Genomic DNA, 137,142 nt, shown 5'->3' on the forward strand with positions numbered 1-137,142 from the left:
TGTGTGTGTGTGTGTGTGTGTGTGTGTGTGTGTGTGTGTGTGTGTGTGTGTGTGTGTGTGTGTGTGTGTGTGTGTGTGTGTGTGTGTGTGTGTGTGTGTGTGTGTGTGTGTGTCTGTAGTCAGTCAGAAAGACAGACAGACAGATTGATAGTGGGTATTTGACCAGCAGGGGGCGCACAAGGCCCTTCACTGAAATCAGTCTGGAGAAGTTGGACAACATTCATTCATTCATTCATTCATTCATTCATTCATTCACTCATTCAGGGGCTCTGGATCCTCACTGCTTCCTCTCAGCTTGATGCTTCATGGGCTTCAGGGGTTTCAAGTGCGACAGGTACTAGAAGGTTAACTCCACTTTAACTGCATTTTAAAATTGATATTTTCATCTGTTCACTATGACAAATGAAGCCCTTATGTCCGCTGTGCCACCTTATTCTATCATCTTGAACACTGTGCAGACATCATGACATCAAACTTCCTCCAGTGTCCATTTATCTCAAAGGACGACATTAACGTAGCTTCCCCAAAACCCGGTCTCATGCTTTAGATGGACTAATTGCTTTGCTCTTATGAAGCAGAAGTAAAAGAGTGTGACAGCAGAAGTATCAGTAGCGTGAACGTCAAATAAAAGGAAATGATAGTTTGTTTTTGATTTTTTTGTAAACGATTCAGATGTATTTTCTATAAAATCACATGAACCTGCTCTTTTTTGTTGTTGCTAAATCATCACGTGGAGAGATATGAGCAGTAGTCAGAGTTTGCAAAAACCTCCAAAATTCACACATTATGTAGGGAACAAAGATGAAATTAATTTGCAATAAAACTGTCGATCAGAGATAAACAAAGATTTTAAATTGTTTATTTATTGTGTCTGTGATGAACTGGTGTCTATTCCAGGGTGGGTTCAGTTACTCTAGCAGCTAGGATAGGCTTTTTGCTATCGATCAGGGATGTCAAAGTGAAATACACAGGGGGCCAAAACAAAAACCCAAATTTGCTTCAAGCCGAGGGCCAGACCGGTTCAGTGTTTATTAAAACATATTGAAATGATTGCACATAGCCTATTGAACCAATAGTGTATATTATTGAATTATTAAAAGAGCAAGCAATATTTTCTTATGGCTCTGTCAGTAATTTCAAGTGAAAACATTTTTCAACAGACAAAAATACATCACGTCCTCATCTGTGTGTTTCTGAAACATTTGATGGGGCCTTCTTAGCCTATATTCTTTCATTACAGCCAAACTTTCTCCACATAGAAGGCACACAGATTTGTCTTTTACCTCTGTGAACATGTACCTTGACTCCCACCTGGCTTGAAACCCCTGCTCTCAGCATTCACCTTCCGTTTAGCCATTTTTGAGGAAGGGGGTAGCTGGAAGTTAACCTCTGCTCTGACTGCTGATGAATAATGAAGCCAAGGCCCGCTTGTTGCAGTGACTTCGCAGGCTACCATTGCATTTTGGGGAATGTATTGTTGGTGTATGTAAAACACCAGCAGGCGGCTGTAGCCTGTGGGCATGTTGTAATAGTTAGTAAATATCATCCAGTGGGCCATTGATCATTCACTCACGGGCCGGATCCAGCCCCCGGGACTTGACTTTGACATATGTGCCCCTAGATGATAGTCAGGTATTTAAAATGGCCTGTAGATTATTGCTATTCTTTACTAACTGGACAAAGAAGCTGTTGCACGTTACATCAGAGTTTATGCAGACGAAAGAGTAATTATTTTATATTTTACCTCAGAAGTTTAACACTAGTACAGGTAATCAAAACAAGTATTTGTTATCCTTGTACTGCAGGGATGAATTTGATTATTTTTATTCATCTCATTTTCTGTGACAGATCTGGTTAAGATGACCAGAATTAAGAAATATTGGAATTTGTGTTTTCAAAGCTGCTTCCCCAAACTAGTTTCAGGATTAAATGGTGACAAATTTTCTTTTAATAGGCAGAAGTGAGATGTTGTGACATAATCTTGTATTTGTGGTGGGAAAGTACCACAAAAGGATAAAAGTCATTTCATTTTCTGTCATTTTTATTCTGCTTTGTCTAAATTCAAGCAGTGCTTCATTTTAATTTTATCAATGCATCACCAACATTTGCATTTTGTGAAATCCTGTAAATTGCAACATAAATTTACTGACGTTAGCACAAATATACAGTATGCATTATTCCCTAAATTTGCCATTAGCCTCACAATCACACATTCATAGGTGAACATTTTAAAACCAGATACAATATCATGAGTGAAAACACACCAGTATTTCAAACAAGAACACACCTGTGCTGACAACAGTGTATTGTATCTGTCATATGACTCTCTGTTTCCTGTGCACCGCATCCTGTCATGACAATAGACTCACTAAGTAAACAGAGAATCTGTCCAATGCCAGTGAAAAAAATCATTTGTGAAACCAGGTCGATTCCCTGCACAAAATAGATTTTCTGCCCAAGTGTACTCTTACTTTTCCAATAAAGCACCAAGAAGCACTAAAAAGCATGAAAAGTCTTGTATCCGAGATTTCTTTCCTTCAGTATGCAAAATTAAAATATGCATTTAGGACATATTGTGGTGAGAGTGTTTTATCCAGCAAAATACCAAAATAAAACCAAAGTACAAAGAGGATGGTTTACAGCCAAAACGGGAATTCTTTTATTGATTCTCAGATCATCAGTACAGATCAATCGGGAACAGCCACTGGATGCATGTCTCCTGACCCTTTTAAAGTCACAGTCCTTCATTCTTGTGTATGTGAGAGGTTCGCATGTCTTATTCATGGGAAAACAGGAAAACATTGACTCCAGGCAAACATCCAAATTCAAGTAACCATTCTGTGTCAAGATGACCCACTTACTGTCTTCCTGTTTTTGGACAATTTGGTTGTTCGCTGCCCAACTTGAAAATGTGTTTCCTCTGATTTGAAGTGTGACCTAAGCATGCATTATTTTGCTTCCACAATATGCAAATAGTTCAAGTTGTAACAAACTAAACACTCAACTTGCAGACTTTGCTAAATATTTCAGACATCCGCGACTCCAGTTTATTGACTTAAACTTGAACTTTAACAACATCATGCCATCCTAACCGCAAGGAAAGACAAGCTTTCCCCATCTGATGTTTGCTCTTTACGATTAGAGATGGTGAATTTGCGTCACATGGCTTTTGTTGATTTGTCTCTTTTCTAATTGGTGGACTTTGAAGCTCAACAATGTGGAGCAATAAAGAAAAGTTGCTTTGAATGTAGGACTTCTTCTCTCATGATATCATGTCTGGTATCCTCAGATTAATTTGAGATTACCCTTGGCATAGATGGGCAAATTGGACGTGTTGTAATTGAGGAGACTGATGCCACAGGTACACCAGTGTTTAGGATTATTGCAGGGTGACCGATTAATGCCCGACTGATCCTAATCTTCCCAAATCATGTCAAGTAGAGCTCTTCGACAGGGGTGAAACTTCATTGTCATGGCTAGTGGACTCAAATCAGATTACCACCAAGGATTAGATTACCACTCCTAATCCAATTACTAACGTTTCTTTATAATCAGATGTCAAAGTGGTCTCACTCTCCTTCACTCTCAGGGAGGGGATGAGTAAACGTAGATCTCTGGTGGTACATTTAGATGTTTGGCCATACAAAAAAAACAACATGTCACTGCGGATTTTTAAAAAAAAATTGAAATCAAACTTGAGTCATCCCCACCTATATATCTGAATAAAATGACGCGAAAACCTCACGCTGTCACGCTTCCGGCGTCTACCCGTCAGTTCGGGCATCTAGCCAAGTTAGTCTGCACAATTGTCCATGTCCCTCGTTTACGGAGCCGTTTTGGCTTCGTCAAACTTAGCGGTTTATATTCTTTGAATGTGACGGACCTCACGTTGTCGTGTGGGGAACCCCGATGCTTTATTCACCGGGACCGAACTCACGAAGCCGGCGTCTACCCGGATGGCCGGACCGTAACGCCGAAGCAGCCACGGAGCCGTTACGGCTTTATGGGACATAGTGTTTTGCTTTCTTGTAACAGCGAAGACAAAAAAAAATTATTTTTTTTTAAAAAAACGAAGTCTGATATTTTTTTTTTTTATCATGGAATTTCCACGGGTTGCCGCTAGTTTATATATAGATAAGTACACGCACTGTAATTAAACACACACACGGTCCGGTGGGGCTCATGATGTGACATGTGACCAAACAATGTGGTCCACAAACCGGATATAGAAAAAAAAACACACACACCACCGATGACGACTTGGCTCCACCTCATGATACCATTTAGCAACAGATGAGCAGCGGTACATATTCCCTCCGGACGGCCGAACACAGCGGTTGCGGTTCGCCGAGGTTCCGCGGAGGAACTCACCTGTGTGATGTTTGTCGGGGACGCAGCGGGGCCTCCCTTCTCTCTCTGGCCGTAGCTGGGCAGCCTTTTCGGCGGATACCGTGTCCGAACCTCGTGCGTTGTGTAGCGGGGTCGCTATGGATGTGCTCTGGGTGATACCGCTGCTGCTGCTGCTGCTGCTGCTGCTGCTGGTCCCGCTGCTGATGTGGACCAGTAGCACGTTTGTTTTTTATTTCAAAAAGTGCTTTTACGTGGCCTGGATGATGTGTTTGGCCCTGATGACGATCCCCCTGTGCCTGCTGAAGAGCGGAGGCAGAGACATCGAGAACATGAGGCGAGTTTGTTTTGCATAACAAAATGTAGCTCCTTCTGACAGCTAGCCGACGTTAGCACGCTAGCTCGCTAGCTAGCAGCAGTAGGTAGATTATATACCGAAAACATTAAAAATTACTCTTTCCTAAACACATTAACGGCTTCATTGCAGCTCTGGAACATGTTAACACGGCAACACTTTTGATTCAGGAAGCTTTTAATATAAGTTTTTGACATTTTCCAAAGAAAGCTAAACCAGTAATGAATAAATAATAAATGTTTAATGACAAATGCTAACATTAGCTCTTTAATGTATTGGTAATGGACCGTTTTGACGTCTGAAAATATGGAAGCTAGCGTTAACTTGTTGTTAAACTCTTATTTAATGCTCGGTAAGGACGTGTCTGCTGCTTCCGTCGAGGTTCATACATCACTAGCCATAGATAACGGTAATATTCTTTATCCTATTTGCCATAAAAATGTCTGTTTTTACCTGTGAAATTAAGGTAACGCATCCACTGTGTTCGCCACTGTTGAATGAAACGGTAGATGAAGCCGCTGATACAAGTTGAGCTATAAGTTTATTTTAGGTGCGAATCATTTCTATAAACGGAGAATAAAGCAATAAATAAAAATGTAACATGATCAGACACACATTTTGTTTCTCAGTGAAAGTGTATCGATTCTGTCGGACCAAAATCTTTGGATTAGATTATAGTTTAGATTAGATCTGTTCACTTTCAACTCTGACACGTGCTGTTAAATGGATATGTAACCATAGCAACAAATCAGCTCAAGCAATCGCTTTTTTTTTTTTATTCGTTTTGATGATGAACTGTCGCCCAAAGGAATGTTTATATGTCGTTTAGTAGCCTTCTAGACATGGTGTTAATGTTTTCCTTGATATCACATAGAAACCAATGTAGTCAGGGCAAAAAAATACGAAATTTGACAAAATATCTGATGTGTGCCACTTCCAGGCAAAGCAGAAACACCGTCCTACTGAAAGCCCGAGCATTGGCAGTGTCATCTATTGAAGATCATTTTTGAAAAACACTTCTTTACATAGGAATGATTTCTTGATGTTATCTCACACTCTGTACAGTGGACCCTATCAGCTGATACCTACTAGGATAGAGATGCAGTATCACATTAGTGTCAGTCCGTGTTGTTGCAAGGGGATTTTTGTTGTTGTCTTTACACCAGGATGGTGAGGATGGATTGCTGAACACAAACGAGTGCATTCCTGTAATTACCTTGAATGCCAGATGGCCGGTTGCCCCTGATTAGAGTTGTTTTGCTGAATAGTTATGAGGCCCATCCTCAATGCATCCTCCTTTGGCCTCGATCTGATGGCAGAAGCAGATCGGGCATGGAGTCGTGTTTCAACCGTGTACCGTTCTGTCGGCTCAAAGGTTATCTTGACATGTTTTGTGTGACAAAGCAACCGGATCAGACTTGACACAAACACAGGTGATGAAGGGAGTTTTGAATGCAGATTTACACGCTAACAAGCCCTGACGGATACAGCTCTCTGATTCATCAAGGGCAGCGCAGTTTGTCGGAGACGTTCTCCGTCAGACGGGTACACAACGACCTGATTCCTGGGGTTGACTGCTGTACAGCTGACTTAGAGGACTTCACATTAACAGTGAAAAACATTCTTTAGATTCCAGTTCACAGCCACATTGTGCTGTTATTTCCTGACTTGTCTCTTATTTGAAAGCTATTTTTGTCCACGACTTGAAATTTACATTATAAGGTATGCTCCTTGGACAATAGATAATTGAATCTCCTTAATCACAGTAGCTTCAGCTCGGGTTCCAAACTGTTTTTGACATTAGTGGGTGACGTCCGGCGCTGCTTCAAGAGCTGGTTCTGAGCCTACATGGTAAAAGTACTGAATGAATGAATGAATGCAGGCATGCATGCTCGCTCAGCAATGCCATTCTGATCCTGTGAACGTCTCCCCGTCTTGAGCAAGCATCTGACCTTTAACACCTGAGTCAGCTCATTCTCTTGTATGTTTGTTGGTACAATACGATAACGGTCTTGTTTTTTTTCCACCAGGTTGTGTTCAATCTAAACTGACCGTACATCCACCTCTTAGTCATTATAACATGTAGACACGACTTTTTTTATGGTCATGTGTTTCCCTTCATTTGAATCCAAATGATAACATTTCATTCCACTCCAACAATCTTACTCTCGCTGAAACTCCCACAAAGTCGTTGCGTAACCTCTTGCTTTTGCACTAGACTGAGCATGTTATCACTCCACTGCTGCGCTGAATGATAAAACAAAGGACCGATAATTATATGCTCTTTATGCTGGTTTAAAGGGTAAAGTTAGGTGATTCTGTTAGGTGTGACCACGACGTAATGAACTCATGAATGAAACCACGTCTGATTATTTTATCATTATGAGCTTCACACTTTTATGAAGTGATTTTGAAACCACTTTTGGATTTTTCTAGATTGTTCGCTGATGTCTAGTCTGTCTTAGAAATAGTGAAAGTGATAGTAAGTCTCAAAAATCCTTCACCATTAACCCCCCCCCTCCAAAAAAAAATAAAAAATGTTTGTACTGACATCGAACATCGTGTACCAGACACTGCATTACTCCTACATTAACTGGCTTTACACAATCCGTCTCCAGCATTTCATTGAGGGATTCTGGGTAATTCTCTACTTTGTGCGTTCAGGTGATTGTGAACCATAATGTCTTTTTTTTATTCTTCTCAGAATTATCCGCTGCATGGTTCGTCATGTGAAGTATTTCCTGGGTCTCCGCTTTGATGTGAGTGGCTGGGAGCATCTGCAGACGGAGGGGCCCTACGTCATCATCTCCAACCATCAGAGCTCCCTGGATGTGTTGGGTGGGTGCTGTGCTACGTGTAGTGTTATAATAAAGCATCAGTTTTCTCTGAAATGACAGGATGAGGAATTTTTCCCTCTCTTTAGCTTGCAGAGGAAGTCTTGGTGCTTTAGGATGTGAGGAATTTTTAATGTCTTAATCAGCTGCCGTGTGATCATCACACCTCAGGGTGCAAAGAGTGCTGACTTGGATGACATCACAACTCAGGAAACCGTCCTCTAACTCTTACTTCTGGCTGATGAGCGGAGTGTGTTTCACTGCAGGAGTATAGAGGATTTCCGCTTAGCAGACGTGTGTTTTCTCTCCATCGGTGCTGGAGGAGGGGCTTTCCTGAGCCGCTGAGCGATGAAGGCGGGCTCCAGGCCAAGCCGTTGACAGCATGGTGATTGCTAGGCATCTAATTAGTGCTGAGAAAGCTCAGCACGAGTCCGATTCTGTGTCCGCGTTGCCAGGCCAACCGCAATGCCCAGCCTCTAATAGCTGTTCATCCTGTGTAGATAAGATAAGAAGTGAAGAAGTCTCAGTGCCACGCCGACTGGTCTCAAGTTCCGTCTTTGTTGTGCAATCGCTGTTAATCCTATTGTATAGAAGCTTCTTGCATTTGATGTTTGTGTATGTGTGCGTGCGTGTGTGTGTGTGTGTGTGTGTGTGTGACTTTTTGCACTGCTCTGTTACTTCTGCACCAGCTGCCTTTGCACTAAGTATATTTAGACGTGTCTGATTTCATGATGTAAGCACCTTTCATAGAGATAATGCCCAGAAATAAAGAAAGATTTCCTTTCGAGTATCTTGTGTGTTGCATGAGGAGACTTGACCTGATGAAATCTGTTTTGACAAGGGCGATCTGATAAGATGAATGGACAGAGTCCAAGCTGGGCAGAGGCCATGGGAGTGGGAGTTTCAGATTTGTGTTTTTGTATTGTGTGTTAACTTCAAATGTCAATGAAAACTGACTATGGGATTTAACGTACTGATGACAAATTGGCAAATGTCATCTGTCGAAATGTCTTGGTTAGTTTTTATGAATGAAACTAGATATTTGCTGTAATCTACTTTTAGAAATCACCCCTCGGAGTTTTAAATTCTGAAAATCCTTTTATGATGCAGAAGAATAAAATACTTGATGCTGATGAGTTCTTTTTTGTGCCTCTCAGGTCTGATGGAGATCCTACCAGACCGCTGTACCATGATCGCTAAAAAGGAGCTGGTCTACGCCGGTACAGTCGGCCTCGTCTGCTGGCTGGGCGGCATCGTCTTCATCAACCGCAAGAAGACGAGCGACGCCAAGAGCGTCATGGCCGACGCCGCCAAAACCATGTTGGATGACCAGGTAATATGGCGGCGATGGACAGAGCTTTTGTCTAAAGCTGTAATTTTACTCTCAGTTGTTTGTGCTTTTAGTGGTTTATATGATCAATCTGCTTTTAGACATGTGGGGATGATCAAATGTCCATTTTTCTTTACGACTCTCACCCTTTGACCGCCACAGATCCGTTTGTGGGTGTTCCCGGAGGGAACGCGAAACCAGAGAGGCGACCTGCTGCCCTTCAAAAAGGGAGCTTTCCACCTGGCAGTGCAGGCGCAAGTAAGTACTCGTCCTCTCACCGACTTGAAATCCACTTTCCAGAAATGATCTTTATGACCAGACAGGAATAAATGTAACTTTCATGCGCGCCAACATTCTGTTCATCCATTTAACTGTGCTGGAAAAAAATCCTGGCTGTGAGGATATGGGATGGGATCCAGGAGATTCTGCCAACTGTTGTGTCCTAAAAGAGGACGGGCCTGCACTGCCAGCATCGTTCCTGTTTTAGACACATGGGGGAGCAAGAAAGCTAATATAGCACAAGTTGTGATTTAGGCTGTGACAGACTCGCACAACACTGAATGAGCCGTAGTTGTTTCAAAGGAATTCTTTGAAACAAATATTTTGGTCTGTTCAGACACCAATGATCCCAGCGTTGATATTCCAGTTGTGTGCTCTGAAGACCTCCTCGGTTGTGTGTGTTTGTGTGTGTAATTTCCCCACATTCCTCACACCAAGTGATGGCAGGGAGTGTGTTTTTCAGATTTATCTGCTCGTTGATGCAGGTGTGAGGTCTCCGTTCCTGAGTTGATGTTTCGTAGCTCACAGGTGGAATGAATTTTTTTTTTAATTAATCATCAAACAATAAAAATCTGTCAAGAAACCACAACTCTGTTCCCCGCAGGCTGCCACAGACGTATATCATTTGGATTCAAGAGAGGCTGTAAAATGCAGCATGCATATTATTTTGGAGGGGAAGTTCAGAGGTTGCTTATATAGATATGCAATTAGTGTTTTCATGGTAGCAGACGCAGTGGAGTGTGAGTTGTGCGTGTGTTGGCGCGGGCTGTTGGAATGACTTCATCCGAGGTCTGGAGAATACAGTCCACTTTGGTTTTCTCTGCTGGCTTCGCCTCACGCCTGAGGCGGCTCCAGGACCTTTTGTTTTCTATTTTTGTCTCTCCATGTTCGCTCCTGCTGAGGCCGATCGGTTTGAGGGGAAGCGGGACAACCGCCAGGGGGGGACCGAATTCTGCCAGAAACCCGTTCGGCTTCTGTTAGTTGTGTCAACAAAAAAAATAGGGAAAAAATAAACTGAGGATTTTTTTTTCCTGTTTTTGATCTTGTTTCATCCTTTTTTCTTTTTTTTTTTCAGGTGCCCATCATACCCGTTGTTTTCTCCTCTTACGGCAACTTTTACCTGCGGAAAGAAAAGCAGTTCAAATCAGGTAAACCACCTGGATTATCCTCCGCATTCCCGACGTTTCATGTCATTCGGGAGTCGTCCTGTTTCTGCAGACGTGATTCTGACAGCGACACGTTTTTACCTCTTCAGGCACCATCAGATTGAAGATCCTCCCAAAGATCGAGACAAAGGGGATGACGTCAGAGGACGTCTCAACCCTCTGTGACAAATCCTTCAACCTGATGCACGCCGCCTTCTTGAGCATCTCTGACTCCGTAACCCAGAGCAACGGGCCACTGAGGCACTGAGAGGCACGGCGCCTCTTTCTCCTCCCACGTCCCTGAGACCCACATCCTCTCCCAGACCTCCCCGCTACTCCCAGGTTGTTTCGTTACCTGGCCAGCAAACCACATGACGCAGGTTTCTTGTCATGAACAGTCTTTTTGTCTCATTGACGCCCGGTCTGGTCCGCCTCTGGCCCGACCGAACAGGAAGTCGGTCCCGACCCTCACTGTGTTTGCAGCAGCAACGCTCTGCACGCCATGAGCGGAGTGACGGACGGCAAGCCGGACAGTTTTGGATGTGTGCGTTGTTCTTCATGCATGCCTTTTTTGTACGACTCTGTTGCTTTATATTTTCCGGCTTCGGAAGAATTATTATGGTCTTATTTTATCACCATTTTGTACTTTTCTTTTTGCCTTTTTTCTCCGCCGTCGCCTTCTGTTTCGCAGAAACCCTCGACGTGTTCTCTTTTCTACTAAAATGTCTAGACGTTATTCCTCTTCGCCTGTCATTTAATTCCCTCTCACACACATTCGCATCACCCCATCTCCTTCCTTTCCCTCTTAGTGTTCTCTTCCATTTTGCATTCCAGTCTCTTGCCTCAGGAAGAAGGGAGCGAGGTCTCCACCAGCAGCGGAGCGCGTGGAGGTGAAAGGTCGACGCCGTTCGACCACAGACTCCTTCGGGTTCTGTCGCTATGAATTTAATTCTGCATCCGTACTGAGTCTTCAGCTCGGTAACGAATAACTCCGTGACATACTTCATGAGGTCAGAAGGAAAGGAATTCCTCATTATGAGATGCAGCGAATAACAAAAGCACCCATCTGTACACTATTTAAGGGACCCGAGCCGACAGATGAGTTTCAAATGTTCTGAATTCTTCTTCCAAAAGATTAGAAGCAATCTGAGCAACAAGTGTCTTCTGGCTTTATTCTGTCCTGTTTGTTATTATTCTATTTTTTATTTTTATTTTTTAAAGGAAATTACATGGATTTTGCTCCTTGGACAGAACTCTCTAGCAAAGCTCATTTAACCGTGTCAAAAGGGTGATTTCTTGTTGTGCAATATCAAACTGCTTAATCACTACTCCAAAGTGCAAGCCACCTGTTGTGCCATGACGAATCGTTACAGGACGCCCGCTATCTCGTTGCCATGACCTCATCACATTTCATCCGATCAATAACGCTTCCTTTTAGCAGGTTGTTAGGTGCTTTTCGTGAGGAGGGAAGGGAAACTTTTCCATTTACTAACAAACTTTTTAAGTCAAAATCTTTTTTTAAATCACTTTGAAAGTGAATAAGTTGTAGTAGCTGTGTCATTATGATTCTGTCGACGGTCGCTGAAAAATATTACATAATTTCAAAGGTCGTAGAAACGTTGGCCTTGAGTTTGATTGGCCGTCATCACCCTCTGATTGGTGGTCGTGCTCACATTTTGTCACGCGTACAGGAAATGACTGCTCACCAGATAGGACTGAACGAGCCATATTTAGTTTCACATAAAAATCTTCAATTTCACGTTGCCGGCCGTCTTCAGGCCGAACATAAAATCACTTATTTTTCCACTTAGACGTCGCAGAGAATGTATTTCAGCATTCAGGATGTCGAGTCGGAGTTCTTTTTAGGAAACGGGATTTACGTCGCATCCGGTTTGCCTCATTTGCAAAAGATGTGTTTATTTGACCGTTAAATGTTCGCTGCAGAGCAGATTAGTACACTTGTTCCCAGCTCTTTATATATACAGTCATAGTGGTAGCTGCTGGTATCTTGGCTTTAAATACATGTTGTGGTTTCTATTAAGGCCAGTATGGAATATATGTCCCTGCTAATTTTAATGAATCGGATCATTTTTGTCGTTTTTCTTTGTTTGAACATATTTATTGGTTTTGTTTTCCTCATCTGTGAAGATTATTACACCTTAAAGCCGTGTTTTGAATGTTATTACCAAATTGATTTCTTCCTAAACATGAACTCTATACATATTGCTAAAGGACTGTTGAATTTGTTACCTGCTCACTTATCAGTTATTTTGTGATGCAGTTGTGATTTGTGAGCTTTGTACTGGTGGCTCAGACTTTGCAGCATCTTTGCTAGTTTTTTTTTTTTGTTTTGTTTTTTCTGAGCAGTTTATGAGCTCATGTATAAAATATTGGTACAGATTCAAAGTATTATAAACCTTAATAAAGCACTTTTCATGCTGAGTTTGGGTGGAAAAAGTCCAAAAGGACTTGACGTTTCCTCTGATCTTCACCAAAGCTATTAAAGTGTAATTGGTCCCTTTAGATGGAAAGGAGGAGCAGAGCCGACATCCTGCAGAGCCGTGTGTGTGTGTGTGTGTGAGAGAGAGTGTTTATGCGTTCATACATATACCTGGAATAGATACTCGTTCTATTATCTGGTCAATATCAATGATGTAGTGTTCTTGATTTCTCCTATTCTGGGTAAAAATCGATGCCAAAACAATAAAGATTCATTCTTTTTTTTCTTTAATGTTGTGCAGTAAAACATCTCCTCTGTGTATTTACCTGGCATGATACACCCTTCTTCTTTTCCTTTCGACTTTTCCCTTCAGGGGTCGCCACAGCGAATCAATAGCCTCTATTTAACCCTGTCTTCTGCATCCTCTTCTCTCACACCAACTACCTTCATGTCCTCTTTCACTACATCCATAAACCTCCTCTTTGGTCTTCCTCTAGGCCTCCTGCCTGGCAGTTCAAAACTCAGCATCCTTCTACCAATATATTCACTATCTCTCCTCTGGACATGTCCAAACCATCTCAGTCTGGCCTCTCTGACTTTGTCTCCAAAACCTCTAACATGTGCTGTCCCTCTGATGTACTCATTCCTGATCCTATCCTTCCTGGTCACTCCCAGAGAGAACCTCAGCATCTTCATCTCTGCTACCTCCAGCTCTGTCTCCTGTCTTTTCTTCAGTGACACTGTCTCTAGACCAAACAACATCGCTGGTCTCACCACAGTTTTGTACACCTTTCCCTTCATTTTAGCTGAAACTCTTCTATCACACATCACACCTGACACTTTCCTCCACCCGTTCCATCCTGCCTGGACACGCTTCTTCCCCTCTTTTCCACACTCTCCATTGCTCTGGACTGTTGACCCTAAGTACTTAAAATCCTCCACCTTCTTGATCTCTTCTCCCTGTAACCTCACTCTTCCACTTGGGTCCCTCTCATTCACACACATGTACTCTGTCTTACTGCGGCTAACCTTCATTCCTCTCCTTTCCAGGACAAACCTCCACCTCTCTAGCTTCTCCTCCACCTGTTCCCTGCTCTCACTACAGATCACAATGTCATCTGCAAACATCATAGTCCATGGAGATTCCTGTCTAATAACCTCGTCTGTCAGCCTGTCCATCACCATAGCAACAAGAAGGGGCTCAGAGCTGATCCCTGATGCAGATATACTAACTACATAATTAACACACTTAAAAATTTTAATTTTACTGAATCATTTATTTTCCTGAAGCAACAAAAAAAACCCAATGGTTAATCTTGATTCTAAATCTATTATCAGTTAATCTGTTTTATGGTCTTATTTCCTATAAAGTGTGTGTTAGAAGTTCTTGTAATGAGATAATTGGGTTAAAAATATGGTAGACGAGCATTTATTGTAAGAAGGAAACACTGACTCACAAAAAATATATATTGATACACAGTATTTAATTTTTAGTAACAAAAGGGCTTGTGCCTCTGATTAGATTAATTCGGATTAGTTCACGGTAAGATTTTTCTTTTCATAATTTCAATTATAATTAATTTAATTCTAAAACTCTGTTGTTGGATGTGTTTTTAAGCACATCCAACAACAGGTTAAATTAGTCTTATATATAAAACCCTTAATCACACCAGTTATGCAGTGAAATTGGGTCGTGACTAATAGCAGGGATAAATATCCAGGGTACTTTTAATTACTCATCATCACTAATGTTTTTCTGTGATACAGATACGTGGATCCCGACCGTATACCTCTTTAGATTACAGCCACTCTACGGTACCTTAGCACGTAGCTTACCCTTAAGAGTGAAAGAAGAGGAGGAGGAGGGAGGAGTTCTTGTCGGTCAGAGTCAGAGTTGTCATCAGAGAGATGGTCACTACTACCACTATCTTCACTAGTCTTTGCTTTATCATCCATGATGAACAGTAAAGTATCCGGGGTTCAAAGCTGGAAGCTCTGAGATGCTCAAAGAGACAAGAGAGGGAGATTTTTGTTGGAGCTGCTTGAACGCAGCAGTGCTGCCCAACGGAGGTTGAGGCAGAAAGAGGAACTGCAAGACTAGTCGAATATATCAAATACGTTTTATCGTATATCCGAATGTTCGTAAGTTGAGGACTACCTGTATTGTTCCTCGATGGGAGTATTTTTCTTTATCTAGACAATGGAAGACACCTTGGTTGATTAATGGGACGCTTCCTATGCTAGGAATAAATACAGAACAACACGTTTTCTCCAAGAGGACTTTTTATTACAAAATGGTACAAAACTATATGAAAGTCTATTGGAGCACAGAGAAATAACTGAAAGTAATCATAAGTTAAAATTATAAATACAGATGTCCATGTCGGGCGCGGGATGCTACGGCCTGAGGCAGAGGACACAGCTGCACCGATGCAAAACAAAGACAGACACAAAGGTAGTCAAGTTGAACCTTGACCCCCAGGGGGGTTGGATTCAGATGTTACGGGGATGATGTAATGCTGAAACTGATCCTGCAACAGGTACGGTTACAAACAAATCTGACAGTAATCCAAGTAGAAAAGTAAATTAATCTGTAGGGAATAGTAAAAAAAATCCCAGATGATCACAGCCTAGGAGTTCAGGTCTAACCAGAACGGCCATCTTTGCTTTGTGTGACCTTTGTTGCGGGTCTGTTGTTAATTCTCCTGGCACGAACCTGTGGAGAAGGGAGAGACAAGGTGGTATGTAAAGTTTTTGGTCCCAACATGAAGTCAAACTTTTTAAAACTTTAATTAATAGCTAAATACCTTTAACAATAAAAGCACCTGAGTTCAGAACAGACCCCAAAATGGAGTCACTGAACATCACCTAAAAAACTCACATTAGCTTCAGTTAGCATGTAGCTCAAAAGCCGCGTAGAGTCGCTAGATTAAAAAAAAAAGCAATAGCAATGCATTAACATTTTGTGTTGCAGCCAAAAAGCCGATTACAACATAGACTGTATTATATTCTCATTTATCATAATGTGAAATATTTATTAAATGTGACACATTCCTGACATTCCCTCTACCCCTTGGGGGGGGAGGGGGGGCTCCAGCAGTGTTCAAGTGCAAATTTTAGTTTGCTTCGTCATTTTTTATTTTCGGCTGCTAACGGCCAAAAGGTCGGCCCGTGGGCGCTCACATGTGCCGAGGCGCTCCTCCAGAAAGCCGATCTGCTCGCTGAGGGAGTCGATGCGGTCCAGCTGCTGGAAGGAGTGGGACAGCAAGGTGGTTTTATCTGACAAGCCGTCGTCCAACGACAGCGGGAAGAAGCTGCTGAAGGGGGCCAACACCAACTGTAACTTCTGCACGGTGGGAGATGGAAGAAAAATACAATTTACTCACATTAGAATCAAAATCATTTCTTAACGTCGAACATCTGAGAGGTTTCGCATTTTGGCCGTGTAGAAGCCGGGGTTCTCGTACCTTTTCTAGAAGTTCTACTCTGTTTCTCAGGCTCTGCACCTCTTCTGTCACATTCTCCACCAGGCTGAGCTTTTCACCTACAGATAAATCACAAAAAAAACACAGAAATACACATCAGAGGACGGCGGCGACCACAGCTATGTCTGAGCTGCAAAACAAGAAGAGGACGAGGGAATTAAGGGCACGAGGGTGGAAATCCTGTGGGAACGGCCCAAAACCGACACAAGCCGAAAGAGAGGTCACCAGAAATAGATGAGCACTCACTCATCCCTTGGTATACATGTGCATCGGTTACGGGAGAAGATGCTGCGGGGGTCTACCTGAAGTGAACGTCCCTTGAGGAGGCGGGATGCAAAAAAAAAAAAAAGAGAGAGACCCCCTGCCTCCTGGCTCCCTAGCAAACGGACCCCGAGCGGCTCAATCTCTCCCAGATGTGGTCCATTATTGAGACAAGCAAGGGTTGAGAAACAGAGTGAGGAGGAGGAGGAGGAGGGGAGGAAAAGGAGGCAGGGAGGTGGGGGGAGGACTGACGATGACCCCCAGCAGACAGGGTTGATGGAGCCGGAATGAGAACACGAGCGCCGGCCAAGAACTCGGTGAAAGAGGGATGCAGGGAGGGGGAAAAAAAGATGGAGATGTAGGAAAATAGTCCAACACTCCTCCACAGTAGAGACGGGGGGGAGGGAGCGAGTGGGGGGGTGGGGGGTAAACCTGAGTTTACATTTGTAATCTTCATCAACATGCCTTTGACGTGTGCGTACGAACAGATAACTCGGTCTCAAAGCAACACATCTTTGTCGGCCTTGAATTGGTGAAGCCAAACTGAGCCTCAAACACTCACCCCCCCCCCCCATTTTCCTTCCCCCGATGCTTTTTGGCAAGCGGAAAGATCTGTCATATTTTGGCTATTCGTCCTCCCGTTTCTTTGTTTTTGTCTGTATTTTTCGCTGTCTCAGCAACGCCAGCGTTACCCTGAAACGGATTCGTCCGCTCAACCGTTTCGTTTTGTGCGAAACGGATCCTCCTATCCGTCGATGAAAAAGACGGGAAACTGGAGCGGAGGCCTGAGAAATTCAGCCTCGCATTCACATAGAGATGTATTTCATTTTCTGACAGTGAGACACCAGGCGGTATCCTGTTTAGACTTACAGTTTGGTTATTCGCAAAAAAATCCCCAAGAGGCTGGAAGATTTGGGAGAAATCCCGAAAAAGGGACGTCGTCTTGAGAGTTTCGTGTTGCAATGATTCCCAAAAAAAGCAGCAACGCTGAGACGGAACGGGTCGACTCAGACATTTTTAAACTTTGGAGGGGATTTCTATTATTTTGTTGCTAAGATACAAGGAGCACACACATCCAAATCCACTTTTTTTTTTTTAACGGTAAGAGATGACATAGCAACATTTGTAAGGGAGACTAATGGAGTGTGTTGGATATCGATGTCTGTATTAGCTGCTCTATTAGAGTCACATGTTGGCTGGACTCAGAAGACTCGTGGGGGGAAAAAAATCCAGTCATTCCAAGTCTCGCCGCACGCGGCCAGACCGCTAGACATCCGTCTGGAGTCGGCACCAGTCGCAGTGCATTATTACTCACGGTACGAGTTGAGAGTGGCATAGCGCGTACCAAAAGTAATAATGGACCGCGAAGCTGGCTAAGTTCTTTTCTTCTGCGCTCCACCACACGTCAAAGCTGCAAGACACGAAATTATATCATACACATACACACACTGATGTGGTGTTCATTTACCCGCATCTGTGTGACCACCCACTGTTGCCTGGCTGGTCTGGGTGAAAGAGGGAGGTGTAGGAGGAGGGAGAGGAGGAGGAGGAAGGCTTTGACAGGAACGGCCATCTCCAGCCAGACTGAATCCGTCTCCGCACGCGCACCGAAAGCTGCCGGCTGTGTTCACGCACTCCTGGGCACAGCGCCACCCCTCGACACACTCGTCCACGTCTGACAGGCGGAGGAAGACAAATGGGTTTAAATGTGAGCGACTGGGCTACCAGAGGCCCGCGTGGTCATGCAGGTGAAATGTGTGTCTACCTGATTGGCATTGGCGGCCCGTCCAGCCTGGGGGACACACACACTGGTCGGGTCTCGAGCAGGTACCTCCGTTAGCGCAGGGTCGTCCACATACAGCTGTAGGAGACGGAAGAAGCTTAACTTAGTTAAGCTTAGCTTATCTTAGCTAAGCTTTATTTAGCTTAGCAGAAAAAAGAGGGAAATCAGCTAGCATGCTATCCAAAAGTTGCCCACTAGCATCTCCAAAATCACTTATATTAACCTGTTAAATTCAGTCTGGCTTCACGAGTTGCCATGGTGATGGCATTGTTTTCGTCATGTGATGCAGTCGGGATCTCTGATTGGATGGCAAATGCAGGAATTTCGGTGCATCAAAGCAACGTTTTTCATTGCAAGGTGAATTTTTTTTTTAAAAAGAGAAAGAATTATTAGCTTTAGCGCTAATATCTAACATGATAATAACATGAAAATGCAGCTGGGACAGGATTAGCTTAGCCTAGCATGAGGAATTCAAAATGGGACGTTATCTAAAATGGTTGTGTAAGTTTTATTTTTACCACACAGGACTGACAGAGTGGTGCAAATTTCCTTCCCAGGAATGTAAATGAAAACTTTTCCCCCCAAAAATGAACTATTCCCTTAAAACAACACACGCACACGCTACAGGCAGCGACAGGCACGAATGCATCAGGTTACCTTGGTTGCAGTTGTGAGAGTGAAATCTCCGCCAACCCGGGCAGCAATCCGGGAAGAAATGGGAAGGAGGAGCCGCCCTGCTCACCTGCCGATACGCTACGGAGTACAACGTCCTGCGGAGACAGAATGCAGACACCCACTGTGAGGGGTTCCCTCATTATTCATATTACTGTCATCACCCCCGTGTGTGTGTGGTTGAGTCTGTCCAGCCTTTTTCATGTTGTCTGACCGCGAGAACCCCGATGAGAAAATGGGAATTTTTGGTGGGATATTAAAACCACGGATCACTGACGTCCAAGAGTGTGTCAGAGATGAGGCAGGGATGGAGGGAGGGACGGATGAAGGGAGGGAGGGAGCGACTGGCAGGCGAAGAGATGCGAACTCAGATCGAAACACGGATTTAATTGCTGTCTGATGAAATGATTCCATGTTTAGTTTATAAGGAGAGATAAGGAGAAAGAAACTGAGGTAAAAAAACGTTCGGAAATTTGGCCATGATTAAAGGACTGGAATCGTTTGAGGCCTGCAAGAATGCTAAGTACGAGAATGGAAAAAAAAAAAAAAGGCAAAGTTGAATTATGACAGGGAGGGAAGAGTTAAAGATTACAGCGGGGGAATGTACGGGGAGACTTGAAAGCATCAGCACTGGAGAGAGATTGAGAGTGTGTAAGTATGGAAGGAGAAACAGTCCAAAATAAACAAGACGGCGGTCTCTGCGGGCGAGCAGTTCATTTCCCGTAGTTACAAAAAAGCGCTCAATATTTAGATTTCAACCCGAATTTGTGCCACCGTGACCCAGATCTGTGGAAAACAAGTATTTGTGTTTATCTGAATCTGTTTGCCGGAGGAAAAGGTGGATGTAATCTATTCCTGGCTGCACCTTTTCCCTTTCTAAACACACGGTGCGTTGCTTACCCGTGTGTAAAACAAACATCTTTTTGAACGTTCGTACACTGACGTGACCCCTCCCCAGTCCTCCGGTGAACCGGATCGTCTCGACGTGTGTGTTATTTCTGCCACAGGAGTGTGTCGCTGCTGTGTGTGCTCACTTGTACGTGCTGCAGAGGCGATGCCCCTGACACAGGGTGATGTAGGGCTTGTGCACCGGCTGGACGTATGACTCTGTTGCCATGACGACGCTGTGACGGAGGTTGTGGCCGCACGTCCTCCTCCTGGGAGAAAAAAAAAAAAAAAAGATGGAAAAGTTCAAATGAAATCGGGATAAGGAGTTTCTACAACGCAAGCTGGGCTGTTTTTAGATGTTTTAGATCCTGATACTTCCTCGCTCCAGAATGTGTCCGATTACGACTTGACCTTTGACCTTTTTGGCTCCACTTGACCTCTCTCTTTGGTTTCCTGGTTTATTTTGTTCTTTGTGCCAATCAACTGGAAACCACAAGGTGAGCCCGACGAGTTCTAGTTCAGGTCGGGTCCTGGGAGAGAGCACTTCTGAACGTTCTAAAGTCGTCAGAGGTCGCCAAAACAAACAGGCCTGACTGACGGCTGAGACAGAAGGAGACAACGGGACAGACCATAATAAACACAGGAAGAGTATCAGGTGAGCCGTTACCCATGGTGAGAGTAGAACTGTGGAGCGCCCATCACATGCAGGAGGAAGAGAAGGGAGGAGAGGAGCAGCGATTGGTACATTGTCTTCCAGTTTCCCACGTTCCCTCGCTCGGTCTCACACTCTTCTCTGTGCCAGTCGGAGGGAAGAGGAGAGGAGGATGAAGAGGGGGGGGGAGGGAGCGTGGATCGTAGCCAAAGTCCTCCTCACACCGGGCGTGAGGGTGTTGTGTCCAGGAGGATGACTCCGGCTACCTGTAGCAGAGACAAACGTGAGGCGATTATTCATTAGAACGCAGATTCAGCTTGTTTTTTTAAATACACACCAAGTTTCCGAAATGTCAGCCAAAAAAGAAATTATACAACGGCTCTAGTTTAATTTTTATAATTAGAATGAATGTTGAGTTCCAACATGCCTGATTATTTTTTTCCTCTTTCCCTGGTGAGTCACTGTTAAGTCTTTCATCCTCAAAACTGACATGTTTCTGTAACCGGAGGTAAAGATTTGAACGATGCATTGTTTGTGAAAAGTCAAGGCTTGGTTTGTTCTCACTGGGGATTTGGATTTGCATGATTATCTCAAGTGTAGGCTCGAGTGTCTGTGTAAATTTAATGCTTCCTACACAGAGAGGCTTTTTTTGGGAGGGAAACTTGCTAGGAAGATGACTCCATGCATTCTTGGCCTGGATAAGTGGCGTACGAGCTGAGCCGCCTTTCTCAGGCTGAATTGGAGTTCCTCTGGTTGCATCTATGTTCATGTACCGAACACGCAGTTCCTACAGGTTGAACTCTCCCTGAACTGCACCTGAGCGGACTCTGAGACCGTTAGACAAAAGACAGGGCAAAGGGATAAAGAGCTCTCCCTTCACAGCAATGTTCACTTACCCCTTCACACAATTTTGGATTATTACATTCTGTACGGGATTAAAAGCCATCTAACCTGCAGCTATGCCATCCTGCAAGAATGCATTTTAAACAGACCACATATTAAACTAAGTTACGGTCGGCCGGGTGTGAGCACAGGAGACGACAGACATCTAAAAACCTACCTTCATTCAAAAAAAAAAAAAAAAATCAAATCCAAGCAGTGAGAGTAATTTCCGGCACAAGACATGTGGGTATTTGTTGTAATGTTGCATCATGACACAAGCGGTGGGAAAGCTGCTGCAGGGCAAAACCTGACTACCAAACAGGCGTGGTTTAGCAGCCGCCCATTATAAACCCCTGAATCATGTGGTTATTAGATTTGAATTGTGATATTATGGAATAGTTTTAAACATATTTGAAAAAAAAAAATCTCTTGGGAATTCATAAAGTACAATAAGACACACAAGGTATATAAAAGAAAAGCATCTCTCCAAAGAGGAAATTGTGCAGCTTAATTACGGAAGCAAAAACTTACATTTACATACATGTTTAATGAATAACTACCGTAGTTTTGTTTGTTTGTTTGTTTGTTTGTTTGTTTCTTTGTTTGTTTTGGTCGAATGTGCACGTGCGTGATTTTCAGAATGCGTTCTGACCTACTGACACATTTGAGGTAATTTGAGGAGACGCGTTTCTTCCTCTCGCCATCGGAGGGCGCTGTTTTACAGCAACTGCGGAGCGACATCCCTCAAATCGGAGCGCGATCTCCGCAATGCCTTCACACTCACGCTGATAAAACACGCACTACGTGGATGAATCCGCAAATACAGAACGTCATCCTCACACCGGACCACACGGACGCATAAGACGTCACAAGGCGCACATCGAGGGGCGCATGCATGGATAGAGAAATAATCACAAACCGTGCAAAGAACATCAGCTTTCCTAAAATGATCACGCCAAAAACGCACAATCCCCCCACGTGCAGGAAGGAGAGAAATGAGACGCGAGTTAAAGTTAGTCCTGGTTTTACTCCGCTGGTGCGTTCAGGGTCCAAGTGATAAAAGTCCGCGACTAGTCAGGTTTCTCCTTCAGACTGTCAGGGAGCATGGGGGTGATGGTGGGACCTCCTCCCTCTCCTCCAGCTGGGTGTCCCGCAGCTTTAGATTGCCTTCACTGGGTTACCGTGTGCGTGACGTCATATGCTTTTTTTTTTTCATTCATAACATAAAATTACGCTTCACAAGATGACTGGTGGGTAAGGAGACCCTGCGTAACTGCTGGTGGCTGCAGGCGTGATAAATTAAAAAAAAGTGAGGTTAACCTTTTCAAGTTCGCCTAAAAAAAACCAGATGCATATACCCGTAAGAATACCGGGACAGATTTAAAGGATGTGATCGATCACTAGACACTGATCAATATGAGGCTTCTGCAGCCTTAGACAGTCAAATCACGGACATCTTCCACAGTTATTGATTTTTATCCGGGAGGTTTAGGAGTTTTCCTGCACGAAAACCGTGGATTCCCCTCTGACTTCATTAGGAGAGGAGCGGCCGTGAGCTAAAACAATATCGACACGCATTAGAAAAAATTTAAATTTAAAACTGTCCTGCGTGCACATCAATAAAATACTTTCATTTTAAATGATTGCAAATTAAAAAAAAAAAAAAAAACTTGTTTTATGTCACCTCTTTGGTGATGACCGCTTTCCTCTGCAGCCATATCCTAGACAAACTAAAAACCATGTCAACACCAGGAATGAATATTAATCTAAAGAATAATAATGATAAGTGGCCATGGACCATTTTATTGTTTTATTCTTTTATTTTTTTGTACCAGATTTATAGTCAAGTCATAAATTTCTAAAGGTTTGTTATCATTTTTATTATTTTTAAAAACAGTTACCCTTGACAACCAGCTTTACATCATCCATAAATATTGATGCTTTTGTTTGCAGTAGTGAACAGCTGAGGCTTCCATTGGCTGAGATCAGATTAGCCTGTTAGCTTAGCATCCTGAAATCAATCTGTTCTCTAGGTAATTTCACACCTTTTGCAGATGAAATCAAGTCTAATTTTATTCCTTAGAATAAAACCAAGACATTTTGAGCGCGAGCCTTCCCAACACGTGTAACGTCCTACCTGAGCAGTCTGGGGTCATCAGGTGCGTGCGCGCGCGCTGGGGTGGCCAGGCGCACGAGCCTCCGACCATCTGGATGAGAGAACTCTTCCATGATGTGTTTCTTTTAACACTCGCGTCGGTGGCTAGAGATGTTTTTATTTTATTTATTTTTTTTAAAATTTTTGTTAAAGAAAACCAACAACCTCGCAGTTAATTCGCGGTGCTCCCCACAAGTCGTCTGGCGACAAATGAAATGTGCCGGGGCGTTTTTCAGTTGCTTTTTATGCAGGGCTTCCTGTGGAACGCAGGAATTGGATGGACAATCCCAAACCGGAATTCCTGTGAGTGTTTGCCGCTGATAAAACCCCTCTCCTGCACAAACACGCTCCATCCTGCTCAAACCGCTTAGCACAAAATCTGATTTTGAAGCATTTTTCTGCCCCATTGTGGTGCAGACATCTTGAAGAGGGCCATGCAGGAGCAATGGGCCCCTTTCACCTCTAAGGGCCTTTCTGCTGCCTTTACAGTCCAGAGATAAACACAGGAATAATAAGCACTGGCCTGATTGACCTCACACATAGGCTATTCTAAAGTATTTCAGACTCATGGTTATAGTGAGGAGATCAAATCTGTCAAATTGCAGCGCGTTTAGGCCACAATACCTTGATAAGAAAAAAAGTTTCTTGTTTTATTTTCCTTCCAGCTTGTGTGTTTCTATTGTAGCTCAATATCCAACTCACATCAAGTTTTATTAATTGTTCATTTGTTGTTTTGTGCAGCCCGTCTATAATAGTCTATAACAGTGTGAAAAAGACAAATCAACGAGATCACAAAGTTCCTGTGCGAGCGCTGAGTCAACTGTGCGAATTGTAAAAGCGACTTTGCGGCTTAAAAATTCTGAGTTGGGGAGAACAACTTTCCTAGGTGGTCCGTCCGGTGCTGTTCCTGATCTTTCAAACATAGCAGCCGCTAAGTGAACCTTGCGGCGCATTCTCAACTGTTGTTTCAGCAAATTACCTTCAAGCATCACATTTTAAATGAATTTCACCGCGCTGAAATTATTCTTATTTCTCAGAATTTTAACACTGACCTCAACCCTGTGCCGTACTTGTCGGGTTCTTTCAAAGTTCATGATCTGAAATGACCTGTTATGAGACCCCTTCTTGCACGTTTTGCTGGTTTATGAACCTTTTAGGGGACATTGTGCGCACGTTTGGATGCAGCTATAGCTAGAAAAAGACAAACAAGCTGCTCCTCCTCTGCCTCCAAGACCAGCTTGACTGAGATCAGTCTGACGAGTCGACTTCATTTGTCATTAGAAGTGTGTTTCAGGACTAGACCACATACCCACACGGGTTAATGTGCATGCATGCGGACGCAAACGAGCTTTCTGTGTGTGTTTATGGTTTGGTGGCTGGGCTCCGGGCCACGAATCAGAACTCACATGGTGCAAAAGAGCGCTGCTACTCAGCACTGGATCATAATTTCTCTGCTGATTAAACAAATGATCCGACACTCCCAGAATACAAAGAACTATTTTTTTCTGCGATAACAAAGAGGCTACGTGCCGAGGCACCATGGGGGCGCTTCACTTTGGGGTCGCAGGTGACCGTACACCAACACGCACCATCAAGGCTGATCGCTCAGAGGGGGCACATTATAATTTAGGATGCAAAAGTCAATGTGGGCTTGTTTATGAATGTGTTTGTGTGTGTGTGTGTGTGTGTGTGTGTGTGTGTGTGTGTGTGTGTGAGCGCCAGGGAGGCCGAAGTGGGAGTGTTCGTCTTTTTAAGGAACTCTTTTCATTCTTTGAAATCAAGACTTGGCCGACACGAGCAAAGCTGTGCGGTTGGTGTTCCAGATTTGTCTCGGGGAAGATGCGGGAGGGGAAAAAGCTGAAGCGAAGCAGCGCTTCCTCTTTGAGAGGAAACAGGAAAAGGCTGGGGGAGTGAGATTCTGGAGCCTGCTCCCTTGGAACAATAAAAATCTCACTTTGACAGGAAACGGATCTGCGTCAAAGAGCGCCTGACCGATTTTGCTAAAGGGCAGTAGCGGTGACCCTAGATGAACAAGAGGACATCTGTGCCCGACAACAGCTCTGAGTACATGTGAAACGTTTTCAACATGTTTTAAGTTTGGGTTAATATGAATATGAACACCATCCAAACCTTTACAGCAAAACACCTTCACTACTGGAACAAGGGGACATCATATGGAATATCCATCCATCTATATGTTTCCGCAAATGCTCTTTCCTCCAGGGACGGCTAGAGCGGGGTTCACCCTGCACAGGTTGCCAGTTCAAGTTGGGGCAGACCCATAAAGACACAAACAACCATTCAAAGCTCACTTTCACACCTAAGGGCAATTTAGAGGCACCGCTCTGAATATATTGAAGGTTTGTGGGATTTAAAGATGGAGACTGTTGAAATGTCTGTGATAATTGTCTGAACAATAAGAGGATTTATTTACTGATGACTAGATAAATGTTTCGACCGCTGACCTTCGTAACTCTGTTTAGAAGATAAGTCAGAAAACGAGGGGGAGGGTTGAAAAGAGGAACAGGATTGGGCTTTAGTCAGCGCGACTAACGGGAAGACTGTAAGTTTAGAGTGACGTTTCACATATTTAATGCGGTTAAAGCTGTATTCATTAATGTTGCTGTGTGACAAAATGGAGGCTCATTGCAGTTATTTGTTTCCTACATTGTTGGAATTCCTATTAGATTTGGTCTTAGATGTCACGGCTGAAGAATGTCACATCTGACGGTTTGGTGAGTTGAGGATGAAGAATCAGCCTCCGCTGTGCAGGATTTCCATGCCAAGCAGCCAAACAGGACATCCTGATGTTCAAGGTCTGCCATCAATACCATCACCCCCCCAACATCAGACAAAGAGGCTTTAAGCATGTCCCAGCATTTCCTCAGCTCCCCTTCAGCAGCCAGGGGTAGTTTCAAAAATCCGTAATTCAAAACTGATGTTGCAGAATTCTCAAAGACTGGACCAAACCAAAAATATCTTAGGCTAATTTTGTCCCTGTGCATATTTAGCGTACGAGCACATGGAGTAATAACCCTGTCTGTGGCCTCCTCCTCCTCCTCCTCCTGGAGGATTCCCAGCCTCCTGCTGCCAGCTCTTCTTCTCAATCTGTCCTGAAACGTCAGGAGAGATGAGGGAGTTTGAGCTCATCCCGCCAAACCCTATGTCTCATAGAAGCGTGAGTCTAAATGGCATACTGTATTCCACATGTGTCAAACTCAAGGCCCTGGGGCCAAATGTGGCCCGGCACATCATTTTATGCGGCTCATGAGAGTATAAAAGGTCAGAGTGTCTGAAAGTGTGTTTTGATCACACCACATTTCCCACATGTAGTAAATAAACCCATTTGAACTGAACAAAGTTAATGTCCTAACTTGTGTTTGATGCTATTTTTCTTTATTTGCTTGGATAGTTTGATCCTTGATTGATGGAGTTCTGTGGGTTTCATAACCTGACAAATTAAAAGGATTTATGTAATAACAGAGCAACAAGCAAACATATTTTTTTTGTGTAACTGTAATGTTTGTAACTTGAATAAATAATAAAGTCAAAGTTATTTAACATTAACAGTAGCTACATTTATTTTACATTACATTGAGTTACATTTATAAGTTACATCTGGCCCTTTGAGAACAGCCATTGTGCTGATGTGGCCCTTGGTGAAAATGAGTTTGACACCCCTGGGGTACACCATCGAACCGCCGCAGCCCCAGATTTTAGGGGTGTTAAGCGTGGACGGTCACTGCCCTGCCGCGCTAATCATTAAAGTATTTCCTCCAGACATGATTTAATGCCGTGTTCCTACAGGAACATACATCGCCTGGATGCTGAGGTGTCGCAGAAAGGAACTCTGTTACATGTGAAGGAATATCAAATTTCTTGGCTGCAAAAATTCACCTTGGCGTTGCCAACTTGTTTCACAACTTGTCAGCGGGAACATTTTGCGTTCTACTGTTTTCCGTGTTGTTGGGTTGCTGCGTATCCCCGGATCTCCTTTGTGTATTATTACAAACTTTAACAGGCGAAAGAGGAAAGTGAGACTGGCATGAGAACGTTAATCATTTCAAGAGTGTTTAGAAAGACACAAAACAAATGCAGATTTGAGAAATGATTGTTCTCTAACAATATTATCAATTAGAATTGATGTGCGGCTCGATGCAGCCAAGACATGGGGTCACTAGGGTTCCTCCTGTTGGAACCGTGATATCTGAGATTGTCTGTTGTAGAGATAGTCCACTGGGTAAACACATATTTTGTCATGTTTGTGTATATTTAATAACAATGGACCATCAATTTACCTGAAATATATCTTCAGGGGACCATGAATGGCACCACATGGTATTTTCTTTACCAATTTATGGCTATTTTGCTAATTTTCCACGCAAGACTTTACTCAAAGTCCACTGCACATTTAAAATATTTTACTCAAGTAATATAAGTTCGGGTTCAGTGAGTTAGCATAAACAACATAAAATAAATAACTTCAGAACACACAAGACAACATGCCCCCATCCCAGGAGGGAAGATAAAAACTACAACATCATTTTTAATTCGTGGTCTGTTGGGTTAGAAGAACGCCGTATGTCATGCTAACGTTCCGGGAACCGGCCAAAATTTACTGTTTCATTAGGAAGAGATTCAAGAAATATACATTAAGCCTGTCGACGCTCCATTTGAAATATTACAAAGACAAAGTCAAGTCATAAATACATGCTAGCTTAAGAATCGTTCATTTCCGACTGCTCATTTCATGAAATGGAAGAAATATATCACCCCGTTTTGACTATATTAGTTCTCCCAGCCAGATCCAATCTGTTTGGTCTACTCTTCTCTGTCAGAGCATGAACCATAGCAGGAGACAATGAAGCTCAAAGGCCTCCAAACAAACCTTTTAACCACTGATTCATTCGCTTCTCCTTGACCCCTGCTTCAAAAGTGACCCGTAAACCTTTTTGTCCCACGAGCTCTTTGTTTCTGAAAATCTGCTTTGACTAAAAGGCTCAACTGAAGCTAGCCTCTTTCCGAAGAAGCATAACCAGTCAATTTTATGGATCACTGCTGCTTCTCAGACTGGATCAGCTCCAATGATGGTAACAAGAGTGTTGCCCAACAGACGGATGCTGCATCCAAAGGGACAGAGTGACACCAGGGTGGAGCAGAGAGCGCCGAGGTGTCTGTTGAACCAGGCAGCCATCTGTTCCAGAGCCGTCCTCTGGGAGGAAGGGTACCGGTCCATTAAGACCAAGACCACCCAACGCAAGGACAGTTTCTTTTTCCAATGTCTTAACCTCTTTCCAACTACCTTTAAAACTGATGTACATGTCCATCAGTCGCCGAATTCATCAATCAATCAATCGATCAATTAATCAATCAATCAAGCCATGTGTTGTCTCGTCTATTTTGAATGCATGGATGGACGGATGGAAAGATGGATGCATGGATGGATAGATTACCCAGAATACCTGCAAAAAAAAGAAAGGCCTACATAAACCACAGATGTGCTTTAAGTTTGCTCTTAATTACCAGATGCTTGCATGCTAACGTGCTAAATGAAGATCCTGAACACTCTCAGTATCACTTATCATCAGCATATTCAACAGTATTGTCATCTTTGGCACATTAACATGCTGGTTTTAACATTAAGCTCGCTACTTACAGCCCTGCTGCGCTAGCTTCACCCCGAGAGAATGGATTGAAGCATAGCATCCATTTCTATTAGCAGTTTCCTAATTGGTTAATTCATTTTTTATTTCCCTGTAAATTACTATTTGCATACTATTTAGCATATCTCAAGTACATAATCAAACAAAGAATTTCTAGATATATGCAGACAACTTTTATTTATTTACCTGTGTTAAAAAAAACAACAAGTGCCAGATTTGTTCATTATTCATCATTTTCACCTTCTAGAACCAAATTTCCCAGTACTCAGCTCTTAAACTTTCCCTACAGCGAGAGCCAAATCTTTTCAGCTTCCTCTCAGATGTCTGTCGTTGAAGACAAAATGCAGAGCATTTGACGGAACTCGCTTCAGTGTCAGTAAACAGTGACCTTCGGTCGGACGGGCGCCGTGACTCCTTATGCCGATGATAGCTTTATGAGAATGCAGCTGACGAGCCTGTGTGAGGCCCCACCCTGCTTTAAGTCAGGTTGTAACTCCATTCTCATTGATGTGATGAATGGACCTTTCTTTCCTCAGCGGATTCTTGCGCCGTGAGGAGCGTTCAGCCTCGCGTCGAATCTCCGTAATGAAGTCCAGCACCGCTTTTGACTTGCCGTATTTTGGGGGGATCTGTCAACGGACCACAGGGAGGGAATACCAGCCCGATGCTGTTACGTTCCCCTCCAGTCTTAATGATGGGTTCATTAAAAAGGTATCTAGCTAGCTAACTAATCGCAGATGTCCGACAAGCAGTTGCGTTATTAAAGACAAGAGACCCTGGAGGAGATTTATGTCAAACTGTACCCCGGGAACCTTGAGCTGGAGTCTCAACATTACAGCCATTTGATCTCCTGTCTGTCTTTGGTTTTACATCAAATCCGAAGCTGTCCTTGACATCCATTTAGTGGAAACATGATTATTCGCTGTAGCTTTGGAAGGCAAATCAATGCAAATCAAACCTGACAGGTTTTGTAGTGTTTCTATAAATGTACCTGTTGAACTGGGCATGAAGGAGGGGGACAAGGGGCACCAGATCCTGTATGTCCACCGACTGAAAGCACACAAGCATGAAATAAAAAAAATATGACCTACTGGCCTCCAACAAGCCCAACTTCCACAACAGCAAAATGCTGCGATAGACAAGCCTGACAAATGGGCCTCCCTTTAATTGGGCTTACAGCGACTGCACGCAGGTTTTATGAGGCGAGGCACTCTCATAACTATATCAAAGGCATTAGCAGAAGGGCTATAATGCGCCCACAAAGTGCGACTGGCATTCCTGATCCAAAAACTGTCTGCAGATCAGCAGTGTGACGGCGATGAGGAGCAGACAAGTAACAATGGACAGGCATTAAGAAGGGTGATAAAAAGAAAAGTGCGGCTAACTTCGGTTGTTTTGTCATCAAAAAGATGTTGGCGCAAACCCCCCCCCCCATGGAGCGAACGTTGCTAAGTCATTTTTTCGTGCAGGGATATGTTTATGTGTAGGGTTTAACTAGCACTTAGGTTTGGTTTTCAAACTGTCTTTTAGTTTTAATGCCCCAAAAAAAGGTCTGTTAACTCAACCGGAAGAGGTTTTCCAAAACTCTTATGACTCAAACTTTACAACGTCTAGGTTTATGATTTCAGTCTGTTCAGTTTAGTGTCATTATAAGCTTTGAGACTCATACCACAGGGGGTTAATTTCCATAACATTAGCATTTGATACATGACAGTTGCTTTAAAATTGCACAATGTTAATATGTGAAGATATTTTAGTTAAACAAAAGGTGTAAATGTGGAAATGATTTACCCAAAATCAAGTTGTACAATCCGATCGCCTTGGTGACCAGGGGACTAGTGTGAGGCTAACGTATGGATATGCATACTTAATGTTTTATTGCTTCTCCGCTGCAAGTTTCCCGACTTACAGCCTTGTCTGTATGCTAAATATTAAACTTTAAGGAGCAGTCTGTTATCTTAGTTTGGCATACAGACTGAAAGTAGAGGCAACAAGCTAGCCTTCCCCCCCAAAAGTGGTCAAAAAGGAACACATCTGCAGCTAAAACTCGCTGATTAGCAATAATTCAGCCCATCCATATTAATCACCTCCTCGCTGTAACATCATAAACAGTGCATTAATCATCTAACATTCAGTCATTCATGTTAAACTTTTTTTTTAACTTTCTTTTATTTGAAATATTGTGAAATGTACAGTTTTACACCTTCAGGGCTGAGAAAAGGAAATCTAAATCCGCTCATTTGCAAGTGGAAATTTACTGTTCAAAACTAATACGCTCATACAACCTGTGACGTTCACGAGTTTTTATTAACAGGGTAGCGAGCCTGAAGGTTGGGGAATTCATGCTGGCGTTTTTGAGCGGTCGTCAGACTGGATTTGGAAAAAGTTTGCTGTTTTTGCCTCCAAATCCCTCTGCTGCTGACTGTCGTTTCCTAGATGGTCATTAGAGGCACCGAGGTCTCTGCTTGAGAAAAGTGGTGGATTTCCGGATGTGTGTGTGTGTGTGTGTGTGTGTGTGTGTGTGTGCAGAAAACTGGGCATCGTCGAGATCTCCCCAGAGATATATACCCACTTACTATTAAAAGCCCGTAGGCAAGTCTGGTGAGCGATGCATGACTGATATCCTGTATTCTCTGATGCAATGAGGTTTCATTTGATGGGAAGCGACTTGTACATGTCATACATGAAGTTCATCGTATTGACTGTGCTGCACAGACGTAAACACACATTTGCACAAACTTCCTTCTCGGTGTTTGTGCTTGTGAGCCGTGATTGGAAGACTTTGGCGTTCCTCTGGACGTTCCAGCCTGAGACACACAAGGACAGGCCTGCACAGGATGTGAGGAGGGTGTGGTGCTTGAGATTTCTCATTCTCCCACAGACTCCGGGACGCAGGACTTGCAGCTCAAACAGATCTTAAGGAGCCGTTTGCATACATTTTACCGCGGTGGAAAATGCAAGCCGTTCGACGGTCGATGGCGTCTTTATCAGCGTCCTCATTCACAAATGCAAGAACTGTCCCCAGCGTCCACACCCAGGTTCATTTCCCACCTCGACGCTCCCCAACACAGGGGTTAATGAACTTGTTTTGAATTCCTTCACCTCTTGACAGGAACTACATTCCAAGCCTTGAAAATAGTGGCTAAAACAAAGAGAGGAAGTGATGTGAGAGCCCTTCCTATCGACTCCCCTCTGAATTTATCTAAATCCTGCAGACTCGCTCGCCCGCTCCTCCCGCCTGTGGCCCCACCCTGGAGGACGCTAAAAAAAGCGGGTCCATTTTCCGCCACAACCTTTCATCCACGCACATCGGTTTAGTAAACTCGCCGGGTAATATCGAGCAAAATTTTCCAACTATCCCCCAGCTTTGGTGCTCACTGCTCACTACGCTTGTTAGTTCTGCCTGGTTGTGATTACGTCCGACCCGTTGGGCCTAAACAAAATTTCTCCTCCATCCCTTGACGTAAATTCAGATATATTGGTGCTGAGAAGTGGAGGATACATCTGTAATGTGTCAGGGTGTTTTTCTGCACCTGATTCAATGCAAACCTGCTGTGACCCACGACCTCTGACTCATGTGACTCCACGCCACGAAGACGGCGGCGGGCGACGCCGCCGAGCAAAATGTCTTTGGCAGAATCGGGGAAGGTGCATGTCAAGTTTGCCGTTCGTGAAGTCTGTAATTCCCCAAGACTGTTTGTTTTGTCACGATTCATTTGAACGTGATTAATGTTCATCATATATGCCTGTTTTATTTAGTAGCATACTCAAACTTTGCTGGGTAATGGAAAAAAAAACTGCATTTCTTCCATTCTAGCTGCGCTACAGGTAATAAAGCACCAACGGCGTGATTGTCGGTTATATAAGCAGGCAGCTCTAATCTGCGGTTTCAATGGATAGAAGTCATTTAGCAAGGCTTCGGCATCAAGCTCTTAATGTTGATGTAATTGTTCTGTAAGCAACATCAGGAGGGTAATAAGGGGTGGGAGACAGGAAGCGTCATTTAGTTACTGGCTCAATCTCCAGAAGCAGATCTTCCGGTTGACGGGTGCTTCCCCGCGTTAAGGCTACAATAATATATGAGTCACAGCCTGGGCTGATAGATGAGGAGATGAACAGGAGGGAAGGGTGGACTGAGACGGGGATAAGAGCTCGAGGAAACTGGACCGGGGTGCAGAACTTGATTTCCTCGAGCGAAAAATCTGAAAGGGTGGTCTGTTTTGGCGATCTACAGCGCCTACTAACAGTAAAAAGCTGTTATAGAGATAACTAATATTATCATTTCTGCAGGGGGAGACATTTGCACATTGGATAGTGCATGTAGCATGTAGCACCAAGGCCTGACCGCGACCGGAGAGAAGATATGTGTGACATTTTGACTATAATTCGCAGTAGGAGGTACACGGACATGCTGGCCACCTCTGCAGGCGGTTTATTTTTAAGAGTAACTCAAGAAAAATAAATCCAGCTCTTTCTCAACCATGTGGGTCTGGATTAGGTTGCATTCAAGGACAAAAAACAAATCCGATGACTTGATTCTCCACTCTATGGATGCAGATATTCATGTTCCTGTCTCTGCACCTCTTAATCATCCTCCTGAGTTTCTGTCTTTGGCACCGTTTCTGCACTGTTTCCCAGGATGTAATGTATACACACACACACACACACACACATACTCAAAAAAACAAAACATGTCCCAAGCAAAAAGCATAATGAACTGCTGACATGCCATACAGGGAAAACCCCTTCAGTTCAATCATGTATGCACACTTGAACACACATTAATATGAGTTCATGTTTCCCTCTCAGAAACGACATGAATGCGTGTTGCACTTTGTGACTGGTGGTGAGATTTAAAAGCTGCTAATGTGTGGGATGATGACCTCCAGAGCGAGACGCCCCCCAAACCCCACCACCACCACCACCACCTTTCCATTCCTGGCCAAAGGACCGCGGTAAGGTTCCCTCTTTTAACAGGTCTCCACAGGCCCATCCGTCTTCCTGGAGAGCCTGTCAGTCTGCGCTCAGGGATTTTTTCATGGTGACAAATGAACTGGATCTCAAATAAAAAGGGGCTACAAGAGGCTGCTGGGGACAAAAGGGTCCAACATGTTCGGAGATGTCACCATCGCAGAGCTGCTGCTTGGTTGCTGGTTTGACTGTGTTTCCATTCAACTACATTATAAGATCACTTAGGCTTTGAAAAGACGCCAAGCTCTCCATACTTGCCAGTGATTGCCTCATTTATCCATATTTTGATGTGGTTGCGCTCAAAGTCCCATAAAGTGACATTTATATATTTGCAGTTATGTAATTATGGTCAATTTCATTTGGAGAGGAAACATTTAAGTTGCTTATGTTGTGCAACCAGCAGTTATGGACCAACTTTATTCTGTTAGTTCTGCACAAAAGTGCAAAAATCTTTTCTTTTTTTTTTTAGATCTGATTTAATGTGCGTCACATTTTCTCCATTTGTTTGTCAGCTCACACCTAAATTATTAACCAGCTATATTTCAGCTTTTTCTTTTTACATATGAGCCGACACAGTCTTTGCAGAGTCATGGGCCACCGCCACCACAAAGTCTTTCGATTGCAATCTTCCCGATGCACTGAAGACTCATCTGTTGCGAAATCTAAGTACTATTTCATTCACCTGATCGATCTTTAATTTACTTTAAGGACCCTGGATGCCTGAAGAAATACAGGTTTAGTTCCAAGAGCAGATATATTTGGGACAACAAATGAAATACTGTTTTTCATCTGGGAACGTTTCACTCGTCTGTTGAGTCAGCATTTTGGCAGAAATTTTCATGAACTACAAGTCACCTCCAAAAAAAAAAATTCCTGTCCGAGCTGAACTGATCAGTGATCCTTTAACTGTGAGGATAAAGTCGGTGCAGCTTGTAAACGCGGGTTGTATTCTTGTGGATGTGGTGTGTTTGGGCAGCTAACGGCTCTTATCGGCTCCATCAGTCGTCTGCGTCGGGACGCTTTCACGCTCCTCTGATCCGCTGGTTCTTATCTTCTCAACCTCTTTGTGTGTGTGTTTGTGTTTGTGTGTCGAGAGGAGGGGGTTCAAGGGAGGTTAAAAGGAGAGTGGGCTGCAGGTAGAAAGGTCGCAGGTGGCTTCAGCGACCTCTTGTTCTCCATCTTAATCGAGAAATCTTCCGCGATTAGCTTTCGTCTCACAGCTGATCCTTTAATGTCAGATTGATGATCAGAAACCGTCGTGATATCGTGGGGTTGGGGTTAATGTGCACCACGCTGTGGTCCGTTACGTTGGCGCGATGAAGGACAGCCGGTGGAGCAGGTGGGTGTCAAACAAGCCCTGTGTTTGTTTGTTTCTCACCCACCTCATGCTGTTGCTTCATCCTTCCATTTATTTTGGGTTTCCTCATTTCATCCGTCACTTCTCCATCTGTGCCAGGTTTTTCCCAAGGCCTTCTCCCAGCAGGGACTCCCAGATGGCGGATAGATTGATAACTCCTGATCCAGTTGTAGTCCCGCGTCTCCACACTCAAAGGCTGAATCCAACATTCTTTTCTCCTGATGGGGTTGAATTAGAATTTAAAATTTGTTCCACTTCATTTTTGGGAAGTTTCTTTCTTTCTTTTTTTTTTTTTACTTCCAGCGCCCTCGTTTCACCTGTTTAAAGAATCCCTTGACCCCCGATTCAGTTTGTATTTATCTAGCTTTTAACTCGCTCATATATTCACACCCGAGCAAACAGGGAGTGAATGGGATCGTCGCCTCCGAAGGTCACCACAGGTGTGTTTGGCTGCCGTATTTTCTCATCGGTCACCTTGAAAAAAAACAAGTCTTTGTTTGGTTTCGGTCTTACGACTCCTGGCAGGCGAGAGGCATTCACAAGAAATCAAACACATTTATAACACCGATTATGTTTTCTTGCCACACAGCCGTAAAAGCAGCTATTAATCATGATTTATGCACGAGTAATAGCTTTCCCCTTCTTTTTTTTTTTTGTCCCATTGTGGTTACAGGCTCAAAGGCATTAAATCAAATTCATCATGTTTTAAAAATAGTAAATAATCCTTGCTGCTAAGCTTCGGTGCTTTTACAAACTTGTTGGATTGATTGGCTAATGTCGAATCAAGGTTTGTTTTGGAGCTTTACATAGTATGTATGTCATTTAAGAGTAAAGCCGGTCTGTCGTGTGAGCAGGAATTCATCAAAAAACTTTGGAACAAACTACTTCTCCTGCACGAGAGATAACATTTAAGAGAAAAGATCTCTGTATGGCCACTGCAGGCCACCGTAGAGCTGTGACATTGAGCGATATAGTCAAACAATCAATCAGTGGGAGCCCGTTCCATAAAATTCTTCTTATATATCATACACTGAAATTGAGGGCGACACACCCAGTCGCTCGCGTATGTCTTCAGGATGTCACGGCTTCATCCCAAGGAAAGAACTGTTTTCACTGAGACAATGCCCCTTTAGCACCGTCTCTTGCCCCAACGTCCACCACCTGAGAGAGGAAGACTGAGGCGGATGCTGGAGATGAGATCACTTCCTGCTCGGGGTCTGGATATAGCCGTGATGGGGTACGGGGGGATGTTTACGCAGCGGACTACAGGGGCTCCTGACACAATGGGTCCAGCTCACAGCGTGTTTGTTGGATGACGGCAGGCATTGTGCTTCAGAGACGTATGCGTGCTCTCAATCCTAAAGAACTCCACTTGGCCCTTTGTTGCTCTGTGCTGTCCTGTTGCATGCTGGGATATGTGCACTCCCATTTTGCAGGGGGGCATCCAATCGCTCTGAGGTGAACAACGCTGCTTTGACGTTTGTTTGGCAGCCAGGAGAAACCACAGCTCAATCCTGCACGTAGCCGGCGGTAATCTGCTCTCGGATACCAAGGGGAGCGTTCCCGAATCCCAGGCTGGTGCGGCGAGCCGGGAGCAGATGGTCCGGGTTATCTGTGTGTTTGATGGTTCTCCTGGACCGCCGACCGTCAAGGCCTCCCTTCGATCGGGTCGGTCTGTGTGTGATATAAACACCAGCGTGGGCAAAACACAAGCGCTGGCAGGTCCGTGGAAAACCCACCCATGATTATGGAATCTGCAACAAATCACCAAACGTTACTCATAACAGAAATAGATCTCTAGTTGGTTTCTATGACAACGACTGACAGTCACCAATTTCAGACTTCGAACTGAACTGAAATCAGTTGTCCAGGATTTAAAGTTAATCATCCTCCACACCACCAATTTATTCAGGTTGATTTCAATACACCATCAATATAAAATCAATACCGGGATGATGACTCAGATCCTTTTAGATTCAGCAAGGTTCAACTAAAACTTGCCGTTTCACATCAGAGTTCAACTTTCTGACTCCGCAAAGAATAAAAAAGTGTTAAGATTTAAAAAAAACATGAAGTATTTACTCCTATTATTTTATAAATAAAAGTCGAAACAGATGAGATGCTCCAGCTTTATGAATATTTTTCTCATTCTCCTGCTTTACTAAAGCATCTTTATCCTCCCTCCACCTCCTTATAACTCTGTCACCACACAACCTAGAGCTTCTTTGAATGGAAACTAGAAACTGAAGTAATTTGACCGCATAATTCTGTCTCCTTGGTAGCCGAAAAGTTAATGTAACTTCTGTCACTCAGTTATTTTTCTTCTTCAGTTCCAAAAAAAAAAACAACAGTAATTTTGCCCTTTGAGGAAAACCAATTGCCATACAAACGCTTTAACCCCTCCTGGTGGTGGTAAACGGTATTACACTTAAAATACTTTTTCAATCACATCACATCCATCTTTCTATATGTGAAACTTCTATCTATACCTCCTGATCTCTTCTCTGATCTTCTTTACAAGAATGTGGTTTGATTCTTCAGGGTGGGGGTGAAGGCGAGGGTGAGAGGAGGTGAGGAGAGGAGGAGCTGGGGGTCACCGAGGAGGAGTTGGGGGTCAGTGTGTGGTGCACTGCCCTCCGTTTATAGTGAGATTAGAGGTTGACCTATCCCCTTTGTTTCTATAGTGACACCTCTACAAACGTCCTCTTTACCCACTGAATGAACCGGCGCTGGAGGGAAACGCCCCCCAGCAAGAAGCTGACATCAGAGTTAAAGATATTAGAGCTAAAAACAAAATGTTGCTCTGTCAGAGTCATCAAATCATTTTCCAAAATCCAAAGTGAAAGGATGTTTTTTTCTTAACTTTTTATAGATGATCGGGAAGAGTCCCAGACTCCTCTGGTTCTTGAGTTCCTGGACCTGATGAGTTAATGTGAAAACAAACTGCAAATTTGCAGTTCATTTTCACATTAAGCTCACAGATGGCTAACTTTATAAAACTCCCTAAAGGTGCTCTCTGTTCCATTACATGTCAGAATCACTTAACCAATGTGGAAAAGGAACTTTAGAAATTCAAAAACTTACTTCAGTGTCAAGATTTTGGATTGGAGACTACAAATATTCAAATAAAACTTGCGACGCAGACTAGCCGGGGTTTGAAAGGTGTGTGTCGATAAGTCCAGGTCTAATGATCAGTGTGTTATGTGAACGATAGGTTCCTCCACTCTGTCTCGACATCTGTTTGATGGATCGTAGCAAAGTTTTGCACAAACATTGACGTCCCTCAGAGGATGACGCCGACTGACCTTTGGTGACCCCGTGACTTCTGCACCAGCATCAACTTCAGGGGAACATTTTTACATTTATAGCCACATAACTCAGCAGCCATTGGATGGAACGACACAAACCTGACGATACTTCTAGTTTAAGACCAGGAAACTTATGTTCCTACATGTGTCATCTGCGCAGATATTAGCACGCTACGCTAAACTATGACCACGACAAACATCTTCTTGCTGGACATTATCATGCTACCCTATTTGGGAGCATGTTAGGGTGCTAATGTTAGCATCTTATTTAATATGCGCCTTTAACTGAGCAGCTGGTTGACATTTGCTGCAAAGCATATCCAACTTTCTTTACATGCAAACATAATTTAATTAGCTTCCTCATATAATATATTATTGGGAATTGGAACTCTGAAATTCTCTTAATAGTTTTAAAGTTTAATAAATGCTCATTCTGAATACACAGCAGTGATCCCATGTTGTGCGAGATGCAGAGGGCATAAAATCACATTTAAGCTGTTGCACACAGAATCACCCTGGAAACAATAATCATTCTTTGCACGTTTTGCTGTGTACTAGATGCTAACAGATAACACAGGAAACTGCTTGGAGCTGGGACAGGAGAGCTGGCGCTGGGCTTCATCCGAGCTTTCTGTGTGTGTGAAAGCATCCCAGACTCAGTAAGTCGGAGTTATCTGCATCCGTGAGGAGGTCTGGGCTTTATCGGGTGTCACGGTCCCCTCGTCGGCCCTTATCTTTGCCCCCGAGGAACCCGAGGAATAGTCTCCATCAGGGAGCTTGAGGAACGCAATCTGACCCTGTCCACATCGGGAAGGACGTGCCATCACAATGACTGGCTGGAGGAGAGGAAGGAAAAACATAAGCAGCAGCAGAAAATGAAGGCCTTTTGTCTGACTTGTGCCTCGTGAGGGGTTTGCGTCGGCAGATTTACGACTGCATCCTGAGGACTGAGGGCTACAGAGGGAAATACGAAGTATCTAGAACCTGATGTGAATTTTTACAGCTCCTTACCTCACATTTTACTTCAAAAAATGGATGTGTTCGACTGTAGCTACACACCTGTTGCTGGTTACTCTCTGTCACCATCCGCATCCTGTTGTGAAAGTGTGCCAAAACCGAGCACAGCCAGAGGTTACCGAGGCTGTAAAAAGGATTCAGTCCTGGAGAAAACATTTGGTATCTATAAACTACATTCTGTTTTCATAGACGTGCCTGATCCAGAGAGGAAAACCTTAAACATGAAGTTCCCAGAGAGGTTAACCCCATGACACGGAGAAGAAAGACAACTACCTCATCCTCCATATATCCTGGACGTAAAAGAATCATAGAAATAATTAAAGGAATAAAGGAGGCAGTAATCAAATGAATAAACATCTTATTATAGAAAATAAAGACATCAACATGCAATTAAAAGCATTGCAGGTGTACTTTTTTACCTTGAACAGTCACATGATATGTGAGGTACAGTATGTATAAAAGAGCAAAGGATTGTAGGACAATATATTTCTTCTCAGAGGATCACTAGGAAAATGTGCAGCCAAGTATTTAAATATTGAATGAGGACACTGGTAGCCTATTGAAGAACTGAAACTGACACTTGGAATTCATTTCAAAGGCATTTTACAAAAAAAAATAAAAAATTAATTGATAAACAACAGAAAAGAGTTGTGACATTGAGAGGGAAATGTAGAGGGAACAGTTAATCATCTAATTGCAGGAAAGGAAAGTTTCATTGCTGAAAAATGAAAAGTGTCTGTAGATTTGAAAAAATCAAAAGTGAGAAAATTGGATTTAAAAATGCTAAAAAAAAAAAGAAAAAAAATAAGAGGATGACCTCAGTATCTATCTGTCTATCATCCATCTGTAGGCGATGCCATGTCAATGCTCAGAATTGAGTCTGATTATATTCAATGACTTAAAATGTAAGACCCATTAAAACTAACAATCAGGCCACAGAGACATCAAATTGACACAAGTGACTGTCAGATAATGGTCAAAGACAAAGACCTTCAGGAATGTTCAACTCTGCTCGGTTCATACCTGGACTCAAGGTGTTACTGGGAAGTCACGTGATTTCGGCGCGCTTTCACTTTCAATTCGTCTTTATCCGCCGGTTCTGTCCCGGTAGATGTGACACAAGTGTCGCTGCAGGTTTCCAGGATGAAAGCAGAGAAAGTCTTCTTGTTCTTTAACGTTCTTTTGGCAGCCGCTGCCCTGGCAACCGCGTTCGATCCGGTCATTACGGCCGCAGTTGTCGGTGCTGTTTTTGCAACAACATTTGTTGGGAATCATTTTTTCGGCCAACGGGAAACGTGTGACGCGAAGTGGGTTTCCTTCAACGCGAAAGGTGAGTGCGAAGGAGACGCAGATCCAGATTCCAGTTGATTTGTAGGGGAACAAATGTGTTTTTACGCATAATCCGGTGCGCAAAACCGATTTATGTGCGTCTTTTTTTGTTCAGATTTAGGAAAAGTCAATAAAAAAAGGTCAGTTTGACTCACTACGGTCAGGTGACAGCTACCAGAAAATTTAAAAGTAATGTGGTGATAAGGTTTAATCTAATTAACAATTAACAAAATAAAATGTCAAGTAAAGAAAGTAATAATAAAAAGTGTCAAACACAATAAATATTAGATCATAAATAATAATAATAATCAGTCAATAAATATCAATTTAAATATTTGTTGTGCATGGCGCTGTTGGCAGTTTGCAAATGTACCTCGAGTTAAATTATTATAATCTATAATGCAAGCCACGTTGGATGATTCTGCTTCGTGCTCTCTAGGTCTGGAGGCCAACCTGGAAAACAAACTGTTCGGACAGCACCTGGCATCACGCGTCATCCTGAACTCCGTGCGGGGATTCATGAACGATGAAAACCCCCAGAAGCCCCTGGTGCTCTCTCTGCAGGGACGAACCGGCACGGGGAAGAACTTTGTGAGCAGGATAATAGCAGAAAACATCTACAGGGAGGGAATGAACAGCAGTTTTGTTCATGTGTTCACATCTGAATTTCACTTCCCTCACAAAGAGAAAGTTGAACTCTACAAGGTGTGATAGAATCAGACACAGTCACACGGTTCGGTTCGCTCGTCTGTCTGATGTTAATGTGCTGCTGGTTCTCTTCAGCATCAGCTGCAGAAGGAGATCAGAAGCAGCGTTGAGACTTGTGGACGATCCATGTTCATCTTTGATGAGATGGATGAGATGCATCCAGGCTTGATCAACACCATCAAGCCTTTCCTGGACCACCACAACAAGCTGGGTGGAATTTCCTATCGGAAAGCCATCTTCATCTTCCTCAGGTGGTCATGGGTTCCTGTCCCACTAAAACTCAAACCTGTTGTGTTTTGTACAGTATGTGAAAGTGTTGACAGTAAGAGGCTAATTGCGTCGATGTTCCTGCTAGCAATGCCGGAGGGGAGGAAATCAAACAAAAGGCTTTAGATTTCTGGAAAGAAGGACGTCCTCGAGAAGAGATGACGCTAAAAGACCTGGAGGAGTTTCTCTCCGCCTCAGCATTTAACAAAGGTGATGATGGACAAGTTATTTTATCTTGTGTTTATTTATTTTATGTTGTGGACATCATATAAAAATTGTATAATAGAGTTGTTTTATACTGGCTGTGTCTTTTCGCTGTGTTCCCAAAGGTGGATTTTGGCATTCCGGACTGATTCACAAGAACCTGGTGGACTTCTTTGTCCCATTTCTGCCTCTGGAGTACGGACACGTCGTCCAGTGTGTTTTAGCTGAGATGAAATCGAGAGGTTTTAGGCCGGATAAGGAAGTGGCCGACCGAATGATCAGAGATTTGGTCTTTATTCCTAAACCTAATGGTGTGTTCTCTGCTTCAGGCTGCAAGACAATAAGACAAAGGCTGAACTTCTACATATAATAGAATAATTCTGCCGTGAATCAGTTAATAAACAGATTCATGTGATGATGTGAATCGTGTTAGGAGTGAACACAGCGTTAGGACCTCATCTACCTCTGCTTTGTTACCGAAACACTTGTTCCGTTGAACTTGATTAACTTCAATAACTGACAACAAATGTGAACTATCATTTCAATATTTTTTTAAATTTCAAATTTAACAGCAGATTGCACCACATTATGTCAACCCTAATCTAGATTAAGGGACAAAACACACCATATCCAGTTGTTAAATTTGATTGATGTGAATTAAATTCTGCCAATTTTAATAAGTAATTTAATAAACCCGAGGATTAAATATTACATTGTTCAATAAATCTGGATAAAAATGTAAAGAATGCTCACTAAATTAGTAGCACCTTACCTTGATAAGACGCTGTTGATTTTCATTCATTTCATTTATTGTATAAAAAGGTTCAATGGTTCTCCATTGAACACGTCTGTGTTGTATAGTTTTAAAGTCAGCGGTCAAAAATGAATGAGGAGAAATCAAGACAACTGAACGTCTAGGATAAAGGCTTTATAATAAAGGTTAACACATGTTTTATTAACGGGTTTGGACCCATTCCACTCATTATGCAGCTGCAGAAATGGCCTAAAACTCGGTTCCATCAGCTTCATAAAAACTTTAACTTTATAGCAAAATCACCTGTTCCTGTGGGGATAAAAATGATTGTAGTGACCAGGTTCAGATTATAGAACTAGAGGAGACCCCCAAACTTTGGACTCTGACGTCACCGCAGCGCCGGATGTGCTTGGCAGCCAGAGGCCCCTCCCACCTCCCAGCCAGAGGGCCCCTCCCACCTCCCAGCCAGAGGCCCCTCCCACCTCCCAGCCAGAGGGCCCCTCCCACCTCCACCTCCACCACCGTCACCTCCTCCACCAGCGCTGACAGCTCTGTTGACTCAACAGTCTGTCTGGGAGGCTGAGGTTTGCGATATTTGGAGCGACATGAAGCCCAGGAAGCGACTCGTCCTCCTGCTGTGGATGCTCGTCTGCTCCGCCACGACGGAGGCGATCGAACCCATCAGCACCAGCATCGCAGTCGGCATGGCTGCGGCTCTGACGGGCTTTCTAGCGAGCTACCAGAACATCTTGTACTATTTCAACGAGTGCTGTCGACCCGAATGGATTTCCTTCAACAGGACAGGTAAAAGTTTCGCTAACGCCTTCCGCCGCTCTGACGCTACTGGGTTCCGTTAGCACACTGACGGTGAGCTAACTGTGACGTCAGCATGCTAGCGTCAACCGGATCCTCATTAACTTAGCCCAATAAGTGATGACAGACATGTAATTAAATATAAAACCTTTATTTTTGTAGTTTACTTCAATTTCAAACTTGGCAGTTTTGTCGCGTTCAACAGAGCCAAGTGTGTTTTGTCGCGTGTTGATGACGTAGCAGGAAGCGCCCATTCGCATTCGTAAGGGAGCTAGCATGAGCGCTAGTCCGGTGAGGTTTTTATCGAAGTTTTATGGTTGTTTTGATGAATAAATACCATTGATGTTCGGATTTGGGAGTTTCGACGATGAGAGCTGCACACAAATATTTATTGTTGTACATTTTAACGACCAGTTGTGTTGTTGTAAACACGTTTGATCCCGTCACAACAACAGTAGTTGTGGGTTTCGGTGCAACGCTGGGGCGAACAATCTGGAATTATTTACATGAAAGTTGTGAACCCAGATGGATAGCTTTCAACGCAACAGGTGAGGAAGCGCATCCTGTAAAACTAAAATTTAACTCTAATTTCTTTGCATGACTGTTTCGCCTTGGCGGCCGTAGAATGGATAGGACTTGGGTGTGAACGTATGGATTCGCTTTTCAGCAACGATGTAGGAGGATTTCCACCATAATCAATGAGATTTCTACCAGGGAGCTGATTCCTAAATAATAATATTGTTTCATAATCGCGTTTTGACAAACATCGTGAAAAGTAATAACGCAGATTATTCAGATCTGTGAGCTATAAAAACTCGATGCAGCTTGATTTGAGTTCACGAAGAAATCTAGAGACCTGAATCTGCCATCAGTTTTTATTTCTGTTTTCAAAAGCAGAAGGAAATAACCAGACTGCTTCTGATTATCAGCTCTTACAGGATTACTTTTTGGCAAAGCCCCAGAAACTATTTCTCACGTCTGAGTGGCAGCAGCAGAGGAATGTGTTCTGGTGTTTGGTTCAGGATTTGTGCTTTAAGAGTCTTTAACCGTTCCCACACTGATCCTTTACCAGACGAGTCAGTTCATCTCTGAAATAAATACCTTTGTGCCATAAAAGCTGAACCTTCTAAAAATAGGAACGCATCTATTTTCACAGAGTAAATGTTTTTTTTTTACCAAGCTGTACATGGTTCACTGTTGCAAGAATCTGTTTGGTAGCTGTTGCAATGTTTATCCCTCGATGCTGCAAGATTGGAGATAAGAAAAGGTCTGTTTGATCCCTGCAAAGATTTAGATCAAAGATCACCGAGAGTTGTTGATGTCATTAGATTAGAATTTAGAATTGTATATTTCTGCGTAGCTGTCTTTTGTCAGTCTACATTTCAGTCCACTGTTTCTTCCTTTCAGTTTCATTATCTTTACATGTTAGGGTCATCTTATTACCAGATAATGTTGTTGACCTGATGTATTTGATGCGCAGCTCCTCTTTAAGCTATCACCTAACAACTAATTGACCAGGACACCAGAGGATACCAGTTGACTCATTTCCTGTGGGAGATACTGACTGAAGTGTTTCTCTTCTGCACTCCCTCTAGGCCTCGAAGCCGACCTGAATCGCAAACTTTTTGGACAACACATTGCCTCGCGCATCATCCTGAAAGCTGTGAACGGATTCATGAGCAACGAAAACCCAAAGAAGCCCCTGGTGCTCTCTCTGCACGGATGGACCGGCACTGGGAAGAACTTTGTCAGCCAGCTGATCGCCGAAAATATCTACAGAGAAGGGATGGATAGCAGTTTTGTTCATGTTTTCACATCTGAACTTCACTTCCCTCATTCCAGTCAAATTGAAACCTACAAGGTAGGGTGGCAGACAAGAGAACAGATGCTTTCATCTGAAAAACTTTGGCTTTGTTTTGACATGACTGAGCTGCTGTTTCTCTTCAGATTCAGTTGCAGCAGTGGATCAAAGGCAACGTCACCAACTGCGCTCGCTCCATGTTCATCTTTGATGAGATGGACAAGATGCATCCTGGCCTGATTGACAGCATAAAGCCATACCTGGACTATTACGACAAGCTGGATGGAGTTTCTTACCGGAAAGCCATCTTCATCTTCCTCAGGTGAACAGCAAAACCATTGTTTTCTTTTTTTTAACCACAATTTAATATTAACTTTAAGAGTACTCACTGCTACCTAATACCAACCTGCTCTATGTCCCTGCTGGTTTGTCCAAAAGTAACTTACAAATGTAAAATAAATCCTCGTTTTGTTGTGAGATCATTTGGTGGGCGCAACTGCTAAATCAAAGGCCAATTCTAAAATCTCCCCTTCTCTGATTTTTCTTGCAGCAATGCTGGAGGAGAGAGCATCATACAGACGGCTTTAGATTTCTGGACCTCAGGGCGAATTCGAGAAGAGATTGAGCTCAGAGACCTGGAAACGGTGCTCTCTCTGTCTGTGTTCAACAACAAGAAAAGTGAGTATGAGAAACCAAGAGCTGCACAAACCGTTTTGGTCTGCAGATGATTTTTGACGGTCTGTGTCATAAGAAGAATAACAATTGTATTTTGTTCAAGTGAGTAAGACAAACAAAGAGACGTAACATATTTTATAGCAACAAGTTTTATTTTTTCTTCTCATATATAAAATGGGATCTTGATGTAATTTGATGATACTTTCGGTTTACATATTGCACTTACAAGTGGAAGTATCACCAAGAAAATCAAGCAATCAATCAACGTTTATTTATATCGCGCTTAATCACATCAGCAAACATTTTAAAGCGCTGCATGACATCAAGAGCTCCAGAAATGGATTTTAACGTTTTCCTCAACCAGTAGTTACGCTTATCTGATTGGACCTGAAGATTCATGTAAATTAATTAAATTTACGTTACTGGAAGTGTCTCATTGTGTCTCTGCAGGCGGCCTGTGGCACACGAGCTTAATCGACAAGAACCTGGTGGACTTCTTCGTCCCATTTCTTCCTCTGGAGTATCGACACGTCATCCAGTGTGTCCTCTCCGAGATGGAAGCCAGAAGAATCCCGCCGGACAAGAACGTGGCCGACCAGGTGGCCAGAGATTTAATCTATTTTCCCAAATCGGAGAGGATTTTTGCCGTCAAGGGGTGCAAGACAATAGAGAGCAAACTAGACTACTACACATAACGTTCGTCCGATGTATGGGACGCTCCATTGCTGTTTGCACTTTTTTTGTAAAGTAAGACACTCTCTGCCAAATGATTGAAGAGAGGAAGCTAAGCGGAGGAAAAGGTTTCTGTCGGAACTTGTGGAAACATGAAGAATGTCAACCGGATGTCTCCGGTGTTGCATCTTGCTTACACTAAACGAGAAGCTCAAACAGCGTCTTGCCGGTCAAATGAAAAAGTAATGACTTGAAACGTAATCCTGTGTAACTCGTTTAGGGATCCCATCGCTGCGTTGCCCTCAGAGCTTCTCAGCGACCCGCGGGGCGTTCCTCTGTCTGCTCACATCACTGTTCTACGTTTCTTTTTTTTATGTGTCGTCCGTGGGCACGGACCTCAGGCCTTAATTATTTTTAATTTCATTGTAATACTTTTAGATCTATTGAGTCATGTCTTCTGTATATAAGAGTCAATTCACTGTCAAACTTGGCTCGCCTTTCAAATAAGCGATGTATAAAACTGTTTTGTATTAAAAATGAACAATAAGACAATAGCAAAGTGTTTTGTTTCTGCAGTGCAGCCACACATTTGTAATATCCAAGTTGTTTTAAATACAAAAATGGCGAAAGATTATCTTCTATGAAATAAATCAACTTGCCTTGTAGTTATGACTCTAGACACAGAACAAACTTGTTTTTCTTCCTTTTACCACAACTTTTTTTATTGATAAAAAATTAGCATAGAGTTCAAAACCTGTTCCTATAAATCACAGCGGAACAGGCTAAACAAATACATGCACTGTGTTGCTGCTTCTTCAACTAGACTAAATCTTAACGAGACAGTTTCATTGAGAAACAAATTCACATATCTCCGATGTATCTGAAGGTATGGACAACATTTGAATTAGTAAAAGTAATGATTTACATCCTGTTGTAACTCAGGTATTGGAATACAGTGCGCCCTCGTTCTTTGAGGTGAATGCGTTCCAGGAACCACACGCCATTGAGGAATCCGCGATCTATTTATCTTATTATTTACGGTAATTTAAACGTTTATGACCCTCCACATACTGATATTAAACCACCGTCCGTCTGTATTACCTTTTCCCACACTTTATCGACTATTTAAAGCACTTTCGTGTCTCACGAAAGTCCTCGAGACTGACTGAACGAGAGCACTTCCGTATGCCGTCAGCCAATAGAATGTGCGTACGATATCACGTGACTGCCGACCGATGAGGTAATCCTCCCCTCAAGAAAAAAACAGCCGACTCTTCTAACTTCACTCTTCTAACGAATGTTTTTAATTTGTTCAGTGAAAATTTTAGTATAAGAAAATTCATCTACGGTGCTGGGTACAATAGATTGAATCAGAGAAAGTGGCAGCTTTTAAATTGTATTTCTGGAGAGGCAAAACTTGCAATTTATGTGACCAGGAAGAGGAGAATTGAAAACAACACCGTTCAGGAAGCAGCTACGGTTTTTTTGCTGTAACATCAGATGTCGCTTAAAACTAGAATTTGGTTTCTATAAATTGACAAAAGACCTGAATAACTTACGGAACATCTGGTGTTACAAAAATTTCCTATGCACTTTAGTTGATGACCACCTCACTTTTGCCAACTTCCTGTTATAATGTACTCATTTTTATATTGTATTCTTTTTCTTTATTGGTGTTTAGTGTTTTTGAGTGTTTACTGTTTTTGAAGTTTCATCTAATGTAAAATTGTAAAATGTTTGAATGTGATTAAAATGTTTTTGCAAAAAAAAAAAAAATTAGTAAAAGTAATGATTTACATCCTGTCGTAACTCAGGTATTGGAATACAGTGCGCCCTCGTTCTTTGAGGTTAATGCGTTCCAGGAACCACACGCCATTGAAGAATCTGCGATCTATTTATCTTATTATTTACGGTAATTTAAACGTTTATGACCCTCCACATACTGATATTAAACCACCGTCTATCTGTATTACCTTTCCCCACACTTTTATCAACTATTTAAAGCACTTTCGTGTCTCACGAAGGCCGAGACTGACTGAACGAGAGCACTTCCGTATACCGTCAGCCAATAGAATGTGCGTACGATATCACGTGACTGCCGCCCGACGAGGTAAACCTCCCCTCAAGAAAAAAACAGCCGACTCTTCTAACTTCACTCTTCTAACGAATGTTTTTAATTTGTTCAGTGAAAATTTTAGTATCAGGAAATTCATCTACGGTGCTGGGTACAATAGATCGAATCAGAGAAGGTGGCAGCTTTTACATTTTATTTCTGGAGAGGCAAAACTTGCAATTTATGTGACCCGGAAGAGGAGAATTCAAAACAACACTGTTCAGGAAGCAGCTACTGTTTTTTGCTGTAACATCAGATGTCGCTTAAAACTAGAATTTCGTTTCTATAAGTTGATAAAAGACCTGAATAACTTTAGGAACATCTGGTGTTACAAAAATGTCCTATGCACTTTAGTTGATGACCACCTCACTTTTGCAAACTTCCTGTTATAATATACTTATTTTTATATTGTATTTCCTTTTCTTTATTGGTGTTTAGTGTTTTTGAGTGTTTAGTGTTTTTGAAGTTTCATCTAATGTAAAATTGTAAAATGTTTGAATGTTATTAAAGTGTTTTTGCAAAAATAAAAAAAATAAAAAATTAGTAAAAGTAATGATTTACATCCTGTCGTAACTCAGGTATTGGAATACAGTGCGCCCTCGTTCTTTGAGGTTAATGCGTTCCAGGAACCACACGCCATTAAGGAATCCGCGATCTATTTATCTTATTATTTACGGTAATTTAAACGTTTATGACCCTCCACATACTGATATTAAACCACCGTCTATCTGTATTACCTTTTTCCACACTTTTATCGACTATTTAAAGCACTTTCGTGTCTCACGAAAGTCCGAGACTGACTGAACGAGAGCACTTCCGTATGCCGTAATCCAATAGACTGTGCGTACGATATCACGTGACTGCTGACCGACGAGGTGGAGTCGCAATGGTTGACGCGCGATCGCGCGAGGGCGCACTGTATAACCACAGCACCTTGTTAACCAATCAAATTTGACTACCATGTATCGTATAACATAAAATGACCCATTTGGAGATAATATTTGTAAAATTCGTATTGACTAGACTGACAAAGTAACGAGGACAAAACCAATGGGATGTGGATTATCCTTTGTCGACATTTTTTCTGAGTTGTTGTTGTTGTTGTTTTTCTTGCATATGTTATCTATATATTTTAATTTAAAGGGATGTTAAATAGCTGTATGTATGAACAAACTAAGCTCAACAATCAAAACATAAATCTGATGGGGTTAACTGTTCCATAAGTATTTTTCTCCCCTTTATAATCAGATCATTCATATTTCCTGTTCCAGCGGGTATCAGTGGATGAACATTAACCTTTATTGAGAAGCTGGAAACTTGGACCCGCATACAAGTTATGCAAGAAACAAATATCTTGCAAAATCCTGTACAAAGTGTATGTGTGAGGACTGAAATAAAAAAAAAGACAATTAAAAAGTTGAGACATCTTTTGACAATATCGATAATACCGATCAATGACCATTGGCACATCTAAAATAAACTTATTCCATTGTGTAATCCGTTATTAGAAATCATATTTCGTGTGAACACAGGTTTAGTGTGGAGGGAGTTGAGAATCACTGCAGACAACCTACTGCGGATTTTTTTTTTTTTTTTGCAGACGTGTACGAAGAATTTTTGTAGGACGTGCAAAGGCACTGAATTTAATTAAAATACGAAGTTGCAGTTTCCTGGTATCAAGCATTGGTGGTTCAGTGGTAGAATTCTCGCCTGCCACGCGGGAGGCCCGGGTTCGATTCCCGGCCAATGCAACATCCTTTTTCTTACTTAAAAGAAATACTTATCGAAATACTAACGTTAGAAATAACTTACCGCATCTATTTTATAAACAAAATTTTCGAATGAAAATAACGCAGACAAATTTTTAAAAAACGCTGCACAACCGCCCTGCTATCTCTGATCGGCTAATCATCGCAGCTCTTGGAGAAAATAACCAAACAAAGCAACACGGAACCACGAACCAGCCAATCACAGCCAGAATTTGATCACTCGTTAAACTCACACTACGGCGGTCACAGCTTGTGGCCGCCTATCGCTCAATACCCCACGCAACTCTACTCATAGATAGATAATAATAAATTTAATAAATGTTACAGTTTGTTAAATAGGCCCATTTCTTACATAGCAGGGCTCGAAATTGCGCCCATTTTGGTCGCATATGCACCCAAATTTTTATCAGAGCGACTATTAAATATATTTGGGAGCACCGGTGCGACTAGAGAAAAAAAAATCTGGTGCGCCTTTTTTTGTGAGACCGCGCTCCCGCGGTCCTGCCAGGAACCAATGAGAGCGCAGCTGCGGCTGCTCTCCTGGAGGAGAGAGGAGGAACGGAGATGGACGGAGCGTCTCTATCGCTCCGTCACTGCCTTGCTTTTGGGGGGGGGGTGCTCCTGAAGTCTTTGCTGGTGCTACTAACTTCTACATTTGGGAGCACCAGTGCTACCAAGAAAAAAAGTTAATTTCGAGCCCTTGCATAGTAATAACTGCTGTTCATCACTCATCTGTAGTCGGCTCGCTCGACGACCATTTTGACTTAAAATATTATTATTGTCATTTTTATTTTGTTACTATTATTCTCCCCACCGTTTCTAAAGTGAGAGATCATTAGGCCCATTATTGCACAATCTATTCTGTGTTAACAGGAGCCTATATTATTAAACTTGATACTTATATGGCTACAAAGACTACGCCTTTCTTTTTTTTCATGTTTTGGGCATTGGGGTGCGTCAGCTAAGTCGGGAGGTAGAAGTGGGTGCGCGGACTGAAAAGTTTGGGAACCGCTGTACTACACTAACAGACACATGCAGCACTAACAGGACTTATATGCTAAACTATAACTAAAATATAAACACTATAAAATTAAAATATAAACAGTATAAAATGTAAAAAATATAACAGTATTAAATTAAAATATAAACAGTATAAAATTAAAACATAAACGTTATTAAATTAAATTAAAATATAAACAGTATAAAATTAAAATTAAAAAATATAAACAGTATAAAATTAAATTAAATCCATTCAATGCCGGGCTGACCTCGCCCCCCCCCCCCCCCCGCTCCCCCTGAGAGAGTCATTGTACCCCCTGATGGAACGGGGCACAAAGGAGGACCTCAGCCTCTCTGTGGGGGCGCTGTGTGACAGCAGTCTGCCGCTGAAGGTGCTTCTCTGCTGGGAGAAGGTGGTGTGTAGGGGGGGGGGGGTGTTGTTGTTCATGATGGCCTTAATTTTAGACATGGTCCTGCTCTCCAGAAGCGTCTCCACAGAGTCCAGGCTCAGCCCGACCACTGAGCCCGCTCTGCGGATGAGTCTGTTCAGACGGTCCATATGTCTTTTCCTGGCCGCCCCACCCCAACACACAATGGCGTATGACAGCACACTGGACACTACGGACTGAGAGAACATGAGAAGGAGCTTAGGACAGATGTTGAAGGAGGCCAGCCTCCTCAGGAAGTACATCCTGCTCTGCCCCTTCTTGTACACACAGTCCGAGTTGAGTGACCAGTCCAGTATCATGCGGTGATATGATAGAAAACTGAAAAACGGATAGATGTTTAACAGTTTATTATTTAAAAGTTTATTTAATCACGTTTAGACCAAAGTTGTTGGAAGAACTAAATTTAATCTGAAATACGTAGTCTTTATAATTTGAAAATTTTTAACAAAACAGATGAGTCCTTTTTGCGCCATCTGCTGGTATGGAAGGCAAACTACTCAAGATATCTGGGAGAAAAGCGCATCAAAAGGGAGTCACTTGACGTTAAAGCTTTTCAACTCCGGAAACATGCTGCGTGTGTTTATTCCGTTTGTCTTCTTTCTTCTTTTCCTTTCAGCTTTTCCCTTCAGGGGTCGCCACGGCGAATAAGTTGCCTCCTTTTAACCCGGTCTTCTGCATCCTATGTGTTTATTCCGTTTGTATAGATGTTAAATTTTGTAAATTGCAGATTTAAATTGCTTGTGAATTGTAGGCATTTAAATTTTTCTGACTTGCAAATTTATTTGACTTTTCCACATATTTTTCTTCCATGTTGATATGTGCAGATTATTCATAGTACTCAGGGGATTTAATCCAGCAAAACAACGTTGTTGATTCTTATCCATGTTGTGATTAAATTGTGTATTTGCAGTTATATCAAACAGATGATCACAGTCATTGTAGAAAAAAATCTTCCATTTCTTCTTTCTCTCCAATTTAGCAGTAACATTTTCACTTCAGCCAAAGATGTTTTCATCCATATCCATTTGTTTGTTGGTAGGATTGTGCAAAATCATTTGGACTGAATGATCATGAAGGGATAAGGCTACCAGAAAAGATAGTCTTACATTTTTGGTCCTTTTTTTTTTTCTTAATACTTTCCTTTAACATTTTTTGAGTTTTCCCTGATTATGCATACAGTATTGTTTTATTTTTATTTTATTTGGAAGAGTGTTCTACAACAACCAGCAATCTTGTTAGATAACAGTCCCACATCAAATACAATGAGAAGAACAAAAAGATAACAAATTAAAGATGTAGCCGTCAACCAGAACCATAGCAGGATTGTTAAAAGATCTATGCTTGATAAAGTACTTTTCAAAAAAACAACAGATGGTGTGAAATCAAGTTTATTTCTATCACATTTAACACAGTAATCAGCCAATTTTCTTCCTGTGTGCATCCTTACGATAAAAAATGGTTGTGTTGCGAGCAGCATAAGCGATCGTCCCGACAGTTCCTTTGATTTGAAAACCACTGCTTGTTGTGTCCTTGTGTTCACTGTTGTAGTGAACATTTCTTGTTCGGTCAGAGTGAGCAGGCACAGTCTGTATAAAAAGTCAAGTCTTACACCAGCAGAACTGCGTTAATGCAGCCATCGTTCTCTGGGTTATTTGTGACTTGGGCGTATTTACCTGTGAAGTTAAAAAAATATCTGAGTCACATTATCACATGCAACGCTCATACACGCTAATTTCTAACTGACAATTGCATGTCTACAGTAATATTTCTGTGTATTCTTAAACACTGGAACTGAAAACAGAACTAAGATATATTAGTAAGTCCTTTTATGAGCACTCACCCCAGATAACCTTTCCTCCTTGTGTGACTAAGCCCAGCTCGCTGACATTGACCTCTACAACAGTTCCTTTCGTGATGACTCCCAGGGAGGTGTAAAGGGGTGAAGAGGGGTTTTTCTTCACCCCCAGGATGGGAAGGCAGAAAGTGGCCTTCAACTCTGGATGTGTGACATGAGCCTTCTTAAAACGCAAACCCTAAAGCAGAATGAAAGTGGAGGTTGTAATGGAGTTCTACACTCAATTTGGAACAGAAATGCAAAATTCAGCTTCAAAAACCAAAATAGAATCTCCAAATATTATAAGAATTGTACAATTGTTGACATAAAAAGGTTTGAAAACAATATAAACAAAAACTGGCATTGTGTGCAGCTTGAAATTTGACATTTAAAACAGAGTCTCACCATCGGTCTGATGAAACGCTCATATTTTGGAGGTTTTCGGGTGAAGCCGTCGCCAACGAAGCAAACTTTGGTGACCATCCTCTTCCATGCTTTCTTTTGTCTCTTTCCAGTTTTAATGACTTTAAGCACTTCAGTTTCTCCTTGGGCACGCACCTTTGGTAAAGGCACCTCCCATTTTCCCTACAGAAAAACAGAAAATTCCATGAAGTTTTGCACAAAAGCCAGATAATTTCTTGAGATAGAACTTGCCATCCAAATCAAAATGGAGCTTCTGACAAGCAGATACTTACTGCCTTCTCTTTCCTCTTCTGCTTAATCATATTAGAGAGGACCTTAGCACGAGACTGTCCCTCTCTGTCCAACAGGTAGGCTGGCACTGCTCCCTCTGGGGTCTTATCATCATTCTTCTGCTTGGTCTTTCTCTGTTCATGCATTTTGATGCTGCAAAGACATGTCAAAAATTTTTTGGCTCATAGTTTTAATAGTTTCTCGATATTTACAGACAAGGCCAGTTTCTCTCTAAATATACTCACGTCTTCTTCATCTGGATCTTCTCTGCATGTCTCTGTTTGTGGTACAGTTTGGCTTTCAAACCAATTAACTTCCTGGCTTTGTGAGATCGCTCATGAGCCTCACGACTCTCCTTCTTCCTTTTCCTTTCATGGTGGTCAAGACGGTAGCCATGCCGCTTGCGGTGTAATTCAATGTGCTCGTTCTGAGGCTATGAAAGAAGAAGCAATCGTACCTTTTAATTCACAATGTTCACAAAATAGATCACCAACTAAAAATAAACACCACAACTATCATATGTAACTGATTCATTTTGTCATTCATAAAGTAAAAATGCCACCCAAAAAAAAAAACTTTACTGTGTTAAATCTAATGCCTGAGTAGTGGATATGTGCAATTTCCTCCGGGATTAATTAAGTATCTACCTATCTATCTAATTTAATTAAACTTAGTTTCAATTGATGTTTGGATCAAATTGCAATATGCAATAGGCAGTTATAAATCCGGGACAACAGATAAAACTTGACTATTATTGGCATGGAAGTTCAATGCAAAGGGAAACGCTTTTTAAGTTACACAAATGCGGCAGCTAGAATAAAAAACACCACATGGAAGGTCTAACACTGACGCGCTTATTACATCCTCCGTTTGTCTATACATTAACGTGGTTGTAAGTAAACACAGTAGCCCTAACCCGCTGAGCAGCACATCACAGCGCCACATGTGAACTGTAGCTAATTCTAGCGCGACATGCTAACATGTTTAACTGTCTAATAAGAGTCAACTAAAACGGTTAAAAACACTTATCGTCTTACCATCTTGTGTGTAAGGACTTAACAAAAGGCAACGGAAACGTTTCAGGTGCTTAAGAGTCCGTGAAGATGACTGTATTTGGCTTTTTACTTGAGGCTGGGGTCCGTCTGATGTTGTTTTCCCCGTAGCCGATACTTAGAGGAAGTACGTCACTCTGACGCGGAAACTTGTCCGTTCGTTAAAAGGGGACGGCTTCGCTTTAACAAAACCTAGTCGTGACAGTGAATTAATTTAAACACAAAATCTATTTATTTTACGCTATACTTATAACAATTAAGTAATTCATTAATGATTATATGTATATCGTTAAAATTTAATATTTGTAGATTTTGACGGAAACTAAAATCTTCGGAAATGTTTGAGCTAGGAAAAATAATCTAACACACTTGTTTCCTAACGAAGTGTTTTACAGTGGCACCCTAAGACGGCGTGACATTTGACAACATTGGAATTTTAGGTTGTTGTATACTGTTTCATTGTTTTAATTTGAAGTATAATCATTATTTAACTCCTGGTTTTCACATGAAGTAGACATTCTAACTGGACGGACATTGTTGTGTCTTCTCTTGACTGTGACGTTGTTCCATGACAATTCTTCTGAAGCTCAGACTATCTGAATGGAACGCTTGAATCTTTAGCAGCCATTAAATGCGTGCATTACAGTAGAGCCCTTAAACAGGCACTAAGCATGATGATTCAGGTAAGAAGTAATCCACCATACTAAGTGTTGTCAGTAGTTTGTTGTGTCTGTCTCTCTTGACTTCATAAAGGGCTCGTTTTCATTCACAGGGGAGATATTTATTTTTTGCATGGCGCCTGTGCTACAGGTGTCAACTAAAAAGACACTACAGCTTTCTTCCAGGTGTGTTGTTTTTCATAAGTAGATCTGATTTGTTCTTGGTTCCAAAGTCGATTTGTCTATTTAATCTCTCATAAATTCTGATTGACTGAATTTTAATTCTTACCTAACCATTAGCTTATGTTTCTTTTCACAGATGACGTCAAGTCCTTGCGGGCTGTGGTCAATCCTGACATATCCAAGTCAGTAATGGAATCATATAGTCTCTGTTCTTTTGACTCAGCTGTATTCCAAGTCCTGTGTTAATGTGCTCTGGTGTCCGCAGGATCCGAAACATAGGAATTATGGCCCACATCGATGCAGGAAAGACAACAACAACAGAAAGGATGCTGTATTATTCTGGCTACACTCGAGCACTGGGGGGTATGTAGAACATAAGTAACCTTTAATCCCCCATCCATACCTGCATACTTCTGTCAAAGTCATTTATCTGTGTCGTTTGGTTGCTTTCAGATGTAGATGACGGGGATACGGTCACAGACTTTATGGCTCAGGAGAGGGAGCGCGGCATCACCATACAGTCGGCAGCAGTCACATTTGATTGGAAAAGTTATAGAATTAACCTCATAGACACCCCAGGTACAACTGGCATCCTTGTGGAAACATTCTATCATGGAAAAAGAGAAGCCAGTTTGAGACGACTTTGTGTGATTGCAGGACACGTTGATTTCACTCTCGAGGTAGAGCGGTCACTGCGTGTTCTTGACGGAGCCGTTGCCGTTTTTGACGCGTCCGCCGGAGTTGAGGTTAGTCCACTGCTTTCAAACCTGTCATTTATTCTGATGGAAACGTTTGTGCATCCTGAACTCAGTTGTCTGTGTTGACTGGAAAACATCGACAGGCTCAGACCCTAACTGTGTGGCGACAAGCAGAGAAACACCACATCCCCTGTGTTTGTTTCCTCAATAAAATGGACAAGCCTGCAGCGAAGTGAGCAGCTAAACAACCTCATACATATTTATGTCATTTAAAATTATTAATGAAATTGTAATCTCTCTGTTTTTCCCCCAGCTTGAGTTTTTCCATTGCGAGCATTAGACAGAAATTGAAAGCCAACCCAGTTCTCTTGCAGGTAGGAGGACAGAAAAACAAAAGTTAATAAGAACGAGCTAGTGAACACAGCATTAGACACTGATTTTTAGGGACTGAAATAAGAATATTAACAACTGCAGCTAAAATGGTCAGGTTATTCCTGTTACTTTAAAATTCCAATTGTAAAGCAAAATATATGAATTGTTTAAAATAAACATTTTTAAAAAATTAAAATAATTTATGTAAAAAAATTTAAACAATATATGAATTATTTAAAATTCCAATTGTATAAAATAATATAGGAATGAATTATATCTAAATACAGCAAACCAGTGTATAATTGAAGTGTGTCATGTCGTTTCTTAGGTTCCTGTCGGCAGTGGAAAGAGTTTCTCGGGTGTGGTCAACTTGTTAACCAACCAGAAGCTGACATGGAAGCATGAATCTGAGGGATTTTTGGGAGGTGACGGACGAACGTTCGAAAGCAAACCTCTCGACCAGCTGGATGAGCCGGAACTCCTGCAGGAGGCCAACGAAGCCAGGGCGGCTTTAATTGAGCAGGTTCATAGGATAAAGTTCACATTTGAAATGTGAAGATTCATTGAAGTTTGTGACGTTCCAGGTCGTCCTCTTCAGCTGATATCTCATTTTTGACGTCCAGGTTGCAGATTTGGATGATGAGTTTGCTGAACTGCTGCTGACTGATTTTAGTGACAACTTCAGTGCCGTCCCTGCTGTCAAAGTAAGTGTTCTGCTGCACAGGGCCATAGTTGAAGTGAAGTAAAAGTGATGTGGCTGCTGTGCTCCCAGCTGCAGGCGGCTGTGCGGCGGGTGACTCTGGCCCGTAAAGGCGTTCCAGTTCTCTGTGGAAGCTCCCTGAAAAACAAAGGTGTCCAGCCTCTTTTAGATGCCATCACCTCCTACCTGCCCGCCCCCGATGAACGGCGCCATGACCTGGTGTGAGTGGATTCCAACTGTCTCCCAATTCCCGTTCCTTTGTGTATTTATTCTTTGTGTATTTTGTGATTTTCGAAGAGGGATATTGAGCAAATGCTCCTTTAAACAAAAACGTTTTTGTCTGTTAATTCACCGTCGGACCTTACGTTCTGTTTGTCAATCATCCCACAGGCGGTGGTACAAGGATGACTTGTGTGCTCTGGCCTTCAAGGTCATTCATGACAAGCAGCGCGGCCCACTGGTGTTCCTCAGGATTTACTCCGGTACTCTGAAACCACAGGCTGCTGTCCACAACATCAACAGGAACTCCACGTATGTCGACCCCAAACGATCTCTGACCTGCCAGCCACGCTGACTGTCCCTGTATCATGAATATTTCATACTCACGTTGTGTGCAGGCAGAGAATCAGCAGGCTGCTGGTGCCATTCGCCGATCAGTACGTGGAAATCCCCTCGATGACGGCGGGAAACATCGTGTTGACCACGGGACTGAAGGAGGTGGAGCATCACGCATCGTGTTCCTTGATCGCTTTGTCTCCAGAAAAGTTTTTAGATTTTTTTTTTTCTTCATTTTCTCAGACAGTCACAGGGGACACTATCGTCTCATCAAAGGCTTCTGCAGCAGCTGCATCCCGCCGGGCCAAAAATAACGGCGGGTCGGGGAGGAAGAGTGTGGAGAACACCAGCGTCGTTCTATCGGGGGTTGAGGTCCCTGATCCAGTCTTCTTCTGCACCATAGAAGCGCCTACCATGACCAAGCATGCCAGTAAGCGACACTGGTTCTAGTTTTTCTCCACATGCTCCAGCAAGCTTGGAGTCGCTGACATTATTACATCATAAGTGGCACTAGATAAAAACAATCTTTTGTTTTTCCTGATAGTTCTGGAGAACGCACTCACCTGCCTCCAGAGAGAAGACCCCAGCCTCAAAGTCAGAGTTGACCCCGATTCTGGCCAGGTAATACTGCTGCATGAGGGTGGGACTTCCTGTGGTGCTTCAGGGCGTCGAGTTAATGTGTATCTTTACCCTTCAGACAATTTTGTGTGGGATGGGAGAGCTGCACATCGAGATCATCCACGATCGAATCAGAAGAGAGTACGGCATCGAGACTCACCTCGGACCGCTGCAGGTGGCATACAGGGAAACCATTCTCCGCCAGGCCTCCGCTTCAGGTCCTGCCGGCTTTCTGGCTTCCTTGTAATGACTTAAGCGGAAAAGAATTCCCAGATCTGATCTGGTAATGGATAATCTATTTGTCTTTAACCATAGACACGCTGGACCGTACCATCGGGGACAGACGACACGTTGCGACAGTGGAGCTGGATGTAGGACCGGCGGAAATGTCCGTCGGTTCGTGCAAATTAACTTTCGCAGAGGATGTGGAGGTGCAGCTATCGCCGGAAATAAAAGAGGCCGTGGTGAACGGAGTGAACAGCTCGTCTCTTCAAGGTAAGGCTGATATAAACTTGAATGATTTTTGTGGAGCAGTATCTACTAGCTCTGAATCTGCTCCCTCCTCCAGGTCCGGTCATAGGTTATCCTTTACTCGGCGTGTCCACTCTGATCCGGAATGTCAGCGTTGAGGCCGGAACTTCTCCTCCCATGGTGTCCGCCTGCGTGTCACGCTGCATGCTGAAGGTAAATGTGGCTCAAATGATTCTACGCAAAAAATTTTTTTAAAGTCACACTGCTGGTTGTTTGGACGCAGGCTCTGAGGCTGGCGGGAGGCCAGGTCCTGGAGCCGATGATGTCTCTGGAGGTGACGGTGGAGGAGGAGCAGCTCGGCTCAGTGCTGGGCGACTTGGCTCACAGACGAGGATTCGTCAGAGATATTCAGAGTCGTCATAGCAGCAAGGTTTTGCTCGCTAGCGTGCCATTGGCTGAGATGATGGTGAGACCAAATGCAAATCAAAACCTTTCAATTTCAGTTTCTGGCTCACTCTGAAAATAATCTGCCACGCACGCCCATCTCCCTCCGAAGGGGTACTCCACCGCGCTGAGAACTCTGACCTCCGGCAATGCCACCTTCACCCTTGAGCTGGACACCTACGAGGCCATGAACCCCCAGGACCAGAACACCCTCCTTAAAAGCCTGTCTGGTCTGCTGTGATCCTGCCGGAACCAGGAGACTCAACGACTGGATCAGCAGCTTGTTCAGAATAAACTGATACTTGTAACGTTTGTTTTCGGCTTTGGTATTCCATAACTGTATTTTTTGTAATTAAAAACCCACAAAAACAATTAAAGGTGTTTTTATTCATATGTATAAACATTAAAAAAAACAGTGCATACCCCAACAAGTTCTTCAAAATATGTCAGAAGCAATCAGCTGATGTGTGATAGTGCATCAATAATTGTGGCACCTGTTAAAAGGCACTGATTTCCATGTGTAAAATTCTGCAGTATACTTCCCTAACAATGATCTAGTTTTTCTGCTTGTTTGCAACATTACTGAAAAATCTAAATGGTGTTGATCAGATTTGAGAATGTGTATTTGTTTGATGAACATCCAGCATCCCTTGTCCTCAGGCTCCCCAGTACTCTTTGGGACAGTAGCTGGTAAACAGTGGCTGAGCTGCAATCCCGCGCCTTGGGAATAAAAAAGGTTTTACTGGACGCCTGTGACGGGTGTTTGTCAGGTGATGAAAGCACGTACAGCACACACTTCGGATGCTTACCCCACCATACGGCAGCGGTGCGCCGACAGTCTATTGAAGGCGTCGTCCAGGTCAGTCACGTTCTGGGCGCTCCACAGCCGCTCCGCCACGGCGCTGGCGCGAGGCCTGTGAGGCATCCAGAGAGGAGGAACGTCAGTCATGTGACCTGTCAAAGTTCACGATAGGTGGTGGAGGAATCGAGATCCATAAGGTACCAGAGTCTGGGCGTCAGGTTGGTGTTATCCACATATTCTCCCCACATACAGGCTTCTCCACCAATCACAAGCTTCTTCTGTTGTTCAGTTCCTGTTTTGTAAATATTCAATGATATGACAAATCTCCACTGGATCATAGCCACAAATGATAAAACATGAAATAATCTGATTCCACGGTGAAATATTAACATATGTGTCCCTACTCATTCAACAGGCTTACACACATCTGCACAGAAGTCACAGATCTGTCTCGATGGTCGCTAACAAATCTGTAGTAAATATACATAACAGCAATGCCATGTTAATCAATCATGTGGACAAACCATGAAAATCCAGCGGGTCGGCCTTGTAATGGGCTAACCAGTCCTGGCCAGTGGAGATACGGTTCAGGTACCACGGACTGGACAAGATGACCTTGTAACTTGCTGCAGTTACATTTTCCAACTCATTCTTGTATTTCTCTGGGTTTCCTTTCCAAACATGGACAATTGTGTCTTGTTTCATCTACACAGCAGACACATACAAGTATGAGTACCACTGGGATGAAAAGGGAACATGGAGGTGGTGGATGCTGAGGACAATATTTGGGGTTGGGGGGGACGGGGGGGGTCGGACTTGCGACAAGAGCAATAAAAGTGATCAGGCAGCAATTTAAAAAAAGAAAAAACCACATCTGCAGATGAGTCAGTGACACTTAGTGACCACAAGGTGGCGCTGTCACTGTAGTGAACACTAAAAATCGTCTCAACTTCCCTTGATCACAATCTTGTATTAATTTCAAGACATCTGCATTTGTCCTTCCACCGTAAAGACATCCCAATCGCTTGGACCCTAACTCTGTTGCGACAGTATTTACTATTTAATGTTAGTATTTTCTTGAGTTTCGTTAGTCGACCCTCTAGACTTGTCACAACTGCGCAGCATTAAAGTGTAAGTCTGATGAGTGCAACCCAGAATTTTTTTATATATGTGTCTGTGTGTGTACAGTATATGCATATACACACACACAAACATATATTTATATATATACGTACACACACACACACATATATATATATATATATATACACACACACATATGCACATATATATACACACAAACATATGCACATATATACACACACAAATATATGAACATATATACACAAACATATGCACATATATATATTATATATATGCGCATATATATATACATATACACACACATACATATACTGTACATACTGTATATGCACATATATACATATATACACATAAATATATATTGGGTTAAATCACTCAAAATAATTGTAGAGAAGAAGTCACGTTTAAAAACTGACCATTAAAGTTGAGCGGCTCAACCTTGTAGTGCTTCTGCCAGTCCTGTCCATAGTTAATGATATTTAGGTACCAGGGGGCAGATAAGATGGCGTTGTACCCTGCTGCTGTCACATTGCCCATCTCGTTATTAGACCCACCACCGATCCACACATGTACTATCGTATCTGGCTTTAGCTGGAATAGTTACACACCAAGAGAATAGGTTGACATATTGGGAAACACCTTCATTTGCTTTCTATCTTACCACCGCTTAAGAGAAAGAAAAAAAAAAAAAAGACGAGCCATATCATGTCATTTGTTCAAGTATAAGACTACATTTTTCTACTAGGCTTTTGCTGATTTTCCCAGAGCTAGCCACTAACTGATTTTTTTTTTTTTGTGATTTTTTTGGACGTGCAGAATGAAAGCAAACGCCTTTGTCTTGTCCCGTCGCGTCTCTCTTTTGGATTAGTGCTATCATCGCCTCCACTGAGGTGGAACTACAATGACACACCTAAAAGATTTTTATAGCTAGCTAGCTGGTCACATGACTCCCCCTCCTGCAAAAAACGCCATTTCAGTAAAATGAGAAAATCTGATTAGTCCATTAATCACTGCTAGAAGCACTGATAGGTGACATTTTATAACTTTGTTTCTCAAAATGTCAAACTATTCCTTTGATAACAGAATGAAAACACATCAACAAGTGTTAATCTAAGCACACAAGAAACACTCCTGTTAGCAAAAAATCCGTTACCATTTAGTATGTAATAGTTTCACATTCTTAACTCTAGTACTGAAATAACTTTATTGACATATCACAACATATCTCGGTAGTTACCTTAACACCGTTGTCAAAGACCTCCTGCCAGATTAGATAACCCTTTTTGAGGGAGCTGACAATATCCAAGAGTCTGAGGCAAAAGGCAAAATAAAAAATTGATTTTAAACAATTCTGCCCCCCCTCCTTCTCTGTTACGCAAAATAACACGCCCAAACACAAAAGAGCAACACACCGTTGGATATAATAGGATTCCAGCTTGCTGTAGTCGTCTCCAAAGCCTTGCTTCTCCATGAACTTCTGGATGTCCGGGTTGGACTTCCTGCAGGACAAATCAGTAATAGCATGAACAACAGCTGGATAACAGGATGTTTCAGGATATGGTGTACACTGCCTCACCAGCAGGTGAAGTCCACTTCATCACCCCCCAGGTGGATATAGGCGTCGGGGAACACAGTGCTGATCTCCGTAAAGAGCTTGGCCATGAAGTCATATGTGGAGTTCAGGATAGGGTTCACTGGTCCGAAGGTACCAGAGGGCTCCGCTCCGGAGTAACAGGGTGTGAGAAGATCCGGCTGGCCTGACAGGGGAGGGATTGATGATGCTCGTCTTTTGAATCAGATATATCTTCGCTGAATGCTTCCAAGTAGTTTGTTTTTTTTTAAAAACTCTGCCCAATTACTTCCAAAAACTCACCTTTGCCCCAAGACATCGTGTGTCCCGGAGTGTCGAACTCAGGGAGGACACGGATGCCCCTCCGACGGGCAAACTCAATCACCATCTTCACCTCGTCATACGTATAGACATGGGTGTACGGATGAAACGCTCCCTGTGAAAAGATTAAAAAAAACAAGGTGTTCTTACTAACAGCGACACCAATAGCATCCCGGTGTGAAACGCACCGACATCAGGTCTCACTGACCTTCCGACTCAGTTCTGGGAATGTTTTGCTCATGTAAGGGAAGGAGGGATCATCCACAATGTGCCAGTGGAAAACGTTGAATTTATTCATCGCCATTGTTTCCTGTTTGCGAGAAAATAAAAAGAAAATTTAGCCGAGAAGCAGAATAAAAGACGGGTCATGAATCCAATCTTACGGTCGTACCAGAGTGTGTAAGATGTCGTTGACGGGCAGGAAATGCCGAGACGTGTCCAGCAAGAGACCTCTATATGCAAATCTGGGGAAGTCAGTAACTATTGTTTCGTTGACGCATTTCTGAAAGAGGTACAAACTTAAAATCATCCATCGGACAAAATATCCTCAGCCTGGATAAAATAAGAACAATCTTATTGTCTTACGACTCCATATTCATCTTCATGCACCAACTGACTGAAAGTTTCCAGACCTGCAAATGACGGAAACAAATTGTGCAATGAAACAAACACATTGTGACATGTGACACTGTAAATGTAATGACACTGTGCACTGGTAGATCAAAATTTTTGAGTTTTAATGATGGGATTAGTTTAATCATAGCCAACCAACCCATCCTTGTCATGCGAGCAAAGTTCATAGTGATGTATGAGAAGATTGAGAAGATTGATTGGAAGTTATAATCTCAAGGCCTCTGAACATGAATGTATGTCATTACAACCGACAGAACAGGTTTGTCATATCCCATCTTTGTAATGGTAAAAAATAAGTTATAAAACTCTTCGCCTCCACATCTGAGTCACGGATAACTTGTCAACAAAGCAAACATTTTCAAAGATGACAAAAGATTCAAATGACACAGTCATCGACTGACGGTAAGACCTGTTCTTCATCGCCTGCATATTGAGTTTCACTTGGAGATAGACAAGAGAAGATATCTCACCACGAAGGGCTCCCCAGATTTGCGGCGCTTTCAGGACGACGTTCGGCAGACTCACAAAAAGTTCATCTGTGGACACGAATGGCGACAAATTCGAACATATGAAGGAATTGAACTTCGGTAAAAGGAGTCATCAATTCGGTAATGTAACGTGAAAATATAATGAAATGCCATGAATGCAAGTCAAAGTCTTGCAAATAAAAAGACACATCAATGGTTAAAAACCTATTCAAATAATGAAGGACCACACCGTATAGAACTATGTGTTGATGAATACCAACAGAATTTTTTGCCTGGTCACACCTTAAAGAAAGGAAGCCAATAAAGAGTCAAATAAAACAGAAACAATGTGAAACAAAAGTAAGAATAATTATGCATCCTTTTCTTTTTTTGCCGTTTTAGACATCCAACACCTAAAACAAAGGGAGACCAGAGGTCATGGGGAGGTCATGTCGTCAGCAGATTAGACCTTCAAAAAAAAGTGTTGACTCCATCATTAAGGAAGATTTTATTTTAAAATAATGTGTTCATCAAAACCTTTGCTTGCGTCATTCATGATTTTATTGCAAGCACACCTGACAGTAAAATCTTCACTCATAGGCAAAACTTTTTTAACTGGAACATGTGGAGTTACTCTGTGAAACAGGTTCTTCACGTTCTTTTCTGTACAGAAACATTCTTTTCATATTTTAGAAGGACTCACATGACTCATCGGAGGATATTGTGGGGTAGCTGTCGCACTGAGGGTCGGGGGATGAGATCCACACCTGCAGCTGGGTCAGCACCGGGGGGCCACCTCTCCTGGTGTCTCTCTGAACGCCACGTCCAAACACGTATTCATAATACCTGTCCAAAAACAAAAACAGGAACGGTATTTGCTTGCGCCAGCAGGTAGGTCCCTGAACGCAACATGAAAGAACGTCAATAAAACACGCAACAGCCGATCGGAGCGTCTTCTCACCTCCGGTACGCGTCCTGCAGGATGTTGCAGTCCGAACCGGCGGACGACTGCTTGGCGTCAACGATCGCGAAGCTAGCGCTGCTCATCTGGAACAGACCGGCGGACAGCTGCACTTTCTGCGGCAGGGGCCACAGAGACCCATATTTAGACGGCTCGGGGTTGCGTCGAATCTCCACCTCCCCGGTTTCACAGTACAGGTTGTGGAAGAGCCGGACGCCGAGGCACAGCGGCAAGAACAACACGGCCCACCGGAGCACCGCGAACATCTTGACGGGAGACGCCAAATCATAAGACTTACAGACGAGGTAGGGTTATATCTAAGGAGATGGGCGGGACTTCCTGTGTTTGGAAACCAATCGCGTTTCCGATTTACGGGAGTCACGTGAATGCGACGTTTGAGTACGACTTCTGATTGGTTAAATCCGGCCTCACCTTTAGAGTCGGCTGGCAAACGCTTTTTACAACAACTCGTGTTTGTGATAAAGTTTTAAGTAGGGCTAAGGGGCAGTTCGGGTTGTTTATGCAGGATTTAAAAAATACATAGAAAATTTGATCCTGTAAATTATCTAATTGTGAATTATTATTGTGCAGCGGGGGAAAGGTACTGCTTTGTGAAGAGATTTACTCAACCATGATTAATCTGTGTACACTGTTAAAGGGAAATTAATCATATTGTCAACCTAGTGGAATAACTGTGAGTCTTCCTCAGATATGTGGTCATTTATTCCACATTGAAACTGTGCTTTAAAGGTTTATTGACTTCATCAAATCATATAAACCCAGCATGATTCTGCACATTCTCCCATGTGTGTAACTCTTGACTGTTCAGTTATTCACTAAAGAGCCAGACTATAAAATGTAAGTCTTAGGTCAGAATTAGGTCTTAGGTAAGAATTTAGGTCAGGAAGCTGAAACCATCCAATAGATAGTCAAAACATGTTAGTTTGTTCTGTATTGTCGGTAGGATTAGGAAAGATTTCAGTGAGAAGTCTCCCAGAAACACTGGACGTTCCTGGCACAGTTCAGACTCTTGGCTTTTGGATGTTTGTACTCTCTCTTGGTCAGAACTGATACCACTGAATAAACCTCTGTAGAGTTAATGATTATTTCATTCTGTCTGTTCAATAAACCTTGCGATTTGCTGAAATCTGACATCTTTGTCTTGAGTTGGTACTGAAATACACGAACACGCTGTCCGGTCATCTGAGGATCAGAGTTCTGGCCTGTGTTAATGAACACGTGGACAAACCATAAAAATCCAGCAGGTTGACCTTCTAATGAGCTAAAAAAAAATCCTGGCCAGTGGAAATACACTTCAGGTACCACAGACTGGACAGGATGGTCCTGTAACTTGCTGATATTGCATTTTCAATCTCATTCTTGAATTTCTTTGGGTTTCCTTTCCAAACAATTATGCCTTGCAGAATTCATGAGAACATACACAGTCAAATATTTTCATTTTGGGCCCAGTGGGCTCACATGTGTCCAGCATTGTCCCTTTCCCTCATGTCCACAAGAATCTCCATTGGTTCTGCTACTAATATGTTAGCTCATGAGGTCAAGGCAGGTAGATTCATGCCTGGTTCCCCCAGAGATCCAGGGACTGGACCGACCCTGGACATCCAGCAGACAGAGACCTCTCGTGGTCTAAAGGCGCTGACTGAATTGCAGAGAATTCCGTGTCCAGGTCCAACAAACAGCTGCCATTGCCGCTTCAGATCTTGATCCAGAGCCACAAGGCAAACAGCCTGCAGTTGGAGATTGGTTTAATGTCCAGATAAACAAATGCTAGTGGCCAGACCCTTTCTGGTCAGATCCATGTGAGGTAATGGAGGTCACCTCACACGCCCTAAAGGTCAAAGGTTGTGCAGGTAGCTTCGTCACGACAGCGTAGCTTAGAGCTGACTCTGTTAGACTTGATAGACGCTAAAGAAGTTTGGAGCAACTCTCTCTCAATGGGCATGCTTCAGCATATTTCAGGATAATATACTGTGCATAAAGGACGCTGTTTTGCTGGACTTCATTATTCTCTGTCATTGTCTTAATGTCTTCAGGCTTCTCCTTTGGCTTGGGTTGCCTCCTCAGAGGCACGTAGTGACATCGCTCCCAGTCATCATTTGGTAACCATGGTTTCCGCTGAGCTGACCTCAGACGTTCCTATGATTTTCCTAGATTAGGTATGTTTGGGTGCCCGCTGGGGCAGCTGGGTTGGGAGAGTCGTATGAGAGTATTTGAAGTTCTAGTTCTGGCCTAAGAAGTTTTTCAGCTTGAAATTGAGGTTATTTTAAATTATGGTTGAAATAATACATAATGTGTAAATGATAATTTTTCCTTCTGCTTTAATAAAATGTACTCAACCATGATTAATTTACATGTATTTTTAAGACATACTATCAACCTAGTCTAATAAATGTGATGTGTGTGTACATGTGAATGTGCTGTTTCTCACGCACTGAAGATGATGAAGTGTAATTCTGGCATGTTAGAGAACTTACATCAGAAAGCAGCAATCATCCAGTGGATAATCAAACATGTCAGAGTCAATCTATATTGTCTATAGGAGGAGGAAAGATATATAGTAGGTGAAAAGAGCTTCCTGGAAAGACCAGAAGTTCTTGTCATAGTTCAGACTCTTTGTTCTTCAGTGATTAGACTTGCTCTTCCTCAACTCTGACATGTGTACTTGCGAATAGGCCAAATTCTTCTGCTTCCAACATTCAGGAAAAAGATGGGTGTCACGTGATCATTTCATATTTTTTATACGGATATACTTAAGTTAAGAATATCAGACTTTTGCAGATAGTCTTTAGAACATTTGTAGATACAAACAACTGCCTTCTGCAATATCCGGCTACTGTAGTTCCCCTTTCTGCTTTAACCAACCCTGAGCATCACATTAACACCTCTTAGATTCAGATTCACATTATGTAAAAATAACTCAGCAAATATTAGCCTAAGTGAATAGTTTTCTCTGATGTCAGACTTCATGTGGTCTTTTAGTCTTTCCTGTTGGTGCATCGTCTGCAGCGCTTCTTTCATCCACATCTCTGTGAACTTCTGAGCAGGAAACAAACCCACAATGTACTCAAGTTCAAGGAGACATTCACCAAAAACCTGGCTGAAATTCAGGCCAGGTTGAAAGTTACAGACAATAATGTAGACTATAGATTAACTGTAAGAAAACTCAAGATTCTTTTTTTTTTTTTTTTGACGGGGCTTTCCTTCTGTAAAGACAAATAATGTAGGAACAAATGTTGCCAGGTAAGATTTCTGCCCAGAAGCATTAACATCTGAACTCTGAATGTATTGTTACTGTATGTTAACTATTGGTCGAGTTAACTAAGAAACTGAGAAATACAACAGAGTAATCAAACATAAAGTGGTGTGTTGGACGTCAGTGTGGTGGAATACATCAGTGGATTAAATCTTGGCTTAGCCTTTACACCCCTGAGGAGAAAATTAATCCAGCAGAGGTAGAAATGTTAAAGGTAGTATTACAGGATTTTATTTAATATGTGTTGTTTTTATATCCTTTAAATGTTTCTGATAAATCTTAGAAATAGCACTTTTGTATTCAGAGTGGTACAGTAATGGGATTTAAATGACCTCAAATGGTGATTAAAGATTGAAATTTAATCAATAACAGTTTATGAACATCTTACAAACAGCCTCTCGGAACCAATTGGGTTCATAGGTTGAGGACTACCTGCACCCACTTCCTGGTTCCACGTGATGTTTACCACGGCTGTAAACAGGTGCATGCAGATTTTATAGAGAGATGCGTTCACCAAACTTTCTGGTTGGTGTTCAGTGGATGTCTCAGCTAATATTTTCCCACTGCTCAGCAAAAATGAAAAAATGATCTCAAACCTGATAGGCTGGTTGTCATTGGGTCATCCTGTCTGTCCACATTCTTAGAAACCAGTTAAGATTTCAAAATGGTGGAATGATTCCACGAGTTTGATGTTACTGCAGTCAAGAGCGGAACTGCCTTGTACTGAATGTCTGTTTAGGAATTTCTTTTGTAATGTCGCCTTTACGCTCATCCTTAAGTGTTGTCCTTAATCCACATGTTTGCACATATGCAACAATCACATCAACTCACTGCTCACACTTCTTAATGGGTTAAAAAAAACAACCCTTAATGAAGTATGAAATCAAAAACAACCTCAACCAAATTCAAAAGTGGTGTCTTTATACATATATAACAGAATAGAACAACTCTTGTGTGTTAGAAAGTGGAAAACATACGTGAATTATAAAAATTAAATCACCAAATACACAGACATAAAGTAGAGAACGTAAGGGAGAAAATAAAATATATGTGTGGTGTGTATATACTGTATATGTATATATGTACTGTGTGTGCGCACACGCACACACACACGCGCACAAACACACACACACACACACACACACACACACACACACAGTTATTTGTACAATACAGCAGTAAATGGAAGGAAGGAAGGAAGGAAGGAAGGAAGGAAGGAAGGAAGGAAGGAAGGAAGGAAGGAAGGAAGGAAGGAAGGAAGGAAGGAAGGAAGGAAGGAAGGACGGGCCCTTACTTCAATATATCTTTGTCCACTAGGTGTCTCTCTTGTCAAAGTTATGAAGCAGTCAAAGGGATTTTTCTTTCAAACTTCTTTTTTACCTACCCTGAAGAAAACTTTGCTGTTTCAACCTCATGATTATCTTTATAAAAAAAAATGGGAATAGAACCAGGATGAGATTATGTAACAGGTATTCATTACCGGAACACAAGCTCACAACGAAAACAAACAAAATAATTACATCACAAGCTCCAGGCTCCTCTGAGGAGTTCAGTCACAGCCAAAAGGCCCAGGGACCACAACAGACCGCAGATGGAGGACCACGGATGTGACTCACACAAGACGTCCGGGGATAAAATTGGACTTCCCGTTCCCAGCTACCCCGACCAAAAAACCCCCAATGTCTTTATAATCCTGCTGGATGACACTGTGTCTGAGGCATCTAGCGGTAGGTTTTCTGTGATCCAGCCAGACATTGTAGTATTTTCCATATGTGACAGCAGTTTTTAAGAGTTGTTACCCAACAAAATCATCACACAAATATTACCTTAAGTTTTCTTTGGGGGCTGGATCTGGACAGTTGAGGCCAAATTTGCTGTGTCTATTCGCCCACAGTCTTCAGATGATTTTCGAAGGTAAAAGTACACCTTAGTTTAAAAAAACACTCCGTCAAAGTATGATTGTACTCCTTATTTTACTTAAGTGCATATATATGAGCAATAACTTCATCTGGAATAAAAGCAGACTCCTTTAAATGAGTCAGATATTCTTGATTACAAATGATTATAACCTTTTTAAAGTTTTGACCACTTTTTCTCTTGTCTTATCTTCAGGGTTTTGACAGAAAGTAGTTCTCTATCTTTTGACTGCTTTAAAATCTTAATCCAATGACAAAATTTCTCCCATAAACCACTCAAATGGTTTAATTTAAATATATGCTTGACGCCTGATGAGCTCAAATGATCCGGAATTTGGATATAAAAGCAAAGAGCACAGAAAAGAACAAAAATTCCACTTGGGTTTATTTTGTTTTTGTCTGCGATCCGTTCATTTTATCTTGTGACCCTCGAAGGTCACCGGTCCCTTGTGTTTGGAACCACTGGACTAAACCACCTTTAAACTAAATCCCTTTTGACAGGAAGGAGAACTGCCTCAGGCATTGTTGTATCTGCCACAGAGTAATCAGTTACTCACAGAGGCAGATTCCCTGTTTATATCTGCAGAATCCCCAACATCTACATGTATATTTTGTTCCTCTGACTGGAAGTGGAGTATTGAGTAGTATTAAGTAGTTTAAATAACAAAATACTGGAGTAAAAGCAGTTTTTATTTAAATCTAGGAACCTTTTAGAGAAAGTAATCTCTCATCTTTTAATAAACACACGTTCAGAAAGGTGAAGAATTTCACCAAAATAAAACTTCAGACGCGTAAATCCTCAAGTTTCCAGTGTTCGTGTGTTTCTATCAGTGTGGGGAAGATCTCAGAACATAATCTCATTTCATTTCCTGCACAAGGAGCCCCCCCCCCTCCTCTTCTACCTCCTCCTCTCTCTCTCCCTCTCTCACACACACACACACACCACACACACACACACACGCATTGAAAACACACCCACTGCTTTCAGGGAGAGAAGACTCGGAGCTCAGGCGGAGGAGCGTCACTCTGGAGCGGAGCGGCTGCGCACGCAGGAGGAACCTCTCCGACCACCTCGCCTCGATCCTTCACGACTAAAGACACCTTCGTTCATTCACACCTTCCAGATCCCATCTCTGCGGGAGGAGGGACAGTCTCTCGAGATATCCCAGGAAAAACGGATCATTTCGGAAATAGCCGAGGAGTTGTGACGCTCCCGAGCGCAAAGGCTTGCACCGTGGCTCTGTCAGAAGTGGCATGTTCGAGGGATACTCCGGACACGATTGAACTCCTGCTTTCACCTAAAGAGGTATGTCTGGGGGGGGGGGGGGGGGGGTTAAGAGGGGGTAAACCTCACCTATAAATTCACTGGTTTTATTTTATCCTGGTGCTTTCCGGTCTGCTCACCTGATGATGGGAGAACTCCGGTCAGACGGCCGTCCGGCCGACGGACCCAAATGTTCTTGTTGACATCCGTTGGTTGTGTCAATATTATGGTGTGGATATCATTCATCATTCACGGCTCAGATCTCCTCCAGGGTCTTTGTGATCTCCTCCCGCACACTCACGCGTATTTTCAAGGCGACGTCAGGTGTGATGCTTCTCCCATTCTCCTCTTTTCTCTTCCCGTCGCTGTTCAGAGATAAATCTCCTAAGTGGGATTTAAAGCACCACGCTGGTTCCTTGTTGTGAATGTTGTGCAGAATAAGATCTGGTTTTTGCATCTTGTTTTTTTCTTTCTTTCTTCTCTTCTATAGCAGATGTATGGAGCTGGCCCACATAAGCCTGATGTTTACTTTTGAAGTCTCTCCCTCTCATTCCTCTTCCCAGTGGCTGACTGGGAACACCTGGCAATGATTTTTTTAGAGCAGGCTGCAGCCATCCAGGCCTCATGATGGACTCCAGAGTCTGGATGTGCATGCCTCGTTTTATTGTGTGCGGCTATGCGCCCGTGGATCTGTTTTCTGTGAGCCAGGGAGGGTGGGGTGGAGTGGAGATGACGGGTGGTGGTGGTGGGGGTGGGGGGGAATCAGGATGACAACCCTCTCAGACATCCGGTCGACCAGGACACCGCTGGCGCACAATCCTCTCAGGGAATTTAGCTGTGGAAGCGCAGATATAATATATGGCATGAGACGCACGAATAAACGGTTGTTACTTCAGGCCTGCTATTAAATATCATTATCCAGCCATCCGGTATTTATGGTGCGATGAAATTAATTTTAGGAGTGAAAGTGTTTTTGTTTGCAAGGAAACGCCTCCTATTTGAGAGGCTGGAACGTTTGTTTTACTATATTTGCTCTTCTTTTTTTTTTTTTTTTTTGTCTTAAAAATGAATGAAACCGCCTTTTCCTGTCGTTCAGGTATTTGTTATGAAACACATTTGATGGTTGAGTGAGATTACATCCATGAAGAAAATGCAAACAAACTTCATTTTACTGTGTGAACGCTTTGAAATAACCTGATAGACTTTCACCACAGGTGGGGGGGGGGGGGGTGGAAAATCACGCAGCGCTGCTTGTTTCCACGATTAACGGTAAATATAATATATATAAATAGATGGGAATCTTATGTCTTGTCTTCAGATGGACTGTAGGTTGTATTCTGTTAGATCCATGAAAAATAAAATGAATGGCCTCCAAATGACTGCGTATTAAATTTAATCCGGAAGAAAATTTTCTAATTTCCTTCTGGCGGAATTCACAAACATGACATGATTCCAAAAAAAAAAAAAAGATGTTTGTTTTGACGCACGAATAATCTCACGGTAGGATGTGTTCGGGATGTTTACATATAAACCGTAACCTGTTTACTGTCAGCAACCGGATTAAAGCGGTAATCAGATTGGGATGTTTATAGCAGGTTGCAGTAATCTGATTTGGTTTCTAATCTGTGTGCCTGTCGGGTTAGGGATATGTGGAAATATTTTGACATCACTTACAGCTAATAGTTTAAAGTGATGCTTTAATTAGGGAGAATTGATTAGTAACTTGTAAATAAGAAAAAAAAATCACCTGTGCTCTGCGTGAGTGTGACGTCACACAGGTGGGAATATTCTGGTTACAAAGAGCCAGAGGCCAGAGGAAGATAAATTGTGAGGGTTTTTTTTTTTTTTTTTGGAGTGCTGGAATGCAATTAATCCTGCTGTACCAAGTTTGTGTTGGTTTTGTGTTTCATCAAGTGGTGATAAAAGATATTCATCTTCCTTTTTAGGACTATGAAATATGACTAACCGTGTCTTGTTAACAATTACTTCCTCCCAGACAAGACAGTTACGATACTTGAATCTGTGGGAAACATTTACTTTTGTTGTTTCCTTTTTAAAAATAGCTTGAGTCAATTGCTTTGGTTCATTCAAGCGCGTCGCATTGTCGTGAGTCATGAAGTTTTAATGTTAAACCAAATCTTTTTTTGGTTAGTCACGCTGGCAACATTGGTATTTTGAGGTAAGTGCTTTGCTAAAGTTATTCACATGCCAAAATTTATGATGGCGTTTGACGTTTTAAGACCTGTGTGCTAGCAGGTTAGCTCTGCTAACACATGATCAGCAAGAGGGTGAGAGGAATTTGATCGAGTGGGTATGTAATGGTTCAGTAATGCGTAAGTTTGACCTTAGGCTTCCAGTCCATCTAATAGTTTAAGAGACATTTCAGAACTGTTATTGTTAACCTCATGATCACATTCGACAAAAGGTCACCAAAGTTAGAGGAATCATCCGCCGGGTACCACAAATGCCAGTTCTTCATCAGGTTGTTCTTCCTCTTTTGGAAGTTGCACAGAAAATTAAAACATAACAACCAGAAGACGAATTACTAGAATTTGTGTTTCTGGAAAACGACGAGGAACAACAAACAGTCATTTGGAAACAGAAGGTGTGACTCACATCGATTGTCTAATGAGATGGCATTCTGGGGATTTTGGAGTGGATGATGCAACTGAAGGAAAATGGAATCCAACCCCTCCTCCCTGCAGCTGGATTGTAGAAGAATCTACTTGGACACTTGCAACCTTTTCAACTCTTTCAGGTCTTGAGGTGAAAAGATTGATCTTTTGAGAATCAAGACTCACCACCTGTCTGGTTGAAATGTTCTCAGTGACAGAGGAAGAAAGCTGGCTGTGGTCCACTCGACTCTTTTCATGCTACAATATAATAGAATTCATCCAAACTGGGGAAAAAACCCCAACAATAAATGCAAACTGTTTGGGTCTAGCCTCACCTTCTTCAAAGCTCTGCATCTCTGCTGGAAGGAAGTCCATTAACTGCATTTGTCAAACACTTCTTTGGGGAGTCACCTGGGCTTAGAAGAGAACTTGAAATGAAAGTCTGTCCAGTCAAAGGGTCTGACAGCTGTGAATTTATTAGGTCAGAAAGGGACTTTGCAAACAGAGTGGAAGGGGGAGAATTGACCTGTCTGGAAATTGGATGGAATGAAAGTGTTCTCCTAGAGAGAACAGGGCAAGGACAGGGAAGATGGGAGCAGTGATGTTCTGGAGGGGAGAGGAGGAAATTCTGTGCATTTCTCAGAGGCTTAAAATACTCCTGCTGCTGCTTTCTCTCCTCTTCTTAAAGAGCTCATGGTGCATTTAAAAGAGGCCGATTAGCACTGCCTGGAGCTGAAAGTCTAAAAGCTCCTGGTTTCTGTTGCAAAGGCAATTTTTATGTGCTTGACCTTCATAGCTCCTGGGCGTTTGCTGTTTTGCAACTTTCAATAATTGGATCTCTTGCAAAAGGCGTCTATTGCTTTAGAGGGATTGCAGTAGGATCACTTAAAAGTGTACACATCATTTATCACATTATGGCATTAAAAATGTAAAAATTTCACCATGGCAGTGTGTGCTTATATACCATGGTTACGGCTGAGAATACAATGTAATAAGGACAATTATGGTAACTGTAACGCTCCACTGAAAGCTGCAGTAGTCTGCTTTTCATGAGTAATCTCGCAGACAGTCTATTCTCTCTATTAAACAACATAATTTAGTCTTATTTGCAGTAATTACACATTGCTTTTGCATGCAAGCTAGCAAGAGCCTTAGGCTTATCTAGCATCCGACTTAACCACTAAAATTAGTCAGGGTATTCAAATGTACAAATTATAAAATTATTTTAATTTATTTGAATGTCAATTTACAAACTAAATGCTGCATAATAAGTGAAAGTATGTCAATGTTATCTCATCATTCTAATGCCCAGGTTTTCTGACAAACTTTTGTTTGGCAATATTTTTCAACGGGAAAATACAACTGCAGTAAATTATTCAGCTTCTCTGAAAATAGTTTATGAACCATTTATTGAATTACACGTGATAAAAAAATTATTCTGTCTGTCTTTTTCAGGATTCAATGAAAATGTCCGTGTGCGTCCACGAGAACCGAAAATCAAGAGCCAGCACCGGCTCGATGAACATCTACCTGTTCCACAAGTCCTCCTACGCCGACAGCGTCCTCATGCACCTCAACTCCCTGCGGCAGCAGCGTCTATTCACCGATGTCCTGCTTCACGCCGGCAACCGGTCTTTCCCCTGCCATCGTGCCGTACTCGCTGCCTGCAGTCGGTACTTTGAGGCCATGTTCAGTGGAGGCCTGAGGGAAAGCCAAGCCAGTGAGGTGGACTTCCGTGACTCCATCCACCCTGAGGTTCTAGAGCTTCTGCTGGATTATGCCTACTCGTCGCGTGTGGTCATCAATGAGGAGAATGCAGAATCGCTGTTGGAGGCTGGAGACATGCTAGAGTTTCAGGACATCCGGGATGCTTGTGCCGAATTCCTAGAGAGAAACCTTCACCCAACCAACTGCCTCGGGATGCTGTTGCTGTCTGATGCGCACCAGTGCACCAAGCTGTCCGAGCTGTCCTGGGGCATGTGCCTCAGCAACTTTCCCGCTATTTGCAAGACTGAGGACTTTCTCCAACTGCCAAAAGATATGGTTGTGCAGCTTTTGTCACACGAAGAGTTAGAAACTGAAGATGAGAGACTTGTTTATGAAGCTGCCCTCAATTGGATCAACTATGACCTGGAAAAGAGGCACAGCCACCTTCCAGAACTCTTGAGAACGGTCCGACTGGCCCTGCTGCCTGCCATCTTTCTGATGGAGAACGTCTCTACAGAAGAGCTGATTAATGCCCAGCCCAAGAGCAAGGAGCTGGTGGATGAAGCTATCCGTTGTAAGCTGAAGATCTTGCAGAATGATGGTGTTGTTAACAGCCCATGTGCTCGACCAAGAAAAACCAGCCATGCTCTTTTTCTTCTGGGTGGTCAGACATTCATGTGTGATAAGTTGTATCTGGTGGACCAGAAAGCCAAAGAGATCATCCCCAAAGCTGACATTCCCAGCCCCAGGAAGGAGTTCAGCGCCTGCGCCATCGGCTGTAAGGTGTACATCACTGGAGGAAGAGGTTCCGAGAACGGAGTGTCCAAAGATGTATGGGTCTACGATACAGTTCATGAGGAATGGTCCAAGGCGGCGCCCATGCTCATTGCCAGGTTTGGCCATGGCTCTGCAGAGCTTAAACACTGCCTCTATGTGGTAGGAGGTCACACTGCAGCAACCGGCTGCCTCCCAGCGTCTCCATCTGTATCGCTCAAACAAGTAGAGCAGTTTGATCCGGTGGCGAACAAGTGGACCATGGTGGCTCCTTTGAGAGAAGGCGTGAGCAATGCAGCGGTGGTCAGTGTCAAACTCAAGCTGTTTGCTTTTGGAGGGACCAGCGTCACCCACGACAAGCTACCAAAAGTGCAGTGCTACGATCCTCAGGAGAACCGTTGGACCGTGCCCGCCTCCTGCCCACAGCCGTGGCGCTACACGGCAGCCGCCGTGCTGGGGAACCAGATCTTTGTCATGGGTGGCGATACGGAGTTCTCCGCATGCTCGGCATATAAATTCAGCAGCGAGAGCTACCAGTGGACTAAAGTCGGTGATGTGACGGCCAAGAGGATGAGCTGTCAGGCTGTTGCATCGGGGAATAAACTGTATGTGGTGGGTGGGTACTTTGGCACACAGCGGTGTAAAACTCTGGACTGCTATGACCCCACGCTGGATGCTTGGAACAGCATCACTACGGTGCCATACTCGCTCATTCCCACTGCTTTCGTCAGCACCTGGAAACATCTGCCAGCCTGAGCCCTGAAACCCTCAACTACTTCCTTTTCCCGAGGTGAGTTAGACCTGTCTCGTCTATTTGTCCACCTGGAATATCGTCGGAAGTCCTTTTCCATTTGTGAAACATCGCGGAGGCTGCATTTTTAGATAAGGACTGAGTTTAACTGACCCCTATCCAACTCCTCATCTCTGCTAATGGCTCCAGGTTGCATTACAACTAGCATAATATACGTGAGCTCTCTGACTGAACTGCCAGCAGACAGGTTGCATTGTGGGTAATGTCAGTGCTCAAAGAATGGGACCAAATCTCAACTGCATCACAATTGATTTTTTTTATAAAACTATCCATAGTGATTTCAAGAAGGCTATTTGAAGGAGGAGCACTCTTAGCAGCACTTCCTCCCTTTAACTTCTGCAAAGTATCCAATCAATATGACAAATTGAAGGCATATAATAATATCATTACTTTACAGTTTAATAAATAATGTGTAATATCTTCTATAAGAGAATTAAAACGATCTGGACAACGAGAGGAGGGAACTCTCGGGAGGGAGCGTGGACGTGTGAAGCCATCGGTAGCGGCTGGTGTGTTGTTAGCTAAGTGAATTATGTAGCTGTGGGGATGGGCCGAAGGACATCGAGGGTAATTGAAAGAGAATAGGATACTTTTACTGCTCCTGTGGGGGAAATACCTCTAAGTGCTAAACGGGGGTTTGCCAATTAGGCAATCCTCACACCCAGCAGGCTACGACACCCTGGTGAGGCTAATCCACTCTCAGTCGCCTTCCTTTGATGAGGTTACGGTCGCTACGCTGGGCGAGAGGGAGGCAGTCGGCAGCTCGGGCGGTGTCTGAAACCATTCATCATCAGTTGTGAGTAGATGTGGCAGTAGGAGAAGTGAGGACAGAGGGCTGTGGGGCACGAGCATCGTCCTTGATAGCGATGGTCTTGCCTTGAAATTCCAAAGTTAAGTCTGACAGTCTCTTCTACCGATGTGCATCGGCCTTCTTTCTCACCCTGAACTCTCGCTCTGATTATAAGCGGGCCAGACATATGTGGAGCCAATTCAGTCAGCGTGCGATCACATCCCATCACACAGTCCTTACACCTTACCAATGCAGGCAGTCCATTTCCTTTTCCTTGTTGAAAAGTCTTTGGGCTCTCTACCACTGACAAAGCAATGGTAAAACTCACTTATCCAGCACAGCAGTCTCCCGTTTGATAATGTCAGGAAGCAGCTCAGAACACTTTTACTGCCGCGATAATGTCAATGTTCCTCTTCTCCACGGGATTAAATATCTTTAAGGCGTCTCCACCCCCCCTTTCCCCTTATTTTCGGTGACTCGTCTCTGAAAAGAAGATACCAGAGTAAAGTTTAAACTGTGTCAAAGCCAATGTTAAATCATGCTCAGTGAAAGATTCTGCCACTAATTTATACAGAATTTGTTTTTGGTGCGCCCGTCTGTCACGGAAACTGACAGTCGACTCGCTGAATGCGGTGAAAAGACGAAATGTGGAGGACTGTAAAAGAAGGAATGGTTGTCAAGGAATGAAAGGGGGAAGGAAGTGTGCTAGACCTCACAGAAGGAGGCTTTAGCTGTGGGAGAAAAAAGAAGTTCTCTCCCAGTTTTCTCAGGGGAAACACTCTAACTTGTCTGAGTTTCCTCCTTTTCGGATTCTTTTCTCCCTGTAAAGCTTCTCGTTGAGGCCGATGGCACTGACAAAAATCAAATAATGAAGGTTTTCTGACTGACTTCCTTGATGTTTGATTTAAATCTGTATGGTGTCACGTCACCTCGTAAATATACAGATGCTTTGAAAGTCTGAGGCTGTGAGGGAACAAACAATTGTGGCATCTCAATAAATAATTCAGTCAAACAAAACCAAAGTCATCAATTTCATCTGGTTTCCAATTCTTACCATGGTGTCACGCTTTAAAACGGTCTGGCAGCCCATGACGCCACAGTTAGACATCTTCACGTTGGTTTTCTTTGGGACAAACAAAGAAGATATTGTGTGTTTTGTGATCTTAAGACCTACTTGTTGCAGAAAGAGCCACATTTCACGCTACAAGACTATACAAGGTGGAGGCATCGGTTTTCTGTCTATAATTCTTGTTGATAATGTAACCTTGAAGATCCTGAATTGTTCTGTTCTTTATTAATGACAATGGAATAAAAAAGTTGGACCACATAGCAGTGGATTTCTCTGAATGCCAGCATGAAAACAGTAAAATTATATGATGGAACTAAAGTAAATTTACAGCAGATGACCTCAAATTTTCCTCCTCAACATTTGTCCTCTTGCCAAATTGCTGCCTCTTCAGGTTTTACTTAACTCAAGAGAAAAACCCACTTCCAAATGCATCGTCCGTGATATTATACTTACGTTAGACACTGCAGGGGAGGCGCCAAGCAAAACTGTAAGCATATGTACCACACAGATAAGTACCTTGTAAGTAATAGCTTTAAAAATGGAAAGAGAGCTAGCGATCGTAAAACATGTTCAGATGTGAAAAGCCTTGTCGGCTGAGGGGGAGAGAAGAGCTTCACAAAGGCCAGACTGTAAGGAGAAAACAAAGTGGGTGGATTTCTCATCTCTGTTAGTCTAGCAGGAGATGCAGGGTGGCCGCATCAGCAATATGTTTAAAATATAATGCAACTGTGGCTGAATGTCTATGGTGACTATTGTGGCAACGGCTTGTGATCACAGAGTCACAACAAATAAGGTCCTTAAAATAATTGCATCGACAGCGCGATGACAGAATCATTATTGAACTTTATTTGTGTTCATTTTATTTCATCGCCCCTGCAGGAGCTGTCTTTATCAACCTTTGATTAAAGCTTTTTGTTCTTTGAATAATGAAGGTTGAGTGGTGTTGCTTCCTTTCATGCACATTCACGTTTATTTTTTTTCCCGCCTTCCTCAGATATCCCTGTTTTTCGCATCATCCACTGGACTCCAACTGTGAAGAATTCACACATCATCTTCCTCATGAAAAGAGATGCCTGGCAGCGATGTACAGACACCCGCATTCATCGTGACGTCGCCACTGGACGCTTCGCTTCGGAATGATGTCATCTCTCGTTTCTGAGAAGGGAAGCCGAGGCACGCAGTCGCTCGCCCGAAACAAACCCAACAAACTGCTGCTGGTTACGCGAGGCGCTAACACCAGCTTTTGCGTGCATCTGTCATACCAGGCTTGTGCTTTCATGCCGCCATATGAGGACCGCAACACCGATCGCAAAACCTGCATTTTTCACGCGTAGTCACCGCTGACTTGCGAGGATCTGCCTTGGTGTTTTGGGTTTTTTTTGTTCTGTATGTTAAATAAGAAGAAAAAAATAAACTGTTTTCACGAAGATTGCAATTTATAGCATGATGGATGTTTTATTCAGATCGTGGGAAGGAGGATGTGATGATTGCTGTTTTTTAAAGACAGACACAACCCAGTCCGACTGAGTTCAGTTGATTTATATACTGTAAGGCACAATGAAGGAACAGAACTCCCCTCTCTTTTTTTTTTCCTATCAAGCCCATTCGTTTGACTTGTTGTCGTTTTTTCTTTCAAAGATTGCAAAGATGCTTTTTTTTTTTTTTACTAAGCGCCGACACAAACAGACCTCTGAGTGTTGCACGCGTGAAAGCTTTGGCGGTTTGCTGTCAACGCAAGCCTCCGAGTGTTGATGAGCAACACCAGCTGAGGTCGAGGAGGTTGAAGAGGATCCGGTCCTTAGTCGGGGAGGCCGAGGTGCCTCGGGGGTCACGACCTTACATGTTTGCTGTTTTGCAGCTACGCATTAACGTCCGCCGAGCGCCCATTAGCTCTCCTGCTTTATACGGCTTTCTTTATTCTGATTATAAAAAAATAAAAAGCGGCGACGTACTTGCTGTCTCATCACTTTCTAGAGCATGTCCACTCATGGTGATTCAGAACTGGCATGAACTCATCTCTAGGGTCACCTTAACCCAAACTGACAATGAATCAGTTTCTTGTTAAACTTGCTGCAGTTTTAGTCTTAATTTATATGACAATGATTCCTGTGTCGTGTTAATATGTTGAATCCTATTTATTTCTTCTCTGCCTGCATTCTTTGGTGAATGAATGTTCGGGTCACGTCGTGCATGGCCAGGTGTTGTGTTTTACTTGATCTCACTTAGGCTGCATTTTGCACAGTTCGGACTTTTCCAGGATGAGTTTGTTCTTTCTAAAGGAGACAGAGGTGCACCTCTCCCGAGGGGTTTCATTCTTGTCCGGATGGGACGAGGCAAGCTACTCGGATTACTGATGGTGGCGTGATGCAGCTTAAGCCATTATTTTGCTGCCTGAAAAAGACTGAAAGGAGTGAGAGCTAGCAGTTGTTTTTTTCTCTTATTGGCATCTCAACCTGTCCTGCAAAAAAATGTTTTAAAAATAACAAATAAAATAGGAAGCTTTAAACAGGTCAAGGTTCTGCAACAACCCAGAGACGTCACAGGATAACCCTGACCTGGTTAAGAACGTGACAACCTTTGCAGCTGTCCTTGGGACAACTGGAGGATCGTTCACATGTGCTAACTTCTCCTCCTTTGGGGTGTTAACCCCCTTCAGTCATGTCCGTCATTAGTTTGAATCCGCTAAGCTGTGCACCGACAAGGGCAGACACCGCAGTGCTTTTCACCATAGTGTCAATTGATGCAAATAAAAAATTAAAACAGAATAAAAAAACAAGTTCCTGAAGACCAAAAAAAAAAAGAAAAAGAGAATGTCTTAAACACTTGCATATGAAATACTCTAATCAGTGTTCTTTTGTCTGTATGTCTGTCTCGGCGACCTGAACATTGGACATTTTGCAATGAATATTAATGGCATCATTGAATTTCAATGTAAGAGGTAATGTTTTGGTGATACATGTGTACATTTTTTTTCCTGGTGGACTCATGAAACAAGTCAATGCTTCGGTTAAATGCGCCGTAAAATTCCTACTCAGTCCCCCCAAGCTGCAAAGAAGTCTGACCTTTTATTGGAGGACCTCTGCGGACCCTCGAGGCTCCATAACACTGATCTCTTCAGAACAGCCAGCCCGTGGCCCCACCAATCAGATAAGAGCATTTCATTCCTATAGAACCTTAGTCTCCCTAGCAACAGCGAGTAATGAATGCCCCTTCAATTTGCACCTAATTGCCGAGTGGCATTTCCCATTTCTATTTTGCCCTCCCCTTATCCTCAATTTAATCTGGAAAATTCAGCTGGCTCAGACGGGAGCAAAGTATCTTACTTCTCACAATTATGTAAATTAGACCGGAAAACACACACACACACACACACACACACACACACACACACACGCACACGCACACGCACACGCACACACACACACACACACACTGTGTTGAAGCATCGGTTTCATTTCTTTTGTCATGTAAGAGTTTATTTCTATTTGTAATGGCATTATTTTGTACATGTGATTTTTTTTTCACAATGTGAAATTTCATGGCTAATAAACATAAGAGTTTTTTCCTCTTGACTGGAAAGCGTGGTGTCTTTGTGTCTGCAGCAGATTTGAATGGAAAAGCAGCTTCTGTGGAACGCAGGGCGCTCCCTCTCTCATGACTGCATGTTTCGCATATTTAGGCAGCTTTGGAGCGACTACGGCAGCCCAAAGTGTCCTGAGGTATTTAAGGCAGTATATCATGCGTAGAGCTTTTTGTTCTGTGGAGGAGGGACTGAAATCATCTTATCTGTGCCTCTGGCTTCTAAGCTTCCTGCACAAGAACAAGCGAAACACAGCCAGATACTTTCCCTTTCTCTGTCAAGTCACCTTGGCAACGGCAACCTTTAGCTGCAAAACTGTGGGGGCTGCAGGAGAACATGAAATCTTAAAAAGCCCCTCTCCCTGCCTCCCCTCCTCCACTTCCTACGCCCCCCCCCCCGACACTTTTCATCGGTGAAATGTGCAGCGATGAGACTCTCCAGTTGTGCATTCCCCCAGTTTGCAGCGACTTCAGCATCACATTAGCGAGCAAGGCGCCGTGCTAACAGCTTCATGCTGCACCCCCACAATAGATGTGGTGTTTGCATTCTTTGTGACAAGAGGTTGAGAAACACCAGTTTTTCTGGATTCTGACCCTGATGCATTCAAGAACAAAACACCCATGTGGGAGGGGGGTGGTAGGAGACACTGACATGTTGAAGCCATCTGTTAAAAATCTTATCTACGTCATTTCGAGGTCGTCAGAAGACGACTTTTCACATGGGAACCGGCAGAAATCGTCAAATGTGGAAGCTCTTTGTTTAGGAGGCCCCCTCAGCGCCCCAACAGAAACCCCCATTAATCAAGACAGGAAGTTGAACTTCCTGCCCGCCAGGAAGTCGGTTGCATCCCCACCCCTCCCCCTCTGCCCATCCAGAATGCTACGCTGACGGCTCAAACCTTCAACACTCGTGAATCCTTCGGGTGCTATTAGCTCACGCAGAGCTTTGGCTGAGCAGAAGAGTCGAGTGCTTTGTGTGGGCAGTCTGCATGTGTGGCCGAGTGTGATAAAAACAGTGTACCTACATGTCACAGTCGCCTGGCAACGCCGGCATCAGACACAACTCAAGCCACGCAACAAGCCAAATGTACTGGAAAATCGAGAGATGCCTTCCGATAGATTTAGTCTCGTATGCTTTTTTACTGCCAGCAGATGTCTGCTCATGGTTATTTTGCAGGAAGCATAAAAATAAAAATACACTTAAATAGACACAGCAAAAAGTAAAGTTTTACTGAGATGATAATAAAGTTTAAGCTACACATTTTATAGTTTTAGTTTTCTCACGCGGCAACTTCAAGATTGGAAAACATTAAGTGTCTCTGTTAAAGACATTTCCAGAAAAACTCTTCTACGACGCATTTGAAGTGTTCCATTTTGTTACAGATGTTTTATCACACATTTACATAACACGTAAAGGCCAGTATTTCATTGACACGGCAGTATATAAGGATGTTGATCCTAAAAGAGTATTTGCAAATAAATGAACCGGGTTATAAAATGTTGGGAATAAAGCTTTTAGAGAGTAGTTTGAGAAAATGCCAAACAAGTACCGGCAGGAACAAAGAAAGTGGGCGTTTAGCTCACCCTGCAGACCCCAACAAGCTTTAGCTGAGAAATAAACTCTTCTTAATGATTTGTGCACTCAAGAAATACTAAAAAATGTAGTCCAAACTACCCAAAGGAATCATATATACCTGTATTTTGTTATTAATGGCAGCAAATACAGCTGGATTTGACCTCTTTTATGTGGCCTTAGCAGTAGTCGTATGATTTACACACTGTGTTGTAGAATTCTTTAATAAATGGAATTCATCAGTGTAGAAATGCTCTAATAAGATCAATAATGTGCTCAGACTCCTGAATTTATTCTAAATTGTGTTGTTTTTTGAAAAACATTGCATGTTATTTGTCATTAAACAAGACCATATGGGTCCAAACGTAACCCTGAGGATTTCAGAGGATTTCAGCAGATGGGTGGAGGCTCAGCCAGGTTGACACAACGCAGAGGCCCGGTGAGCTTCTGAGCTTTCACCCACCCTCCAAAAAAACCCCCAACAATATTCACAAGGAGGATGGAGGAGGATTAGACACGTCCACACACAAGATGCTGTCATTCTGTCAGGGATGTTTGCAAAAGGAGAGCACTGTCTGCCGGGCTGTGCTCGCTCTGACCTCTGAGTTGCATCAGCATTCAAGCAGGAAGCTGAGGACCAATCAGCCTCAGGCAAGGGGACCGTGTCATCGCTGTCAAACATCCCGAGATGGTATATACACACCAGAGAGCTTAACTTATCTTAACTTTAAATTTCAGAGCTGAAATGCTCCAGCCAGTCTCCTGAAACTATTATTGTTACCTCCTTTAAAGGATGATCTGCTGCTGGACTTTAGAATCAGAAAATCCAACATTAAAAACACAAAAATAAAGATGTCTGGCTGTGTAGTCGAGTCTTCATTAGTCCTCTGTTTATCTTCAACAACATGCGCCCACCTCCCTGTGTTATCATCAGGAGGCTGAATGAAAAAGGATGCGAGGTAATTAACTCCAAGGAGGTCCTCTCCGATGCACAATGGCTCCTCTTCTCTTCCTCTTTTTAATTGTCTCCTCTTTCTGTTGTTACTTAAGCTGTTAGTCTCGCTGACCCCATCCATAAAATTTGCGACTATCTGAGAAAAGACGTCTCCCTGACTGCGTCGCCTTGAAAGTCGTGAGGTAATTTACCGCTTGAACATCGCCTTAAGTGATTTCACAACAGATGAGAACACGTAGAGAAAAAAAAGCTGTAATTAATGGAGCACTGGGGACCAACGGATACGTGACTGACCTTGACTACTCTTTTGGAAGGACTCCATGGACTTCTAAAAGCAACAAACCTCATCCTAAACCGGTGCAGCTCAACAATTTGAGAAATTGCTCATTAGCGTTCTTGTTGGGAGTGAGAGAAGAAGTATAATGATGGACAAGTGTGCTGAAATCTGCTTATAAAAGATCTATAAATGTGTTGCAGAGGAGCGCTGGAGGAGCGCCTTGAATCGAGATGAGAGGATCTGCAGAGGCACCTCTGAGGAGATGGCAAGACGTGATGGAAAAGAGCAATTTTAATTAATAATGAATTCAATTGATTAAAGCAGCTTAGATAATCAATCACAAACTGGAGCGTCAACAAAGAAACAGTCAGACATGTAACGCAGTAATTTGTCCACCAAAGTGTCCGAACCAAACGGGGAGACGCTATTAACTCATCTCACCTCTAAACTCGAATTTGCGGATATGAGCTTGCAGTACCATCAAAAATACTAGGGGGCAGTGTAGCTACGATTCAAGTAAAGCACCACTATCGAGCATGAAAGTGAAGAAGTAAAATATTTTCCTCACTATAAGGAGATCCTAAAAGCCTTTACTTCACTCAATTTCTTATAAATCAATGTGCCTTATATATGAAAAAAGTTTTAAAATAGACCATTCACTGAAAATGAGTTCTCAGATGCGTTTTATAATCCGATGCGTTTTATAATCCAGGGCAGAAAATACAGAAATACTGTGCATAAAAACCTCCAACCAGCACCAAGACATTTGGATTTGTCGACATAAAGGATGTATAAAAATACACAGTAGTTGATGGACAGACTGTTTTCGGACAGATGGATGCCAACGTATGTTGGGAGAGGAAGCATAAATGGGTCTTTTTGGTTCCAGTCTCGATATCTTGGCTCCATATCAACATTCTCCAAGCGTCCTGCAAACCTCCTCGCGTTTCTTTCAACCTGATTTATGACCCTGCGAATCCAAACTCCGTTCACCCTTTGGTTACCCCGCAGCTTTATCAGGTTTTTCTTGTTGATAAGATGTATTAGGGGGTCATTAGTACGTACTTATTAACTGCTTAGGGATGCTTTTAAGGCCACTTAGCTTACCTCATATGTCTCAAGCTTATCTCACAGCTGAAAACCGCAGGGAGATGAAACGATGTGCAGCTTCATAAGGTAGATGTAATAACAGTTTGGGGAGAGTCACTGCGGGCGGTGTGCTCATAACATTGTTTGAGTTCTCTTTGAAATTGGGTTGTGGGTCTTTTAATCAGGGCGGCTCAAAGGCATTTCGCCCTGCAATTTCTGCTGTTATATGGATTTTCACTTGGGTGTGGTTTTGTGGTTGGATAAGGAGAGAGGCAGGGGGAGGTGGAGGACTCGGCGGTTTTAGGTAAGACGATGGGGTAAACTCAATGCACTTTAGCTCGCTTGAAGTCCTGCACAGAATCAACATCATTTTCTCTATATACACGAGTGTGAAACCGAAACAATAAATTAACTCCAGCCTTCTAATTAAGGGATGAAACTGAGAGGTGGTGGGTGTCAAATGTCCAATTTTACCTGCTCTATTTCCTCATCAGCTGCCCTTTTCAAACAGACAACAGAGGAAAACCGGCGGTATGGCACGTCAGCGTTGACCTACATCAACCTGACAAGCCTCACAATAACCATCGGTGGAAAAAACATACAGAGAATTGTAAAAAAAATACTGCATTCTCCCACTTTGAGTAAAGACAAAAGAATGATCAGCAGAATGCAACGCAAAAGTATTCAAAGATGATGCATCACAGAAAAAGCAGAGATTACTGCTCATTGGATGGTTGCGTGTTTTATTTTGCTTCATCAAAAGCTTTTGGTCAACTCCAAAAAGTCACAAAAAACGCCACAGGGGTCAGGGGATGATTAATGGGCGGTAGGGAGAGACAACAGTTCCTCAGAGCAGCTCCGTTATTAGCTATTCAAACCACTTTTAGCATTGAAAAGTTATTTAAATTAAAGCATCATAGATGTTTGTTAAATACAAATATTGCGCAAAAGACACTTATTGCTTATTAAGCAGTGACGGTTAATGGTGGAGTTTTTAAATGAGTTTAACCTGTGTTAACAAAACTGGGTTACGTTAGCTCAGTCTCCCTCCTTAAACAATGGTAATCTCCCAAGAGAGGCAGATGATCCAAAGCCTTTATTTCCCATCATGCCCTGCGCGCTGACCCCCTCCGATCCCCTGGAACTACCTGTCAGATAAAGGTCAGCGCCGCTCCCGCTCTTGACGGACGTGTTTGTGCAAACGACTCCGGGCTAAGGCCTCAATCTGCAAACCAAAACAACCTCAGCGAGGAAGAAGACGTCAAGAAAACAAGGAGCGAGGAAGGAGCGGCAAGCCTGTGTTTACCGAGGCGTGCTCTCGACCAGGCTGATAAATGAACGTGTGCTGATGTAAAGTCAACTCGCCACAGCTAATGAATGAGCATATGGCGTCTGCGGAGCTCCCATTTCTCAGGCATTTTTACAAGCGCTTGAAGTCAGACTGTGGTTTTGAAGCCGCTCTCTTTCATCAATTAAGAAGAGCCGCCTTAACTAAACGCAGGATTTAAGACGGGACGGAGGTGAGGCTGGGGCTGCAGGAGGTGGGGAGAAGGGGTTTGTAATTAGCAAGAGTGAGGGAGGATTCTGGTCGGGATTTATCCCTTTTTCCTGCCTTCCCACGTGGCAGATTGTTATCTATGCCTGAAAGAGATTTCATTGGCTTCCCCCGACTCCCCGCTGGGTGTTCTGAAGCTGAATCTAAGACCCCGACAGCGGGGGACCCCTAAACTTTTAGTGTTAATCACACAAAAGGATTCCTCGTCTGGCTCGGGCATGTGGTCTCCATCAGCGAGGATGAGGGAAGATGAAAAGCCGAAGGCCCGCCTCACTTTCCTGCTCTAAATGTGTTGCTCACCAACTTTGCTGATGATCGTCCGCTTTCCCTGCATTGGACCACACACACACACACACACACACACACTCGTAAACACAGCAAACCACACACACGCTTGAACACACTTCCAAACACCCACAGATGCACTCAGTTCAGCCACATTCACTCAGACACCCAGTCCCCCAATGTGGTGTGAAAAAATCTCACAACTCAAAAAGCGCTGTTTCAGAAACAAAGAAAAGAGGCCGACGTTCCTGCACGGATTTATCAGCCGACGTCTCCACGGACCCACGTCAGACTACGATCCTCCCTGCAGATGTTTTCCTGGGTAACGGGAATGGAGCCGGCGCTTCTAATTGTCCTCTCATCGCCAGAGCAAAAAAAAAAGAAAAAAAAGAAAGGGATTTACATGAAAACTCATCTTTTCACACGCAAAAGTCGCTCTTAGATGACGACACGTTGCGGAAACTCAAACCATTCATGAGCTCCTGAGAGGATTGGATTTTCTGTTTTCATTAGAAACTCGCTTTAGGATGCTGGGAACAGCCAAAAAAATGCATTCAGGATTTTTTATTTTTTTTAAATGAATCTGGTGGAGCAGATGTTGTATCGCAACAAAGCAGAGCCGCATATGGAATGTGTTAGAGAAAATTACCAACTATGTACTGTAAAATAGACTTTGCAGAGCGACCTGCATGCAGTTTGGAGGGATTAGCACGACAATGAAAGCAAAATGATGGAAAATCTATCTGCATGCTTTGAATCAATGCTGCTGGGAGCCTTGAACTGTTAGACCAGGTCCAGTCCAGTCACATGACCACAGAGGAGTGAAGTGAGCGCTTCATCCACAGACCGTCTTTTAATAGTGCAGTAATTATAATTGGCCTTTGCCAGCTACTTCTCAATCCTCAGACCTTGTCATCTAAATCTCCGCTAATCCTCCTTTGTGTTCACAGAAATTAGTTTGTGAAGTGGGCTCAATCTAGGTCAATCCTTTGGGCACTTTGGAAATAGTCTGTTGGTGTGTGTATGTGTCTGTGTGTGTGTGTGTGTGTTTAAGTCTCCTGTGACAGATTTGACCGTGGGGAGGCCGGACCATGCAGGGGTGCAGCGGCGGGCACTGAGTTGGGCAAACACCTATTATCGACATTTTAATTAGAGATTAGTGGGAGGATTTAGCTGGGTCAGCAGGGAGGAAGACTCCAGTGGGCGCTGGCACCTCCCCACCGTGGGCGAGACTCAACCCCATTGGTTTGTGAGTCTTTTTCACGTCAGAAGAAGAAGAAAACAAATATTTGACAGAATGCTGAGGATTAGTCTTGTTTTTTCCCCTCAGTGTTATTTTATTCTAATCCCATGTTGGTGATGACAGGGGATTGGATTATAAACAAAATGTAAAATTAAAAATGAAGGGAAAGAGCCTACCACAATTTAAACATGGTAGTGATGCTCATTATACAGGTTTTATATGAAATAAAAGCAGTATAATATAATAAGAGGCAGAGCCAGGGTTGTGCTAATTTAGCGCTAGCACCATTAATCAGATAATTAAACCAGCTAATATTTAAAAGTTGTGCAATCAGGCCATTCATTGTTTTTTCACCAATTATAAGATGTAATTATTTGTTTTTGTTGAAAAAATAATGGACTTTTTGGTTTTTGGTTAAAAAATAAAAACAGAGGGAACAAACACGCCGGATGTTGTAGAACACAAATAGTATATTTTTCACTGTTATAAAAGCTCAATGGGAGTCCATTTACTTTTGACAGGGTGAGAAGTTATTTAAGCAATCCAATCATAAGAAAATTCCCCAGGAAAAGGAAGCGCATTAAAGTCCACCTGCATCCATTTCCCAGTTTACATTCCAGCCACAAACCTCAGATTGAGATTAAGGACGGTCGATGGCGGCGCCCATCTGAGACGTGGCACACACACCGGCTGAATCAGCAGCCGCAGACCAGGTGCTAATTGATAAGTTTTTTATTTTACTCCTGTTATCTCATAAGCGCAGACACGTTGGTCGTTACCTTGTGACTACAGTCGAGCTGAAAAGTTGAGTCACGGTTTAATCTTGCGTGTTTTAAATGGCTGGAAAGTGCACCGCCATAAACATGAGGGAATATAACCTTGGCCAGAGTGTGTTTGAGAGTGATAACACACAAGGCCCTCGGTGCTAACGGCTAATAGCACAGAGAGCTGAGGGGGATTTAGCATGATATACTACAGTTTCACAAGGTTAATGTCCTCGCAGGAATGTATTTTTATCTGGTTTATTCGGTCCTCTTCCCACAGTCGTCTCTTCTCCAGAGCCTGTCCACCTCCTACATGTCATTTCTCACCATCCTCCCAACTATGTCTCAACTGTGTTACTTTCCTGATGCTTGACTTGTTCAAGTCTGGTTGAAGAAAACCTTGGAATCTGTCCGGCGCTTTCATATCTCAGTCGACAGCTGATGATTAGCTTAGCTTTAATAGACGGGAAATGGGGAAACCATTATCTGAGTCACGTGCCGTTTAATCGGCACAAAAACGTGAGAATCAGAGTCGGTCTGGAGAAAAATGGTAGGTATGGATGCTGGATGATGAGGAATAAAGTATATACCTACAGAAGGAAGCATCCGATTTACTTTCGCAATGCAGTCGCTGCAGTTGTTGTGCACGCAGCCGATGTGGTCACAAATTTCTGGCTTCGTCTGAAAGTCCAGATTGGGGACCCTCGTGGCCGGGGTCACCAGGCAACCAGAAAAAACAGCCAAAACAATAATCTGACATGAAACCACAGCCTTCACTGGTTTCTCCAGTCTATTAACTAAAGCTGAGTTACACTAATCCACTGCTGACTGTTTTCAAACGAACCACACAGATCGTTCTTACAAAAACACGTTCCTCTAAAATTCATTTATTTACATGCATGTAATCTGTAGTTATTAATTCCTGGTTCTTTCTATTCACACATTTTTCTTTTCTATTCGTAGTTATTTGGAGGATCTGTTTCTGTATTTGAATTTAAAATGGCAGGATTTCAATCACATTTGAATTTTTTTTCTAGCTTATGAAGCACTTTGTAACCTGGTTTCTAGAAGTGCTGTATAAGTTCTAATAATACTGCTAATAATATAAATTAAGCGCAAAGCATATAATATACAACACAATCAATCTATTAATTAAAAGACTTTTCATGGGAACCAGGAGATTAAAATTTGAGGAGCTAGGGACGCTAAAGAGTGTTATCCTTAAAAGAACATCAGAGATCGGTGCTTCATGAGTCATTAAAATGATTTTAAATCACAAAATTGACAGGTATCCAATAATAAAACCGATAATAACCAGAACTTCCGAAACTATCATCGAGCTTCACTGACATTCAAAGATAGAATAGCCCACTCTGAATTATCTCTGGTAAGGAAGGACATTGGCTTGACGGCTTAGTTCCTAGTGGAGCTGTAAGAAATCTAAGTATGTTTTTTATGCGACAGTTGCACGAGGAACTCCCTACGTCACCTTACCCCGCAGTCCTCATTGTACCCCTACACTTCACACCCATTAATTCTCAGCAGTTAGACTCTAAAGTAATTTATATCGAATGGGGCCGGGAGGCAGTGGAGATTTAGAAGCACTTGAGAAAGTCTCCACAACGTGTTAGCTAATTTGCAAATCGTCTCCGAGACAGCTTGTGGTTTGTTTTGTAGATAATTTGGCCGCGCGCTCCATCTGCCTTCGCTCGCTGTTTAGCATTTCACAGTTGTACTTTTCAAACATAATGAGCGAGTCTGTTTCTTACACTAACTTTACTCTATCCGGCTCAGACCGTCTTTCGTCTGACCCACTTTCACCTTTAAACTCTTGACTTTTTGCGAGAGAGCAGCAGCAGCAGCACAAATTCTCCATCCATCAGATCACATGCAGGGGGAGCACACAACCCCACTCCTCCCTCATGACTAATCAGCTGGAACAGTTTTCCTTCCCAAACAACCTACCGACTCCCACAGACAGCGAACTCTTGACTCTACCTCACAACACGCTCACATCTGGAAATGACCTCCTGAAATGTTCCACCACTCCACATCAGAGGTGCAAAGTTTAAAGATAATGAAATGTTGCATCAAAAAAAAAGGATCTTAGCATTCTTCTGTTTCATTTTCTCATCAAACCTAGGTGCTGGCTTGACCCACAGTGCCACTCGGTTGCAAACACGCTATTCTAATAGCAGCGCATGCGTCAGGGCATCCTTCAAGTCAACATCAACACAACTACAGTGAGGAAATGATAAATTATTGCATCAATAAAAAGATGGTAGCAGTTCTTCTTGGTTGGTATTGCTTTGTAAACTTGAAAATATCAAATATATAGAAATGAAACATAGAGGAAGTATAGGTTACATCCATATCCATCTTTAACGTAGAAAAAAATGGGCAAAGGACTGGAAAATTCAAATCAAATACTAGTACAGATGTGGCACTAACAACAGAAATGAAATAAAGTACTTACTACTGTGCTCCCTTGTAATCTAACAGTGGAAATCTGGTGTCTTCTATTCTGTTAACTTATTTTTCAAAAAGTTTGGGTGTGCTGAGCTGCCAGGAAGCACATGATTCCCTTTACAGAGTCACATGCTCAGTATATAGGAAGTCACATGGTTGCCAAACAGGAAACCACATTTTCACAAATATCATCAAAAAATGATATATTTAATGTTGTGAAAATGTGATTTGGACAAGTTGTCCAAAATAAATAGTGACAAAATAGAAGTAGACTTTAATGTGATCAAATATTAATTTCTTATATTTGAATGATTAATCAAGTAAATAATTGGTTGAACCTGTCAACAACAAATCAACACAATCATTTTTGGGATTATATCATCATTGTGTGTGTGTGTGTGTGTGTGTGTGTGTGTGTGTGTGTGTGTGTGTGTGTGTGTGTGTGTGTGTGTGTGTGTATATATATATACATATACACACACACTGTGTATATATATACACTGTATATATATATATATACACTGTATATGTATATATACTGTATATATATATAAATATATTTATTTATTTATTTATTTATTCTTTCTAACCAGAGTCTCATATTTTCATACATTCCAAAAATATCTCTGTGTAAGACAAGAATCTTTTATAACAGTAGGTGTGTTTTTACCCCTCTCATGTCCATTATCTAGCTCTAGGTAATACTGACCCGCTGACAGACCCGTTTGGCTCTGGTCCAGTCCAGATGATCCCACTTTGGCCCCTCGATCCCGGCTAGGATGGCGGCGCCGTGACATTGGTCCGAGCAGGTTGACTACCTCAGAGGTCACTGCTGCATACTCCCTTTTCTGTCCCCTGAGGTGGGTCATTTATTGTTTTCTATTTTTTTAATTTCTCTATATATGACCACAGAGAGAATTGAACCTTTTTTCAGTGTCATTAAACATCCTGCAGCCAAAGAAGACTGACATTCTTGTGGGTTTTTCTTGAGGCCGTGAAGCCATTTCGATACGGCACCGCTGCCTTGTGAGCATCTGCTATCCCACAAAGCCCCCGAGGCGCTCAGTCTCTCTGTGAAATGACACTGGAATGTTAATTGACCTAGAAATCACTAGGTGTTTTTCTTTTGGGCTCCAGAGACAAACACACAACCAGTATTCACTCTGTTGACCTCAATGAACCTTCTTCAAGCATCAGAAATAACCAACGGAATATGTAATTAAATAATCGTCATCCTGCACCTCTTCTTAAGACACTGACTGTAACATGAAAAACAAATAATATATATCTGGATTAAATCGCTGGACAACAAAAATGGCAAATAGATTTCAAATCATCATTCATGCACAGACTGAATATATAATAGATCGATAAAAATAAAAGAGTATTAGTACTTTCAAAGAATAAAGCAGACGTCCATCTTCTTTCACAAGCCTCTTGTTTTTCTTTTCAACTTTTATATTATCGAACGTGTTAAAGACGTGATAATGGAATTCTTTGATGATTGCTGCTCTCTGCTCTTGTATTGATTTTTTTAGTTTTTATTCATACAGCCAGAAAAGCCACAGATTATTACAATATCAATCTAAATAGTGTATGGACCCATTTACACAATAAAACCTCCCAGACTGTTAAATAAGGGCAAAAAAAAGCATAAAATAAAACTCAAGAGGACCAACAGCTGAGGGATTCAAGCAGTCCAGATTAAAAAAAAGAGATGTGGCAGATTTAGAAAATCTAAAATGCATGAAAAGGAAGAGGAGAGTTGTCACCAACAAACGAAGTATATGGAAACTGCGTCACAAGTTATTTGTCTGAGCAGGGTGGGTGTGTCTCAGGAACGTTAGTACATGATGCTGGAATGTGAAATGACCCAAATATAAATGGGTGTTTACCTCCGAAGCAGAACTTACACACGCATACACACACATACACACACACACACACACACCTGCTGGAGCGCCGCCGGCAACAACCATGTACAGAGATGGAAATTTCAGCCATGGCATTTCATGCAAATGTCCTGGTGTGGCCTCTGAGAGGGTCTCAGCAGACCACAGGTTACAGTTTAACCCTGATTGTTAAAGCAGTCAGGTAGTGGCATAGCTGTTACCGGCCCACCCCCTCCCATCTTGCCCCAACCTCCCCCCTCCTCCCACTGTGCTACATTTCCACACTAAAATCCTAACAAGCCTATTGCAATTCAGGAGAGGGCGTTTAATTTGCCCCAGAGCCAACATTTTTTCCAGCATGAGTACACTGTAATGAGATTTCCACTGCATTTCCCCCGAGCTGTGAAACCATTCTCACCGCATTTGAATGGAGAGAAACTGCAGCAATTCCCCAGAAATAAAAGTTTATGGTGAATAACAATAAGCGCTGTTTGTTGTCTGTTGGTTTTTTGCGTCGTTCTGCCCCGCCTGGGTCTCAATGCCTGTGAGAAGAAAGACTCATATTGTTTACTCATTACTGCTAGTCTTCAGCTGAGGCGAAATAATAGGATGAAGTGACTCACTGCTGCATTGTGGGCAGACCAGCATATTGTCGTTTGTTGTTTATCAGCCTTGTTTGTTCGAGAAACTATTACTAATTCCTGTTGCAGTTACAAAGACACCAACAATGAATGACGCAAATCAATCGTCGCAAATGAAAGACGTGTTGGATAGACAGGCGGGTCTCAAAAGCACGGCAAAAATGATTAATGCCGTTATTGATGAAAGTTTGAAAGGAAAAGGAAAGAAAGCGGTGGGATGGAGCTCAGCGTGACAAGAAAAACAGATAATCAAGACAGACGCAAGATAAAAATCAGAGTTCATACAGCTGAGCTGGACATCTTTTTAGCTTGCTTAGCACATGTAGGATTAAAGCAGAGGGACATTTTAATGACTCAACAAGTTGACACAACGCTCAGATCGTGGCGTTATGTTTATATCAGCTGGTATGCTGAAGAAAATACAAAACATTTCATCTACAACCTTCATTATCAGCTGGGAAAGAACAGCCGAAGCCCTATCAGCCCACATGTGGCGGTTTACCTTACCTGCCTCAGGCTCCCCCTATTTATGGAGTTCTTGTGGAATCATGTTAAAATGAAGAAAATGTAAATGGAAGTTGTAAAGAATTCATGAATCTGCAACAAAATTCGACCTTTTCTGAACCGCTTCGGGAAATTCATACGAGAACTTTAGCATCAATATGCTAAAAAAAAACCAAGTATACCAACTATTATCCTAACTGACCCAAGTAGGCTGAGGAAAAGGAGTTTTTTTTAGTCCCAGTTTCTTAAAAAATGTGTTACTGATTTAATTACAACGACTGCTGACCGTTCAACATCAACCGATCCATGTCTGTAACATAAAACGATTTGTGTTATTGTTAAATTACTGAGAACAGCAAAGAAATGTCATTGATAAACATGCATTCCCACAAAAGTCAAGAATGTGTGCCAGTATTTTTTACAAATGTATGCATTTTTAGAAATGATGTCTGGACAACCATAACTCAAAACTATTATTATGAGTTAATGTCAGTAAAAAAAACTAGACAATTATCGAAAGTTGATAAAATGGCTGTACTAGATGTAGAATAATAAACCAGAGTCTGCACCGGTGATTAAATGAATATTTTGAGAAATGAACCTATAACATGAAGGTTGGTTGTATGAGAGTAAAAAAAAAAAGAGGATTTAAAGAGGGACGTTAGTTCCAAACGGTAATATCATTGGAAAAACATTGGTCTCAGTCTGTATTGGATGTTCCCAGATGTATAAGACCATAAAACACGGAGTCAGGAAGCGAAGGATTGAGTGTGGGTGGCTGGAGAGAATCGGGCTGCAGGAGCTGATGTATTGTCAGAAAAACATTCTCTCTGAGCTGAATTAGTCACACCAATACATCAGTTTAAAACATTAAGAGTCCCATTTGAAGCAGCCCCTCTATGGCGAGCCATTACGGCCCCTGTCCAGGGCCTCCTCGCTCATAATCACTCACATATGTTTTTGAGGAAAGGGCCCACACCCAAACAAACCCCACCCCCGTTGATTAATCTCCACCATAACAGACACGCTCTATGACTTAAACACAAAACAAAACAAAGCAAAAAAAAAAAGAAAAAAGGCCAGAACCAAGAAACAGATGCCCCTCCTCCAATCATACGCTTCATTTGTAAAAAATAACACGTGTAAAAATATGCATGCTAATGTGCACACATACTAACATGTTTTCTCACAGGGGATGCATGTGTTGTTTCACAAGGTGATGATTATTCTCTTTATGGGCAATGACGTCTGCAAACATGATTATTTAACATGTGAAAATTACATGTGTGTTTCCATGGTATCTTCTCTTTTTTTGGGGGGGGGGGGGAGAAAACCATTAAAGGCTGTTGTTCTATTCTGCAACAGACCTCAAGTGAAATTCCATCAGACTGGGTAAATATTCTTTTTGAATTTTGAAACTCTCAAATCAAACCATTGATTGGGTAGTTAGCATTGCAGCGCCACCATTAGCGCGGAGGTGGAGCATCAATGACCTCCAGTCACGCCTTTGAGTTTTTGCGCTGATGTCTGCTCTAGCGAGATCGCCAAAAATGGAAAAATGTTCATTCTTTTCCTGATTACTTATATTTTATTGATATGAATTCATCTTAAGAGTCAAAATTGTTATTCTGTCTTTCTCAAACTAACTTTGACCTATCCTAGTTGCCATAGTCCAACTCTGAATGCCTTTCTGGTGCATCGGTTTTTGGTTTTCACGTAAAACTAACTAATACCAAAGCTATTATTACTTTGGAACTGATCAAACATCAAAATTTAAACAGTTTTGGGAATAATGACAATTAATCCTGACTTGCTCTGAGTATTTTAACCATTTTCCTCCTCGTGATGGACTTTGAAGTGTTGGATAGCGTGAAGTGCTCACGTTACCCACCATGCCTATCCAATTCCGTGGGCGTATTTCAGTCATTCTAAATGCATAGTGGCTGAAGAGTTTCAATAATTCACTTTGCCGTGTGTGTCAGAGTTCTATTGCCTGCCAGAGGGACTTGTGTGGGCGTTAATATTTGATGTCATACTCTGTGAGGTGGTACTAAGGTGACGGATGACCCCTGAATTTGTGTTGATACTGTTGATAAAGCTGATATTGGACAAAGAACAAATAAGACAGAAACATATTCACAATGTCTATGGTCACACATTTCATTTTCTTATACTTCAGTGGTCATAGTATTCTGTTCTTAACTCACACGCTGTGCAGATAAATAATGTATACGTTACCGTAAACCTCGGCTTTCGCCTGTGAGGTTTCATCCGTCACTCAAGACGGGCTACCAGCTTAAAAATGGACATGAAGCGGACAAAATAAGAAATAATAAATAAGATTAAACTTTAATGTTCTGAACGATGAGCCTCAGCAAACCGACACTGTGAAGCATCCGTAGGGCAAAAAACTAAGCCTGTCAGTCCGAGACCAGGGTCAATCTGGACCCATAATATTCAGAGGGAACAACCCTGCTGAGAAGAATCTGAGATCTCTGGTTGTTTTTATTCATTTCTCCCCACCTGGAAAGTCCTGATAGTCTCCAACGTGACCCGGGGCTGTTCTTGTTTTGTTACCCCACTAAGATAATTTCTGAATGATCTCTCATTTCTAGCCAATGACAGTAAAGTACAGATGTGTGAGAAATACAATTGTTTTCCTCACATTACCATGCATAATAATTAAGTCTCCAAGTATTAAAATAGATCCAACTTCATAATGTTGTTGTCACACAGTGTGATCCACTCGTGTGATGCTGCTAAAACACCTTCATTATCAACCTTGGCGGATGACGTACATTACCGTATATTTTCATTCATACATTTTTATCTGTTTTTATTCACTTTCACCTCTTATCTTAAATGTGCTGGCTGCTCATGGTTGCTATGACGATAAAATAAAATAAAAAACTTTAAGCCACCTGTCATCACACAGACAAAGCTGTTGCAAATGCAGGCTGCTAACAACAAGCAAATTAAATTGCTTAAAGCTAATTCATTTGCTTCAGTACTCTAACATTTAAAAATAATGACAGTGAAGATGTTAAAGCAAAGCTGCATCAAACCGATCAGGGTAGGAATCAGGTCACGTCCTTTTCCAAGCAAGACCGCCACAAGAAACAGGACACACTGAGATGGAGAGGTGACACCAAAACAGCCTATTCTTGAAACATTAAAGTAGGGCGCAGTTGTGGCCTCATAACGTATCCGACAATGTCATCCAGTTTCCTGCTCAGAGCCGACTGAATATTTCCCAGCTGGAGCCGAAAACCCTCCAACCTGTTTGTTTGCTCTCCAGCCTGTCTGCCAGCCAAACAAACACACGGCTAGAAAGGACGTCTCGGGCTCTTGTGTTGCTGATGCACTGCGTACGTTATTACTGTGCATCCGTGAAATTATGCATTTTGTTTGCACTGCTATATTAGAGACTTCTATCTGGAGCCAAATAAACAGGTGCGACCACGACCAGGAATGATAATCATGAGATGCTGCAGGAGATTTATACCAAAGTGAAGGACCAACACCAGGTGTGTGTGTGTGTGTGTGTGTGTGTGTGTGTGTGTGTGTGTGTGTGTGTGTGTGTGTGTGTGTGTGTGTGTGTTCTATTTTCAAGCATCTCTCAGATACTGCAATAATTGTCGCTCTGTTATCAACCAGATTTGGCAAACGCCCTGCAAAAATACTGACATGAAAGGAATAATGATAATAAAAAGAGTATTTTAAATAATTTGTCCATTCCTAAAATCAAGTAGCAGTTCTGTAGCAATCTGTGAAGCTTTGAGCTACATGCTAATGTAGCAGCATGTTCCTGGCATTCACCCTCTTAGCTCAGATAGTTAGCATTTTTGAAAGTCAAGTCCAAATTTTATGGCAATTCATCCAATATTTAACCAAAAAAGAACAAAACCTCATGCTAGCGTCACTCTAGGAGGAATCATTGCCCAAAATCAAACAATTGAATTAGCATCAGCTGTTTCTTCAGGCATTCATTCAATTTTCATATTTAACAGGATTACAACTACGTTTTAAAGACTGTAAAAATGATTCACCTAGATTATAACATAGCCTGTCGGCTTGTTTGATGTCTTTCCCTCTTGGATCAGAAGAAAATATGGTGAGTAAAACATCAAAACTAATGATGTGATAAATATTTTCAAAAATGCTCATGAACGTCTAAAAGCAGGAGCTGCTACCATTGTATTTCCTGTACCCAATCTATCCCTGCAAACAAGACCAGTCTGGAAATTCCTTCCAAATGCTCCATTTAAACGTCCTAATCAGTGGCGGTGCAATCAAGCTGAAACCGTCTCTACCTAAACTGAAGGCTAACGGATAAACGTCTCCATCTCCACGTGACGTTCTACTGGGAATCAGTTCTCCTCCTCGCTGCCACTAGAATGATGGAAAAAGTAGAAATAATTTAATCAGGTCTTGAGGAAAAATGTGTATTATTGCACCAAAAGTGATGGATTACTTTTTTCAGGAAGTCTCTGAGCTCTTTTTTTTTTTTATACAATTCGAAGCCCAGAAGATAAATGTGCAGCACAGCAGAGAGAAAGAGAGAGAAGAGCTTCTGTCTATTGTTTCTGTAGAAAAGTAAAATCCAACTAATTATATCATTCTTAAACAAACCCCTGAAACATTGGGCCTCCTTTCTCACCCAGGTATTGCATACCGTGTCCTCCATTCGTGTTGGAGTGGATCATTAAATTTTGCAAATATCATATAATAATAAAGCAAGACAGCAGCAGCGAGACAGCAAAAGAAGTGGACGTAATGACGCAGGATGAAACTGAAGGAAGAAACTCCATGCTGGGATGGAGAACGGTGGATTGGATGACACTTGACCTCAGTCGGTCATAAGGTTTCCCCTGCTCAACAGGTCCACTGAGTTTATAAGATGCACAGTAATTATTCAAAGCTGTTATCCAACTCTACACCCAACACACACTTTAGTGTATATACAGTAGTGTTGATATCTCAAACTACACATAAATTACTTGTTATTCATAAGGTGAAATATGATCTGTCCGTTCTCAATGAATAACCGGGGCATCTATGGGGTAGATTTAAAAAGACATTGTCTGTCAGAAGCTGTTTCGCTGGCAACAGAGATGAGTTCTCGGTGCAGATGAAAGGTGTTAGGTCTCCTTTTTAACACATTCCAAGGTTGTGAATGGAGCGATATGATTTTCAAACCACACAGGAATAAGTTACCACCGCTGTCGTGCACATGAATAAAACACATTCAGCACGCTGAATGAAAGATGTGCCGATTGGAACGGGGAGCAAGAGATGACAGAGATAATGAAAGAGGGAGATGAAAAGCGTTCATTTCATTCTTTAATTCATAGTAAACACTGTTATCCTCTGAGTAATTTATATTAACTATAGAAGCAGTGTCGTATAAGGTCTACACATTTGTGTCGGAGAAGGAAACACCTCACATCTTTGGATAGACTCCAGATGAGAGATCCTCCCCAGTGAGGTAAAAGAAAGACTATACACTCTATAGTTCCATCCAACCTTGTGAGGAAGGCATGAATGGAGAGACGCCTGAGTACGGAGAGGGGAGATGACAATGTGAGAAAGGAAGTACGGTGTGAAACGAGGTGAATGGTGATGGAGGGAGCACAAATGGAAATCTGTAATCCCTCAGCTCGGCCGTCGAAAGAGCCAAATCTGGCTCCGGCCGTGCGCCGGCATCCGAGAAGGAATCGCGCTATAAAAATGATCCAGAGTGGTGGGCTTGGACCGTGGCGAGGGGAATGTACATTACACGTCTACCTGCTTTCATTAGGCCTCAGACGACACACAGTCCAGTGTCCCTTCCTCATCTACTCCCCTTTTATTGCCTCCATTCCTCACCCAGAGAATTCATTAGAAATTGACTGCGTGACAAGTGTGCAGAGCTTAAACCACTTAATGGATGCAGGAGATAATAGACACCCCTCTTTGTGTGCGTGTGTGTGTGTGTGTGTGTGTGTTGGATACCATTGGGAGTGTCTCTACATGTGTGCCTACAGCGTTGACTCTCCACCGGAAGACTTGTTGGGTTGCTCACTTTCATCACTTTGTTGTTTAAAGTTTACTTTCCCCACAGCCTGAAGGCGCACACACACACACACACACACACACACACACACACACACACACACACACACACACACACACACACACACACACACACACACACACACACCTGACTGTAATGGAAATAGATAAGAACTTTTTTCTTTCTCCCACACTCATAAAAACAAATACCTTATCACAAACCTGCCGGGCAACTTTGTGTATTTACCTGTCACACCGAATGTATGACATTCACCTCCTCGTGTTCGCCGCGGTTGAAACGCTGATCTCCGGCTGCAGATTGCAAAACCGTGTTTACTTTACTTGTTTGAATGGGAACAATTGTTGTCCTCACGCACCGACTGCCGTGAAAGGGACATCGGCGCAACGAGATTACGGCACACAAGGGCAACCCGAGAAAGGTTATAACTCAATGTGTGTCGAGCGGGAGGGTTTACGTCTGCCTGAACCTCGTTCTGCAAAAAAAAAAAAAGCAGACCATTTTGGCTTGAGCAGTTGGTTTTCAGTAGATTTTCTTTTACTATGAGTTAGCTGCTAACGGCTGCAAAGTTTTCCGTTTTTTTTGGGCTGCATGTGTGATCTACGCTTCATCCCGCTTTTCCACATTGCATCTTGAATTACTGTCAGTCATGTCGGGGTGTGAAGTTTTAACTTAAAAGACTTAAAGAACAAAAAGCAGCCAGTAGCCATTAGCGGCTGACTCAAAGAGAAATGTCTTCAAACAGAGAGACGGCCTGAGCTCTGGGAGCTTCTCTAGATGACTGGTCATACAGAGAGAAAAAGTCAATCAGACTGTTTTTCTGACGCATTCTGAAACACACAATGTTTTTGTGACAAATCATTTCAAAGTTGCTTTTTTTTGTATCTTTGCAGTCGAGCTCTAAACACACTTTCTTGCAAACTTAATGGTCGTGAGTGTGTGGGCTGGGAACGAGAGAACAATGAGCCATCTGGAAGGTGAGATCACTCCTTAAAGAAAGGGTGGAGCTGGTGATAGGGATTGGAGATGGATTGAACCCAGACGGACGTGGTTGCAACAGTTCTGACAGTCATAACTCACTCACACACACATACACACACACACACACGTAAATGGACATGGTTAGCCAAGCCTACTTGAATTGAGCAGGGCCTCTTTCAGAGATCTTATCTCTAAAAAGGCTCCAAACACACCCTCCTCTTCCTCCAGCGCTCTTCCTTGTGAGAGTAACCGAGTGAAGCGGAGGCTGTTGTGTTTTCACAGGCGGGCCGCCCGGGTTGACCTTCGCTGGCGTGTATCCCGGGTGGAGACACTTGACTTAATCCAGCGTGATGAAGTGGCGAGGCTACCCGATCACGCTGGACTCCGACACGGGGCAGTTTGAAGGAGACGGTAACCAAAACAAGTCACGAACAATGATGTCTGCCGCAAAGGATGTCGGGGGTCACTGACTCCTATTGGGCAAATAGGGTGTGTCCGCGACGCAGTTAACTTGTCTTGCAAAACAACCAACCGAGAAAAAAAAAAAAAAAACCCAAAACAGAACAAGATGGATGAGGAGATGAAATCATTCTTCGTCTTTCTCCACATTGGTACGCCCTTAAGCAGCGATCACCGCGTTTCCATCTGGAAATCAAAAATGTGCTCAGGGTTCTAAAGGTCAATCACAGCGGTTCAGTATCCGATTTCACGCGGAATCGTCAGGCATTCACTTTAAATAAGACTGAAAGAAGCAGGGAGAACAGGTACATCGAGCAGCGTCACAGGAGGCACCTAAAGGGTCGCAACGTTTTAAGTTTCCTCGATTGTAAATTAGATTTAAAGAACTAACAGTCGGACTAACATGCAGACTTAAAACAGAAACGCAGACGTCGGCTTCGTCTGGATTCTTTCAGACATTTTGTACGGATGGACAGAGGATCAAACGGGTCATGGGAGGAGAGTAGAGAAGCTCCGCCCACAAGGTCATCAACTACCTGGTTATCGTTTCAGCCTGATCAGCCTATAGTTTCACTTTCTTAACAAAATAAGTTAATTTTTCATTTGTATTAGATGAATGGACTCGTATGAAACACTGGATACCTCTGCTAATACCATCATCATTACACCACAATGATGGGAAATTGGTTTCCAATATATGATCTGGATTTGGAACATCATGAGTTGTTGGTGCCTGGAAACGAGAAGAGGATGTAGTTTAATAATAATCAGATTCTGCAGGATGGATTAACTTAAAACACAGACTTAAACTCGGTCGACGATGACGGTCAGGACAGACTCGGACTTTTCCTCTCGTGAGTATTAAAGTATTTATTCTCTGGGAAGATAATGAAGCTTTGCAGGCAGTTCAAAGGAGAATGTGGTTGACGGAGATCCAAGAGGTCACTATTTATGACATCCTAGTCAAATAAAGGTAAAACAAACAAGTGCAGCAAGCAGGAAATAGACTTTTTCGCCACAAATTCCCCGTGTCTTAAGAAAAGAATTTTTTATTTTTTTGGAAAATCATTTATATTTTATGTCGAAGCTTTATTTGTTTCTCCAGAGGCTCACCAGGTTCCAGGTTTTTCTGTGTAGATACCAGCAGGGACATCTTTCTGTCCGAACCTTCAGGCGACCCTCGCCAGCTCCCCTGGACTCCATCAACTCATTTCCTTTCTGGCTGCGTTTTTCCGCCGACGGCGTTCAGATGCCTCTCTGATGAATCCCATTTGCCACTTAGACATCTTGCCACTTTCCCAGCGGTACTACATGATGATAGACGTCCCCCACTTCCATCGCGGTCATTAATATGAGAGGTTATATTTTGTTTTAATCCCTCACTCGTCTCCAGACGGCGTGTTTCCGTGCGTGTTGCGGGGGGTAACGACCGTGATGAAGCCTGCGGGGAAAGAAAAATCAATTAAACATCAGCAAACAAGCATATGAATGAAAGTGTTGTCATCGCACATAACTTCCACCCACCACCAGTAAACACACGGCAACACCCCCAAGTATAACCATGTTGTGATTTATGAGGCGAGGGCTGGATGCGGCTCTGTGGGGCAATGCATTAAGCTCTTATCTGCCTCTCCCGTAGAAAGGAAGGCCTCATCTCATTTAGGGAGAAGAGAACAGCTCTGTAAACTATCCAGACCGGTGATTCATTCACCCACGGAGCTGCGGAGAGGAGGAACACAACAAAAAACACTTTGTTATTAATGGGAAACGCTTCGCCTGGGAGCGGTAGGTTTTGAAAGGCGCGTGAAATGTAGAGCAGAGGTCAGAGAACAGAGGCTGAGAGGTTAAAAATCATTTCAGAAGGAGATAATAAAGGTGACTGAGAATCGAGAAGGTGCCGGGAATTTCTCCCAGGATGCTTTGTGCACTATCTTAAGACGGGCAGGAAAAAAAACCCCGTTCAGGCTGATTCTATCTAATAAGCTTGGCATAATCCTCTCAGTTTGGTTTTCACTGAGTGAAGCACTTGCTGAATACCAATAATAGTCAAAGATACAGTGAATGAAAGGAGAGGCATTGATGTTCCTCCTGACTCGAGCTGTAAAGGCGACCTGACGCTACCTTCACGCTAAATGCTGTACAAAATGTCACCGAAGCTAACTAAACAATCCTCACCTCCAAAGGTCAAGATGCCCACTTTCATTTGTGAAGTTAAACATAAAGAAAATAAAGTTAGACATTTATAAAAAATTTATAAATATTGTTAATATTTGTATGGGAGCTAAATTTACAGCTTCATTCAAGCAGTGGAAATACAATCGAAGTCCTTATGAAGGACTTTGAATTGAGAATCCCTCCGTGTGCAAACACTGTCTGCAGAAAAGAGAAGTTCATACTAAAATGTCAACTACCTTTGGATTTTATCTCTCCTTTCTCATGTTGTTTGCAAAGAAAAGTATTTTTACCTCTTAAAACTTTTTGTGCATTCAGTGTCTCTTTTACTTAGTGACTCTCTTTCCTCTCTTGTTCCTTTAAGTCAATCTAGTCGGAGTAATACTCACACAACTGTAGTATGGAATATTATGTTGACAGTGTTTTCACGTCTTTCTGAAAAAACATAGTCATCTTTTCATAATTTTAAGAATAAAAATAATGAGTGCTATATATATTTGCTACGTGCTATTACCGCACTCAGAAAACATTTGTTATTTGTGGAACAGCGACAAACAGCAGAGGTCACAGGACGTCTCAGAGACAGTTACTAATCCCAGAATAATTCTGCATCATATTCACAACATAAGAAAATCTTTCTGAACTTCCTTTAACTTTTTTTTTTTTTAATGCAGTTGCAGCCAGGAAGTATTTTACCCCCACCCCCCCTCTCTCTCCAATTATTGGTGTGTTCAAGGACACTCTGACATTTGAGTTTACAAAGGAGGCAGCAGAAAACTGGTGCGTCAGGGAAGTTTTCAAAAGACAAATGGTATTGAGAGTGCAAATAAGGCCATGTTCCACTGTTCCCTGTTCAGATTTTATGTAAATCTGTCAGTGACTTCTAAAATAAACCTCTGGATCACCCGGGTTCACATAATGGTAATTGTCTTAACCTCATCTACACCCACGGGTCCTTCATTGGGACGATACCCACTCGCCCAGTTTCATGCTTTATTGAGTGGAACTGGAAAAAAAAAAGCTCAAACACGTTTAGAATTTATGTTGAGGGTTTTTTTTTTCCCTTTGAAGTTGATTGGTGACATGAATAAAACAGGTTCAAAAACACAAATGGAACAGAAATTCCAAGCCAAAGAGTAGAATTCATTCTAGAACCTCAGCAGTGTCTCTTTTGTTGCCTCTTTTCATTCTCGTGAGGTTTGAGAAGATGCGTGACATTCCCACAGAAAGCCATGCCGGTAGCTCGCACGCTGAGAATGTCGTGATTGGGATGGTAGCCTTCAGTGAATGTGCACCAATTGTGGTGACTCACGCTCACGTGACTCAGCTATGCTGGGAATTTCTGTTCCATTTGTGTTTTTGTTTAGAGGCCTTTTCTTCTCAGCTCCACTTGATTCACAGCTTGAACGGTGAAAGAAAAGCATCTCAAAAGCATCTTATCCTAAAAACCACTGCAGCTGCATGGCAGGAGAAGAGCCCACATCTTCTGGTCAAGTGAAAGTGGTAATTTAACAAAGCAGAAATTCACTCAAAATGTAAGATACAAAAAGTAAGCGTGCACAACTTTGATGTTTTCCGGTGATAAGGTATCAGTTCCTTTTTATTTCTAAATTATTTCCTGTTTTACTAATGTATCATTTAATCCTAAGTTTAAGCGATACACAAAATCAGATATTGCATATTGGAAAAATGTTTTTAAATTCATTACCATGTGCATAAGCTTGCAGGATTATGTGTGTGTCCACACAAGGAAACGCACAATAAAGTCTGACCTTTGCACAGCGTCCTACATGCTTTAGGTGAGTTGATAATTTTTCAGTGCAAGAGCCGATGAAATAAACATGAAGGCCTCCCGCGGGATCTGGAAGGCAACAGCGTCTGTTATTCAGACACACAAACATTCATGCAGACACACACACACACACACACTCAAGCTATGCAACCCACTATTAGTGATTAGGAGCTCAAGGATCGATCGATACCGACTAAATGTAATTGTGTGTTAGTCAGAACTTTATTCCGTAACACTAGTGTTAGCTTTTGAATTATTATTAGCTTGTTCAGCTCTGGGATCTGTGGCAGGAGGTGTGTGTGTCAGTGTGTGTGTGTGTGTGTGTGTGTGTGTGTGTGTGTGTGTGTGTGTGTGTGTGTGTGTGTGTCTCCCGCATGTGAATATACTTTATTTTTGCCCAAATAATCAAATTCTTGTGTGTTTCTGTTTAATATTCATCGTGTTAGGTTTGGAGCAGTTTCATGAATAATGGGTCCCTCAGGGAAACTGGAGACTCACTGTTAGCTCACTATTATCACACAGTGGAACACAGGTAAGTGTCAGCCACTCACATTCACACCTGGGGAGATTAAAAAACTGTGAATAATTTCACTCAAACCAAAAACTCTTCAAAACAGTATGGGAGTCTAAAACTACGCCCCACAACCAAGTGTTCAGCTTATCAACCAGTCACGTGTCTGCTGAGAAAATTTTGGTCCAAATGTTGTTGTTTTTTGACAGACACAGACAGAAATATATTTTACGGGCAGGATGTTCTCACTGAATTATACATAACACATGCTTGTTGCATTGGTGGTTCCTTCCCGCCTCCGAGGACGCAAAGTTTTGGCCGTTTTCTTGTCTCTCTGACTCTCTGTTGGGCATGTGGTTGAGAAGAAATCATTAGATTGATCCATTGGCTTTAGTTATGTAAAGATTTATGTTCTAGATCAGTGTTCCAAACTGACCCCGGCCCCCCATTAGAGAAGGGAAAAGTTACACGGCTCTTACAGGAAAAAGTTTGGAGACCCCTGGTCCAGATTGTCTCATTTTTTGAAGGATAACTACATTCCCCTCCTCGCATTCGCGCACCAACGCTCGCAACTTCACCTCATCATGGATTTTGGGTAGCCAGTCACGTGATACCGTACGCGCATTCCATTGGCTGACGGCATCCGGAAGTGCGCTCCGTTTAAAGGTGTAGAGATATTAAGGAGGCGACATCTGCCCGGTGGAGGACGCATCATAAATCAGTCAGGACGTAATGCGCCCATGTATGCTGCATGTCGCACATACTGCACATACGTTCTGGATGATGCCACCAATCTCTCGCCTCACGTTGCTGCCGGGGGTGTCGGACTGCTTTGTAGGTGTCTTAAGCGCTGTTTGAACGAAACTCGCCCTCGGGAGATCTGCAGCGAAGAGGATTTGGCTAATGAGAAACCGTCTATCACCATATCTCAAGTACATCCAATAACTATACCTCCTGCCTCGCCACCTGTAATTATTTGGTGATTTTACCAACGGGGGCAAGTTCAAATGAGCGTGGGTAATCACAGGGGTGTGAGGGGACGGTCCCTAGAGTCAATTAAAAGAGATGTGTCCTTGGAGTTCATCGTACTTGCGTTGCCAACGTCCCCGAAGACATCACGCTTCCAACGGTGACGGGAACCACAGGGATAAAGCAGGATGTGCTTGAAAATTGTTTCCCACGTAGAAAAGTCATCGCTTTCGCAGGACATGGAAGTGAAGCAACGGTTTAATGACTCTTTGTTCATTTTAAGAGCGTCAGTCGAAGGAAAAACCATCAAGAAATTGGCGATTTGTAGGAGTTTGGAAGGCAGCAGGCTCAAATGAAGACAGACACATTTTGCCCACATATTCACCGCCCTCTGGTCGGGCTGTCAGCATCAATCAGTGCGTGTAATATTTTAATAGTTGGGGGGTAATGTATAGCCAGTAATCTAGAGACCGCTGACGTCCCGCTGGCAGGCGTCCAGGTGGGCTTCCCTCTCTTTTGTCATCTCTCCCCAAAGTTGGTCTCTGTTCTGTTCTCCCTTCTCTCATTACATCCGTATCTCCACTATTAATCTCACACAAGTACTTCACTCAACAGGTCTTATTGCGAGAGCCACCTGTCCATAAGTGGGTGGGGGTGGGGGTGGGGGGTTAATCAAGATGAAGATTGCTCCGTTTTCTCTTTCCTTTACCATTTTTGCTTTGTTTTTCTTTCTCCTTCCTTTTTAAAAAAAATTTTTTTTCCCACTTCTGTAAAACCCATCAGGATCATTTTCACCCGTCGACCCTTAAAACCCGAGACCGTGGAAGTGTTTACTGGCAGCAAATTGCGTCGGCATCATCGTGTTTCCATTAGACGTGATGGTGTAGGGTTTTAGACAGCTGACGTGACTCTGCAGCGTTTCCCTGTCATAACAAACAATGCCCTGGACGATGGCGACCGGGCCTGCGGTCATCGGGCAAATATTCTTTTTTTTTTTTCCTCTGATTTCCTCTGATAACATCTTTTCCACTCAAACCCTGCAAGAAAAGCATGTCCTGTCTCATTTCTCCATGCGTTTTCACATCGCCCTCTAAATACCTCTGACAGCAGTCGCCGGGCAGACAAATGAAACTCGCTTTAAAAAAAACAAATACTCGTCCTCCGTATGAGCGTGGAAAGAAATATCACCACTGCTGAGTGAAAACTCACCAAAATTGAAACTTTTAGCGAGTGAAGAAAAGTCGCCTTGTTTTAAGCCTGACCACCAAGCATATTTTTCAGTTCATCCAGTGGGATTTTCAAAGGATTTCATGAGACCAAATGCGGTGGAGGTTCCTCCAGCCACAGAGGAGGATGTGATTCTTCACCAAATTGCAGCCCTCGTCTTGTCTCCATCTGCAAACTAAATACTTCGTACAGTTTTTAGACTTTGCAGACGTTGCCTTGTGCACGATGTGCCTCTTCTGATATGTGTTAATCCTTTAAAGCAATAGATGCAGATGAAAAAGCACCGTTTATCAAGCTTTAAGTAGATGATAAAGAGGTCGGCGGTGCTTTGAAACACATTGCTAATCATTATGGGAGTTAAGTTACATCAGGTGAGCTTTACATTTCACCCCACCCCCCACCCCCCACCGCCGGAGCCGTTTCACATGAACGCCTCACAGAGAACAGGTTCCTGTCATCTCTTGTCAAGTGTTAAGTGAACACCCAGAAACCACCTGCTCCACCTCCTACTCCCTCACAGTGAAAGGTGTGAGTCATCTCTAATAATTGCAGCCTTCTTTCTCAACCTGAGAAGGCAGTTTCCTGCAGCGCGAAGAATCCTTTATGTTAAAATCGCCATTTGTTGCCTGTTTCCAGCTGTTACTTGCAGACGCACCACCGAAAGCCTCGACCTAAGATGTTATCTGTGTTTTTTAATGCGTGGTTGGCATCAAACTCTTCCACAGATAACACATTATTTGTGTTTTTCAGTTTACTAGCTGCAGCAAGGACACAGTTTGAATCCAAAAAGAAATGTCATAATTATTATATTTTTTTTAGGGAAGTGTATTTAGCAGCATTTCTGCACCTTTGAAAACATTCTGTCGTCTGGGGGTGTCAACTACAATCATTAATGTTCTCAATGTTTTCACTTTCCTGTTTAGATTACACCCCCGTCTCTGACATTTGCTCTCCGAATGCCACCCACTGAAGGCCTCCAGTGCAGGAATGCAAGCCACACTTTCATGCATTGTTGGAAATTTTACACCCTGAAAAATGCAAAAGAATTCACCCGTCTTTGGAGTTAGGGCTTAATATAACCCTGTGAGGGGAAAATGAGAAAAAGGAGCTTCATGTTTCTATTAAAAGTCTTCTTTCAGCCTTGTTTTCATGCTTTAAAGCCTGTCCTCTGACTGTGTTTGTATGAACACCCCACCCCCCCATGACCCCCGCCCCCGGCGTGGCACCCTGTCGGTGGGACAAAGTGCATGTTGTTATATGAAAGGCCTTAGAAGTATAATTGCCCCAATCTACTCTGCAGGAAGCTCCATAAACACACAACTGCATACCTGCCTGCACCTGAGATTTCACGCCAAAACCAGGCAGGGGGGGGGTGAGGAATTCTTCTCGCCGCTGCATAAACACGAGCGACAGCGAGCAAACAATCACTTCTCTCCTTCAGTTGCAGAATCATAAAGATGAGTGAAATCAGACCCCAGGAGATAAAACAGTGAATCTTTATAGCTTTACACACTTTATGGGCATCATTAAAACTTTGTTTTTGCATAAGAGGAGATTGAATCCCAGAGTAATTAAAGTAATTATCATCTTTCCTCCGCCGTCACTCCCATTAATGATTCTACGGTTGTTTGAAGACGTGCCAGCTGGCTGCAACATCGCGGTATTTGCCTTGAAATTTGCATAGAGAGCATTGCACACACACACACAAAAAAAAAGGGTGACCTTTTTTGTCTTGACCCCTCGGGGCAATCGTTTACATTCCACAACATCGCACAAGAGGTAAAGATCGTGCAGGTTAGGAGAGAAAAAGACTAGGAGGGGAAATATTAAAGAGTGGGGGATGTGTGGTGAAACCGCCGCCACGATAAATCACCGTCATCCCTGGAAATCACACACAAACCTTGATGATGGCCTACGCCATTTTTCACGCCGTCGCAGATTTACACTGGAGGGTTTTAGTGCATCGTTGAATGAGATGAGCCGGCGCGAAGCGAGGAAGAGGATACGGATCGCCTATAAAACGAGGGGATCCAAAAAAGCTGGAACGACCAGTTGGCTCTGAGGAACTGTCACAAAAAAAAAACCACAACAAAGGAGTAACGGCAGCTTCACACACACACACACACACACATGCATGCAGTATGCAAGTTATCTTAATTTAAAGGCATTCAAAGCAGCTGGAGTTGAGGAAACATGCTTCCACACGCGTGAAAGGATACATGACCTGTGGCGAAGATTTGCATTCAACAGAGATGAAAGTTTAAAGACGAGCTGACACACAAGCATTTTTCGGAGCCCTCGGTCGTTCGCATCGCGCTCTCTGTGTGGGCAGCAGTAATGTAAACTATGTGAGCTTAATGAAGGAAGATTGCCGGTTTTGAATTTACATTTTTTTCAGGGAAAAATGGCGCCAGGAAGAGAGAAAAACTGTGAATTTTTGCAAACATGTATTTTGATCATTTCCCAACTGTGTTATATCCCCCTGTCATTTAGGAGCAGTGCAGAAAAGCTCAAATATGAAGGTGGTTTAATAATAGTTCATAATAGTTTAAATTACCTTAAATAATAAATAGTTTGTCGCTATATTGAGGAATTCATTATTCCCGTGTGGTTCCTGGAATGCATTAACCGTGAATAACAAGGGCGCACTGCATTAGTTTGCGTTTAATCTATTCCTGAGCTGTGGTTGAACCACTGATAAATATTAAATAATGAAAAATAGCATAGTGGAAAATTTTATAAAGAAACAGTCGCCTCTGTTTTTATGTGTTTGAATCCATTTAATGAAACTCAGCAAGGAACAAAAACGTTCCGCTGTCCAACTAATAATCACTATAAGATAAGAAGCACAAACTGCTAGCTCCTATTAGCTAAACTAACACCTGTGTGGTAGTAAATGCAGATTTCAGGTCATCATGATTACTATGATGACAAGAAACTGGGTTTAAAAGCGTTCAACATCCGTTTAACTGGTTTTCTTCTGTGCTGCAGTCAATTTCTACTCATCTAAATATCTGTAGCTGTTGAGGAATTTATCTGCCACTGCTCCTGCACACATCTGCAGTGGAACATGTTTTAAATGGACGTGTGACATTCAGAATAGGCAATAATGAAGATAAAAGATGAACTCATGCATAAAAGAAAGCACGTGTTTAATTGGACTCGCTTTCGCTCCTCAGGCTGTCTGCCAAAAGACACGCATCCAATCAGTTTTCACTCCTGTTTTCCATTTAAGAACATTTTATATGATGGTGCCCACCCATCGGTGACTTTACTATAGATTAATTGATCATTTCCCATAATTGGACAAACACAGTGACTGTGACAGGATTAATTTGTTTCTATTATGTCTGATTGATATTTTCCATTTCCCTCTTCTGTTCTTTTCTCTGTTCTATATTTATGTGGACCGATAAATCACACTGGATCTACGCCGCGACGCCGACGCATCTCTATTCTGCTCAGGGGCTTTGCAGCGCTGCCCTCTGACCCCTGAGACTAGTCGTTTTGTGACTGATTTTCCTGCAGCCTTCTCCGTCGAAGACGAGCTGACAGGATCGGCCCATCCGTCACGACTTCGTGTGGGAGCCCGACTTAAAGCGCCTCCCCGCCTGAGCATTCCTCGGAATTCCTCGGCTGGACTTGACGCGGTGTCACGCTTCTGAGCGCAAGTTCAACCTTGTCCAAGGTGCTTATTTTAACCCACCAGATAATTTTCATTTACAGCAAAAATACACACACGTTGCATTCTCAGATACGGAAACACTCTCCCAATACGGAATACACGATATGGTGCATTTATATGATGCCTTAACTATAGAAGCAGTTTAAAAACCTTTGTTTTTTGTCAAGAAGAATATTTGTGGAGTGTATCTCCCATCAGGTGATGAATTACGGCTTGTTTTTTTTGTTTGGTGCAATAAAATGAAAAGTTCTTGGTCTGCAGAAAGTAGAGACGATGGGAAACATAAACAAAGATGAGGTGTAAATGTGTGACAGATAAACAGACCGGTTCTTAGATGGGGAGGGGGGAGCCAGCGGGTGGACGGTGATATGAGCGTGAGGTAGTTACATGAGTAGTGACATTCAGGAGAAGTGGACGCCGCACAAGGCCCCAGTGTTCGGAGGCAGGACGAGGGAATGGGGCAGCTGTCCTCCCAGGCAAGGGGCGATACGTCTGACCACCCCCCACCCCCCACCCCTCCAGCTGTCAGGGCCTGGAGAAATGACCGATTCACATACAGGACATTGGGGCAGTGTTCAAGGAGCGACGGGACGTCGAAACTCGCGCCGCGTCCACAGGAGGGGGCGTGTTTGTTGATGTAGAGTAGGAATTCACAAGTCGCATAAACGGTGATAAAATCCAAAAATAGACGGATCGCATCAGTGATGGGGGAGAAGAATATATCGTGCGAGAGGATACGGTTCGTTTACAGGTGATGATAACGTCCATGATGGTGAGTTACGACCCGATGACACAGATTTAACGATCTGGAGTCTAATCCAAAGAACGACGGGGATCCGGAGAGAGCAGGAGGACGTTCAGATGAGCTGGGATGGAGGTCAGAGACTCTCTCCACATGAGGCTGATGAGTCGTGAGGTTTGATTGTGGCGGGAGGGATGAACTTCCTGCGGCGCTTTGAGGCGGGAGGAGGTCGATCATCAGCTCTGATTAGAAGATAAAATATCTGTAGCCTTGTCACTCTGGTAATGAAGCAGTATTACAACTAAACGTTGACTATTTGACTAAAGGCAAAACCTTAGCAAATGGTACCATGATTATGCAATATCTGATCAATATTTGAACACGTTTTGGCCTAAAATAAATTGTTTAACATCAATATCTTGCCATCAATCTCCAAGTTTAACCTGCAAATTCTCCGCCTGGTTTTGATCATGTTTAGGAGGTTTATTTAAACCTACTCAATTTCTGGCTTCACTTATTTTAACAGAATTTTTACCATTTTTTTAGTAAGCCAGAAAAAGTACCTCTTCTATGTTCACTTCACACTTTAACTGCGAGAGAAAAAGCAACTTTAGACAGTTTGAGTGAGAATTCTGGATCAAATACCAACGTCTCAGCCCTCCAGACGAGTGAAATCTTTCTTTTATCCCACCAGAAGTTCCTCAAGTATAATTTTTCGGTCCCTGACAGTCCCCGGCGCTCCCGTCATACCCTCGTTAGCCTCGACAGGAGGCGTGGTGGCGATCTGATGTCGACGCAGCGCTCAGGACACGTTTGTTTGTTGAGGAATCGGTCTTACGGAAACTGAGCTTGAGGCGGAGGGTGGATGCGCAGCAGGACGTCGACCGCGATGCTCAATGCAGAAGGTGCAGAAAGTGTTTCATCGCATCAAAAATCAAAAAGAAGCAGAGCGTGGAGAGCATAGAGAAATCATTTCATAATATATGATAGGAGAAGCATCCAGCAGAGATGAATTTTAATGAGAGTTTGGCAGTATGTCCTGTTTGACCACTGAATATATTCTCATATATATATTTATTCATGCTTAGGGGTGATGCCGTGTCATTTCTGCAAGTTTTGTTGCACAAAAAATGGATTAAAATGCAGTCTAGATTGTATTCTTTTCACAACGCCACTGTAAAGGTGGAATTACAGGTAGGAAAGCCTGACAACCCCCCAGATCCAGCTCCATCATTGACAGACTGACATCAAAGTCAAGGCTGATCAGAATTGATGAGAAAACAGGGCGTAGGAAGAGAAACGTCTGAACTACAGGTAGCAAATCAATGCTGACAGCATTTCCAGAGGAGCGGGCCGCTGTCGGGGAAACGCAGAGCAAAAGGAGAGGTCAAGAAAACCACGGACAGAAGAGATCAGCTGGCAGGAGCAGAGAGAGATAAATGGATGTGGTTTGGGAGGTTAAGAATGGAAATTTTAAATACCAAGCGAGTTTGAAGGGATCGTGAATTCAGTCCTGTAAAACATCGGTGTTGACAGAGTGCAAAAGTTCAGGGAATAAAGCGTGAAGGCAGACAACTGGCTGAACATTATCAGAGGAGGAGGAGGTGGAGGAAAATCTTTAATTAAGTCGTGACGGTATCTTCTTTTCCCACCTGACGACTGAATCGTAATTCAAGACGACTTGAAGACACCATTTGGTAAATTAGCTGTCGATTTCTGGTCATGTTTCTTCCTTCACAGTTCAGTGAATTTTAAACTCTTTTATATTTCTATCATTTCTGAGTTTGAACACAGGCACTGCCTTCTATTTAAAAGTCTCTTCTGGTTTCATTGAGCTGTTTGCTTCAGCGTCTTACAACAATCTCTTCTCACCGCTTTTCACATTTTCTGTGAATAAGGTTCTGAGGTTGTGTGACTGAATGAATGTCAGCCTACAACGACTGTTTTTAAACGCCTGGTTAGAAAATATGTCTGCTAACCGAGATTTTTCAGCTGGTGTCCCTGATGCTGCGGAAACTCTGGAAGGAATTCTCTGAAGAAAATTCGGTAAAAGTGGATTTTGTGGGTTTCGAAACCTCATATTCCTCGACAATGACAAGTCGTCACGGCTGCTTTGCGAAGCAATCAGCAACCTACAGCTCTTTGGACCGAACACTTGACTCAACAGCCTCCGTTCCGTATGTATGGTGATGTAAATAATAGACGACTGGAAGCCGAGGCCGACTGCTCGGGGCTGCTTTCCACCATCGGGGGGTCTCAGGCTTTCAGGAGGCTTAAAATCAGAGAAATGTGGTTTTGATTCTGCTTTGAGGTTGTCATAAAAACTCTCCAGCCCAACAGCGTGAAGCTATGAGAGCAAAGTTTTCTTCCTATCAACTGTCCACCAACTTCACTGATCAGTCGCCACCCATCTGCAGGTTGCACTAGTCGTCTGTCGTCTCAGCGTTCTGATAAACAGGGATGGACACCAAGACATGTTCTCAACATGAAGTTTAAAATCAGGAAAACTGCCTCAAACTCAGTTCAGTTTTATTTTTCCTTAAAGGTTGCACAAACTGCAGAGACGATGTTTTACCGGTTGCAAATCTTAACATTTGTCGGTCCGGCAAATCCTCGCGACCCTTTACGTGCCAAACATCGGTAAGCCTCCAAATGCTTCAAAGAACTGTTCTAGGCACTAAAGATTTGACATTTAGCTTAAATGCCATCCCATCAGCTCACTTCTTTTTATACAATGACAGAAGTGGATCCAGGACAACCCAAATCACCTATATTGACCCTTTGAATTGAAATGTTTTACCAGCTAAAACAATCTGAGTAAAAGAAATGTTTTCGGCACTCGTCTAAGGTATTAAAGATGAGATGACTGAAAAAGGAAGAGGAGATGGTTGGATGGACACTTTCTCAGTTGACGCAGCTATGAGTTATATTATGTAATGTGTTAAAGGTCTGATGGTAACTCTATCTGACGCTGGCCTGCTTGTCTCGGGTGGTCAGGGTGACATCATGCACTTTTAACCCTGTACGTCTAGTTTGTATTTCCTTGCATTTCCTTCCCATCAGCATCCAGTCATCACAGATTCACCAGCGTCATCATTTCATTAGTCTCTATGGAACCATTGGCCACCACCACCAGTGGTGGCCACCGCCAAAACCAAGACCATCATGTCAAAATAAATCAATATATCTGCCTTAAAGGCGTCTCTGGACTGTGTAAATCAGTCCCAAGAGGAAATTAAATTTATTATTCTAATGCTGCATCATGAGTCATGTATAATTAAAGACTCTTAAAACCTTTTCATGTCCAACGGTGCATTTATATTTGATCAAATTAGCTTGTTTTTCACTACAATTCTGCAATTGCAGAAAATAGCTGGACCCATCAGAATAAATCTAGTCTTCATTGGCTACGTGAGCTGCATTTACACTCATGACTGTTTATTTCGAAAATCATGTGTCTAATGTTGGCCTCTTGTCAGTACTGATTAAATCTCTCTCATATGCTTCAAATAATGGATTCCAAAGCAACACAGTGCAGTAAAATGCTTTTTGAACCAAATGTCTCCCTTCTTTCCATGAGCCACTGTGACTGATTTTGTTTTGTTGTGTTGATTTTCCCCTCTTTAAGTTCTGATTATAGTGTTTTGGAACTTCCTGTAATCGGTCTGAAAGCCTAAACAATCCCCCAAATCATTTCACATGAGAGACTAAATATTCCGAGACCACCTCTGTTCATCTGACTGTTTGGGGAGGGTTCAAGTCAGTATTTTTGCTTTGAATCAAATGGAAAAGTCTGTGAATGCACCAGGGGAAATGTTTTTATCAATTCCCTTAAAACTGCATCAAATTAGGAACTTAAATAAATGCCGTAACAACCTAACAAGGTCAACACTGTGGTTTCTCTCCCTGCTTCAGCCTCCGTGATGAGTTTACTCCTCACTTCATTCCTCAACGCTGCGACCTTGTAAGGTCAAGCACTTATGGACAATGGATAATGGATGGATAATGCATTGTATGGGTTTCCCATATGACCACGTCCATCTCCTGCATCTTTGTGCTGACTTGTTAGCTCAGTACACACAGGTTTGCATAACGATCAAAGGATGTGATGGATGATTTTCAAATGCGAGTACAAGCTGATCTTCGTTGAGCTCATCGTTGAAGAATTAGGGGGAAGCTCCCCGGTTACGTGGTTACGCTCCTGCTGTAGCATCAGGACGGATATAGTCTGCAAGACTGTGACAAGGGAAATCGCTGCTAAGCAAACAAGCAAATCTTTTACCTGATAACACATGAAAGACGAAGGGCCCTGCCGGTGGTGCTGTGTGTGTTAATACTGCTTTGCATTGCATTTGCTTCCTTATCTCCCATCAGGACATGAGAAGATTCCCGGCGAGCAGCCATTCCCTTTGAAATCCTCCCAGCGTGTTTGTTTATGTCAGGCACTCGTGTGTTTCTGGGATTACATCTTTGTTCCTTTCCTTTGCAGAATTCCCCTCCTGGATCACCTCAAAAGAATCCGGCTCCACCTCCTGACACACACAAGCACATTTACTCGTGTATTTATTTAAATATCCCATCTATGCCCCGCCAGAGGGGGAACTGGGAGAGGTCATTAAAACAGATTCAAGCAGAACAATGGCTGTAGCTTCAAAAAGCAGCATGCTACGTGATGAAAACAGTGCAAATAGTTCGTTAAGATGGAATAGAATATTAATAACGGGTGAGATTTCATGTTCATATTTCCCTCCGGTGAAATGATCAACCTCTGTGTTTTCCCTCGCTGGTACAGGAAATGTTGCGCCGTGTACTTTTCAATGCTTTCAATCATCCTTTGGGCTTCGTGGTCGAGCTAATTAGGTCTTCAGAGAATTCTGTTGTCAGACCAGTCAGAAAGGAACCCGAAGAGACCATTAGAGTCTCGATTGATGTCCAGTAGACAATCACCGCAAGGGTTGTTCATTTTAGACTAAATGAGACCCTTTGGCTATTCAAACATACAGTAAATGTACAGGATGCACCAATTACTTCTGGTTCGTTCGTTAATTATTGGTCTGAAAACGTCCCTCAGCAGCAACCAGTTAGCTCAAGCCAGCACATTTTGAATTAAACAATACAAACACAGCTACACATATATATTTGATATATATTTTAGAGATATAATGAGAATAAAATTTGTTGGAGCATCACAAAAATGAATCTTTTTGACCTGATGAACTTGCATATAGATTTAATTCCGTCACAAGAGTAACCGAACCCAGAAGCTTCACCAAATCTACCCTGAGCATGTGAATTATATAATTACATGTATGTGTATAATGTGAATTATACTAATTCTATACGGATTCCTCCAGTCTGAGGAGAAGGAGCCTGAGTTCATTCCTGAAACTTCTTCCAATGTTAGCCATAATGTAATCAAGGCAGAAACCACTTCCTCCAAACAAGCAATTTATAAAATTCAAACATATGTTATGGGAGGCAGGCTCTCCAAAAAAATAATCTACATCCATAACTGCAAATTTGCCGAGTACCGGCGAGATAGTCTGGGCAGAAATTCAAGCAAGAATAGCAGTTTGAAGGGAGGCGTTCACACTGATACTGATTCTTAAAAAAACACATCCATTAATTCTCCACAGAGCCCGAACCAAAGCCGTATGTTGTAGTTTACTAATTGAGCTGTGAAATTATCAACATTTGGTAACCACGTTGGTCACAGGAGGAAATCTCTCCCTGGATTGTTGTTAGCATGGCTAACGAATATGCAGGATGAATATATTAGAAGACACGAGGCGCGTCTTTCAAGGTAATACTTTCCAGTGGCATTTCAGATGGAACATGTGACACCGAGATGGTTCCACAATGTCAACTGGCTTCAACGGAAAGATAGATGCACACCAAACACCTTCCCTCACGACGAGCGGTATGAATATTTTACAAGGAGACAGTATCAAAATTTCCCCTTTCGTCATGAGGGAGGAATGTCGTTGCGGGGGCCAAGCCTCGACACGAGTAAACCGAGCTGTGAAATCTCTCTCGCTGAAACAGGACATGCCGTGGCCACAGTCGGGGTTATATCACAGTTACCTCGGGTCCGATTCGTACGGAAAAGCGGTTGCGCGTCGTTGATGTTGATATTTAACAGACGGCATATCGGAGTCTGAGCGATGAGCTTTTTCTGCCTCAACCGAGTCGTGCAGCGTGCGGTCAAAGAGGTGACGTTTGGGAGGTCCGAAGTCCTGACTAGACGGTACAACAATCCGTGTATTTACATTCCTGCGTCGCCACTGTGGATAATAAGCCCGTCTGGAGTCATAAAAACCATCTTGATGCATCAAACCCTTCAACATTTCAAATGCATCTGCGTTGTCCACGTGGCGCAGCGGCGTCCTCGCCCATTAATCTGCAGCTGCAGTGCTTTCCAGGTGAAACTGCTACCAGCTAACTGCTGCAAATGCACAAGTCCTACAGAGTAGGCTTATAATGCCTTCTGGCTGTAGCTAAAGGAAAATGCGAGTGGCATCAATCTTGTCAGAAAACTTTCCATTAGTGCACATATGGCTGCATGCTGTTTCCAGAGGAGAGGCATGATAAAATGCCCCTCATTTAATCACATTCAAAGTCTCATGCACAAATTAGCAAAACGAGTTTTTAAACAAAGGCGGCGTAATTCACCTTCCTCCGAGGCGGTCAAAGTAAATATTTAATTTCTTTCTTCTCCTGACATCCAATGTGACCGAACGTCTTTTGCCTCTTTTTTTCCTCCTATTTTTTTTTTCCTCCCCCTCCTTTAATTCTGCAGAATTGGATGTAGAGGCTTCTGTAATGGCCCCCTGGAGGTATGAAATTACAAGAGTCAGGGAGAGCGAGGTAATTACCATCAAGTCTTTGGGCCTCGACCAAAAGAGCATTACCTACTTCAAACGCTGAGAGAAAAATGCAAACACAGGAGTGAGATAGATAGAGCTACTTCGCCGCTCAGCTGAACCCTGACCACCCGTTTCTTCAGAGCGTGGAACCATATATCACATGTTTATAGTTGTTTTTCTTTACATGAAATATTCAGTTATGTTGCTTGGATTTGCAGTTTTCATACTCAGTATTGCTATTACAAAGTTCTTGAGCAGTTTCAGCAAAATTACATAATCAAGCCAGAAGATTGAGTTAAGGTTCAATCCCAATTCCTTCTCGAGTTATGGGTGGGTAGGGATTGAAACCTTTAGGAAATGGGTCGCGACCCATCACGCCGTCAGCGGATCAGTCATATTATGGTTCAGATAATTATCGCAGACGTTTCTACAACAGTCAGGTGACTTACTGCTGCAGGGAATCGGATCTGATTCGAAGTATTTGAAGATTCAAAGGTATTCTAAATCCATGCAAACCTGTTGCTGCTACATTTTTCCTGGTTATTTGTGAAGATATATAACATTTATGCACTTCTTTTATCGGATGCTTGCAATGCATTCTTGGATTTTTCTTCTCCCATCGTGTTTGGAGTCTTTGTCTGACAACACTTCTTTTGGAGGGTCATCTCCAACATTTGCCCCTTTCCAACAATGTAAGGGGCAAAACAGAAGGGTAAGACTGAATGGTAGCGTGGAGGACAAGAGGAATTGGGATTATCAGTCCATACTTTTGCTCTTCGATGGCTTAAAAACCTGTGGCTGCAGCAGTAGGTCATAAAAAGCCACACAAAGCCCGTTTGTCTACCTATGCAAACAAGCACGAACACATTCTCAACAATGAAAGCCAAGCAACGCTCCATCTCCTCCTTCACCCGCCCGAGCGACTGTTAAAGTTTTTCTTTTAAACCATCTCAGCGTCACCTTCGTGCAGTTCAGACTCCCTATCGATCCGGTGATGCAACCATTATGCTCTCACCGATCAATAGTTCTCAAAAAAGCATCAACGGCACACGGAGATGATCTCACCGAGCTCCTCGCTACTGCAGGAGTGACTCAGCCTTCAGCACAGGCAGAGAAAGAAAATCCATAAACGATACAAACGTGCCCACGAATGATGATGTGAAGCCGACTCCGTCCTGACCCCAAAGGTAACCATTAAAAATGAAATAGCGCTTTGCTGCTCTTAGTAAAACTGCTCTCACAAGGGAGCAGAAATTATTGCAGTAAATAAAGCGGGATGCCTGGAGATTACACGTTGAGTTTATTATTTTGTTTCTCAGACCGTCTGTGAAGAAGAATGCTCTCCTCTCCCTCTCCGGTGACTGTAGATAACAAGGAAGAAGCTCGTTATTGTGCAGAGGAGCCTCTGAATTTCAATGTATGTTAATCTGGTGCTCTGAACCTGGAAATGGTGAAAGAAAAAAGAGAAAGCAATGGCTGAGAGGATAAAAATCTGCATTCTAAGCACGAAAGGAACTTTACTTTTGACTCATGTGTAAAATGCTGCAGTGTTAATTGTGAATAATGAACTCGTCATACTCTGAGCGGCTCCTCGCCACAAACTGAATCAGCTGTCGGGATCTTTCTTCTGACTCATCCCGTCTCTCCGGCGCTCGGAGCTCGTCTGCTCCCAGGATTTAACTCTCTGTGGCGTGTTTGGGTGCATAAAGTGCATAAATGTTATATATATCGTCACAAATAACCACGTCAGAAATTCAAACGCATATCTAATTTGGTTGCAATATGTAATGAAAATGCAACCCCCTAAAGGTCCATTCAACTGGTCCCAGTAAAGCTGGTGCGGGGCACTTATTGTGATATCTTATTGGAATATTGATCTCTTTCTAATACATTTTATTCATGAGGCAGATTGAAGATTGTTTTTCCATCCTTCTTGCTTGAGCAGGTCAGACACGATTACAGTTTTTAATTCATACCATGTATGATTTTTTTTTAAGCGTTGCTACTGTCAGCTGTAGCACATCTGTGAAGTATCGGAGTTCATTTCTCCAAATGTCACGTCTGGTTCACGTTGCTGCAACTATTTATATTCTGCGAGCTCCGGAAATCACGATATATGAGCCTCATGCTTCATTTAATCAAAAAATATGATGTTTGTGACAGATAAAGAGAGAAGAAGTCAGCCTGGATAAACTTCATCATGAAATGAATGGAGAAAATAAAAGAGGAATTCATCTCCTGCTTCCTCTGCTTTTTCTTCTTATAAAAATGGAGTTTGTGCATGTTGTGTGAGGAGATTCAGAAAAAAAATAAAAGTTGTGTTTACCTTCAAATAAAAATTTGTGAGAAGTAATTCCATCCTGAGGCAGTAGAAGCGTGACAAGCATTCGGATATTGTTGCTACCGTCGCCGCGGGGGGTCCGCGGCGGGATAGGGGGCCTCTACATTTTTGCCTTTGAGTGAGTTAACGCTTTGGATGTTTGCTTGAATTCCTACCAGTCATGTAAGAACGATCCTTCTAATGGTTTGTTTCACACACTTTCACCTGAAAGACTAGAAAGACGGCGCCAGAGCCAACGTTTCGTTGAAACACGCTCAGGACAAATGGATCAACGTTGGCAGACTGCAGTTTAATTACACCTTTTGTTTGCGCCTTTCTATGGAAAGAAACCCATAAAGACCAGAATTAAGAGGGCAGTTAAATTAAGCGATGTGAGTGTTCACTGCGTCGACCAACCGGCCTCAAGGGTACCTTTTCACACTTTTGCAATAATTTCCCCACAAATTTAGTCTTTTAAGTATCCCTGAATATCGACGGCGTGCCGGTTTATTCCGACACTGACTTATATAACCGTTTAGCCATCGTAGAGCTGCTCTGTGCTCAGCCTCTGAAGGTGTTTGCTAATAATAGCATCCTATTTGCAAAAACCGTGCTTAACCTGCCATATGTTAGCATCAAAATAAACCACTTTTGCCAAACAAAGTGATTAAAGGCTTTGAAACTCCTCGCCAGCTTTAAAACTAATTAGCCTGAGGGAGCAGGAGCGCTTTGTTTTAATAAAGCATTGCTTAAGAAATAATTTGCACTGCTGGGATTTTTGCTGGTGAGCATTTTTATTAATCTAGGGGGGGGGGTTGGGGTTGCTGCTGGACATTTTGCATAAATATCAAGAGAAGTGGTTTTACTTCAGTCTTCAAATGTCATTCGTCTTCCCTTTTAATAAATGGCATCATCTGTTTGAATCAAGATGTGGGGGGAAATTATTTGAGAGGTTGCGGAGAGGCGGTCGGACATATGGGCGATGAGATAATTCATTTGTCCTCTGTTCCACCACATGAAAGCAGGAAATGACTGATCCTCGACTTGTTTTCCACGATGCTTTCGGCTACATTATGAACAGACGGACCGATTTTTTTGACCGATTCTTTGAACGCACATGTTGTGACTTAACCGAGCAGCTCATAAAGATACACACCGGTTATTTTCCCCAGGTCCCCGGGATCCTAAATAAATGTTACTCATATTTAATTCGATGATAAAAGATCTCGTGTGTCTGCACAGAATTAGCAGGAGGATGCTGCGGGATAAAGGCGAAGCCTTTTGTTGCTGTTAGCACATGCTGCTTCCATATGGGATGTTCGTGATACTTTGAAATTACGTTGAGGGAAGAAACGGGCTCGGGTTTCTCCACCGGCGATGCTACAGCTCCTGGCTGTGACCTCGGATGACCTGGGAGTTCAGAGGCAGCCCGCTTCTTGTTTTTTTTAAAAACTTTTTGGTCGCCACCCAGTGAAGAGCATCGTATTCAGGAGCGTGTGAACATTGTGTTTATCCATACCTCCTCTGACTCCCACGGTGGGACCTCTGACATCCATGACGTGTACGTTCTATAATGACACGTTACGTCTATACGTCTGTTTGTCGACTGTTTTTACGGGATTATTTGGGATTTCTCGGGAGCATCAGGTGACCTACGGCGTAACGTATTTTGCAGGCGCCGACGTGAAAACGGTTCAGGCATGATGGAAATAACAAGAAAACAGGGATAGAAAAAAAAACACCATTATGGTTTAGTGTTTATTGTGGGGGATTATCTCACTCAGTGGATGTTTTTTTTTCCATCTGCACAGCGGCATCCCATAAACCACATCCACGCTAATGCAGATACATCTAAAAGGGAGGTTTTTTCCCACACTCCTCGGCCCATAAGATGCATTTCTTAAAGTTCGGCATCCGCCTGGAGATTCTGTGTGATGGGATTAAAAGCGCTGTCGGTTGGATTCAAACAGCTGATTGCGTATTTTGTGTTCTAATAACATCACAAACTATCACACACCCTTCTGCTGATTTGTGACGCCTCCGCCGGCACTAAATAATCACTTGATTGAGGGTCGTAAACGCCTCCTGCTAACCAAGGCTAACCGTAACTCTTGGGAAACTGCACCGAAGGGCCTCGATCGATAAACGTGCGACTGTCCAACAGCATGACCGTAAAGACATGATAGAAAATTTACTTTTTAATATCGCCGCTGCGGCTATGGAGGCAGTAAAGATTACCAAGTCGATGTTTTTATGTGACAGTGAGACCCGAGTTTTAGAATTGATCCACTTGCGGAGGATTAAAAAAAACAAAAAAAAACAACTCTTGTTCAAATAAGGAAGCTGTGTTAGCTTGAAAGGTCAAAGTGTAATTTCACATGTCTGGGCAATTATGTATAACATTATGGTTTGAAGTATCATCCACCGTCACCGTCCCGACAAGACACGCCAAAAGAATTTCCTGCATCTGTCAGGATATCCGTTAAAGACGCAAACTTGATGAAGACGGCAATGTAAAGAGAACATAGTGGTTGAAGCCCATTGGCCAAAATAAGTCACATGACTCCAGCCTTGAGGGTTGTTATAGTAGCGGAATAGGAGCTCAGTGTTACTTAGAATTTGCATTGAGTCTTCTTTACCTGTAATTTACTCACTCATCAGAAACCGACCGGCCTGCAGTTTATTCCCTCTTAGTAATAAGAAGCAGCGAGCAGACAGGTTGAGAGGCTCTTCCACGCGCTGCGTATTGAGTCATAAAATGTTTCTCGGCATTCGCAGTTCAAACACGATGACGCTTCCTCTTGTTTATTCCAAAATCAATACTAGTTTTAGCTGATTTTTTTGCTGAAGTCGGAGAGAGTGATGCTGAAAAAGACTGGAGGGCAGGAGCAGAGCCGAACCTCGAGGTTAATGGTCCACAAAGCAGGAAATAAATATGATTATTATCCACATTTCCAACTTTTTTTTACTGTTTACAAACACACATAAACAAGCAAACAACAAACAGCTGTCCATGTCTGATTTGCACGTTTTCCATTGTCTCCTCTGACTCACATTCAATCCCATTATTTTCCAGACGCAACCAGACGAAAGAGAACCATGTGGCTGTCTCCCAAACAAAGCATTTGTTCCCTTGGCAACAGCAGCTTAAACATCTATCCTTCCTTGGTGGTCAGATGATGAAAGTTTTCATCACCCCGACACGGACACTCCCGTGTTTACATCGGGGAAACGTCACGTAGCACGTCTGCAGTAATGACAGGGAAGCCGGTCTGCTGCCTTCACGGACCGCAGCGTCAGGCCTGTCACAGAGCAGCCGTGAAGCATTGGTGAAAATACGTTTTACGGGTTCCTGGAATGGAGCGCGAGAATTCCCAAACAGCCGAGCCGACCACGAATGAGTTACGGAAACCGGGAATAAAAGGGGGCATTACAGGAAGTTGATTTTTTATACTTTTTCTGTCCTTGAAAACGACCTGACGAAACCTGATGACATAATCCAATTACGGAAGACCTTTGAGACTTCCAGAGGGAATAAGTGGGTGTCAGAAAATTCCAATAGAGGTGTCAATCCCCCACAACACTGAGACATTCCTGACGACCAAACTGTGACAGTGTGTCACCACGTGTTTGCGTGTTTTTACACACGTTCTTACAAGTGTCTTCGCTGTTAGCGTGGTTGACTCTTTCTTGAAATCCCAATTTGTTTGTCTTCATGTCGTAAGAAGCGAGCATTTGTGTGTGTGTGTGTGTGTGTGTGTGTGTGTGTGAGCGAAGGCCAGTATTTGCGGCTCCGACGGGGGTGTCGAACCACCCAGGACTAATTGGGACACGGCGCTGGCAGTCAAACCAAACACCTCTGAGGAATTCCCGGCGGTAGACGAAAGGCGAGGTGAACGACGCCATCAAAAGCCGCCAGGAAGAAAATTTCTGTTATTTTTTTCCAAAGTCCAGTACGTTCACAGCCCTGTTGGAGTAATTATCATGTGCCTCCGACTCGTTTCAGAATGAAGCTAAGGAATTTGGGATCTGGATGTGATATTTAGCCGGGATGTGTAAAACCAGCTCAAAGTGGTTCCCGTAACAGCCGATATATGGGATGCCTTTGCATTGTTCAAATATAACATGTTTGCGAATATAAAGAAAGACAGGAAATAAACTCAGATAAACTCTTAGATTTATTAAAGATCTTGGAGCATGAAATGAAAATTATGCTTCCAAGCTTGCAGAGGGATTAAACGGATTCCGCACGTCTGAGACATGAAACGAGAAGCCGATTGGTTCACGCCACTGGAAACAGTTAGCCAGACGCCGCATGCTGCGTCTTGTCGATTTGATCCATAAACAACGCAAATATGCAAAATACTTGAGGGGTGGGGGTGGTGGGGGGATTACATCCTGGAAGTATTTATCGGCAAACAAATTCACAGCGGCGACAAACAGGAAGTCTGGTTCTTCTGACTGAAAAACAAACTTTGATTTTTAAAGTTGTTTGGATGCAAAAAAATTAAGGATTAAGGCGGATTTTATTTATTTAAATCGTTATCACCAACTTCCTTTTTTATTTTGTCTTTATAGTTGAGTTAATTAATTACTTCCACAAACTTTTTAATGGTCCGTGAAAACAAGATGACACAAAATAAAAAAGATTCTAGGCCTTGATTTTATTTTTTTTTAATTTAACAAACAGACTTTTAATGATCCGCGAAGACGAGGAGATCACACTAAATAGAAGGATTCTAGGCTCCGATGCTGCTGTGTGTCGAACATCCTGTCTCTTTCCCATCTTTGACGGCGTGATATTTAAAAGCAAACACTGGATTGGCGTTATCTGTACTGGGATCATTGAGTGTAAACAAAGGTTTTCATCACATACAGGAAATGAATAACCGACAACCAGTAAAATGACTGTAATGGAAAATACAAATTACACAACAAACTTGTTATATTATGCACGATTGAAAAATAATTTAACTAATCCAAAATTATTCTAGGAAAGGGCTCTGGATTATGGGACAATTGTGCTGGTTTGTACACACCTTTCTTAAATATCCAGATTTACTGTATTTGTAGCAACACCAGCGCCCGTCTCATTTTTCCTAATTCATTTACTTTTTATTCTTCAGCCCCATAACTGATTAATACGAGTGATTGCCAATACCCATGCTACCTCCCAAGCAGCCGCTGCTGCTGGCCTCGCTAATGAATGTAATCTAAGCATTATGGAGGATGGAGTTTCATATCGGTGATGGATGATTGTGTTAGGAGCCTTATTTTTATGTTGTTGCAGAGGTGCATTAATCATTATTAAAACCGGTTTAAACGCTTTTACCCAGGTGATTTAGACTCCCGGGCGGACATCGTGTGGAACACCAAAGGACTCGTTGCTGGTTTCCATAATGAAGCATTTACTCAAACAGCCCGCCGCCAAAGGGGGCCGCGAGGGACCGTGAGGTCACAGCGAGCCACGGGAGTCAAGGCGACGCCGTTTACGGGCAAAACCTGGATGCCCATGTAACCCCCTATGATATCATGTGATCAGTGACGTCAGTGACACAGGTCATCAACATAATTTGCTTGATTTTACTGTGATCTGGCAACGTAATTATATTCACATGCCTCGATATTCTAAGAAGCTATTTATGCCACTATGAGAAAACGTACATCATCACAGCTGGCACAGAGCTCGCCTGTAGCTTTAATAGCATTATTTAACGTCTCAGTTGTGTTTATGTGGCTGTGGAACACGAGCTATCATGACATTAAGTCCCAGTTTGACCTTTGAGAGTCCGGCCTGCAGCCGATGGAAACAAATAAAGCAGAAATGGATTTTTCTAGGACTTTAAATCCTCAGACTGTTGGTTCTGAAAATAGTCTCAGGATCTCACTGCAGGCTTCTTCACGCTGCTATAATGATCAGGCATATTGAATCAACCCCGCCCTACAGAAATACTGTCGGAAAGTTGCAAAACTCAAGATAAACATGTCACAAATTACTTTTTCAATCTGAAACTCATTTTCTGCGAGCCACATGTCAGAGAAGACGTTTTCATTGAATGCAGTCTCCCGCCTGCATAGATAGATTACATATGTGGCGCTGGGGGAATAACAGGTAAACTCTATTAAAATCATAACTTTGCCTCCAAGAGTCAGTGAAAACAAACAAACAGAAAAGTTTTGTGTCTTCTATATTTTTTAGTGCATTATTTATGTAAGTTAAGTTTTTCCTTCCAATATGTTTCTTTCTGATGTCAGGGAAAGTTTTGCTTCTATTATAAGCCAGAGTTATTCAACCTGTATCTTGATCAGGATAGATTTGATAGATTTTTTTTTTTAAATCACTTTTTATATCAGATACAAAGGGAGTTTATGTCAGTATGTGTTACAAAACACCAGTTGAGTTACAAAAGCACAAACACAGGACAAGATAACTCATTCTGGGTAGAAGAAATTATAAATTTATAAAAGTTTACACCAAACTCTGATTCAAATGTTGCTGGATCCTGATTGGTGAATGGAAATACTTGACCAATAGAAGTGGGCAGAGTGAAAACCTTAACAACATTTTGTAAACTCACATCGATTAAAGGTTAAAACGTTGCTGCTGCAAATCTTAGACACACTGAAAAGTCGAAAAATCGAGGAGTTGCACTTTTTCATTTGTAAACCCAGGACGTCCACCTGTCGCCCCCGTAGCCCTGCGGGTGAATCCTGGGGTGAAATACATTTCCTGATAAAAAGTCAGAGCATGATGGAAAGAAACAACAGTCTAGCGCTTAGCAACGGGGCAGATACACCGATAAACACGGTTTAACACGTACAACCGCTTCACCGCGACCCCGAAGGTCAGGAGGGCGAGATCCTGGTTAACCCTGACTTTATTAGAAGCTAGAACATCACGGTTTCCCTTCCTCTTTCTAAATGACAGGAAATGCATATTATGGGCTGACACTGTATTGATGTTGTGTTCATGTCATGTGGGATTTAACACCATTAGCAGTCTCATAAATGGCAAAATGGAACCATAAAAGATGTTAATTGTCAAAAAGTAGCAATAACTAGAATTTATCAAAGTCATTTATTGATCGTCCTGTTATTTATTTAGAAAATAATTTATTTCCATATTATGTTAAGCATTTATTTAACCTTGTGCAAATATGTCAGACCTGCCAGAACTGCCCTCTGTGCGCTAGATGTTGTTATGTCGAAGTAAAAATAGAATGTCCCTGAAGCTTCTCCTCCACAGACCCTCAAGAGTTGGAGAGGGAATGTATTTATTCATCTTACCTGTCAAACAAACAGCACCTGACCCGTCCTCCTCCTCCTCCACCTCCACCACGACCCCTAAGACAAAGACACACAAAGAAAGCAGTAAAGACCAATGGATCAAGCACAACTCGAAGAAGAAAAAGAGGTCATCCTCTTCCTCCGTGTACCTGAGTCTCATTGCTCTCCCTAGCCTCACCTTTTGAATGATGAATCCATTATGTCCTTCTCCACGCTCTCATCCTGACAGCTCGACCTCTCACCCTGGATTTCACGAGTTCCCCAGACGCTAAATTCCGGGTAGCTGCTGATGTATAAAATCTTGTCATCCATCCATATTACATGAGATTCTCGAATATAAAAGCATGAAATAAGAAGGATTAATTTAGTGATGTATCTTCGAGAACTAGCAGGCTGGTCTGAGTCACACCGGGAGAGCCGACAGCTCTGGTGACATCACGACGCGACCCGTCGTTCCCAAGGCTGCAGCGTTCGGTTCAAATGCAACAAGCTGGCAGAGCGCCGTCAATAATTAAGCAGCAAATAAAAAACATATTGCAGCAAATTACCTCACCCTTATTGCTGGAACCCTGATAATGAAGTCATGGGTTAGATCAGCCAGAAAGAAAACATTACATCATCAGCGAAAGGGTTCATCTTATATGCATTTTCCATATAAATGACTTTGACTTGCTTCTGGCGTGCGACATGCACACAACGCCTAACATGAAAGTTATCTTGTTTGACGCTCAGCTGAATTTGTCACAACGCAAACTGGTTTTCTGCGAGCTCTAAAAGAGGATTTATGTTACTCCTGCGACGGCTTCACGTTCTCGAAATCAATTCCTCGTGCGAATCGCGCGCGAGCTGTTTTATTGGTGAACCACAGTGACAACTGTGATAAATAAAAGAAACCGCACCGATGCCCCCACCCTCCTTGCACGTGGAATGACACCCCCCCCCCTCCACCCCTTTGGTGGAAAAGGGGTGGAGGGGGGGGGGTGCCATCAGAGACCTCTGGCCAGAGAATAGAGGTGTCAGGAGCCAATTGAAAAGTAGAATTAAATAGATAAATCTCTTGTCTCCGCCATTACCGATGGTCTCTGATGCTCTCAGCGGTGCTGTGGAGGTCGATAATAGCTTGAACTGCTCTGCTCTGTAGTGATAATGGTCTCTCGGAGAGCCACCACTGTGGCTTTGCTGAAAACCTCAGAACGTTTGAAAAAAAAAAAAAAAGCAAAACAAAAAAAGCCCCATTTCACCCATTTAGCTCGCGTGGGTGAAACGGTGCTTCGAAAGCGTGGTATTTGTTTGACTTTGCGCTCGCAGGTGACTGTTTTTTATTTTATTTCCCAGCAGATAATGAAGATCCAAGTGTGACCTGTTCCCTCCTAAAGCTTTCCCAGTTCCACACATTTGTTTGGCAAGGGGTGCATGGCTTCTGTTTTGTGTATCTGTGCAGGATGAATGAGAAAGCCTTTAACTTATCACAGCGTTGTCAGGTGCTGCGATGCAGAAGCGCAGAACTAACAAAGTTACGCTGCAGGCCAGCAGAGCTCCTGTTAGCTTAGCACAAATGTGCTATGTAGACTACATGTGAGTCAAACATCATGCCACCTTTGTCCATGTGCAAAATATATACCATAGGTGTTGCAGCCTGAATGGTATGTCTGTGGGGGTTGCTATGGAGACCAGCTACAACTACAGATACATTAATACAGCTAAAGGTACCATGTTAATAAAAAAGTCAGGTGATACATCGGCGTGAAAGAGAATGGAAAAGGTGAAGGTACCTGCCATTTGATTTGTACGACTTGTGATGAATGAATGAATGAATGAATGAATGAATGAATGAATGAATGAATGAATGAATGAATGAATGAATGAATGAATGAATGAATGAAATTTATTCCCTTCTATGGCATCTTATAGATTTTTTTGTGTTTTTAATTCTGTCTTCATTCAGCTTTCCGCCTCGGCAGAGATGTTCTTTAGAATTTCAATCTCAATAAGACTGATAATAATAAACCAAAAAACCCAATGTTTGCATATGTCACACTTTAACTCAGGCTAACCTTTTCCATCTGATTCTATACTCTATGCTAAGCTATGCTAATGAGCTCAATCAATCTCACTAATCTGACGCACAGTCATGAATCTAATATGCTCATATACTTCTTTGAGGGGTGTATTGAAAGTTTTATATCACACAATTTCAACAAAATAACAAAAAACAGAGAAAAGACATTTTCCCATATTGTGCTGCACTTAAAAAGTCCTAAAAAACAGTAGATTCCAAAATATGAAACCATCTGTCTTTGTCAAGAAGGTTGTGTCCAGAAATTTTTATTTTTCTTCATAAATCCATAACAGAATTTTCTTCAAACAATAACCCCCCACCCCCGGCCCCCTGCCCCCACTGCCAGGTCAGAACGGCTCATATTTTAGCAAAGGCACAGCTCCTAGATCTGAATCGCCTCTAATCCAGACGAGACTAGATGGGAGAGGACGGTTAAAGAAGAAGAGAGAGGTCTTTTCTATCTGGGTGCATGTGTGACAGCTATAACCCCCAGATGCTGGAGGGGGCACACTGGGAATGGAGAGCGTGTGTGAGGTGTGTGTGTGTGTGGGGGGGGGGCTTCTGCAGGACTAAATTGGCTGTCAAAGCTGCAACAGACGACCCTTCATATAAGCAGCCCTCTCGTATTTCTCCTGTAATTCAAACTGGGTGCGTGGGTGAGAGAACTGGGGGAGGGGGGGGGGTAATGCAATTACTGCTCCCCCCCTTCGTATGTCATCTCTGTCATGTAAAAACACAGAGCAGCTCTTGTTATAATGGCTCCCCCCAAAACTAATTTTCCACTTGCACCGCATACACAGGTGTGCAGGATCCCATTACCTGAACCACATAGGATTGTCAAGAGCTCTCTACATTATGTGCTATTACTCTTTATTCTCCCTCCGTTTTAATAAAACCCCGTCAGTACAGGGCTCCCCCGAGGCCGCCGAGCTTAAATTACATCACGTCCTCCTGTCCGCAGGGTCTCCGGGCCTTTTTGTATTTCCCCTCAGTGGGAATAGTCTTCTGCCAATCCGTAGAGGAGTCTCGCAAAGACAAACCCAACTCCCACATCCTCATTAAAATAATTTAGCACAATTTGAAGTGAAAAACTCTCATTCTAGACGCAAACAGGACATCTCAGCAAGCGGCGGAACATAATGGGAGCCATTACAGCCAAACTTTACTGCCGATGTGGCGCATCTTTTCAACGCAGATGAATTTTGCCTCGCCTCTACACATCGTATTAGTCTGGTTTTTTATAGACCAGAATCTGTGGATTCATGCTCCTATCAGGCATCGCTTTATTCCTCTGTGGAGACTCGTGGAACACATTACCACTGCTGCTGAAAATAGTCCCCAACCAACACACTATTTACCACTTTTGCGTGTATCAGACCCAAGTTATTGCCAGATATGAAGCGCAACACTTCGGGAACAGGAACACAAGGTTGTCGATCTTTTTATGGAATCATTTGAAACAAGACATAGAAAATCAGCCACCTTATTAGCGGATGATTATTTATACCACAACCTGGATCTTTTTTACTTATTCCCTCTGGTTTAAATCCATGGATGGACTCAGATGAGTCCATTCTGCCTGATTGTCTCCTTTCTAAACTTCAACTTTGTGAATATCTCAGTCAAAAATCATAGAAAATAATTTTTACATTGTGATCAAGTCACCAAATTCAATAATTACCCCCATTTACCTCTTTTACCCACCATCTTTACTATTTAAATTATTTTGAATCAAAACGAATCGTTCCGGGAGGCAGATTGACGGCCGGGGGGGGGGGCGGTGACGGACGGCTGGCTCCGCCCCTTGCCCGCACAGATTTTCTCATTATGGCTCCACTATGACAGAGCAGAGCTGATGGATGGTCCTGCCCTCTCATCCTCGTGTCGCCCCTCGTGATGTGATTGATCGTGCGTCATCTCCCGTCGCCACGACAGAACATTTTCCATCTCATCCATGCAGGCGGGTCGCTTGTGAGCGAACAGTCACTTCAATAAAATTTTTAAGAAATTGAGGTAAAACAATGACTGAGGACTTTCCCAGAAATGATGCCTGGAAAACAGTGACTTATTCCTGGTTGGCTCCGAAACTCCACATGGCTCGGGATAATACATCCACCCTAGCTGACAGATCACTGGCGGCGCTCTCGTTCACAAATTAAATAGGCAGGTCTGTCTTCTGACACAAGAGGAGGTGATTCACCGGCTCAGGGGAGGTGGAACAGAGGCTGATGGCTTGTATGACACATGAACTTCTCACACTCTCCTTACCCGTGATCTATCATCAGCCCCGAGCTGGCCTGCTCTCTCCTAGCTCTAGCGTTGGTGAGTGACCACCAGATGAATCGCAATTAAACAATTCTACGACGCCCAATGTCGTCGTTACATCGATGAGGTCATCACCTCGACGTGGGCCCCGGCATGAAAATTTAAAAAGGAGGC

At 42.7% G+C, this 137,142-nt stretch overlaps 8 protein-coding genes, 3 long non-coding RNA genes and 1 other non-coding gene across 17 annotated transcripts; 7 read left to right on the forward strand and 5 right to left on the reverse strand.

The window, feature by feature from the left end:
- Positions 1–4,261: 4,261 nt before the first annotated feature.
- agpat2 (1-acylglycerol-3-phosphate O-acyltransferase 2 (lysophosphatidic acid acyltransferase, beta)) lies at positions 4,262–13,073 on the forward strand. The gene is made up of 6 exons (XM_068335540.1): positions 4,262–4,684; positions 7,407–7,540; positions 8,694–8,869; positions 9,029–9,124; positions 10,221–10,293; positions 10,401–13,073. Exons 1-6 carry the CDS (start codon positions 4,488–4,490, stop codon positions 10,556–10,558), a joined length of 834 nt encoding a protein of 277 aa, XP_068191641.1. The 5' UTR covers positions 4,262–4,487; the 3' UTR covers positions 10,559–13,073.
- A 1,922-nt stretch (positions 13,074–14,995) lies between these two features.
- Positions 14,996–23,708, reverse strand: egfl7 (EGF-like-domain, multiple 7). 2 transcript variants are annotated; one of them, XM_068335379.1, is made up of 9 exons: positions 23,491–23,708; positions 20,487–20,737; positions 19,966–20,088; positions 18,917–19,029; positions 18,242–18,337; positions 17,945–18,151; positions 16,198–16,274; positions 15,914–16,076; positions 14,996–15,446 (listed from the first exon to the last, which is right to left on the reverse strand). In XM_068335379.1, the coding sequence occupies exons 2-9, from the start codon at positions 20,564–20,566 to the stop codon at positions 15,427–15,429; spliced, it is 879 nt and encodes a 292-aa protein (XP_068191480.1). In that variant the 5' UTR covers positions 20,567–20,737; positions 23,491–23,708; the 3' UTR covers positions 14,996–15,426. The 2 variants fall into 2 exon arrangements, with proteins under 2 accessions (XP_068191480.1, XP_068191481.1); XM_068335380.1 differs by lacking the exon at positions 23,491–23,708 and adding an exon at positions 22,273–22,434.
- A 9,611-nt stretch (positions 23,709–33,319) lies between these two features.
- LOC137608454 (uncharacterized) lies at positions 33,320–39,505 on the forward strand. Its single transcript, XR_011038191.1, has 3 exons — positions 33,320–33,812; positions 33,981–34,126; positions 39,366–39,505. It is a non-coding gene; the product is annotated as an uncharacterized lncRNA (long non-coding RNA).
- A 1,382-nt stretch (positions 39,506–40,887) lies between these two features.
- On the forward strand, positions 40,888–43,200 carry LOC137608453 (torsin-1A-like). Its single transcript, XM_068334841.1, has 5 exons — positions 40,888–41,154; positions 41,593–41,858; positions 41,937–42,112; positions 42,217–42,338; positions 42,458–43,200. Exons 1-5 carry the CDS (start codon positions 40,968–40,970, stop codon positions 42,700–42,702), a joined length of 996 nt encoding a protein of 331 aa, XP_068190942.1. The 5' UTR covers positions 40,888–40,967; the 3' UTR covers positions 42,703–43,200.
- Positions 43,201–43,613: 413 nt separating this feature from the next.
- Positions 43,614–47,720, forward strand: LOC137608286 (torsin-1A-like). Of its 2 annotated transcripts, none has more exons than XM_068334546.1 (5): positions 43,614–43,890; positions 45,495–45,760; positions 45,847–46,022; positions 46,251–46,378; positions 46,826–47,706. In XM_068334546.1, the coding sequence occupies exons 1-5, from the start codon at positions 43,692–43,694 to the stop codon at positions 47,068–47,070; spliced, it is 1,014 nt and encodes a 337-aa protein (XP_068190647.1). In that variant the 5' UTR covers positions 43,614–43,691; the 3' UTR covers positions 47,071–47,706. The 2 variants fall into 2 exon arrangements, with proteins under 2 accessions (XP_068190647.1, XP_068190648.1); XM_068334547.1 differs by lacking the exon at positions 43,614–43,890 and adding an exon at positions 44,132–44,447 and having other exon boundaries at positions 46,826–47,720.
- A 3,120-nt stretch (positions 47,721–50,840) lies between these two features.
- On the forward strand, positions 50,841–50,911 carry trnag-gcc (transfer RNA glycine (anticodon GCC)). Its single transcript has one exon. It is a non-coding gene; the product is annotated as a tRNA-Gly (tRNA).
- Positions 50,912–53,749: 2,838 nt separating this feature from the next.
- Positions 53,750–56,079, reverse strand: nsa2 (NSA2 ribosome biogenesis homolog (S. cerevisiae)). The gene is made up of 6 exons (XM_068334248.1): positions 55,942–56,079; positions 55,150–55,337; positions 54,907–55,057; positions 54,617–54,796; positions 54,218–54,410; positions 53,750–54,050 (listed from the first exon to the last, which is right to left on the reverse strand). The coding sequence occupies exons 1-6, from the start codon at positions 55,942–55,944 to the stop codon at positions 53,983–53,985; spliced, it is 783 nt and encodes a 260-aa protein (XP_068190349.1). The 5' UTR covers positions 55,945–56,079; the 3' UTR covers positions 53,750–53,982.
- A 284-nt stretch (positions 56,080–56,363) lies between these two features.
- Positions 56,364–60,927, forward strand: gfm2 (GTP dependent ribosome recycling factor mitochondrial 2). The gene is made up of 20 exons (XM_068334245.1): positions 56,364–56,639; positions 56,729–56,801; positions 56,935–56,980; positions 57,064–57,161; positions 57,252–57,377; positions 57,456–57,544; positions 57,640–57,728; positions 57,810–57,870; positions 58,197–58,391; positions 58,492–58,572; positions 58,641–58,789; positions 58,959–59,099; positions 59,186–59,285; positions 59,367–59,553; positions 59,668–59,744; positions 59,821–59,959; positions 60,057–60,236; positions 60,310–60,425; positions 60,496–60,678; positions 60,769–60,927. Exons 1-20 carry the CDS (start codon positions 56,628–56,630, stop codon positions 60,895–60,897), a joined length of 2,271 nt encoding a protein of 756 aa, XP_068190346.1. The 5' UTR covers positions 56,364–56,627; the 3' UTR covers positions 60,898–60,927.
- A 96-nt stretch (positions 60,928–61,023) lies between these two features.
- On the reverse strand, positions 61,024–66,827 carry hexb (hexosaminidase B (beta polypeptide)). 3 transcript variants are annotated; one of them, XM_068334246.1, is made up of 14 exons: positions 66,515–66,826; positions 66,257–66,399; positions 65,557–65,622; positions 65,039–65,085; positions 64,845–64,955; positions 64,662–64,763; positions 64,436–64,568; positions 64,139–64,319; positions 63,975–64,061; positions 63,800–63,872; positions 61,983–62,163; positions 61,660–61,750; positions 61,466–61,570; positions 61,024–61,376 (listed from the first exon to the last, which is right to left on the reverse strand). In XM_068334246.1, exons 1-14 carry the CDS (start codon positions 66,778–66,780, stop codon positions 61,313–61,315), a joined length of 1,650 nt encoding a protein of 549 aa, XP_068190347.1. In that variant the 5' UTR covers positions 66,781–66,826; the 3' UTR covers positions 61,024–61,312. The 3 variants fall into 3 exon arrangements, 2 of the variants coding, with proteins under 2 accessions (XP_068190347.1, XP_068190348.1); XM_068334247.1 differs by lacking the exon at positions 61,983–62,163 and adding an exon at positions 62,979–63,153 and having other exon boundaries at positions 66,515–66,822; XR_011038160.1 differs by lacking the exons at positions 61,024–61,376; positions 61,466–61,570 and adding an exon at positions 62,979–63,153 and having other exon boundaries at positions 66,515–66,827.
- A 5,015-nt stretch (positions 66,828–71,842) lies between these two features.
- Positions 71,843–84,306, forward strand: enc1 (ectodermal-neural cortex 1). The gene is made up of 3 exons (XM_068334330.1): positions 71,843–73,010; positions 77,039–78,854; positions 81,729–84,306. Exon 2 carries the CDS (start codon positions 77,045–77,047, stop codon positions 78,818–78,820), a length of 1,776 nt encoding a protein of 591 aa, XP_068190431.1. The 5' UTR covers positions 71,843–73,010; positions 77,039–77,044; the 3' UTR covers positions 78,821–78,854; positions 81,729–84,306.
- On the reverse strand, positions 72,886–77,021 carry LOC137608183 (uncharacterized). 2 transcript variants are annotated; one of them, XR_011038162.1, is made up of 3 exons: positions 75,919–77,021; positions 73,109–73,803; positions 72,886–73,016 (listed from the first exon to the last, which is right to left on the reverse strand). It is a non-coding gene; the product is annotated as an uncharacterized lncRNA (long non-coding RNA). The 2 variants fall into 2 exon arrangements; XR_011038161.1 differs by having other exon boundaries at positions 75,585–77,021.
- A 21,798-nt stretch (positions 84,307–106,104) lies between the features above and the next one.
- Positions 106,105–133,095, reverse strand: LOC137608184 (uncharacterized). The gene is made up of 3 exons (XR_011038163.1): positions 132,823–133,095; positions 132,645–132,701; positions 106,105–106,514 (listed from the first exon to the last, which is right to left on the reverse strand). It is a non-coding gene; the product is annotated as an uncharacterized lncRNA (long non-coding RNA).
- Positions 133,096–137,142: the final 4,047 nt, after the last annotated feature.

Source organism: Antennarius striatus, chromosome 15 (genome assembly GCF_040054535.1).
Source record: "Antennarius striatus isolate MH-2024 chromosome 15, ASM4005453v1, whole genome shotgun sequence".
NCBI classification, from domain to species: domain Eukaryota; kingdom Metazoa; phylum Chordata; class Actinopteri; order Lophiiformes; family Antennariidae; genus Antennarius; species Antennarius striatus.

Coding starts and splice junctions, on each gene's coding strand:
- agpat2 (XM_068335540.1), top strand. CDS start 4,488: ATGGATGTGCTCTGGGTGATACCGCTGCTGCTGCTGCTGCTGCTGCTG. Junction 8,870..9,028: donor AAACCATGTTGGATGACCAG/GTAATATGGCGG, acceptor TGACCGCCACAG/ATCCGTTTGTGGGTGTTCCC. Junction 9,125..10,220: donor ACCTGGCAGTGCAGGCGCAA/GTAAGTACTCGT, acceptor TTTTTTTTTCAG/GTGCCCATCATACCCGTTGT.
- egfl7 (XM_068335379.1), bottom strand. CDS start 20,566: ATGTACCAATCGCTGCTCCTCTCCTCCCTTCTCTTCCTCCTGCATGTG. Junction 18,152..18,241: donor GGGCCGCCAATGCCAATCAG/GTAGACACACAT, acceptor TCCGCCTGTCAG/ACGTGGACGAGTGTGTCGAG. Junction 16,077..16,197: donor GAGTAGAACTTCTAGAAAAG/GTACGAGAACCC, acceptor CCCACCGTGCAG/AAGTTACAGTTGGTGTTGGC.
- LOC137608453 (XM_068334841.1), top strand. CDS start 40,968: ATGAAAGCAGAGAAAGTCTTCTTGTTCTTTAACGTTCTTTTGGCAGCC. Junction 41,155..41,592: donor GGTTTCCTTCAACGCGAAAG/GTGAGTGCGAAG, acceptor CGTGCTCTCTAG/GTCTGGAGGCCAACCTGGAA. Junction 41,859..41,936: donor AGAAAGTTGAACTCTACAAG/GTGTGATAGAAT, acceptor GGTTCTCTTCAG/CATCAGCTGCAGAAGGAGAT.
- LOC137608286 (XM_068334546.1), top strand. CDS start 43,692: ATGAAGCCCAGGAAGCGACTCGTCCTCCTGCTGTGGATGCTCGTCTGC. Junction 45,761..45,846: donor GTCAAATTGAAACCTACAAG/GTAGGGTGGCAG, acceptor GTTTCTCTTCAG/ATTCAGTTGCAGCAGTGGAT. Junction 46,379..46,825: donor TGTGTTCAACAACAAGAAAA/GTGAGTATGAGA, acceptor GTGTCTCTGCAG/GCGGCCTGTGGCACACGAGC.
- nsa2 (XM_068334248.1), bottom strand. Junction 54,797..54,906: donor AGAAGAGGAAAGAGAAGGCA/GTAAGTATCTGC, acceptor GTTTTTCTGTAG/GGAAAATGGGAGGTGCCTTT. Junction 54,411..54,616: donor AGCGTTTCATCAGACCGATG/GTGAGACTCTGT, acceptor ATTCTGCTTTAG/GGTTTGCGTTTTAAGAAGGC.
- gfm2 (XM_068334245.1), top strand. Junction 58,392..58,491: donor GGGCGGCTTTAATTGAGCAG/GTTCATAGGATA, acceptor TTTGACGTCCAG/GTTGCAGATTTGGATGATGA. Junction 59,286..59,366: donor TGACCACGGGACTGAAGGAG/GTGGAGCATCAC, acceptor TCATTTTCTCAG/ACAGTCACAGGGGACACTAT.
- hexb (XM_068334246.1), bottom strand. CDS start 66,780: ATGTTCGCGGTGCTCCGGTGGGCCGTGTTGTTCTTGCCGCTGTGCCTC. Junction 64,062..64,138: donor GAAGTGGACTTCACCTGCTG/GTGAGGCAGTGT, acceptor TTTGTCCTGCAG/GAAGTCCAACCCGGACATCC. Junction 61,377..61,465: donor CACCGCTGCCGTATGGTGGG/GTAAGCATCCGA, acceptor TTTATTCCCAAG/GCGCGGGATTGCAGCTCAGC.
- enc1 (XM_068334330.1), top strand. CDS start 77,045: ATGAAAATGTCCGTGTGCGTCCACGAGAACCGAAAATCAAGAGCCAGC.